The following is a 144179-nucleotide window of genomic DNA, read 5'->3' on the forward strand; positions in this document are numbered from 1 at the left end:
TAAGACGTGTATAACAGGGACTAGTTTTAAGAATATAGTAGGAAAGGATACTTCTAAGACCCTAGGGATCTAGCTTTATAACTTATATTAGACGTAGTAGGTATAGTAAAGAACCCTAAGAAATAATAAAGTATTATACTAGTAGTGCTATATATCTTAAACCTTTACCTATCTATTTAGGATTAAGACTGTAATACACTTATTACTACTATTATACCTAGTACTTTTAATAGAAAATTTATAGACACTTAGCTATACCTAATAGTAGAGGAATTACACTAACTTATAGTTAGAGTTTATATATATAATATAGACGCTTAGGAAGAATTTATCCTTTACGCCTACCTTATACTAATAACTAGAGATAGGCTAGCTATAGTAGAGATTATAGGAATAAAATAGCCTAGTATATTAAAAAGGAGTTACTACCTATACCTATATAAAGGAACTAAGGGGAGAACTAGTAAATACTCTTTCCTAAATAGAGATACCCTTTACCTAGTTATATATAATAATTTAGCTACTACTATTAAAGATATATATAAATAATAGACTAATATGCTAGCCTCTAGATATACTACCTTACGCTAAAATACTAGTATTAACTACTACTCTAACCTATTAGACCTCCCTACTATATACTTTCCTTGTAGCTTTCCTATTAACGTTATGTACGCAATATCCTATAATATACCTAAAGCCTTATTCTAACTCTAGAAAGGGGACAAATTTAACAATAAGACTATACTATAGCTTATTACTAACGCTAATTAGGCTTTAATTAACAAAGGTCTTTATAAGTCCTATTCCTTAGTACTAACCTAAGTTAGCACTACCCTATAAAGCACTATAATATACAAGATATAGACTTTATTTAAATAGTAGACTTTTATACTTACTTATAGAGCGCTAGCTATATAGGTCTATCTTTAGAAGGAATATACTAATAACTTCCTACGCTACTATAAACTACTCTTCTATATAAGCTAGAGGGAGTTTACTATTAACTAGATTAATAAGTTAGAACTATTAGTAGAGAATTTTATTTGCTAGTATAAGTTACTCTACTACTATAGTAAAGTAGAGTAGTTACTATCTTGCTTTATTTAGATCTATTACCTACTCTACCTTATATCTAATACTAGGGATTTTAGACTACCTATATACTATACCTAATAGCCTTTAGAGAGGCTTATTAGTTATATTAAGAAGATAGCAACTTCTCCTTCCTAGAAGTATATTAGTTTAGAGCGGAATATACTAGTATATAAGCGTATTATCTACGCGTAATAGCTTAGGCTTAGTATAGAGTATAATATTAATAAAAATATAATTATAACTTAGCTATAAGAGTACTATCTAAAATCTAAGTCTTATAGTGTGCCGTGGCAAGGGATGTATAGGAGAAAAACAAGGCTTAGCCTAAAAAGTTAGGTAGATTAAATGGTATAAAGGCATAAAGGATTAGAGGATAGAATAAGCACGACTCCTAGAGACTTCACTTTAACTTTATAATATTATCTTTTTACTTATGTTCCCGCATTAAACCTATATCCTCTACTATAGCACTACTACTATTAAACCTTGCCCCTCCTACTTCTCCTTATTTAAATAGGTTACTCTCCCTAATAGTTTAAATAGCAAAGCCTAAGGGAAACTTATCTTATCTTAGTAAAGGGGAGGGCCTAGTAGCATAGAACTAAGAGGACATTTCTCTAAGTATAAGGAGGGTAGAGAAAAATAAAAAAATAGGTAGTGTTAATAATTAATATTATAAAGGCAAAAATAGTAGGCCTATATTAGGACGTGGCTAACGCGCGTTAGTAGGAATAGAGTAATAATACTAAGAGGCTAACTAGAAAACATTAGAAACACTAGAACAACTAGAATAACTAGAACTAGAACAACTAGAACTAGAATAACTAGAACTAGAATAACTAGAACTAGAACGACTAGAATAACTAGAACTAGAACAACTAGAATAACTAGAACTAGAATAACTAGAACTAGAATAACTAGAACTAGAATAACTAGAACTAGAATAACTAGAACTAGAATAACTAGAACTAGAATAACTAGAACTAGAATAACTAGAACTAGAATAACTAGAACTATTAGAATAATTAGAACTATAAGAAGTATTAGTAATACTAGAAGTGCTAGAATACCTAGAATATTGCTACTAATAGAAAAGCTATAGCAAAGGCTATAGGATAGTATACGCTATTAGTAGGAAAATAGGGCTAGGCTAAAGTTACTAATATAATAAGAATCTACTAAAAACAAATATAAGTACTAGCACTATTTAGGAAGGGTATTAGGGATATAGCTACTAAGGAAGAGGAGATAGTCTATAAAAGTAAGAGATAGGAAAGGGGGGAAGTAATATAAGTAAGTAGATACTAACTTATCTAATAATTTTAATTAATATTACTAGTTTATACACCTCCTTTAATATTTATAGAAGACTACTACCTTAACTAAGCCTATTCTTTTTACTAGGAATACTACCTAGAGAAAGTAATATTACCCTAGGGTTAACTAAAATAGAAACCTCTAGACCCCTAAGAAGAGTCCTTGTCCCTATAAGGCCTAGGAAAACTAACTTTTAGTTCTAGGGGAGGGAGGTTATAGAGTTCCTAGATAACTATAACTACTAGGTAGAAAATAGGGGCCTAGATAAAGTAGACTAGCTAAAAATTCTGCTAGACTTCTATAATACTATATACAGAATATTTATAAAGAGGCTTAGACCCTACTAGAAGCAAGACTAGGAGGAGCTGCAGGAAGCTATAAAGGAGTACTAGAGGGACTAGGATATAGCCTAAAGGATAGGTACCTAAACCTTCCTAGATATGTATATATAAGAAGCCTCTAGAAACTTCCTAGGTCTCTTAGACTACTATACTAATTTTATAGTATATAGTAATGCCTACCTAGTATCTAAATAGCTATATAAAAGCAAAGTTAGATTCTTCTTCTTTAGAGGGTTACCCTAGGTAGATAAAGAGCTAGTCTTGCTTAGTATACTAGGTGGGCCTAATAGTAATAAGGTAGTAAGCTATAAGCTAGAGAAGATCTATACTTATATTAAAAGAATCTATTAGTAAAGAGAAGGAATAAAATATATATTAGCTAGCTAAATAAAGGAAGATGCTTAGTAGGTATATTAGATATTAGAATTAGTAAAAGCTATGCCTATAAAGGAGGAAATTATAGAGGTAGTAAAAGGTGTTAGAAAGGAGTAAGCTACTACCTAACTACTACTAAATATTAACCTAGAAATAGACTAGTTAATTAGGGTACTAGGAAAAATAAAGATAAGTTTAGCTAAGGCTAATAGGCTATAGGAATACTACGTGATAGGCCTGCTACTAAAAAGCCTAGTAAACTAGGTCTACTTTATTTTATATATAACTAACGCTAGGATAGAGTAAGGAATATATTAGAATACTATAGTAATTAGAGGGTTACTAATAAACTAGCTAAGAACCTAGGGCCCTATATAAACGTTAACTACTTAGCTAGGGCTATAGAGTTATAGGGGGTATAACAAGAAACCACCTACCTATAATATATATAGATTAGAAACCTACCTAGTAAGGGACTACCCCCCTTAGCTAGAACTTATAGCGCTAGGGTAGGTAAGCACTTCCTAGAATCTAGAAATAAGGACTAGGATATTTTACTATAGACTATTATATAAAAGACTAGGGCAGGTTACTAAGCTAGTACTATAGAACTATACTCTTTACTAGATAAAGTAAAAGTTGCGTAAATACTATAAAGTTACTAAGGATATCCTTAGCTAACTAGTATTATAGGTTAAGCTAGAACTATTTAATAGAATAGATTTAAGAGGCTAGTAGTAGAGGTAGACTTAAGGACTAGACTACCTAGCAGTAAAAAGAGCAGGAGCTAACGTAATATCTTCCTAGAATTAAGGATTAGAACTAGTAGATACTTAAAAAGAATATAAGTAGTTCTTAAACTATTAAATACTATAAACTAATAAGGAAGACCTAGTAGTAATAATGCTAGATTATGTAGACTTAAGATATATTATCCTAGGATTAGTAGACAAGAATATACCTAGGATCTACGCCTCTATAAGGGAGAAAGAAAAGCAAAGGGACTAAGTCTTAGAAGAAGTAAGGATAGGATTAATCTAGAAGCGTAGGTGAGGAAGATTAACACAAAACCTAGTAAACTAAGAAGAGGGGGTAAGTAAGGAGATAGAACTTAAAGAGACCCTAGAGATTCTATACCTAGCTTAGGCCTATATAGACCCCTTTATAATAATCTAGCTACTAGATAATATAGGTAAAGGCTATATAAATTTAGGGCCTAATTAGGACCTACTAATAATAAGAAGAAAAGTATAGTTTAAAGAAGTAAAGAATAAGGAGCTTAAGGGAATAATACGCCTAAGCCTAAACTAAATAGTAGCTACTTTTCTTAGATAGGAAGTCTAGGGAATTATAGTAGCTAACCTACTAGGGTAAGATTATCTATAGGAATAAATTAAGATATTATTACAGGAACCCTAGACTTAAGTCCTACAGGATAATAACTACTTTAGTAGGGTAAATATAGTAGAGCTAGGGGGCCTAGAAAGTATACTAGTCCTAAATAGGTATCTAAAGGGTGCGCTAATTTTACCCTTTAGATATATTAACTAATTAGAGGAGCTAGAGGTAAAGAACCCTACGCTAGGTTAGCGTAACATATGCGCTATACTAGAAGTACTTAATACCTAAGTAAGGCTCTAATTTAGACAAAACTTAGATAGGTATAGAAAAGATTTAGTTATATAAAAAGAAAAAGATAAGTCTTATACTAACTAGGAATTAAATTAGATAACTCTCTATATAGAACTATAAACCTGCTAGACTAGTATAAGGGGGAACGTAGTAAACTACCTAATTAATATAAGGGTATAAATAAATCTCTTAAGATTAAGTACAGCGTAGGCGTTATAGGTACCTATTAAGATACTAACCTAGACCTTAGGGTATATATAGGGGGTAGTTATAGCTAATAGTAGGATAGACCTATTTATTAGAACTACGTGGAATATACTAGTATATATAGGGGAGGTAGAGACCCTAACTTATTTTAGGGTAATTATAAACCTAACCTGCTTAGCTATATTAGGAGGGCTATAGTATACCTCTACTAGGCTAGCTATTTAGTATAATATCTACAGGAGGGTTACCTACTAGGTGCTATCCTTAGATAGGGAAAGGAATGCAGTCTTTATAGCCTTAGATCTAAAGCTAGAAGATAGAGATAAAATAGAAGAGGAAGACAAATTAGAAAACTAATAGCAGGACCCTTGCTTAAGAAAGAGATCCTATAAAATTAATACCTAGGAGATAAATACTATATAGTAGAATATATAGTATATTTAAAATTTCTATAAGAGGTAGACTATATAGAGCTATAAGTAGGATTTAGTAAATATAAATAACTATTTACCTTAGAAGATAAAAAGATGCTAGAAGAATAGGTAGTATAAACTATAGGATATAGTGTAGGGGCAAGCAAAGACCTATAGGCTATCTAAGAGCTAAACCTAATATTAGTAATATATAAGCTAAATTAAGGTGCGTAATAAAGAGTAGCGTAAATAGTTACTAAGGTAAGCACTTAATATAAAAAAGTTAGTAAGAAAATCTAACTAGTAGATAACCTAAAAGAGAAGGATAAGGATATAGAGTTTAGAAGGGAGGACTAGAAACTAGTAGCTAAAGAAAACTAACTACTAAAGCTTAGTATTCGCAAAAGAGTTAACCTTAGCCCTTTTAACTATCTTTTTAAGAAAAGATATACATTATTTCTAAGAGGGTCTAGGCTAACTACTAAGAGGATGCAAGAATAGAAATTTAGTCTAGACTTATTAGTAGTAGAAAGGACTCTATTTTAAGAAATAATTCTTAATAGAGAAGTAGCTATTACCTTTAACTTTAGAGAAAGTAGATATATTACTTAAGACGTTAGCCTACCTTACTAAATAAAGATAATCCTGTATAAAGTATAGCAAATACGCAGTTTCCTAGTAGCTAAGGCAGTAGAAGAAGAATTTGTTTAGACATTAGAAGAGCGTCTAGATTAAGGAACACTTAAGAGGTGCAATAGTCTATACTAGAACCTATATTTCTTAGTAGCAAAGAAAGATAGAAAGTACTAACTAGTCTAAAATGCTGTCTATATAAACAAGGTTAGCTAGAGGGACGTAAACCTACCTCTAACTATAGATAAATTCTCTAAGAAATTTGCTAGGTGTAAGATATTATCCCTAATAGATATATTTTTAGGATATAACTAGATTACCCTTTACCTAGATAGTAGAGATATAACTACTATATACACCCCTATTAGCCTGCTATAATCCTATACTATAGTACAAGGAGCAATAAACTTAGTAGCAGCCTTTTAGAGAATTATAATAAAAATACTATATAATTATTCCCCTTATATAATACTATTTATAGATAATATAATAGTAGGGGGGCCTAAGACTAACTATAGGGGCGAAGAGGCGCTTCCTAGGGTCTAAAGATTTGTGCTTAAGCATGTGCAGTAGCTTAACTAAGTCCTAGTAGATATTAAGCAAGTAGGGGGTATAGTTTTAGGAAAGAAATATTATTAGGGCATAGCTTATCTTAGTATTATAGGCTATAAGGTTAGCTTTAAAGGAAGATACCCTAACTATATAAAGGTAGAAAAGATTGTAAAATAGCTAGAATATAGAAATATAAAGGAAGTCTAGATATTTATTAGGATCTGTGTCTACTACTAGATATAGGTTCCTAGCTTTGCTATCTAAGCAAAGCTATTATTTATACTCCTATAAGGCGATACTAGGTAGATATAGGAAGAACTATAGAGGGTAGTAATAAAAGAGCTTAAGTATTTTATTACTACAGCACTAGCCCTAATAACTATTAATTATAAGACTAGAGGGACTGTCTACCTTATAGTAGACACTAGTAGGAAAGGCGTAGAAGCTTCCCTAGAATAAATAGGACTAGATAGAAGGTAATATCTATGCTAGTTTAAAAGTACTATATAGTTAAAGTCTAAAGTAAAGTAGCACTCTACTAAGCTAGAGTATAGAGTAGTGCTATAGGCCCTAAAAGAGTTTAGAGTTTAGCTCTATAGAACACTATTTGTTATTAAGATAGACGCTTAAACCTTAATTACTTAGCTTAATTAGTCCTTAAGCAAAATACTAGAAGGAGTAATAAATAGGTAGCTTGCTACTATTTTAGCATAGGACTTTAAAATTTAATATATTCTAGGTAAGAAGAATATAATTATAGATACTCTATTATAATATCTAAAAGAGGATAGATAGGAACCCCCTAATAAAACTAAAGATAATATTAAAGACTTTATTAAGTATATAATTGCTAACGTTAAGTTATATAATCTAACAAAGGATAAAGTACTATATCCTAAATATAGCGCTAAATTAGAAGGAATTGCCTAGTTTCTAGTTAGGTTTAAAATCCTAGACATTCTATAGAAGGAGTTAAGGGTATAGAAGAAATAAGTATTAAACTTCTTTATAAGAGATAGGTTCCTCTTTTATAAGATATCTTAAAATATAGTAGTAAGACAAGTAGTTAATAATAAAGACGTTAGGATTGCTACTATATAGGAAATATATCGCCTTATTAGTTATTATAGGGTAAATACTATCTACTTAATAATAGCTTAGCAATATTAGTAGGAAAAGATATATAAGATAGTAAGGCTTACTCTACGTATATATTATAAGTATTAGAAAAGAAGTAGTAAGAAGAAGGTTAATATACTTACTAACACCTACTCCTATATACTATAAGAGATAGTAGCTATTAACGTAGTCTACATACCTTATAATTCTAGGAAATAATTCCTAGTAATAGCCTAGGACTATTTAAGTAGGTAGCCTAAAGCACAAGTATTACTAAATAATAGATTAAAAACTATTACTAAATTTATATACAAAGACATCCTATATAGATAGAGCATAGCGGGAAGGATTATAGTTAATAGGGGGCCTAACTTCTAAAAAGTTATTTATAATTTAGCTACTATCTATAGTATATATAGGGTTTAGATCTCTACCTATAACCCTTAGGCTAATAGAAAAATTAAAGGAGGGTATAAACTAATTATTAACGCACTTGCAAAGCTCTAGGGGAGCTAGGTCTCTAATCTACTAATAGTACTCCTAGCTAACTAAATATCTATTTAAGAAAATACTAGATACTCTGTATACTAGCTAGTTACTAGTTAGAACCTAGTGCTCCTAATTAAACTAGCTCTTCTAATATAGCAGACGCTTCCCTTTAGGCAAATAATAGATAGGGCTTAGCTACTAGTAGTAAGGGCTACCTAGGTTAACCTAAGAGATTAGTTTCTTAAAGATATAGTATTAAGAATTAAGAGGCTACGCTTATAGAAGAAAGAATATTAGGATAACTATAAGGAATTTTAAAGAGAGGAAATTAGCCCTAGCTTATTAGTACTACTATAGGATTTAGTCTGCTAGATAGATATATCTAGAGATAGGAAACTTAGTAATAAATAGCTAGGTCTATACCTAGTAGCGTAGAGCTTTCTAGAGTTAGGGATGTATTAGCTAAAAGATTTAGATAGAACTAAGTTTATATATATAACGCTAGGCTAGAGGATAAAGATCTTCTACTAGAGAAGCTAGGATAAGGTAAACTAGGAAGACTAAGGACTTATAAAGTTATAGGATAGGGTACTATAGGAAAATAGGTATATCTTCTAAGCGCTACCTATATAGTTTAATAAGTTAGGTATAAAGGGAAGAGAAGAAAATAAGGAAGTTAAATTAGAGAATTAGGACTAGGAAATCCTTTAACTAGATATAGGCGGTCCTACTCTTAAGATTAGGCCTAGGACGCTCTTAGATAAAGAATAAGTAGAATACTAATATTTTAATATCTTAGATTCTAGTAAAAGTAATTAAGAGGAGGATAATTAATAATTAAGAGTTAATAGTATTAATACTTTAGTATTAAAACTTAGGAAAAGATACGCTATAGGACAGGCGCAAGATTAGTAGGGGGAAGGTAGGAAGCGCGCTAGTCCTAAATAGGTATCCAAAGGGTGCGCTAATTTAACCCTTTAGATATACAACGCTCTAATTAGCTACACTAACTACTTACCTACGCGTGGATAAGTAATTATAATAAGGATAATAAGAAAGTAAAGGTAGAAGGGTAATAAATAAGTAAAGGTAGAAGGATAATAAATAAGTAAAGGTAGAATAAAGTAAAGGTAGGAGAATAATAGGAAGGCGCAAGTATAATAGGAAGGCACGCGTATTCCTATATATATTCTACCTATACTACTACTACTATAATAAACTACACCCTAAACTTTAGATATCTAACAAAACTATAAGTATCTAACAAAGCTACTACTAGAAGATCCTAAATAAAATAATAAGCCCTAAATAGTTATTAGAAGTCTAGAAAGGAAAATAGCTAGTAGTTAAGCTAGGCTTACTAGGATCCCTAATATTAATAGGTTCCCTATAGTCCCTAAGGTTAAGCCTATAACCTAGAGGGTTATAGCTATAGCCTATAACACCTAGAAGTTTTACACTAGACTATTAGTATATATTATAATAGAGGAGTCTTTTAGCTATTAAAAAGTTAGACTTAGTTTAGCCTAAAGAGTTTAACGTGTGGACCTAGGCACTTTATAAAGGTATCCCTCTTCTATAGAAAGGAGGTGCAACTATAGGTAGCTAGATTAATAAGATACGTGTAAGTACTATTATATAATAGAGGAATATTATAGATAACTTTATAGGAGCACTAGAGAAGCACTTTAATAAAACTTTAGGATTAATAATAGTAGTAGGGAGCTTTATAGAGTCTAGCCTAGCACTTATATAGTTATATAGTAGTGTAGCTAATTTTAGGTTATAGTACCTATTTATAAAGGAAGCGTGTAATATATATAAGAAGCAACTTTATAAAATACGCTTAGTAATATAGTATATCTACGCTAATTACGCTAAATTTAGTTAGAAATACCTAAGCTAATTTACCCTATAAGTTAGTTAGATATACTAAGAATACATAGACGTAAGGTACCTCCTATATTATATAGGTCTAGACTAGCTTACTAGCTTCCTAAACTTAGAGGTATACTATAGAATATAGGGGCAAAACTAGTTAAAAGATAATTTTATTAATATTACTAACTAGCATAGGGTCTAGGTTATAATTACTAAGCTAATAGGAAAGGTAGATACTATCTTAAAGGCTAAAGAGGAACTAGAGGACTATTTCTTATAATATATTAGGGTAATTATTTATTACTATATAATAGGCCTATATACCCTACCTAGACTAACGCTTAAAGGTATAAGTAACCCTTATAACTTTAATATACGCTATAAGGAAGAGGATAGTGCTTATACTAAGATTTAGTGTCTAGTGCTATAATAGTATAGGAAGTTAGAGAACTAAATAGGGGTGCTACTTAGTATAATCCCCCCTAGTAAATAGATATAAAAAGAGGGTATAAGGTTATTAATAAACTATAGGATACTAGTGCTAAAAGAAATTAAAGATATTCTAGCTAGCTCTCTATAAGGAAGTAGAGAAGTAGCTAAAAAAAAAGTAGAGGAGGAGAGGGTAGCATAAGAGATTAAGAATCTAGGTTATAACTAGCTACCTAGGACTATATCCTACACTAGACGCGCCTAGACTATACTACTAGATAGGAGTGTAGTCTAGAATAGAGGACTATTAAGGTTAGGAAGTATAGTAAGGGAGTTATAGAGTTATAAGAAGAGGATAGAGGATATACTAGATACTACCCTAGGAGAAATTAAATTAGCTACCTATATCCTAAAGGAAGAATCCCTAGCAGAATTGCCTATATAAAGGATAATAAGAGCCTAAGGAAGACACGCTGCCTAGCTCTTAAAAAGGATAAGAGAGAACGTTTACTAGAAGTTTAGAATTATTAGCTAATATATAGTAGTAGGCCTATAACTATAAGATACTAATATAGAGGTAATAAATAAATTACGCAACTTATTACATAGACTACTTAAGGAACTTAATAAGACTCTAGATACTAAGATAATAATACTAGAAGAAGAGGGTATTACTAAAGATAAGTATGCTATAGTTAAGAATAAAGCGCCCTATTAGTGTAAAAACTAACGCTCTACACTATAATTAATTACTACTAGGATTAGGAGTAGCACACTTAATAATACTAAGTAAAGGAAGCTAGTTAAAGTATAGTACTACAAAGTTACTAATTATAGCACTATCTAAGATACTAAGGGGAGGATAGTGCAGGATTTAAATAAGGTATACTTTAGCTACTTAAAGTTTATTACTAGCAAGATAGGGCTCTATACTTAGACTCTAAATATAGAGGCTAGTAATAGATAGCTAAACGTGCTATAGTATAAGCCTAGAGAATAGGGAAATTTATAAGCTAACCTAGTTACTATAGTAGGTTTTACTAAGCTATTTAACTAAGATTATACCTCTAAGGATTTATAAGCTTATTACTACTAGCTAAAGAAGATAGTACTAATAATTAACTAGGCCTAACTATAATAGGTAATAAGATTTAAGTAGAGTTACTAAGGCGTCTTATAAAAAGGAAGCGTAACCCTAGACACCTTTACCTAGATCTATAAAGACCTAGAACTAGTAAGGATAGTAGATAAGTGCTTTAAGATATATAAATAGTACTTAAGGGAGATAAAGTAGGTAGCTAATTTAGGGTAGTGTAGGACTATATACTACTCTATTATTTAATAGCTAGTATAAGGGGATATAGAATACTAGCTCTAATATACTATAATCTAAGAAACTATAAACCTAATCTTATACCTATACTACACTAAGTACGCCTAGGTAGAAGACTAGATATTCTTTTATTATGTGGACGTAAACCTTTCTAAGGCAGCGTAGTTAGGATAAGGGCTTAAGATAATCTAAGGCTTAGTTTCTTTTAATAATAAGGACTAAGATAACTATACTAAGCTCCTAATTAAATTTAAAGAAGTATAGGAGAATTAGGTAAATTAGATAGATAGAGGGTTAAGGAGGAACAAGAGGGCTTATATCTAGGCATAGGAAGATAGGGTATACTAGCCTAAAGAGCTAAGAGAGAGGTACCCTATAGTAAGATAGGAGAAGGAAATCTATTAAAAAGGATAGGTAAGGATTATAAGCCTAGTAATACTATATAGATCTACTAGACCTACTACTTAAATATAGCGTATAGTTCTACTATAGTATATAAAAGTGTAGGATAATATAATAATAATAGAGGTGCTAGAGATAGGGATATATATAGAGATTGCACTATCCTACCTATAGATAAGTATAGCCCCTAAGACTCTATTAGGGTACCTAGTTAAATATAGTAGAGTCTAATAGCAATTTCCTAGAGATATCTAGGCTACCTATCTAACCTAGGTCTTAAAGGCAATTATATATTAGGTTTAATAGGATAACCCTTTAGTAAAGGTAGAGATCTAGAAGTACCTAATAGGAGATTTAGATAGAGAAAGGATAGGAGTATAGATTAGGAAGAGTTAGGTTAAGATAGTAAAGGAGTTAAAGAAGAATTAGGCTATCTACGTTAAGAATAAGAAGCTTGTATTTAGTAAGGATAAGGAAGCTAGGGTACTAGACTAATCCTACTTTAGTATAAAGGGGGTATAGCCTACTAAAGTAGGAGAGTAATAGAGGTATAATAGATAGATTAAGTAATTAGAGACTCTAGATATAGTTAAAAAGCATCTAGGAGCTATTAAGGAGGAACAGAAGGCAGAGGGATCTAGGCGCCTAGGGCTAGGCTATACAGGAAGCCTAGTAAGGGTGTAGAGGAGAACTATCTTGTTAAGTTTAGGTTTAAGATTAGAGACCCTAGATACTCCTACTCCCTTACCTAAAGCTTAACAAGCTAGGAACTAGGGTTATAGACCTAGAGGAGGGGAGTAAGGGCTAAGCTTAATAGGGCTAAGCTTAAAGGAGGGGGAGGTTTATACTATAGTATAGGATATATAGGAGAAAAACAAGGCTTAGCCTAAAAAGTTAGGTAGAATAAATAGTATAAAGGTATAAAGGATTAGAGGATAGAATAAGTATAACTCCTAGAGACTTTACTTTAACTTTATAATATTATCTTTTTACTTATATTCCCGCATTAAACCTATATCCTCTACTATGGCACCACTACTATTAAACCTTGCCCCTCCTACTTCTCCTTGTTTAAATAGGTTACTCTCCCTAACGGTTTAATAGTAGTATAGATACGCACTAGGGACATATCCTAAATAATACTTATACTATAATTATAACTATAGTGCATACTATATAGACACGCGCCTAGGATATAGTTATATATAACTATTATATACTTCTAAATAGGTATACTATTAGGGTTTTAGAGAATTATAAAGATAGTAACTACCTCTAGAGCACTATATTTATTATATATTACGCTGCTAGAAATAATTATAATAACTATATTTAGCTCTCCTTTAGGATAGTAATACACCTATTTTAAGATCTAGCTAATAACTCTAAATAGGCAGGAGTACTTTAATAGCGATAGATATAACCCGCTACTACTATAGGCTAACTAGCCTAACCTTAGAGGATAATAGTAGATAATAATAGTATTAAATAGATTTAAATAATAACAATTATTAACCTTATAGGAGTAGCTATAGTTTACTATAGATGTAGCACTTAACTTTAACCTAGTAATAAGCTATATATTATTAATAAACGCGGATAGTCTAAGACTAACTACCTATAGTTAAGTAAGATAATAGGTCTATATCTAGCTTTATAGTACTAGGCTCTTTATACTAATGCTATTACTATACAATATACTAGCATTTATTAGGTAAGTATATTATCTATATATTACACTAGACTATTATTAGGTATACTAACTTATACTAATTACTACGTAGTTATACTACTTGTATACCTATTTAATTTATATTATACTACAGTTTTCTAAAAATAAGTAAGGTATATAGTGGATAGCCTTATAATTACGTAGGTATAGGCTAATTATTACGCAGGTATAGGCTAATAATTAGGTAGTTTTAGGCCTATTAATTAGGCGGGTATAGGCTGTTAATTAGGTAGGTTAGGCCTAGGGATAGGATAGGCAATAATATACTAGTAGTTTATATAAGAATACTAAAAAAAATCTAATACTATTATTACTATACCTAACACTTATATTTTATCTTTTATAAACTACTTTATATACTCTACTAATAGGTCTATTATAAACTACTTTATTTACTCTACTAATAGGTCTATAGTAAACTATACTATGTTTATACTATAAAAAAGTAAACTACTACTTTAAACCTATTTATAGGTATACACGAGGTTAGTTTACACCTATATAGTAAACCCCTAGCGTACCATTCTACAGTAAACAATTTTTTACCGTAGTGGTATTAGTAGAATTTAACATTCTATACTCTTTGGATCGCGTAGCATGCTTCTAAAAGTCCCGTGAGTTGTTACTACTTGCCCTACAGTCTTGTACCCAAATCGTTTATATGAGCCCACAGCTGCAGGCGAGGCCATTACAAAACTTATCCTACCGTAGTAATCTGCTTGCTCACAACCCCATGCTAAAAGCATTGATCCACATCCGCGACGTTGATGCGCTGGGCTGACTGATAGCACGTTAAGTCCTACGGCATACCTATTAGCCACATTCATATAAACAGCTAAAGATGGACTTACTCCAGACGTTTTTTAGGTCTTTAATAACTCTTCGCCTCTCTGACATCAGTTTCTGAGATATTTCTCTCCAAGCACAGGTGTCTAAAGATTCAGGGAGCTTGACAGCTGCTTCCTTGCCTTGCCTTTCGTTGCGTTGGAGAGGGGGACCAGGCTGATCCAAAGTCCACAACGCAAACCCGACTGGAGTCCCGTCATTTGTACAAACCTGACGGGAATATGGCGCAGGATTCTTTTCAAGGCTTGCACGAAAGCTGCTAACGTGCCACATAATCTCCTCTTGCTGAGTTTCAGGGCAGGTATTTGGAAACATGGTCATGTTAAGGGGGTTTGTTTGCATTGCGGGATAATCGCAATACCGCACAACATGTTCAATATCGCCGAGGGCAACGGTTTGAAGCATGTATGACATGGCTTCTGTTTGAGTAGCATGCGAAGGCCACGTGGTGTACGGAGCGAGCGCCGAAAACGAAACCACTGAAGGGAAGAGTGAGGACGGTGTGGACGAGGAGTGTGCTTCGGGAATGAGTAAGCTGGAGTCAAGGCTGATGTGAGGGATCCTCGTGTTTGTGGAAAGCGGGGAGGCGAGGATGTTGGTGTTGGGGAAGGGAGTAAGTGAACAGAAAGATGTACCGTATAAACCGGCGAGCAACAGTTGCAGCAAGGTTGGGCCGATGCCGGGGTAGATCTAGTGGATAGCTTAAGCGGCTATGATTTAGCCTATGCGTGCAGGGTAGCCATACAAGAATTTCTATTTACATTTTACACACGTAGACCTACACTATATGATCATATATTACTATATACTTTTAGGGCTATCATGATGAGATTTTGAACAAGACGGGCGGGGATTCTCTTGGAGTAATGGGTGAATCAAGGTAGGTAGATAGGCTCCTACAAGATGGCCATCTTTTCTGATTCACTGGACGGAACAGCCTCATGTACCGTGGATCGCTCAACAGAGATGGCTCTGAAACCAAGCGTCCTTCTTTGCAAACGGCTGAATGTGTCACCCACCCTCATCCTCACTCTATCTACCCTGTTTCTGCGCCTCACCCGTTGCTTCGTTTGCAAAAGGTCAGAGCGCCCATGTCCACCTAGTCAAGCCATCGCCCCTCCCTCCTTCGCACCTTCCTAGACTTGCATCTCTCACTCACCTCACCCCTGGCATATCCATCAACTCAAAACTACGAATATGAAGCGCATTGCTGTGATTCTCGTGGCACTCTTGGTCACATTCACCTTGGCCGTGCCATCCAAATTCTCGCGCAAGAACGTCGGTATGTATAGCAATATGGCAGATTTGTAGCCCTTCACTGACATTCTCCAGAATTGCCGCCAGGCATCCACGTCCGTGACGATCACATTGTCATAGACAACCCACCTCCGGCCTCCGGTGAGACTGGCAGTTTCGAGGACCTTGCAGAGCATGTCGACACCGATACCGACCAGCTACCTCACTTCCCCAATGGCACCGGATCCTTCATCACCACCGAGTTCGGCGAGCCCATTTATTACCCGCCCCCACCTGCAGACGCGCCGGATTCTGGCTCCAACTCCACCATGTTCTCAAACGACACCACATGGGCCACGGCCAATGGCGACAAGCAGCTGATGGACCTCCGAATGGGCGGTGCCGCAGTCCATGTAGGCACTTTACGCAAGCGCCGTCTGTACGATGCCATCTACGCCTGCCTAGACGCCCAATGCAAAGTACAAGACTGTTTCGAACCCGAGCCCTTTGAGGGCAAAGGCTGCTTGATTGAAAACATCGTCTACAACGCCGGCGACAACAAGTACAGCGTCAAGGACTCCAAACTCATCATCACCATCCGTGCCATCCATAAAAGCAAAGAACATCCAGATCTGGATGCAGCAGCCGTACGTACTAGACTCCGTGACAATCCCAGTACAATACAGTACCCAACACTAACCGCCACCCCTCCAGCGCACCACCATCTCCCAAATGTACCACATCATGTCCGACGAACCCGAAAACTGCTACAACATCGACTTCAAAGGCAGCCGGCGCACCACCCTCTGCAGCGTCGCCCAGCAAGCCCTCGTCGCCTTCCCCGTCGTCCCCAACAGCAAAGTCCTCGGCACCCTCTACATCATCTCGCTGTACTACAACCGCAAACTCGACAACAACTCCTTCAACGGCCGCTCTGCCCTCGGCACTGTCAAGAACTGGTTCGACGATTCGGCAAAGGCGGGCCTGGCACGGGCGATGGGTGTGCAGGCGGGGAATGTGGTGTCTAGGGTGAATTGGGTGGATAATCGCTGCTTTTTGCCGAATTGGTGGTGGGATTGTAATCGGTCGTTGGAGAATCAGGTGGGGTCTTGATGGCGTGGGATGGGGGTTTTTACGTGACGGCATGTTCGCAATTATCCTTCGTTGAAAGAGAGTCCCCACCTCCCGTAAGATAGGGCTTCGTCTTCCACAGTCCTTTTCCATCTCATCTGAAGCTCCTGTACTAGACAAATTCAACCCCCCTAGATGAATTCCCACCACACAATAGACCCAGTCTGCCGTACGAATGGACTTGGACACCATACCGACCTACAGTCCACGTCAAGTACGTTGTTGTGCTGAGATAATGAGCCTACCTTGTTTGAGAGGATGGATAGAAGGATTCATAATTTCGGAGATGGTGGAGCTACATATATCCATGTACGAATACAACCAAAACAATACAGACAAGTAGCAAACTAGTCAATATATATATATATATATATATATACATCAAAACAGGCACTCCGAGACCAACAAAACCCCCAGTCTCCACACCGCAGCACCCGTCTCTCTACCTCACCACCTCCAAACCCGCCACCACGGCGCCCCTCTATCCCCAACATCCTCTCCAGTCGACACTCCCTCCCCAACCTCACCCCGCCTATCCCTCCCCTTCATCTCACTACTCCCAATAACCCTCCCCTTGACATGCTGATCCATATCATCGAGCTTATAATTCCGCAAACAGAGCGTAAGCGGCAGTATCGGAGCCGCGCAGCACAAAGCACCAATGAGTAAATAGCGCATCGTCTCCGCATACGCCCGGTTAATCGCGATGCGCACAGGACTTCCCATGGGATATAATTCGTAGTCTGCGGAGACGAGAATGGATGCGTAAATGGAGGTTGCATCTGCGGCGTTGGCGGGCGGGAGGTAGAGTAGTAATTTACGGGGAATCCAAGTCGACCAGATCGCGCCCGAGACTGCAGAACCAACGGCGCCACCGACTTCGAGCAAGGTGAGCCAGACGGTAGTTACAGCGGCGACGTGTTGATGAGAGGCGCTTGCCTGAACGGCGAGTTGGACGGGGACATTGAGGAAGCCGCCGCCGATGCCGAGGGCGATTTGAGTGCCGATTAGGGAGCCCGTGGATGCGGATTCGCGGCGGTAGGCGAGCATGATGCCCATGCCTGCGAGGTAGATTGCGGCGCCCAAGGTGGTGTAGTGTTTGTAGTGGGCGGTGTATTTGATGGCGAGGGAGACGGCGAGGGAGGCGAGGGTGGAGCTGAAGGTGAAGACGCGGGTGATGTAGCCGGCTGTGACGATGGATTGGCCTTGGACGATTTGCAGGTAGGAGAAGAAGTAGGGGAAGACGGACATGTAGAATGCCACTGGGGGGGAAGGGTGTTAGTTGAGGGAAGAGAAGCTTGGGGAGGTGCTTGACGTACTGAAGTAGAAGAATGCGATTAGCGTTCCGGCGATGATGGTCCTGTTTTTAAATAGAGCTGGAGGGAAAAAGGCTTGCGGTGCGAGTATCTTGCTGCGCTCCCAAAAGGGGAAGAGGAGTAGACATAGACCGCCAATCACCAACATGGCAATCATGCTGCCATTCTTCCACCCACCACTCGCATTCGGAGCCAGTGTGAGCGGAAGAAGGATGAGGGAGATGGCCGCAGCAAACAACAACAAGCCAAACGTATCCAGATCAAACCACAGATTCCTGAGATTCTGGAGCACCGTGCGGCCGTGAAACGGACTGGGGACTTCGACGCCCATCTGCCTTGCGCGTCTCTGATTCACAAAGAGACTCAACGCCAAGGGGATAAAGCAGACTGGTAAGATGATAGCCCACATGGCATACCCCCATCTCCACGACGCCGTCCTCAAAATCGCCTGACCGACCTCTGGCCCTGCCCACGTGGTCCATAGGAAGGGTACATCAAATAGCGTGGAAAAGAGCGCACGGTTTAGCAGATCCGTCGAGTCGGCGACGAAAATCTGCTGTAGGACTTGTAGGCCGTTGAAGCCTGCGGCCCAGAAGATTTGCGCACTGGCAAAGGTCTGCACGTTGCCCGAGGCGGCTTGCTGGATGTAGCCAATTGTGTAGAGAGATATGGCAAGGGTGAAGGACTCGAGGCGGCCGAAGACGTCTGCGAGTTTGCCAATGGGGGGTTTGATCACGGCTGGTGATGGGTTGTTAATATAATCCATGGGCTGGGAGGATGAGACGGGTTGGATACTTACCCGCAACAACACCTTGCACGGTGTAGATTGTTGAAAGCAGAGAATGGGACTGGAATGCGCTGGTCGCCAGGGGCGTCATCACGCTTGTAACCTGAAGCTCCAGAGATGTGACATTCGCAATGACCAGTAGCCTTTTATTTCCAAAAAAAAAAGAAAAGAGTATCAGCCATTGCTCTTTTCTGATCTTCTGGGTGGAGTGGGGAGAAAGCTTACGTGACATAGGCCACAATCAACGATGTCTTAGTCCACGCCTTGCTCACGGCCTCGATGCGCCTCACACCCGCCTGTGGCTCACAAGACGCTTCACTCGCCGTCTCAAACCCATCGTGGGAAGACGATTCGCGATCCTTTTCTGTTTCCTTGCCGAAACCATCGGCGACCGAATGAGGCTGTCTCGTGTCTGCAGCAGCATTCTCACGCTGTTGTGAATATAGGGAGTGTTGCATCGCATGGACCAGCCGCAGGAGAAATCCACGACTTCTACGGGTACTCAAACACAGAAAGTCGACACACAGCAAGACGGTATGTACAGTCTTGCAACGAACATCTTCTAGAACATGGAGGGGGGGGATCAGCCGTGATCATTTTATCTGATCGACGTCGTGCTGCACATGCGCATCCCGATCCGCTGGTTGCAAACGGTACATTGCGCTAGTCCGCTTCTGCGCGTTGATTGGGGGCACGGCGCTTTGCCAAGTGCAGCTACGGAGCGGCAACGTCTGAATTTTTGGGTGAATGATCCTTGGATGTTGAGCTAAAGCGCTTGAGATGGAGCGAATCTAGGATGTCGTGAACTTGGACATGCGGTAGGTAGCCTGGGGGTACTGAGAAATGCGGTGAAGGACGTTGGTCCCATGGCCTACCGGTAGAGTGCCTTGCCTTGCCTTGAACGTCCAAAACCGTCACTCCGGACAAGCAAACTGATTCCCTAGATCAATCTTATCAGATCGTTAGCAGCTTCAAGGCACGCTCGCTTGGCCAGACTCGTCAGCTCCCTTAGCCTAGGTCATAGGCTGAGGCCTTACAGCAGCGACATCCCTCCAAGAAAGGCTGGGCAATATCGGTGTCTCCGAGAACTGCCATCATGTGTGCCCAACAGAGTCCCCATCGCCGTTCCGACTATGTACGACTATGTATTCATAGGCGCGGGAAAGCTGAATGATCAACTGAGTACTTGTATAGTTGATGTGCAACATGCGACGAAATTCATAAGGATTTCAGAGGTTACCGTATCCGTGTGGCTGGCGTAGCTACATCACGTGGACACAGTCACGTGCACTGGGCATCCGGATTCGGGAGTGGGAAAACGAAACTGGCTATCGACGCGTTTGGCTTGAGTGGTGACACTTGAGCATCCATCGTATCTTCCATACCGTGTGACGGTCATATCTGTACCATCATGTTTTAACATAGAAGCTGTGGCGCACTGGTAGTTTCATTGTTTCATGCCACGTTAGAATTACTGGTACATGATGCAATGCTATTCCTGTTCCTTGTAACTGAAACGATGGTTACGGTACACTACGGTACAAAACCGGTTTACAGTAGCCATATTTATCTAAAGTAGACTAAGAAGTGGTTTAGGTAGAAGAAGTAAACCTAAATAGGGTTTATTATACTATGTATTCTATAAAAGTAAACTACTTTTATTTCTACTTCTATTAATCTACTAGTATTACGTAGTACTGTAATAACTAGTTTCCTACTAACTATTTAAGTATTTTACCCCTCCTTTCTTTAATCTTCTTTACCACCTCTATCACCACCTCCACCACCTCCACCACCTCTACCACCTCCACCACCTCTACCACCTCCACCACCTCTATTACTACCTCTACCACCACCTCTATCACCACCTCTATCACCACCTCTATCACCACCTCTATCACCACCTCCACCTCCACCACCTCCACTACCTCCACCACCTCCACCACCTCTATCACTACCTCTACCACCACCTCTATCACCACCTCTATCACCACCTCTATCACCACCTCTATCACCACCTCTATTATCACCACCTCTATTATTACCACCTCCTATTAGTATAAATATCATAACTTATTATTATGTTATATATGCGTATAGCGTAAAGCTAATCTTTTCTACCCCTTTTAGTCTTAGTTAGGTATTATAGCGTATAATAGAAATAAAACTACTTTTTATACTTAATTTAAACCCCTACTATAAAAATAAACTACTACTTTAAACCTATTTACAGGTATACATAAGGTTAGTTTACACCTATATAGTAAACCCCTAGCGTACTATTCTACAGTAAACGATTTTTTACCGTAGTGTTGGCTTCCTACTGTGTCTATCTAATTCTTACATGAATCTGCTTGCATAGCTTCTTACCTAGTCTCTGTGTTTTCTAGTTAGAACGAGCCAGTTATTCTTGTGATGCGGTCATGGTTTGCTCAATGTTGGGTGCTAGTAAGCCATTCACACTTGATTTTGCGGGCCGTGGCAGACCTAGCATCACAGATCACCAATGGTATAATTAGTGTAGCCCACAAACATTCATCCCTGTTCACACAGCTACAAGTCCGCAGGCTTGCAGGTATAGATATCTGCCTTAGAGCTGTGAAATACGCAAGTTTCAAAATGAAATACCTATATACTCTACGCATTCTTGTAGTAAGTGAATGCCTCAAGCTCCCTATACACTAGTAAAGATACATGGTGTTAAGTGGGGTGAGTTGTAAATTAGGAAGCTCAATCAAGCACGGAATGCCAGGCACGGCCAGCCTACTAAACTTGGTAGCAATTCCTCTCTATTACACAGGAGTAGATAATTAGAGTGTTTCCTGGACGATGTGCGTGAATTATGTACCGCTAGCATGTTCGCATAGCATACATAGTATCGCTTTTACCATCTACGGAAAAACTTTCTCCAGACTACAATCCTCCCAGTGCACTCGAGAAACCACGCATAAATCTAGTTTATCTGCACGCATCCCACATGAGGCTACCATCGCCTTATATATATAGGGCCTTTTCACATTAGGTCGCGTGCTTGCTAGACTCCGTATTACAGCCGTTTAGTAGGATCTTACTACTGGGTAGTCTGAATAGAAATAGTGCTTTGTGGCCGGAATGGTAATGAATCTCTTGCACTTGTCCATACGATTTGACATAGTGCAGTGAGAGATTTGTTCTTGATGGTTGCGCAAGTAAGTGGGATACAAAGATAAGAGGAGGAGAGTTTAGGTATAGAAGCGTTAGAAATCATAAGACCCTCATACATAGTATTTAACGTGGAAGCTTACGACGTAACCATTGGAACACGACGGTTTCAACTTTCAATCAATCTCCATACTCAGGCACCTTCATTGGAGAGCCCAAAGCACATTCCGCTTATGAAAATTAATGAAAATTGAACAGATGGCTGTATAGTATCGGTCCGATTGAACTTGCTGATATACGAGCCATGTACCTATTAGGCATGTAACCCGACGTGCAAAAGTCCTACATTGTGTCCACAAACGCGTCTTGTGGCTCAAAAAAATATAGGGCTAAAATCGGTCCGCATTCTCGTACTTGCTCAATCTGCGGGATATTCTTACGTTTTACGTACAGTAGCAGGGTATTCATAGTGATAGTAGCAGGGTATTCATAATGTAAAATTTAAATGTCGCCAAAGTCTCAACTATAAATGGCATCTCCCATTACATCTCTTTACAACCATTACTTCGGCCTAAGTTACTGGAATGGGCTGCGCCCAATACCGTAAGCAGACTCCTCGGCTGCAGAAGCCTGAGTAGTGACTTAGCCCGATTAGTACTGGAGGGGTCTGAATGGAGGGTTCCAATCGGCTAACTTACCAGAGGTTCCAGTCAGCTAAATATTGGACCAACTAGAAGGGGGGTAATGCTATAAGCGGAGCCCTCCGCTTATAGCTAGATATAAATACCAAAGGATATACCTAGGTAGATAGGTATCTAATTCATATTATTTCTTTGGCATTTACCCTCAGGGTCAGCCCCTTACACCTACAAACACCATGAAACCAATCTTTCTTGCTCTTCTTCTGCCTTTGGCATTAGCTGAAGAGGAATATAGGCCCAGATACTGGCTGACCAATGCTGGATATGGCGCCCCACCTTACGAAAAACTGACCTCTAAATGCAAGCAAAATAAGAATTGGAACTATTTCTGCGTATGTGAGCAGCACATCTACGGTGAAGACGCTAACGATGATATAGGGAACAAGTCCCAACCCTGTGGGCTCTGAGGATATTCTTCCGTTTCCTGACCTTTATCCAACCAGACGCTACGGTTGTGAGTACGCGGTGCAACAGGAGGGGTCAAAGCTGGGAACATGTCAAGTTAATCAAGTCCCCGGATACGTAAGTCCGCGTCTATCTAGGAAAGCTTTAGTATGATTAGAGTCTAACGAGTTTTGTACAGCTAATTTGCGTATGTCGACTTTGCCATGAAGTAAGGAACCATTGTAATCCTGCTAACAATACAATAGTGTCCCTACTAAGGGTACTCATAGAACTTCGTGAGCAAAAGTTGAATTAGGATTGCAGGCCGATTACTTTAGATATCTTGCCAATCCTAGACATCACGGTGTTTACTGTATTTTTTCATCACATGGACGTAGTTTCTCAAACCGAACTATCGTGATGATTCATGAATGTGATGAAGCCGTTGATTGGCACAGAGTTGGCAAATTCACGTGCAGCATCGTTACTCGTCACAAATCACTGTGACCGTGTTTTGTTCCTCTCCAGCCGCATATCTTCACTTTGAATTAGAATATTTAGTCTTATATGTGAGAGCACGTGTGGAAAAGGCAAAATATATGGGGAAAAAGGAAAATCAATCGGCTGGTTCTTGGCGACTCGTCTGCGACAGGCGAGTCCATCTTTGCTAATATCATTGTTTGATATATGCTCTTCAACAAGTGAAGTATTACTGATTAATCAGTGAATGAGATCGAACTGCAAGAAGTTCATCAGATCATCGACTAGACCTTATTAGCATACCTAGGTAGCAAAGGCTAAGTCCATCTCACAACGTCGTAACATAAATTACGACATCCTACGCCTCAACATCCTTCTTCTCCCTCATCCTCTCAAGCCCACTCCCCTCACTTTCTTCCCCACTTGCCTCGCTAATTTTCTCCCCATCACCGCCTGCCTCCTCCGCCCTGACCCCCTCCCCATTTTCATTAGTTCTCTCCCCTCTATTTGCTGCCAACTCCTGCTTGACTGCTAACTCGGGATTCGCTTCCTCAAGCCTTTTCCTCAGGTCTGCACTCATCTCCTCTAGGCTGGGTACAACCCACTTTGCGCTTTCCCATGGTTTAACGCCCATGAGGTACATGGTGTCAACTTCCTCGATGGTACGGCCCTGGCCTTCAATAACAAAGAAGTAGACGAGGAGGCCGCCGAGAACGTTTGTTCCTGCGAAGACGTAGCCGTAGCGGAAATTGATTGCGCTGGTGATGAAGGGAGTAAAGAAGGCGAGGAGGAAGTTCCAGAGCCAGTTGCTGTTTTGATAGATGTTAGTATCGCTCTGTAGGCGTTTATACTGGGGTTTATTAGTTGAGGTACGAACCTGGCCGTGGATAGGGCCATTGCCTTGGCGCGGTAGCGCGATGGGTAGAGTTCTCCGCAGATAGCCCAGATGCTAATGGATGTTAGTCGTTGTCTTTGCTCATTTGGCTTAGAAGAAACTTACATTGGTCCCCAGGTTGTTGCAAACCCAAAGATGAAGAAGCAAGCAAAGCAGATCATAGCTATGGCTGCGCTTTTCGTGTTCTCAGGATTTTCTCGGTCAAGCGAAAATGAGCCAACTGATGCAAAAATCAAGAAGCAAATGAACATCCATATGGATCCTGCAATCAGGGACTTGCGGCGACCGTAGTGTTCGACAATGTAGAGACCGTAGAAAGTCACGCCAAAGTTGATACCATTCTAATTTTCGTCAGCGACCCTGGAATCAATACCGGAACAACGCGACGTACCAAAATCATCTGCGTGACAAAGGAATTCTTGATACCTGTTCCCGAGAAAATCACAGTCCCGTAATAGAAGAAGTAATTGGCTCCAGTCAACTGCTGCATCATCTGCAGTGCCATACCAAGCACGAGTCGATAGGCCATCTTGGGCGCCTTCCACATGCCCAACCACTCCTGAATCGGGTTGTTCGTCAAGTTGCTCTCCGCCTCCTGCTTCACCCGCATCTCCTCTAGCTCCAACTGGATACTGTAATTGTTCTCTGGCACGCCATATACCTGCATCATTGTCTCTGTCGCTTCCTTTATCTTTCCGTGACGGAAATTGTACCGCGGTGTCTCGGAGAACCATAGGATACCCACCGCAAGAATTACGCCAGGCACAAACGAGAGACCAAGAGTTATCTGCCAAGAGGCTTTGTTGCCCGATTGGTGACGCTCCGATGCGTAGTTGAAGACAGCGGCAAGGAAAATACCGAAGGTAATCATGAGCTGATACGTTGCTATGAGAGCACCACGGATGTGGCGGGGTGCTGTTTCGGCCTAATCGTCATTAATATTTGCTCAGCTAAAGAGGCGTGCGAATATGTACCTGATACATAGGGACGAGCAAACTCAACGCTCCAACACCTAGACCTGCCACGAAACGGCCCATCATGATCTGATACCACGCGTCGGTTGCAGCTAGCTGTACGATGATACCAACTGAGAAGATACCGCACCAGAAGATAATACTCATCTTCCGGCCAATCCTGTCTGCAATGGGGGCAGCGATGAGGGCACCAAATAGTGTACCAATAGACAGCAGCGCAACTATCAATCCAGAACGGACATTGGAAAAGTACAGCCTACCATCACTGTGACGTTGTCCAAAGCGCCGCAGGAAATCGCTCATCCCGAGGAATCCAGAGATTTGACCTGTGTCATAACCCTATGTTTCATTGTTAATTTACGACGGGACCAAACCACTACAGTTGGACATACGAAGACGAATCCACCTGGACATTGTATTAGCATATATCAATCACTATGCAGTATGAAACGCACCCATCGACACCAAGATTCCCATCCAAAACCCCTTCCACGTCAATGTAGGAAGAGGTGTATTATCATAACCTTCATGGTTCCCAACCCATCTCGACGTATTCTCCACCGAAGAGCGTCTTCGCCACTCCTTCAACGGATTCTTCATCTCAAATTAGATGGTCCAATCGGAGCCCAAGCACTGTCGATGTTGGAAGACCTGAACTGAGAATGTTATCAAGTTCAACTCAATTAGGGAGTTGCAGGAGTGAATCGTGCCAGGGAGCCATGCCTGTGCTCTTATATCCTGTGCCTGAGGTCGATTCCGGCATTTCGGAATACATGTGAGCCTGATGTGCTTACTGCATCGCTATTATCCCCAATTTGTACGCGGTCAGTCTAGCATGACGCAATTGCTCGAGGAAAACATGGGTGAGGAGGCAATGTACAGGTGGGGCGGAAGGTTGCGGAAAGATCTCAAGTTGTCATGTGTCGCCAGATCACTACCAATCTTGTGGTTGAATCTGACGGAGAGACCGATGATAGTGTTCTGGAACATCTCGAATGAAGAAAGTCATGCTTTCTAGAATTGTGTGCTGTATACATTATTCATCGGTAGTGTTTACTGAAGCCTAGATAGACTTGGTGTTTCGATGTATTGCTGGTCTTTTAGTACATATAGTTCTGACCAGAGCACGACTACTAGGTAGCCAAGACCTAATGAACCCATGGGGTAGTGCGATGCCGTCCTGAAGGGCTCGGGGAACGATCCTAGCCAAGCTCAGTGATCGGGAGACAGGTCTTATGATGCTCCTTCGTGAGTCTTGTTTGACTTCCGCGCGCTTCCGCTTAAAGCGGCAAGCATGATTCAGCCAACTATGTAGGCGGATATCCACAACCACGTGCACGGAAGGGAAGGAACAACCAGGAGATTCTTCAAGGTTCAATGTCGCATCTTTGGTGTTGCTGGACCGTCGGATGGATGCGAGTTGTGATCCGATGTGAATATCGATCCCGAAAGCCTCTCGACCTGCAGTATCCCAACCATTGCCATGCACAGAGAATATCTGGCAATCCTACAAACGTTCTCTTGTGTATTTGGATAATTGCCAATCCGACGAGCATGACTAGATTTAGGGTTGTCATGAAACTTACGATTAGCTTGGAAAGCCTTAATAATATTGGCAGAGGTGGCGAAATCGATGTGCTCATTTTGTAGAATACGGAAAGCCGCAATGCTGATCCAATAATACCGAGCAGGTGAATGTCCATTAGCTCGATCAAAAAATAGCCTATCATGTAGTCAATCGAATTCTTCACCGCGATCCAGGTGCTTGGTAAGAATTTGACAAATGGGGAGAAGGTAGCAAATACTCGCCGGATTCTTTAGTCCGTTTGGCCTCTATCCAAAGAGAAACAGGGTAATTGTTCGAAAATGTGGTGTGTATTCGGCTGATGGAAGGATGAGATTTTGGGAATCCATCTTTCATGAGTTTGCCTCCTTCAACAAAAATATATGGAGAGATGTTAATTTTTGCATCGTCCACAGTATACAAACTTGTCCTTGATCCAAACCAACGAATGAGCGTTGTAAAGCCGGTGATCAACTGGGGGTAACTCTTAGTTTCGCGATAATCTTGCAGCTTGCAGTTCTAATGAGTTAATATTGTTGGAGCTAAGATTCTCCAACACTTTGTATCTAAGGGAAGAAGAGAGATGATATCAGCAGTCACAACATGCTGAAGCTGGTGTGCAAACGTCGGAGTTATGTCAGCCTATCACGTAGAGGAAATTGCGACTCACGTGGAAAAGTACAGGCTCTTTGTACGTGCAGACAATCACAGCCAGACATATTCTCCATTGATTGCAGCATGAGCAACGAGTAACATATCTGCATTCATCTCGTATCCCATAACACCGCAAAACGCCAGGCTCATATCGAGCGATGCCAACACACCTCCCCATTCACAAGACCTGGCTCAGCCAACCCACGGCTTCACCTCACCTCCTTTTTCCTGCGTCTTCCTCCATTTGGTTACGCGTTTCTTGATGTCTGCTTCCGTCTGCTGCATGGGGTTCAACTTCTTATCCCGTGTCATGCGGGCATAATCCTCGCCATATTTATTCGCCAATGCCTCACACCATTCCATCTCCCGTTGGCTTTGTCCTCTTGGCGCTTTCCTCGCGCCGTTCCGTGCTGCCTCTTCGAGTTGCCTGATGACTGGGTTCACTGGCTCTTCTTCTGCGTGTTCGGGGACCATTGAGAAGCCATTCCATTCTTCCGCCTCACCGTCGCTGTCTTCCAATTCGTTCAACGGGTCGTTGAGAGGGTTTGCTTTGTGCTCTTTTTCCACGACGCGCAGGATTGCGCCGGTTTCGGGGTCGCGTTCCACCTCGACTTCTTCAGTGACGACGGCGGCGGGGGCCTTGGACACGATGTTCAGAGCATTGGCGGTCGATGATGCAGAAGCGTCTGGGCGCGAGGATTTTGGGTCGTTGAGGCCAAGGAGGGCAATGGTTTTTTCTGTGCCGCCTGTTGCGTGGTTGAGGCGGGCTGTGAGGCCGAGACGGCGGTAGTTTTGGGAGAGTGTCTCTTTTTGGTTCCTGGAAAACTATAATCAGTATTGTACAGGTGATGTTGGGAGGAACCAAGGCGAGAAGAGGTTACATACCAGTGCTTTGCGATGATGGGGTTCTGTAGGATCTTCTTCTTGGACGGGCCATTCTGGCGCTTCTTGGGAATGGAAGACTTGTTCTTCTTCTTTTGGAGTTCGCGACCCATTTTGTCGTATTTGGAGGGGGAATATGCGTGGGCGTGGTGGGTGTTGTGGGTGTAGCAATGGTCGTTCGTTGCTTCCCCAAAATTTCGTTGCTTCCTCCAAAATATCCAACGCTAAGATTAGGGGATGGCGTATCTTATCTTATCGATAAGCCGACCACCGCCCAAGCCGCGGCCATCTCACAGGCCACCTGTTGACATTTGTTTAGGCAGACCCCTGACTGTTGGGCTCTCTGTAGACACCGCTCAACACCAAATCCATTCAGAGGGTCTGTATAGCCTGTCGCATATACAGCATCATGGTTTCTCGTCGGAACAGGACATTGTTGTCCTTGTCAATTTTTGTCGCAGTGTTGGCTTGGAACGTTGCTGCTGCTGCCGTCAAGGGTGAGACAGGCGTGCCAGTGGGCGACTTGACTCCCCATGAAATTGAAGAGCAATTACAAGTAAGAGACGTTCTAAACCCATCACTATTTGCCTTGTTAAATCCATGCTTTCCTTTTCTGCCTCTATGTCTATGGCGGTTTTGTGTGGCGCAATCATCGTCGATGGCGGTACCTCGATGTCGCGCGCTGCTCAAACCAGTATGTACTAACATGGACTCAGGAGTGCCCACTTGTGCAAGCTCTTAACGAGCACAAAATCGCTTCAAACCCCTCGACATCGTCCATCTCTTCACAAATCTTTGCCTTTCTCTTCCCAGGCAGCCCCGCCGTCAACGCCATCCTCGCGACCCTCTACATCTCTGGCCCTCCCAACTTCCTCCTGGCATTATGCCCGCCCAATATCGATCCTTCCTCGCTTTCCGTCATGGTCGCATTCGCGGTAGGGGGACTGTTGGGTGACACACTTTTCCATCTCCTACCCGAGATCTTTTTGGGCGAGGATGAACACGATCAAGTCAAGTTCGTCATGGTAGAGCCAAACAAGAACCTCCTGCTCGGCGTGGCCATCATGGTGGGCTTCATCACCTTTGTAGCCATGGACAAGGGTCTCCGTATCGCCACTGGCGGTGCAGGTGGGCACGACCATTCCCATGGCCACTCACATGAAAAGATCGATGCCAGCGCGAAGACCACAGGGGCTGATGTGAGTACATCAAAGGAGGCGGTGCGTGCCCGCAAGGCCAACACGAATGGTACGGCAACTTCTACCGCCGTGGAGTCTGTGGAGAAGGACATCAACGCCAGTGTCAAGCTCGGCGGCTACCTGAACCTCATTGCCGATTTCACGCACAACATCACCGACGGCCTTGCTCTCAGCTCCTCCTTCTACGCATCCCCAACCATTGGCGCAACCACCACCGTCGCCGTATTTTTCCACGAGATCCCCCACGAGGTCGGTGACTTTGCCTTGCTCATCCAATCTGGCTTCACCAAACGCCAGGCTATGGGTGCACAGTTCATCACTGCCGCCGGCGCATTCTTGGGAACATGTATTGGCATTGCGGTGCAGGAGTTTGGAGGCAACTCCCAGTCTGCGGGATCACATGGGCCAGGGCTGTTTGGAACGAGTTTGCAATGGGGAGACATGTTGCTCCCCTTCACAGCAGGCACCTTCCTCTATGTGGGCACTGTAGCGGTCATTCCCGAACTTTTGGAGACGGGCCCAAACAAAAGTGAAGAGTTGAGGAAAACAATCACACAGTTTGCAGCCATGGCTCTGGGCGCAGGAATCATGCTTGCGTAAGTTTAAACCCATTTTCTCGCCTGCAACAACATGTGCTAACGGACAATCTAGCATTTCGTGGGACTAGAGGAACAAGGACTGGACCCTTTTCTTTTTCACATCCTACGTAAATTGCTGTGAACCCATGTAGCAGGAAACATGCTCCACAGCCAAAAGTTCAAAGTCCCAAGTCACCATGACTATACATATGGACATTCTAGCGTCTGGCATCTACGGCCTTATGCCTCACACGTCGGTCAGACTTGTATCTACTGGTACCATGACCATTCAAAAAAAGCTCATCAAAAATGAGAGTGAGAAAATAGTCCTCCCTTAGCATCCATGTCGTCCCGAACAGGAAGGGTACAGCGTAGATTGATTTGCAATGGCCGTGCTAGCAGAAAGGGGCGCCCGTTTGCTTACTAGTACCCCAGCTAGGGCGCCTTACTTCTTCGACTGAGCGAAAATTACGGATAGCTCTTTCATTCCCTCTACCAATCACAATCGCTTGCTTGCGCAGTAGCTCTAGTTCCTCCACCCTTGCTAGAGTAGCACGACCGTTGTAAATCACTCTACAATATACGGTACTACCCGGCTGACGTCTCATGCCAATCCGGCATTATGTGTACGTACATGCGCCGAACCTAAACAGTATTTGCTCGAGATCCTGGTAACGCTTGCGTTCGATGGATTGACCTTGTATTCTGGGACATGATTTCAAATGCTTATGTATTCGACCATCTAAGTTATTTAGTTACTAAACCATACAAACTTCTGGCGATTCTGCTCACGATCAGCCTCTAGTCGAAGTCTGTGTATCCCTACAAGCCTAGTTATGAGACATTATCAAGGTGCGCGTAGGTTTAATTTCTGTAATGGGACGTCTCTATGTTTGTCTGCAAGTGTAGAATTAAAGAGGTTGTGGAAAGTGCTCTGTTAGGGTGTGTAGGAATCGTGCGCCTAGCAACCGCGGTAGCTTCAGTCCTAAATATTTAGGCAGCGCTATTGTATCTATTTAATATCTAGTTAGACACGGGAATCATTCACGATTCAACAAGATACGACGACGCGAGTGAGAATTTAGTGTACCGCTTTGCGATCATTGTTAGCTTGAGTAGTAGTACTCCATCTGCCACAGCAATTCAAAACGGTCCATCTCACGGTGATGAGCACCCTGTCAGCTCTGTACCAGCTGGTAAGATAGATGATCCGAATAGGAAGTTCATGTTTCCTTGCAATTCCTGTTACCTAAGGATCTGGGGCCGGTAGTAAGCAGTGTTCTGCAACGATTTCGATTTCGCGACATAGTGAATGCATTGGAATAACCCCGTCGGCTTTTCTCGCACTTAGGTCAGTACCGTGAGAATAGAAAAACTCCTATAGTGTCGTGACAGAGGAGTAGGTCGACTGCGACATGATCAGCAACTTGCGGCATCTCCTCAGGCAAATCTTTAGGCACAACAGCTTTCGCTGAGGATTCTTGAATAAGCTTGGTTTAGAGGTCAATGTATGTAAATACCCAGGCAGTGTGTGATCACTTATTTGGTGACCCAGCGTTGATGGTCAATGGCGCAATGACACTGCATCGATATATCGCTATAGTCAAGATTTATAACGGTAAAAGATTTACCTCAGCTTTCTCCAAGGACATCGGTATGGAGGACAGTAAATCTTGTTAGTACTTCGAACATCTCCTTTGATAACTTACAAGTTTCGACCCGAAATTCACAACAGATTACCTAGCAAATAATTTCAATACCCAGATCTCAGCTGTAGACATTCATAGCCGGCTCACAGGAGGCCTCCCCTGCTCTTTCTTCAAGTCTAGTGAGCGGGACCACTATGGGTCTGAAGTTTGGGCAGTAGATTTGGAATATTACGCTGATGTTCCATCGTACGCGGATAACTGGATCTCTTGCATGAGTCGTGTCCCAGCTTAATCCGACGACAAGGAGTACCGTTTCACCATCGCAAATCACTCACCACTATAGTAAATCAGTATTAGAGTCAATGATTTTAGAAATTATACCAACAAATATATCGAAAATAGGCCTCTAGTAAAGTGCTTTTAGGTTTCAATGTACTATGGTTGGTCTAGGGTGTGTTAGAGAACTTACATTATAGGTTTATCTCTGATTAAAAATCTTCTAAATAGTTATTGGGACTTCTGGCTTCATCTAAACCATGTTAGCTACAAGCGTAATCAAGTTAGGTAAAATCCCACGTACTACAGTAATGCTTAGATTAGTTAAACGTAGATGCTGTTGCATGTAGATAGGCACTATCTTATACATACCTAATCTATGACTTTGACAACAACGCAACATGTTTCAGCTATCAATATTCCTTTGTAGTGTCGCCTTAACGGTCAGCGTAGCAATAGCGCGATAAATGATAGATCCGACGAGGGTCACCTTGTACGATAGACCAGATTTCTTCATGGAAGCTGTCGGCTTCTTGTATGCAGGATTGTGATTGGATGTCCATGTATGTTGTTCGTACTTTTTACTATTTCCTCTTACAAGTGCTGACTAGAAACCCAAATCATGTCTGCTTCTACCGCAATTGAATAATCAGATCTCTGCTATTGACATTCAGCTTTGCAACCCACGTGTGAATTGCAGATTCTTCAAGTATGGCTGTCTATACTAATAAAAATGTGACACTAAATGAGTCGTTTAACTCGTTTATCGTTGTTGGGATGTACGTTAATAGTCCTATGGCTTTCAAGGATATATGTCATACTTTCGAGCCTTACATGGCACAATGAGGCTTTGCGTGGCATAACTTACTAGCAATGGTCGTGCTCCAGCAGTTACAGTAGAATTTCTGTAGGTAGACTCAATACCTAAATGCTGTAGCGGAGATATCTTCAACCCTAATGACCGAGCACGCAGGCTCTAGTCTGCTTGAGTGGACTTCACGCATACAGCTCATCCTCTACGACCATTCTCCAAATTCAAGAATTCAAAAGATCGTAGAGGTATCCTCCTGCTATAAACACTTGCAGGTTGCAGTGAAATGCGCATTCTATAGAGAGAGAAAAATCCTTTTGTTCTGTGCTTAGTGTTGTCGGTCCTCACATGTAACTGCTTACCAAGCCTTCCTTCTAAGGCCATATCAGGTACACTCAACATTGTAGCTCCGTAAAGATGATGTTGGACTGTGCACAGAGTTTTGAAGACCCCCGTTCGTGAATGCGGGAAATTGCTGATCTCAGAGACGAGCATGGTGTAGTGCCCTAGGGTAGTGCTGACGTTATTTACTAAGATTTGAGCATCGCCGCTTGAATGAAGTCGAGGTGAATGAACAGCATGGGACTCTCATGTCCACGTCAATATTGAAATAACACGCACAAAATTGGATTCTATCTGGTGAATCGCACACGCAAAAGAGAGGCTGGGATGAACGACTTTAAGTTGGATCCAATCAGCTGCGCCACTGTTCGGTCTAACGAGAAGGCTAAGCTAGCGCGGCCGCCTTAACCGCTTGCTGAGTCGACTGCTCGACTGGATGGTAGTTGTCGTTTTGCCGAATATCCGTCGACGTGGTTATATTGACGATGGTCCGCCACGTTGGAGGAATGTGTGTAGAGGATCTATCATAGTTTCACATCCCTCAGCTGATCGACACTCCACCACTTGTTCGAGCATGCTAATTTTGTCACAGTATATGGACACTACTATATGTACTCGCGACATTTACTCTCACATACAGATTTGATTTCGAACCTTTACCGGTAGATGCCGAGCAAGAGCCCGGCTTACGGTGTACAACGCACTCTGTTTTTCGGGCCAGCCAAAAGGGACCGACTTGGTCTCTCGGCATCCGGATTAGCATCGGTGTCCTCTGGGTAGGATCTGGGCTTGGGAAGAAAGGAGCTAAGGGAAGACGAAAGGAGAAATAAAAAAAATTCATTGATGTTCAGATGAACGCAACGTCTGCCTTCACGGCCACAACTAACCACAAAGTCAAAAAAATCGAAATCCTTCCTATATCGCAAAGGCAAACGCACCTGTCTCCGTCTAAGCAAAGGTTACACCACTGAAAAGAAGAGCCACAACCCTAGAAAGATGGGCGCAAAACACATCTCTACGAATCCGCTTTGGATCCCAATTCTAAACACCACCGAAAGCGACGCGCATACCGGCCTTCTCACATCAAACTCACGGCGCACCTCTGATTACCACTCACCATCCCACCAACATCGCCACCGGCTACGCTTTTACAAATCTAAACCCAAATCCTACATCCTGATCCCCACCCTCTTCATCACCTTTGCCCTCACAGTATTCCTCTACCACACCAGTCCCTCCTTCCATTCCTCAGCAGACACCGTAATCAACACGCTATCCGCTTATATCCCTTCCTGTTTTCGCCACAGCACCAGCGTTACACCCGCAAAAAGCGATCTCTGCACCAAACAAGTCGGCGACGAGGTGTGCTGTGCATTATATCTCGAGGCTATGCCATGCGTGGATGTATGTCGGGCGAGTTTTGTGCACAGAGATACGATGAAGGTGGGGGAGGGATATTCAGAGTGCGAGGAGAAGTGTCTGGTGGGTTATGAGCAGAAATGTAAGGGTGGACGGGCGTAGGAAACTCTACCTATGGTACTCATACCTTGTCGAGAAAGTTATAAAAAGAAATGGAGCCTGGAGTGTGTGATTCAGCGAATGTCTTATGATGATACGAGTTTACTTTGTCTTTTGTTGTTTAGGATGGTAGAGGGGAGGGCGGGTTTCCGCAGGGCAAGGCTGGGATGAGAGAAGGTCGGTGGATGTAATCTTGGGCGAGATGTATAATAGGATTATCGAAATAGTGTTAGAGCAGACTAACATTGAAATCTGCGCACATTGGCATCGGGCATGCGTTGGTCTGGATGTTGGAATGCAAGACCTGTACATTGATAGTTCGTCCAGTTCAGGAGGTTGTGTCTCACCTGCGCACCAACCTTTAAGAATCGAATTAGAATTTGCTTTTCCATCCTTATTTTTCTTTTGTTCAGGGCAATTCGGCTCATCAGCCAAGCTGTAAACGTTATCGTTCCTAGCCTCCTTCACGCACACTCAATGCACTACTATCTCTGTATTGTACCGAAAAACTTTTCTAAACTAAACACCAATGCATCTTTCTTATCCCTGCATTTCTTGCGGCTATCTTTGTGTTCAAATCATCCTCGTCTTGTTTTTCCATAGCAATGTTTCCCGATACTATCTCCATTTCTGCCAAAAGGTGACAGGAGAATTGCTCTTACTAACACTACACGTCACATGTACGTGCTATGCCTCGGGAGAAGTCTAAATGCTTTAAAAAAGGAGGCAACGGAGAATTTGCGTGTCCACCCTGACTTGGCGTGTAAAACGCCGGCGAGATGACAGCGCTAACGTGGCGTTGCATGGACAAAAAATGAAGCCGGCAAGAAGCGGGACTTACCTTTAAAGCATTGACGCAGATAGGGATCGAGAACAACGATGAGCGTGGAATGGGCCTGGCTTCACAGAAGAGAATGTTTACATCAAAAGTAAAGAAGCTCTGATACATGGTACCAAGGGTCACTGGGATACCTATGGTAGAGGATGAACTGTCTATAGTAACCTTCGAGAAGTGTATTCTCTTTCGGTGAATCAAGTACGGAAGTAATGTGTGATATGCACAACATTGCGCACCCCGCTGTTGCACATAAGGCCACCTCTTCTCCGCACTGACTGCGATGACCAAGTCCGTACATGAGCATCGTTCCTGCTCAAGGTCGTGCCTATTACCTTTTTAGGCCAGTAAAAGCAGCATGTCAGACTTCACAATTGCACAGTCACAGTGTCACACGCACGACTTCAAGACTGTGACTACAACATCCACAGAATCACAAACTAGATTTGTGACAACTATGTAACTTCGCAATGGACACAATCCTCGGCAAATAGTATAAAGCGCATCGGTTTGTACCAGTGTGCAAAGTCCTTCATTGAAACTTTTTTGACGTCTTATAAAAAGCAAGCTTCAAGCTTTGTTCCCTAAAAGCACTAATCAGACGTACCAAATGCCATATCACCGCACATATTCGCACTAAAACCTCACACACAAAAGGCAATGCCCGAAAAACCCCTGAATGTGCCAGGACCGACCAAATTGATTGGGAATATCACTACCTTCACCACAGCCCCTCCAACTACTACTGCGCCTGCAAAGAAAAACATCTGGGAAGGTGTCCCAGTAGGCATCAAGTCTAGCAGCAGCAGTGTCGACGCAACGGTAGATAGCAACGAGGGGCGGTTTGACGCCAAATCTCTCGAAACAGCAAGTACATGGGCGACAGATTGGTTTCTGAAACCAGCAAGAAAGGCAAATGAGGTGAGGGAAGTAGCGAGGAAATTGGATGGGGCGAATATGGATAACAAGGATGGTGGTGATCGTAAGCAGAAGTGAGGTCTTCGTAAGGGTAGATGAAGACGGCAATGAAAGGGTTGTTATGATCGCGGACAGGAAATTTGGCAGTAAGATGGCATGATTTGAGAATTTAAATCTCTTAGATGTTTATAGCAATAGAATCCTGTAAAGGGCTGCTGGAGTCCTGAAATTCGTCGTACACTTTCTGTATAGAGTGTGAATGATAGTCATCGCCGCGCACTTATACAATCGCTGCCGATCTTATATCAATATCGCTTTCAAAGTGCATGCATTCTCGCGACCAACTTTCTTCGCGGCACCATGATCCTCATGATCGCGCTCGCTTGAGGATCTTCGTCCACTGTCAAGACTGAATAGTCTAACATAGTATCTCAAACAGAATTAAGGTGGTGTGACGGGTGCGGCTTGAACAGGTTCAGGAAAATGTTGTATCAAAAGTTGTTTAAGATACTTAGTTGAGGCAGGTTGTGGCGTTTGATTGGTCCACATGGATTCGTTATTCGTTTCCTGGACTCTTCAAGTTTTTGGCTACGAAGTACCTAGGTATAGCTGCTGACGATATGGCTGAATGTGATATGATAAAATATGGCACTTGTGTGATGTATTGTGCGCAGTGTTCAAATAACTAATTCGCAGCGACGAGCGACGATTTTGTATAGCAATGATATGTACCCTCTAACATCCAAGTTATGATGCATCGTGCTACAAAGTATGACAAATGGTATCCGGTACGATGGGCCAGGCTCACGAATGGAGTCGTGGAGTCACCACAGACTCCTAGGACACATAAACCTGTCAAAATCACCACAGAGTAGAGTATATAAGATTCAACAGCAACTTTCAAGAGCAGGATAACATACCAATCTTCGAAATCCAGAACTTTGGCGAGGATCTGCTAAAGCAGCTTTCGATCTCATCCTACAACTCGAACACGCACTGGAGAAATAATCAATTTGCCTCATGGCTTCTGGACCCGATAATAGCAACACCCTTGTAATGAGTCCGCATTACATAAAGAAGTCTCTACTGATCAGATGATGCAGGCTTTCAAAGCATACCTCGGTGGTAAACCTAATCCCAATGAGGATACTATACAAGCCAAATTGTATACTCTGGGGAAAGATACTGGGAATGCAACTGCCTCCATAGAAGCGCAAAATGGAAAGTCTGATACACCCCCCAAGGGAGCGTTGGAGAAAACGAGTACCGCAGCAGAACCGCAAAGTGGGGCAGGATCCAAAACAGTGATAGATAACAAGCACTCAAGATTCTATCCTGGCCATGATGGTTCATCGAGAAAAAGTTGGTGACAGGGAGGCAGAAGTGGGCCCCTAAAATTGACCGTAACCCACGTGTGAGAGAATTATGAGCTGCGCTGGATTGAGTCCTGGTCATGCTGTGAGTTTATCTGCTGTTGCTCTTTAGTGAAATCTTGATAGGTTTTCAGAATGGATTAGTTCTTCCCAAGACGTTATGATCGCACGTGCTCTGCTCATGGCAATGTGCTTGAAGTTCGGCTTGCGGACTTGTTAATCTGTCTTGATTCCTGAAAGGCACGACTATTTTCGTTGGAAAAATGTAGTCATTTAACTCAAAAAGCTCGTAGACCTGATCCTTCTTCTTAATCCTCGTCCTCGTCCGAGAAGAACTTAGTGGCTTTGGGATGCAGTTGCACCGGAACACTGTGGACGAAAGTTATTGAGCTTACGTACTAGCTAAATATCCATAGAGTGACTTTCAGTTATCCTAAATACATCACAAAATACTGCTGCTGATGATTCCGAATGGTGTACTCCTTGTAACATAAGATGACTACAAGCTGCGGGAACGCCACGGCGAATGACGTCACGTGCTGAGACGTTATCGGCATCACGGTAGGTACACTGGCCACCTTTCAGACTAGCAATTATTACTCTCATCCGCGAGGATCTTTCTTTGTTATGTATTTGCTCTCTATCGCCTGTGGAGCCTCAGGACATGTCACAATAAGTCTCTATGAGGCCATGCATGCAACAACTGCTCATAAATTATGATGCCTGGTCTTTACCGTACTGTGATTTCTAAAGTCCAAAAGCGGATCTTGCGAACTATCGCTGCAGGTACTTTTGACGACTCCCAGAAGTTCGCGATATCACCCCTCAATCGATCTTCTTTGCCCCCTCTCCAATGCAGCAAATGAACATGTGTCAGGCTGATTTTGGCCAACACGATGTGCACGCCAAGGCCTATGACACGATAATTATTGAAGCGCATGTTCATTGGTGGAGTTTTGATAGTGCTGGGTTCAAACAGTGCTCTTGCACGTTGTGCTTCAGAACGCGCCCGTTCAGCGACAGGGGTTTAGTCAAGCGAGTGAACGACGCTTAAGCCCTTCCACACTCACACTCGCATTCGCTCAGTAGAGTGTGCGCCCCATTGTAGCTTGTGAGTCTACTCTCAAAAGCATGAGTTTCAGGTCGTCAAGATCCAGTCATGTACACGTTATGGTGCCTAGGCATGCGCAAGTGTGGGACCGACCGGGACCGACAGTATTCGCGGATTTACCCAGAGGTTCGCCTCATCAAGCAATCCATGGCCTACACCCCTACGCCACCTAGCCAGGCCTAACATTGGGTAAACACTCGAGCATGAAACCCACCGCAAATTCGAAGCTGCGTGTTCAAGAACCAGGGATCTTCTAAGTAGCCAAAGAATTGCATGATTGCCCCTTGATTATAACGTTCCACGATCGTTCTTTGTTTGTTGCGAAAATGTTCCTATTCAGTCTAGCCAGTCCCCGATGATGTCGCCAGCCATCACAGCTGGAAACTTGCAGTAGGGTATGAAGGGCTATCAGGATTTTTCAGGCGGCTGTGGCAGCTGTGAATGGTTTCAGCTTGGCTTTTGTAAACGAGAAAAAGGCCTAAGGGGCGTCGTATTTGCCATCGAGTTGACCATATTGGCCCGCTGCCCGTGAAGATAAGTAGATGGTTGATATATAACTGTCACAATGGCTCTTGTATGTCTATCATCGAGCAACAACCATCGCTTCTTCTCTGCATCAACGGCCTTTTTCTACTTGCAAATTCATTCGAGTCTGGTCACTCACTTCCCAATTCTCCACCACTCCTTCATTATCACGTTCTCATTCTTTCTATACCAATTATAAATCTTGTCTAGCATATTCTATTTCATCTACATGAAGACTACGCTCATCATCGCCTCTATCTTGGCCACGGCCTTTGGCGCGCCCGCTCTTTCACCAGCTACCCGCCGCCAGGCTGATGACAATCTCCAATCTTTCACTGGCGCACTTGGAGGCATCGAAGCAACACCAGTCACTGACTCTGGCAACGCCGCACGTCCATTTCAGGTGAAGGGTGACGCTTTTGTCAACATTGGTGCTGCTCTTGCCCGAAGCTGCGATCAGCAATTCAATGCTTGTGCCAACGCTGCGAACGGTGGAGATGCCACTCTAAGTGTATCCGCCTGTTCCACTCAGCAGAGTACGTATTGTACATTGATACAGATTATTATTTGACTAACAACTATGTAGATCAATGTACAGCTAGCGCACAGGGAAGTGCAGTGCCTGCTCAAGGCAATGCGAATGCTAACTCAGGAAGTGCTGGGAATGCCAATGCTAGCAATGGTGATTCCAATAGAAATGCAGCTTCTTGTAAGAAGAAGCAGAAGACGAAGGACAATGCCAAAATCGGTAATGCCAATGAAAAACAAGAAACAATGTAACTGGTTCACATCTAAGATACCATGCAATCTTCTTGTCATAACACATCTATTTAGTGATGCTCTTAATAATAAGAGTCTACATTGTATAGTAATAATCTTATTTGCTGCTAGAGTCATAGAATAAATAATACAAATTGTTTGTTATGTATAATAACCCATGTAAATACTATTCTATCAGAACGTGCGCGTTCGTCACTGTTCCGCTATAGGGGCCACACATATACAAATAAGTTTTAGAAGTGCATATAGAGAGGTCTAAACCAAAGCTGTGTAATTTGTAAGATGCTCCTTAAAAAAAACACATAAAAATGACTTATAAATGATCTCCCCACTATAATTTTAAGCGTCGAATATGTGAGCATAAGGATGTGATAAGATGCTCTATCTTAATAATACTTCTAACTCTATAGAAAGGCAAAATGCAAGGTGGGATTTAACTTATTTAAGACCACTTTGTACTAGTAGTACTTCAATCGAGAGTCAAGCTCGCACGAGACCTCTCCACTAGGCGATTTACGAAGGTGGTTGCCACCTACTATAACAAGTTAGACCCTTGGAAGTTGAACCCCACACTCCACTTAAAAATAGGAAGATGGGCATGCAAAAAAAGCAAAAAAAAACAATGGAGAGATTCGAACTCTCAACGGGAACCAATATGGTTAATGATTCAGGGGATGCTCGAAATCCCGACCTTCAGTGCACGACATTCAGATGAATGTTAGACTGACGTGATAACCAACTACACCACCGAACCAAGTTTGTATCATTTGATGAAAGAATGGGTGACATTAAAAAATATAACGAAGATTCCATTTTTCAGCTCTAAGTTACGGCTATGGTGTGCTGGTTGACTAACTCCTTGCTAGATCTTTGCCACTAGGTGGGGTCGGCCCCTCTTCGTACCAACCTATCATGAAGTGGATTCTTACCGAACACTACTAGTAGAATGGGGCGCCAGTTATCATCATCCTCTCATCACTTCGTCGCGATTCAAGATGAAAAAATAATTCTCTGGAGAACATTACTATTTCTGTCTGGTCAGCGTAGTGATTTAGGCATCAAAAGATATCTTGCCTCGGTCCGGAGACGCGAGGTAAGGACGCAGGACTATCTTTTTGCAGCGACAGACGTTCTAGTAAGGAAAATTTGGGCGCTGCAGGTTGTATGGATGAAAATATTAGTCAAGCTGACGGAATGCTTTCCTTCCAGGCACAGTGCTCAACCGAGTCAACCCAGATGTCATGCTTGCGCACGATTTGCTTGGCTGTACTCAACTCAAACGCTTATCGACCCTTTAGGCTTGGGCACGACTGCTACCAACAGGAGTTACATATTGGCTACAGATCATAAGTGGTTTCTGCGGGGAGACAGCTGGGCAGTAGGTCATTTCCACTCCAAGTACTGCAGTTCAACGTCGAAGCCAGACAAGATAGTGAGCTGGGCGATCAAAGCCATGCTTGAGGATGCAAGCGCTTGTGGCAACAGTCGATTGTTAACGAGTGCAGTATTGTGTATAAATATGCCTGGTTTGGTATAAACGTTTTACATTGTTGTGATATATATATGCTCCATAATTGTTGCGCTTGAAGAGGCCCGAGACGTCAGAATTGTCAACGTTACCTACCGGTACCGGTACCAGTAGGTACGTAAACCAGCGGGAACAGGCACATTTTGGCTGCCCCTGCCGTGAGCGTGTCGGCCACCTCTCATTCGGCAACATTTTGAGCCTCACCAAGATTCTGCGCAGATATCCAGGACGTATTTGTCACTATAATTTCTCTTCTATTGTCGGGCCTGTAATTTGCGGCCGGCGCCACGGGGTCATTTGCTTGACAATAGTCGCGTGCACGACTGAGGTGGCCAGGCTATCGTCAATCTCCGCGTCCGCATCGACCAGTGAAAATGAATATTCCAATAGGGCTCAATGCACGAGTAGCAACGTGCATTCGGTCACATTATGACCGCAGCGAGTATCCGCAGGCCAAGACATCGATCTGTCGCACCTCTGTGGGAGTCTTTACCCAATCTAGTTGCACCAAGTCATGTCCACGCCTAAATAGTCCAGATCTGATCGCATTTCAAACTCCTCATCGCATTTGCGAGGCCATCATCCTAGCCATCCGCTTTGGTTAGGATCCCAGGAGTCCACTTTGATAAGACGCCAATTGTTGCGAAAGGAGGCTTTTTCATCCCAAGCTCAAGGCGCCAAGAAGTGTCACCTGATGTGATGAAAGTATTGATTGAAGAATCTATAGACGAGAAGCCAAGGTGGCTAGATATAGATATCCCCACTAGTCCCAAATGGGTGTCTCCCAGACAACCCGGGATAGGGGAGTCGCCAATGGTGGTAGGCAGTCACCACCTTATTAGGGTAAGCACCATAGCTAATACAAGGTAAGCACTATAGATATAGAAATAATAATAGTCCCCTAAATCTATAGTAACTATAAATATACAAAGAAAACGTCTATATTAGATAGTAAGCTCTAAGATAAGCTAATTAAGTTTCTCTAATATTAGGCGTGGTAGAGCTTTTGTGTATATATTAGCTAGGTTCCCCGCTAATATAATATATTAGATACTGTAATCACTAGCTAAAAATTATTCCTAGACAAAGTAGTAATATACGTAAATGTGTTTTAACTATAAATTAAGCTTTTAGTCTTAAATAAGTAAGATAGCGGGTTTATTATCTATAAGGAGTTAATATATTAGCCTTATAGGTATTAATTCTATAATAGCGTAGCAAGCCTAGACTAAATAGGAGGTAGTATATAAGGAAGCTATATATTTAGCTTTACATATACTTTATACTATGTAGCTCTACCTCTTAGAAGACTAGGAGATAATTAAGCTATTAATCTTAAGGATGTACCTAGAGAATAACTTTAAATTATCTAGGTCTAATACGTATAAGGCATCTAAATATATTATAACTATAGGACGTTACCTGCTAGGTAGTGTTCTAATTATTAACTAATATATAGATATAGCGCGGATATACTAGAGTACTTAAAATACTAACTTAAGGTAGTTATCTAATAGGTTAGTATTATATAAACTAAGAAGTCTAATAGTGTATACTAGATTAGGTCTACTTACTACTACTATAAAGTTAAGTAAGCTAATAATAGATTAGAATTTCTTCTATTATTTAAGGTTAACAGGTACTTTAGTAGGGGTCTAAGGTAGGAATAAACTAGGGTTAATAGGTGTTTGCTATCTATTATAGTCTATTATTCTATATTATTAAAGTACCGCAGTAATATAGGTACGTTAGTAGAGTTTAATATAGTAGTTAAGGTGCTTAATTTCTAGACTAAGGAGTATTCTAGGACGTCCTAGATCTTAAAATTAAAAGCAAGTCTTTATAAGTTTAAGCATATAAGTAATCTAATATTATGTACCTACTATTAGAATATTATCTATATAGATTCTAAGAACTAGATACTTTAATATAAAGATATAGGGGTTAAAATCTACTTAGATAAAATACTAGGTCTTTAGCTAGTTTAATAGGATAGTATACTATTCGCGCCCTAATTATTTAAGTCTATAGAGTGTCTTAAGTAGCAGAAATATAGAGCTATTATAGGCTATTCCTAGTAGTAGTTAGCAGTATATCTTATGCTTAAGGTGTCTATTTAGGTATATAGCGTTAAAATCTACTTATTACATATACTATCTATTTATAGTAGCAAGGACTAGAAGTATACGTAGACTATTATACCTAATAACTAGGGAGTATATATTATTATAGTTAAAACTATAGTGTTAAGAAAATCCCTATATAATAAGCTATGCTTTCCTCTTAACTATATTACTAGATTTATCTTGCTTAGTGTTAAAAACCTAGCAGGTGCCTATAAGCTTTATCCCTAAAGGTATCTTATATTAGGGTACCACTTTCTAGGTTCTATTATTAGCATAATTAGCAATCTCCTTCTCTATAGCAGGGCGCCATAAGGAAGCATAGGTATTACTAGTAGCTTCTACATATATCTATAGAGTATCTATTAATATTACTATAGTAGAGAAGGTTATTAAGAATAGATAGGTATATACAAGTGTATCCTCCTTATATATAGTTAAGAAGGGTCGTGCTAATATATATATACCTTAGTATCGCTTAGGTATTCTTATTTATTACCTAATATAGGTAATAGCTCCTTATAAGGATATAGATAATTTAGAAGTTTGTAACCTCTTATATAGTAGGTTAGAAGTTTGCAAGCTTAGGGATCCTAGAGATAGCGTATCCTATACTATTACAGTTAGTAGATAGTTAGAGAGGTAGTTAGGACTACTAAGAAAATTCTGCAGTAGACTTGTGGCTCTGCTCTTAAGGGTAGGAGTTTATAGGGCAGAGGGAAGGTTACTAATATCCCCTAGCTTAGCATTATTATAAACTTTAATAGGTAGGAGAGTAGTAACTAATTCCCTAGGTCTCTATGCGTTAATATTTTAGTTATTTGCAGAATATTCTAGCGTAGGATCTATTCTATAGTCCTAAATAGGCCTAAAAATTTATAGAATAGGTGCAGTAAATATAATATCTTAGAATTAAATAATAATATATTATTATAGTATATAGAGATAACTTGTCTAGGTACTATAGCTATAGCTAATAAATATACCTTGTTCTAAGCAGTGTAGGAGTTTAGTGCCTGCCTTTCTAGCTTCTATAGGAATATAAATATATCCTAGGATACTAAAGGGCTAGAGTTATTAAATAGATAGCTTCTTCCTAAAGAGCTGTTTATATAGTGTGCGACGTAGAGGATTAGTAGAATATAGCGCTATATTTTTAAGGAAGTTTGCTAACTTTATAGCTTCTACCTAGAGGAAAAGTATATTATTAGAAGAGATTATGTATTATATAATTTAAAACAGGGTTTAGTTAAACTATTCTAGTATACTATTTATCTTATAATAGTATAGTAGCACTAGTTTATAAGTAATACTATTTACTATAAAGAACTTTTAGAGATTATAGCTAATATATTCTCTGCTATTATTAGATTTAAATATCTTAATAATAGAATACGTAAGGATATTTAGGCCTATAGGAGCTCTCTTAGTTTTAAATTAGGTATTAGTATAGGTAATAAAATCCTTAATAGCCTATAGTGCATTAGCCTTAAGTTTAAGAAACTAAATCTATAAATACTGTGTAGCATTATTAATAAATAAGATATAGTACTAGGCACTGCTAATGCTTCTTATAGGCATCTTTCTAGAGAGGTCTAAGTAAATAAGTTTAAGAGGTTAGGTATGCCTTAGTAATCCTAATATTAGGATATAGTGTATAGATTTTAATTATTAATATATAGTGTATTTAAAATTATCTAGTTTTGCTAGTACTAAATACCTATCTATATAAATGCGTGTTAGGTTTAGTATAGACAAGTATTCTATTACTTTGTAAAATTGTTAGTATATCTTAAAAATATTGTGTGTATCCTTTGCCTTTATTGCTACTACTATCGCCTTCGCCGTTGTAAGGAGGGTTAATGCTTATTAGGAAGCTATTATTATTTAGTTAATTAGTAGGTACGAGCTTATAAGCGTGAATATAGAAGGTAAGGACAGGTGTTTAGTTTAGATTTATATAATACTATTAATATGTTATACCTATAATATATAGCGGCTATTTCTAAAGAGGAATAGGTTATTATATTTACTAAAGAGCTTAAATCCTTTATATTAGATATAAGACTATAAGAATAATTAGGTACTATATAATTTAGCGCTATAGATAGTGTCTATTAGTTCTATAATAGTAGTTAAGCTATCTAGCAAAATATAGCAAAGTTAAATAGTGCCACTTCCTTAAATAGGGAGCTTAATACTGCCAGCCATAGTAATAGTACCTAACTTCTTAGTTAAGGACACAAAGTTATTAGCGCAGCTAGATATATACTTAGAGGCACTAGTATTAAAGAGCTATTATAGTAGGTTAACTACTATAGGTTAGCGTATAGCGGCGTATGCACTTACTAGTCTTAAGCGTTTACTATTTAAATTTAGTAGTAGGCGTAATAGTAGTAGTAAAGCTATTAGATCTATATAGGTATAGGTAGAGTAACTAATAACTATAATAGAGCTATTAGATTCTTTAGCTTTGCTAGGGGGTTTAACAGCAGCAGTATTATTCGCCTTCTACTTCTTAGAATTTGTAGGTGCGTCCCCCTTTGCTTAACTCTCCTTATATTTTTTAAGAGTATAGCAGGTAGGGTAGAGGTAGCTAATAAATAGTAGGTTGTGCTTGCAACACTATATATATTCTAGAACACTATTTAGTAGTTTAGTAGATATAGGTTTTCTAGAAGCTATCTATCTTACTACGTAAGTGGCAGAGGAATCTATAATATCTAAGGAGTGCTTTTCTAAGATATTAAGGATCTTAGGTTTAATATCTTAGAAGGTAGTAATATTCCTAGTAGATAGATTATTAATAATATTATCTATAGTTTTAGGTAATATAGCTAGAAAGAAGGAACCCTTAACGTAGTTAGAATTAAATATAGCACGTATTACTATAGCTATAGGTTGTGTAGATATTACATAGTATTTAGATATACGCGTCTATCTCTAATAAAATTTATTAAGGTAGATTCTTAGGTTATCTCTATTATAGTAGTAAAGGTTTATTAGCAACTAAAATAATAAGATTAAGGTATTACCTATATCCCTATTAAACCTATTTGCAAGATACTTCTAGGCCTCTAGGGAAGTATTATAAGAGGCTACGCTTATAGTAAGGTTATTATATACTAATAAGAGAAGCATAATAAGAGCTTTATTATCTTATTTATCCTAGTCTTTAGCTTTAAGAGGAAGCAAAGGCCTAGGCTTCTTCCCTAATAGAACTAGCTAAATGCCTGCGTACCTAAAGGCTATAGTCTAGGCTAACCTCTATTCTAGATAGTTCTCTCCCTAAGAACCTAATTTAGGGAGTAAGGAAGGGTCTAGTCTAAAGTTAAATGCTAGTTTTAAGGATGCTATAACTAGTAATAGAGGCAGTAATAGGGGGAGAGCTATAGTTAATAGAAGGTTAGGGTATAAGATAGGTGTAACCTCTAGTAAATTAGTCTCTAAAGAGCTAGAGTAGTGTAGGGATAAGCTAAATAGGTTCTAAATAGAAGCTATAATAGTAATAGATATTTAGCTTATAATATAATAGAAGTAAGATAATAATTAGAAAAGCTATAATAAAGGGCTATAAAGGCAAAGGAGTAAGATAGTGTTGCTAAATACTAGTAGAGAGCCCAGGCTTATAACCTAATGTGATAAAAGTATTAATTAAAGAATCTATAGACAAGAAGCCAAGGTGGCTAGATATAGATATCCCCACTAGTCCTAAATAGGTGTCTCCCAGACAACCCGGGATAGGGGAGTCGCCAATGGTGGTAGGCAGTCACCACCTCATCAGGGTAAGCACTATGGCTGATACAAGGTAAGCACTATGGATATAGAAATAACAACATCACCAGGGGTTCCTCAACCGCATACCAGCGCTGTGGAGAAACGCAGCCAAGAGAGCTGCGTCGTCCTTTCACGCCTTCATGTGTGAAGCTCGGGGATCGATGCTCATCTGGACAGAAGACGCCTCGACTAACCTCCTTGAGTTGTTACACCACCCTTACAGGTGAACGAAAAGATTGGGTATGCACGCCTTATTGGGTTCTGTTCCGAGAGCTAACATATCATCACCCTGTATTATCTTGACTTGAACAACGGGATATGTAGTAGGGAACGGTTCTCCGCATATTCTACTTGAGTCGAGCTTTGAGCTATCCTGGCTTACGGTACTACCATGTCCTCAAGGTTGTTACCAGTGCACGGACTGAAGGGCAAGCTCAACATCGCGGTCAGTGGCCCGCAATTGCAACAACATACGGTTGCTTGACTAGAATCCATGTTGGGCACCACGCTTATCTATGCTTGGCTTCGCGTCACAAAACTTTCAAGCATACATCAAACGGTGGGACATGCTTGGCAAGTGTCCTCGCAAGGCATCGCTCTGCCATGGCCGCCATGCCTTGCTTGCGACTCTTGGCGCGGCTTCACAAAAGTTTCAAGACTACTCAAAACAGTGGGCTGATCTTGGCGGAGGCCTCGATGGCGAACTGCGGCTATCACGTTCTTTGGACGATGCGGTCGAGTATAAAAAAGAGATTAGCCCACTTTTTTACAACTCCAGTCCGGCCACTCACTTTACTTCCATACCTGAACACTAATTTGTTAATTGTCGCCGGCCGACTTTCAATCACTTATTTTATTGGTCACTCTTCGTCAATCAACTACCACTCGCTCCCCGACAGTCAATTTCATCATCTAATCGAAAGATTCATCCTTCCACATAACCGAAAACATGCTTCCTCAACACGTCCTCATCGCCCTTGTGGCCACTGTCGCTGCTGTACCGTTGAACATCAACTTGGGCGCCTACTCTCCCGCCTTGGTAGTCGGTGATGGCGAGATCTCTCTAGGATCGACCGAATCAGCATCAGAACTGATGGCGACGCTTGCCTCAGGTGCTGCAGAGAACGGAGGAGCAGCCGAGGGCGGAGCCCAAGCAGGTCAGCAAGAACAACCAGCCGGTGGCGAGCAGCCTCCAGCAGAAGAGGCAGCAGCACCTGCAGAGCAACCAGCTGAACGAAGAACAGCTAAGCGATCACCCATCCTCCGCCGGGCCCTTGACAACATCTTCGGAAAACGCGAAGCTGCGCCCGAGCCTAAGATGGCAGCTGTAGAGGGCGCCATGGAGTGGATCAAGCGTGATCTCGAGGGTTTCAATGCAGCGCTTAGCTATGCCCGTGAGGCCATGAAAGATGCGCCCAAGATCGAGCTCGGTACCGAGAACTCCGGCATTGGTATTCTCGTCAATCCCGGTGTCAATGTTCCTCAGGACTCCGCTGCTGCTGGGTCATCGGAGAAGCGCAAGCGTGAGGAGAATGCCGCTGAGGTTGTCTCCGAGAAGGATGCGCCAAAGATGACGCTTGTTGCCATTACTGAAGTATAAAGGATCACTCATTGATACACGCAAGCATGAAGACGATGCAAAGGGTCATGGGTTAGACCATGGGTTGTACGATTCTTATTGGAGGCATCAGGAGACATTGTACATGGAGGTCCGCACAATGCAGCGTTGGTTTCTTTCTAGCAATAATCAGCAGGATCCTCGCAGAGGACCGGAAGATGAGGAGTTTGGGTGATGGCACTTGTACAATGGTAATCTTAGGGTATGGACGAAGAAAGATCCAATAAACGAATATGTGATCAATAACTCTCCCATTCGACCGTCCAGTAACCCGTGTAGCCCTACAAATCTGCATGAGTGTGTTCCACGAGTGGTGTCTGGTGGCCACGCAATCTTCATGCTTACGTCCCATACACTGTGGCGATGTCTGGATTGCATTACTGGTCAAGCTCCTGCCAAGTCACAAAAGTCTCAGTGGCGTCTTGGTAAGTATCCAGGATTCAGCGCGGAGTGTGAAACACCACCCTGTCCGCGGGGATGATCCCCGAAGACTTGCTGGTAAAGCGGAGTTCAGCACGCGAGCATCATGAATCGACTAAAGCAAAAAGCATTTTCTGGAAAAAGTATCTAGTTGCTCCATAAGAAGTTGATATCTACGCCGATTGAGAACAATCGCCTATGATGGCTGGGGTGTCACTACAGATATTGAAGACTTACATACTACAAGTATGGCACATGACTGACTAATTCCACCATAAAATTGTCTGGAATCAAATACTGCATGATTGTTTGTCGCAATCTGCGCCGCAATTGGTAAGTTCCTGTCCTCATTCGTCGTAGCAGGATTTCGAAGGGAACGAACAGCAAAGTATAAGTATTCTTACCTTCAGTATATTTGATATAGAATATGGACCGTCTGTTCTTCGAAATAAATTTGATTAGGATATGACGAAATCCGGCTTGAACTGATGAAATACATTAGAGCAATTCCCTGCCCTTACTCCACTTGATTGGACGTCTACCAAGTTTGACAACGATAGGTGAAGGAACTGGGGTATATCGAATGCTCAGCGCGTCCCAGTTTAACTCAACATGGTATTTTGCAATAAAAAATATGGATTCAGGTCAGCATTTGATCGATGGCTAGCGATCTTGCAACCTGTTCATCCATCTGTGTACATGTAGTCCCAGGAGCCCACCAAAGAGCACACGATCAATGAGGCCCATCATCGGCAACAGTCTGCCAAGTTTCCAATTTCATCCTTTGGCACTGACTGTGTCAATTTGAAATATCATAGTCCCGAAATCTTCCACACCAAATACACACAACATTCCTCGATGGCGATGGCGCAAAGTAAGCCGCCATTCTATACCGATCACCATTACTTCGATTCCCGCGCAAGAGAATGGATAAAAATACATAGGCTCGTTTGGTCAGGAAGGAAGTCGCAGCCCGTATACCTAGTGATGAAAGTCATTCTGACCATGACGCATAGCTCAGCGGATAACCATAATCAACGCGATATGGCACGCAAGACCACGAGTGCGGCAACATTTCGACAGTGCTAGAGGGGAAAATTCGGCCAGGCTTGCCGACCTGGCTCGTGATACCTGATATTCCATATACAAAAGCGCAATCTACTGCTGCAAAAAATGGTGGGACATTCCGAGGGCTGGAGGAGGATACAGATGTCACTCCACAGCCTATATGAGGAGCTGCTCAGTCCAATTTACCTATGGATAGAGAGCTTCAGATGGAGGTACCTGAACCATCTCTGATAATACCGGAGGCTCAACCAGAACTACCACAGAATCGACCAAAAATAGCACGGACTCTCCCAAAGATAAATGAAACTTCATCAGAGCTACCAAACTTCAGGTCTGATATCCCTACAGAGCCTCGGCCAAGTGATCCAGCAATTAACAAACCTCAAACATCCGCTAACCCAGCACACAGAACAGAGCCCAACGAACAGCCTTATAGCTTTTGGTCACTCACCATATGGGTTGACGAGTTTGTATACAAGTCCACAGATCTGCAAAGAGAAAGTGATATCAGACAAGCTTGGCTTTATGGCACTTGGTACATTGTTCGTCAGCTCCAGCACTACGGTACAAAACCGGTTTACAGTAGCCATATTTATCTAAAGTAGACCAAGAAGTGGTTTAGGTAGAAGAAGTAAACCTAAATAGGGTTTATTATACCATATATTCCATAAAAGTAAACTACTTTTATTTCTACTTCTATTAATATGCTAGTAACTATTCAAGTATTTTACCCCTCCTTTCTTCAATCTTCTTCACCACCTCCACCTCTACCACCTCCACCACCTCCTATTAATAGAAATATCATGACTTATTATTATTTCATATGTGCGTCCAGCGTGACGCTAATCTTCTCTACCCCTTTTAGTCTTAGTTGGGTATTATAGTGTATAATAGAAATACAACTACTTTTTATACTTAATTTAAACCTTTACTATAAAAGTAAACCACCACTTTAGATATATATACTGGTAGAAACGTGGGCCGTTTACACCTATACAGTAAACCCCTAGGTCACCATTCTACTGTAAACAATTTTGTACCGTAGTGCAGGAGAATACTAGAGATTGGTTTTTGTTACATGTTCAGACTAACGTTACGCACAATATTATCGATATGACTTTAGTTCCCGATTTTCATACCATATAGCCCTTAGTTTGCTGACGTTGGTCTGAGAGTGGTGATTAAGGAGAGGAAATTCTCTCCCCAAAAATGGCGAGATCTCTGGCGGTGAGGAGATCGCCGTCCTCCCTAGATATAGATCCATGAGCTGGTGGAAGAGTGTTGAACTTATCAGTCTGAGTTGTGTCAGAGTTTTGCTCATTGTCGTGGGAGCAGAATTTACATGAAGAAAATCACTTCTCAAATTTTGAGGACTATCATGACAAGAATGCGGTTGTGAATATCTTGGGATGGAAAGATATGGGTAACCTCCTGGAAGCTTTCATATGGCACGTTTTCAGGGCATTGGTGCCCGCATGCCTTGTTTTGCACACTGGTAGCTATGAGGAGGATGACGATGTTTTTGGGTGGAAGCCTATTACGCATTGAAATAGGCAAGTGAGAAACTTTTGCCTGCGACTTGACAGGCCGAATCCGAGGAACATACTGACAATGAAGAACGTTGATCTAAAGCGGGTGCGTACCAGTGTATTACTGGCTGAAAAAGTTCAGAAAGGAAAACAACATGGGGAAAGTGCGCATATCAATACCGAGGTGCGTACACAGTAATGAGTACATATAAATAATCTGAAAAACTTGCATTTACAAGTATCGCGCCTGTCTTGGGAGACTTCAGCCTCGCGTTCTTCACAGTCTGGGAAGACCCGCATCTTGTGCAAGACAACGCAAGCAACTAGATTTCCAATATCGAAAATACTCAATTTGCTACGGTAAGATTTCGATACAAAATAGACGCTGCATGCTAACACCTATCAAGAACATCAGGCTTCATACCCTGAAGAACCGCCCATGCCTCTCGACCGAAAAGACTGATATCTGGGGCATCGGCAATGTCACGGCAAACCTGGTTTGCAATACAATTTTCGAACGAGAACCTCTGAGGGAGGACAAATTCTTACTCTGGGACCGCAGAACCCAGCCGAGTGAGATAATGAGAAGATACTATTGCGTCCCTTTGACAAACCCAGACGCTACGAGACGTTCCAGCCACATAGATGGAGCCTATTCATAGAAACACATTTTCCAGATTCGATCAAGTATTTACGAGAGCTGTTGGAGATGGCGAGATCGTCTGTCTTACCGGAAAGAGCACTGGTACACTATGAGATAATTACTACAGGTTGTGGGACGGAGATTTGAAAATGCTCCGGATATTATGGAATTGCAACGGGCATGATATAGGAAAGCTGGTTACTGTGACCCAGTCGGATCATCTCCATCGCTCATTACTAATTAACGGGCATCTCGCGGAGCATTCCTTGCGCCGTAGTGAAATAGATCTGGATCAATGACCAGAATGTCGTGGATTTTTTTAGGGGAAATCCCAAAAAAAACAAGACATTGCGGTTGAAGCCTGATGGGTAATGCGGTCGAAGGGATGATAGATGCTTTGAATGAACAGCAATCGACTAGCGAACTTCTCATCTATTTTTCACAATATCAATGTCCTGCCATATATATCCCGCAAAGGCGATAGGGTAGAAGTGGTCACGTTTGCCCCTTGTTTTCTGCATATGGCACTACTTAATATTTGATGAATTTATACTACAACCCAGAAGTAATATATGAAATATCTGTCACCATTTGAACTCCTGCTGCACGAGCTTCTCACTCAGAGCCCACAGTCGTTCAGCAAGCTTTGAATCAGTCGCGTAAGGCGCAGCATCAGTCATTTGGCAGTCGTGTAAGAACACTCCATTAGAATGTACATCTTCCATGACGTTAGTATCATGGAGGTTGTTTGATGTGGACATGAGCTCACCATTTAACGCAGGATCAAGTGCTGCTACCAACACAGTCGATGCACCTTGGTCGCGATTCTTCCAGAAAGTACTCGTGTTCTTGATGGCCGCCTCACCATCTGGGTCTAGGTCTCGACTCAGGCCTGTCCAAATTGCTGCATTCGGTTAGTATCTATACATGGATATGTTTCTGCGGGAGTGAAAGCTTACATCCAGGGTGCACAGCGTAACTCGCAATACCCTTATTTTTCAGTCTCTCATTCAAAACCACCGAGAAGAGGATGTTTGCAGTTTTCCCTTGCCCGTATGCAACGAAACCGTTGTATCCGTCATCGGCACTGCCTGCAAATATCGGTGGTAATGGTTTGTGCATCTCCTCTGGCGGTACTTCCTTTCCTGTTAGATTGTAATCTGAGAAGCGAACAGGACTCAAACGATGCCCTAGACTGCTCAAGTTGACAACGCGGGTGGAGCCTGGCGCGTTCGTCTTAGCTGCAGCCAGTAATTGAGGCATCAGCAAGTTAGTGAGGAGAAAGTGACCAATGTGGTTGGCGCCAAATTGCCCCTCAATACCTTCCTTGGTGGCCACTCGTTTCTGCGTCATGAGTCCGGCATTGTTGATGATGAGGTCCAGACGATCAGTCAGGCTGGCGACTTCTGCTGCTGCTTCTTTGACAGAAGCCTGGGACATTAGATCAAGTATGACGATCTTGACGTCGACCTTGGGATGGGCATTCTTGATTGAATTTGCAACCTCTTCAAGCTTTGATCGAGTTCGTGAAGCGAAAATCAAGAGATCAGGAGACTGAGATGCAATGCTCAGGGCTATGGCAGAACCGATTGATTCAGGCGATACACCAGTAATGAGAACTGTCATAGTGATTAGCAAAAACATTTTTCTGAAAAAAATACTCCATGTCATCGTACTCTTCTTCCCACGAATCTGATCGGCGAATGCGTTCGCAACCTCCAAAGCACCCGTTTCTTGGTTCCACTCTTGGTGGGTCAAACACGCAGGCATTGTGATTTAGGTACGTGTCTCCAGTCGTGTCTGAGAAGATGCGAGAAAATCTTGCGAGTCCCGAATCGACATCTACCGTACTGAACCTATACATCTGTCGTATGTTCTGGATGCCCCACTAGCTTCCCCTACCGGTAGCTATCGGTAGACTGGGCACATTCACTGATGGTCCAAGCTTGAAAGTACGCCGACGGTCAACCTCAGGCACGCTCTCATTACCGTGAGTGTCGCGTCGCTTAACCTATCCCCAAACCATTGAGAACATGACTCGTGTACCATATTACCTCGATCAGTAGTAGCAACGTGAGGCAAAGCGGCCACTCCGCCGGGATTGAGGGGTGCGGGGAAGCTTGCGCCATGTGGGGCAGCTTTACCGGTACAACTCGACTCACAACCCCAACGGCCACTCGTCACGAGATAATACATTTTACCCGGCAGATATATCCCGACCTCTTCCAGCCACATACAGCTAACTTACGGGGTAAACAGGCCGAGCCAGGTTGGTTGCACTGCGTCGGGCCACCCACGCCTAGTGTTCGGGGCCATGTATCCTAGCATCAACTACCATGCCAAAAGGTGGGATACTAAAGGGACGGTAGATGCAAGGGTTCGCAAGCCCCACGCTGCAAGACGACCAAAGTTCACCGAGGAACCGCGGTTTAGGTATCTTGACTTCCTCCAAAACGTCAAGTTCTGTCACTTGAAGTAGACCGAGAGAATTGAAGACAATATAACGTATGCCACTTCGTGCAAGGATAGACGAATCAAGGTTGCCCAAGATGTCTACTCTAGATACCCATAACACCACTCCGGCCAACAGTGAATCCAGACCAAAGACAGGAATTAAGGTCATCGTCATCGGCGCAGGTACATTACATCCAGCCCACCCTTTCAAAAACACCCCGCTTACGCTCTTTACCAGGTTTCGGAGGCCTCACTGCAGCCATCGAATGCATTCGACAAGGTCACACTCCCGTGATTTACGAGGCTTTCCCTTCACTCAAAATCCTCGGCGACATCATCACCTTTGGTCCAAATGCTGGCCGCATCTTTGCGCGCTGGGACGATGGCGCCATTGCCCGTGAGATGCGCAGTATTTCCATTGACCTCACCGAATACGGTTTCAACATCCACAAGTATGACACTGGCGAAATTGTCATCAACCAGAAGACTCCGCCACGCGATGAGAAGGCACCCATGTTCAACGGCCATCGCGGAGAGCTGCATGAGATCGTTTTCAATTACGCGAAGCAAATTGGCGTAGAGATCAATCTAGGTCATAGAGTGGAGAAGTATTGGGAGAATGAGAATGCAGCGGGCATTGTCCTGGAGGATGGAACCAAGGTGGAGGGTGATCTTGTGATTGCGAGTGATGGTGTGAGAAGTAAAGCCAGAACACTTGTTCTAGGATATGAGGACAAGCCAAAGAGTAGTGGTTATGCAGTCTGGCGATCATGGTTTAGTAACAAGGATATGATCGCCGACCCGGAGACAAAGCATTTCTGTGAGAACGGGGATACGTTCAACGGGTGGATCGGTAAGTCTGAACGCTCCCCGATGCTCAGCCAAGTGAAAAACAAGAGTCGCTAATATGATTACAGGACCCGATGTACATTTCCTCTTCAGCACGATCAAAGGCGGGTCAGATTGCTGCTGGGTCCTCACCCACCGCGACGAGCACGACATTGACGAATCCTGGTCCTTCCCTGGCTATCTCAAGGATGTCAAGAAAGTATTGGAAGGCTGGGATCCAATGTGCTGGAAGATTGTGTCCAAGACCCCTGAGGAAAAGCTCGTGGATTGGAAGCTTGTCTACCGCGATCCATTGCCCAACTGGGTCAGTGGATATGGTAATGCACCCGGTCATGGACGCATCTGCCTGCTAGGCGATGCGGCACATCCTTTCCTGCCCACGAGTGCACAGGGCGCGACGCAGGCATTGGAAGACGGTGTTACGGTCGCAGTGTTGCTACGGAAGGCGGGCAAAGATAACATCCGAGGTGCACTAAGAGCGTACCAAGATGTGCGATATGACAGGGTCAAGGCGGTGCAAAAAACTGGTGAGACAACGAGAGACATGTGGCATAAGACTGATTGGGAAAAGGTCAAGAGCGACCCCACGCTGATCCAGTTTCCTCGTGAAGACTGGATTTTCAAACATGATGCGGAGACACATGCTGAGGAAGTGGGGGATGAGGCGATCAAGAAGGCTACCCCGGTCGCCGCGTGATAGACACCTAGAAACTTGATAGAATGCTTCAATCAAAAGAAAACTCAATTAGCAATTTTTGACTCTGTTGAGCTATCTTCTACCAAGTCTATCAGTTTTTCTGCGATCATGTGCGTGGCATCGACAGCTGTTCCTAACAAGGACGGCCATGACAGAATAGAACGGTTTTGAGCAATGAAACGCATAAGTTTTCAGGTGTTAGAACGCGATGCAACTTTTTGTAAGTGCACTTGGTGGCCGTCTGAATTGCTATGTGTAGTGCAAAGCATGTTCTCCATTCAATATAATTATCTCACAAACGTGTTCCGTAGAACTGTCCGAACAGTCAGTCCAGCCTGACACAGCCATACACCTCAACCTATCCCAGCTTTCTATTATTCAGTCTTGGACACACCAACAACTTCAAGTCTCTCAACACCGTCCTCCTTCTCGGTACTCGTACTACCCGTCCTACCTACGACCTTCTCATCCGCACCCATCACCGCCCTTCCAACGCAGACGTACTTTCTGAATTTGCGCGCTGAAAGCCTAGCCTCAAACATCTCATCGATTTCCTCCAAAGTGCGGTTTTTAATTTCAGGAAGATAGAAGTACACCCACAGAACAGTGACGAGACAAGAGGGACCCCAAATCCAGCCTATCGATGTATTAGCAAACCGCTTTTTAATGGGGTATGAGCAACTTGCCATATTCGGGACCCCAGTTCAGCGCATCAGGGTTGATGAAGTACGGTGCGGTGAAAGTAGCGAGCCAAGCGCCAGCGAAACCGACAGCCGCTGCAACGCCGAATGTGTAGGAACGGAGACGCTGTGAGGGGATTTCGCCACCGGAGAGCCAGGCGTAAGCCGCAATCATACCGTTGTATCCGGCGATGTAGATGATAGAGAGACCGACGATGACCTGCTTCATGTTAGAGAAAATGATATGATCGTGCACAATTCAGTATCATACCTTTCCGGTGCGCACGGTGCCTGGTTCGACATGGTAGACGGCAGCAATTATGATCTGAGTAATACCACAGATAGACAAGCCAGTCATGAGGAAGACACGTCGTCGTCCGATTTTGGAGATGACGCAGCTGTTGACGATGATGGCTAGTACGCCGACGGCTGTTAGGATGCAGCTATTCATGAAGGGACTGCCGACATTCGCCATCTGAAAAAAATGTTAGCATTGAATATAGCCAATGATTCGCAAACAAAATAAAACGTACTGAAAAGAAGTAAGTGCCATAAGCGATCATGAACATAGCACCGGATGCAGCTTGGGTAGAGACAGCGGCAACAGCCAGAAGCGTACGTCTTCTGTCAACCGGGTCTCTCCAGATGTCGATGAAGTTCGCAGAATCCTTGGTAGCTTTCTCTGCATCAATGGCGGCCTGGATCTCAGCGAGTTCTGTTGGGACAGATTCGGGATGGGGACGCAACCAAAGCATGGCTTTCCTGGCTTGCTCTGGCTTGTTTACCAGTATCAACCAGCGGGGAGATTCGGGAATGAATATGAGGGCAACGGACATGAATACGGGGATGATATAGATTGTGCCGAGTGGGATGATGTATGAGTTCTTTCCATCCATGTCGTGTGTAGCATTGTCAATAACTGTGCCGATGAGGGAACCGATGGAAGTCCAAATTTGGAAGACTGAGATCAGAAGACCGCGGTACCGAGCCGGGGCGCTTTCCTACAATTTGTGAGCATTACCATACTGCCAAGGATACTTTGAAGCTTACCTGAATGTATAGTTGCGAAAAGGTCATGTACCACCCATTCGCAAGACCGATGAGGAAGCGGCCGGCGTAGAGTCCACCAATACTTGTTGTAGTCATCATGACCACATTGCTCACACAGCACAGCAAGCTCGCCAACCACAAGCAATGCCTCCGTCCAAGATATGCTGCGAAGATACCCGCGCTGCCTGAACTCAAGAATGCACCCAAGATCATGAGCGATGAGATGAGCTGCTGGCGTGTGGGCGAGAGATTGTAGCCAAGTGGAACCGAGGGATCAGGGTGTCCAAAGACTTCAAGGAAGCCACGCATAGCTTGGAGTCCACCAATGGCACCGAAATCGATACCATACTGGAATGGTGACATGGAAACAAGTGTGCATGCGAGAATGCATTTCCAGTTGCTGATCAGCGAGCTCGTGGTATCGGTCATGATGGATAGATTTGGCTTCACATCCACAGGGTCATGGGGCTTTGTTTCCGATGTCGTGCTATCGTCGTACAAGATTCTCTCTTCTCGAATAGATGGGGAAGTACAAAAAATATAAGAGACTTTGTTGCTAGCTGGCAAAATGATCTTCGACACGAAATCCCTGGCTTGTCTCAACGCTGGCTTCATAACCAAGCCTGTTGCTTCAACTTCATATGCAGATCGCAGTCAGGCATTTACCCCTGCCTGCATATCTGCCGATAGAGCCCCGATATGCTTAGTTCAAATTTACCCCAGACTTGTGTCAGCTTGTATGTGGGGTGCGGGGGAAGTGCCAGGTTAGACCTGGTCTCACGCATGGTGCTCCTCACGGCGTGCACGTGGTCCATCAGTCTTGAAGTTGGAGAAGATAATAAAGCGAATATTGATAGGTAGAGGCGAGGCGACTCAGAAGCCTGGATTACTAGAATAAGTGCCCCACGTGGCCGATACTGCATACTCGTCGCAGGGGTCTTGTTGCCGTGGCGAACAGTTGGAGCTGTGGCGGAGGCGTTCAATTACTGCGTTCAATAGGCTGGAACCGAATTCTAGACATGTATTCAGGTTTGATATCAGCAGGGAATCACGACGGATGAGCTGCAGCGGTAAATTTGCGTTGTCGGGAAGATGATGCCGCGTTACACTGACCATGAACTTGGGGCTAATCTGCATGCTCTAGCGGCTCCTTAACGACAGACATACTACTGCAGATGGAAACACAAGGGTCAAGAAGTCTTCAGGAATTGGTGCGCGTTGGGTGTAATGGCTGACAAGTCGGTATCTTAGAGACCAGTACAGAATTGAAGAGTCGAAGGCCACTATCCGTAAGAGTTGGGTATGATGGTAAGGTGCAAGTGGTCAAATATGGCGAAGTAAGTCAGTCATTGCAGCCAGGACACACACTTTGTACCACACCTATTCTGAAAGCTGCGGCTCCAGATATTGAAACGCAGGTTTTAAAAAGAAAATGAAGATTTCAAGGCCTCTACTTCAAACACAGGCCTGGTGAACAACAAGACGCGTGCCTCAGTTTCGGCTTCTTCACGGGCGCTAGCCCTCAAGGTCAACTACAGTCCATGTTTGGTTTGCCTATGGTGTAATGCAGATATCACACATGTAATGTGTGCGTTCTGACAGTCAAAATCCGGTAGCGGTGTTAAGCACTTGCAGTGCTCGTGTAACGAAGCGAGGTTAATCGGAAAGGATAACCGGAATTCCAGGCTACCCCAGCCCCACCCCCGCGGTTGATGTGGGGTAGGGCATCCGACCCAACTTGTTCAATGGCTAATTCTTCGCAATATGGAGAAATTCACTAATCCAAAATTGCTGAGCTGTCATTTGTCCTGGGAGTCTGGCTTGGGCATGGGATGCTGTCGCTCGTGTATCATCTTCGCAGTCAGCTTTGAGCTTCGGCTTCAACAACAACCAGGTGCTTGCAACTAGACGAAAAGCGCTAGTATGGCTATCGACCAACTGTTTGAAGCATTGCCGCTGCATTATCTGCAGCATGGCTTCGCCAAATATGGTACAACAAGTGTTATATCTGCGATACTCACAGTTGCGGCGGTTGGGTTGATTGCAGATTATGCCTGGATGTTGTACTTGAGATCAAAAATGGTGAGCTGATGAGATCTTTACTGTACGTCGAATGGATGCTAACTGTCACTCCTGAAAAGCCGCCAGGACCTTTCCCGTATCCCATCATCGGCAACACTTTCCAACTGCCCGACAACAAGCCATGGATTTACTTCGAAGAGCTTTCAAAAAAGTATAATACGCCGTTGATAACTTATTGGATCGGAAGGAACCCTACAGTCTGGATCAACGATGCCTGGACCGCAAACGAACTTTTGGATAAAAGAGCTGGCATATACTGCTCTCGACCGCGCATGCTAGTGTTTGCTGAACTTGGGGCTGGCCAGAACAATCTTGTCAATCTCATCACCACCACGCCTGCACAGCGCGAACGCTTTCGTGCCCTGAGGAAGATCACCCATCAAGGCGTTGGGATTCAACAAGTGAAGAAATATCGCAACTTTCAGAATGATGAAAGCAAAGTCGTTGCGCTTGACTTGCTCAGCAGTCCCGAAAACTACGTTTCCCACTTCGAGCGGTATGCTACGAGCGTTGTATCAATCATCGGCTTTGGCAGGCGGGTGGAAAGTCATGAAGACCCCATCATTACTGAGGTCATCGCGTTGATGCATCGTGCAGCCGACTTGAACGTTCCAGGGAAGACTTTCCCAATGCTAATGGAAACTTTCCCAGTTCTAGCAAAAGTACCCACAGAGTATGCACCTTGGAAGCATGGCATGGGATCCAAGAAGAAGTCGCATCGTGGACACGACTTTTTCTACTCTTTGGCCAACGAAGCTAACGAGAAACCTGGGCACGAGGATTGTTATGCAAAGACACTTTTCAGAGAACGGGAGAAATACAACTTGACACCCAAGGAGATCTCGGCTTTGGCAGGCAACTTGTTCGGTGCTGGATCTGACACTTCTAGCAGTACGCTCATCACTGCTGTCCTGGCCATGCGTGCTTTCCCTGAGACCATGGAAGCTGCATGGGAAGAACTAGACCGCGTTGTTGGACCTGATAGAAGTCCTTCATTCGATGACGATGCCAATCTGCCTTACATGCGAGCTTTCGTAAAGGAAGTCTTTCGCTGGCGATCAGTTGCAATCATTGGAGGGCAGCCCCATGCGCCAGTGGAGGATGATTATTACAACGGTTATCTGATTCCAAAATCTACATGGGTCCAAGGCAACGTCTGGGCGATACACCACAATGAGCGTGATTTTCCTGATCCTGATCGCTTTAACCCAAACAGGTTTGTGAAAGACCACCCAGATTCTCGGCCATTCCCGGGAGAGCGGGGTTACATGACATTTGGTTGGGGACGGCGGGTATGCTCCGGTCAGGCACTGGCAGAACAGGGTACGTGGTTGACGGTTGCGAGGCTGGTCTGGGGATTCAAAATTGAGCCAGCGCTCGACGATCGCGGAGAGCCGATCCCGGTAGACATCTTCGACTACACGTAAGCAGTTCCACACAAGAATAGGAAGACATGCTAACATGCGCTCAGGAACGGTCTCAATATGAGGCCGAATATCTTCAAGGTTAGCATCAAGCCGAGAAGCGAGAGAATCCGGCAAGCCATCATTCGAGAAGGGGAGCAAGCGCTTGCAGACCTGGCTCCGTACGAGGGTGAAACCAAGTACCGCATGAGTACTTTTTACAAAAGATAGGCAAAAAGGCAATAGTACGGATCGTGCAGAATGAGTAATTGTGCATCCAAGATTTCGTCATTCATAAGTTCTTTGTGACTGGCAGTGCATCGCAAAGTCTCAGTAGAGCTGTGCTCGACAATTAAATATTGAAGGGAACAGCGCTTGTTGATCCGAGCGTGTTGGGGACAACAAAGCTGTCGGTGTAGAACGCGGCATCAGTGGCTAAGTGTCAAAGGATTTATCCAGCAGAAACATAATACTATGCAAGTACCATAAACATCTTATCTCGTTGCCGTACCAGATGTCTACTGTACACTTAGTTGACAAACCACCCTTGCCAAAATAAGCGACTAAATCCTAAAGGGGGATATCCTACTTACTAGATTAACTAACTGGCCCACCTAGCACATTCAATTTAGATACTATGCCCTAACTAAAGGGATCTAGGTAGAGGTAGACCCTAATACTCTAGATGCTAAAAACCACCTTAAGAATAGATGTTGCAGGAGGGATATCAACCGGATCACGGAGCATCTTGATCCAATCAATCCTAATTAATACCCCTATATAACCCACTATCTGATTAACTGCTAGCTTACTACTAAGTGCCTAATAAAAAGCAGGAGCTCTAGTAAGGAAGGTTTACTAATTATTTACCTTCTAGTAAGGGTAGCTAAAGCTCTATATATATAAGTCTAATTATAGTAGATATAATCTAATATTGCAGGAGGGATATTAACTAGATCACGGAGCATCTTGATCCCAATTAATCCCGATCAATCCCGATCAATACCCCTGTATGACCCACTATCTGATTAACTAACAGCTTACTACTAAGTACCTAACAAAAAGCAGGAGCTCTAGTAAGGAAGGTTTACTAATTATTCACCTTCTAGTAAGGGTAGCTAAAGCTCTATATATATAAGTACGATTGTAGTAGATATAATCTAATAATCTATCTCCTAAATTATTCCTAACCTTAGTAATCTAAATTTCTATAGTTATAAGCCTAGTTCGCGCTTTACCTTATTAAAGATCGTCCTATCTATTTAAGCGTATTGTTTAACTTAGACACTAAGATAGAAAGCTTTACTCTTTATACTATTTCTTAAGCAAAAGCTTACTTATTACTCTTCTACTATAAGCAACTAAATCCTAAAGGGGGATATCCTACTTACTAGATTAACTAACTAGCCTACCTAGTACATTTAATTTAGATACCATGCCCTAACTAAAGGGATCTAGGCAGAGGTAGACCCTAAGGCTCTAGATGCTAAAAACCACTTTAAAAATAAACCTATTAAGCCTAACATGCCAACAGATATTACGCTATCTAACACAATAAGCGAGCAGTATAAGCTCTAAATAGCTTAGTACTAAGCCTGCTTATTAGATTAGGTATTAAAGTTATTAGTAATCTAGAACCTTTTTATATAGGTTAACAATATAGTAGATTAAGGGATCCTTACCCTAGCCTATATAGAGCTTATTAATCAAGGAAGAGTAACCCTCTAAGCACTTATCTAAGTGCTCTATAATAACCTAGCGCTAACTAACTTAAGCGCTGTAACACTAGCAAGATTATAGTACAAAGCTTATCTTGCTAAGGTAAGAATAAGTAGCTAAGACGCTAATTACTAGCAGAAGGAGTAGATAATCCTATATGCGCAAGCTAAGGTATATAACGTTCCTAATATTAAAGGATAGCTTATAGTATAGGATTATCTTAAAGCTCTATCTACTAGGATCTTACTAGATTAGGGTTAAACTATGTTTTAAAGGATTATTAAAAAGTTAGTAATAGGAGAGCTAACTTACAACCTCCTACAGGTTACCAAGATCTATTTATTACTACTCTAAGAGAATAACATAAGATTAAGCTCTAAGGGTCCTAGAGTGTTTGCAACAATAGGAGCTCCACCTTCTAACTAACCTAAGAAGGAGTCTTTATATCTATATAGTAGATCTTACCTATAGAAACCTCCTAAATGCAAAAACGTTATTAAAGCTTAGATTAATACAGGTAACAAGCTTACTACTACTTAACAATTAGAGATTAAGAAAAAGATTAATAGGAATCTAAAATTTAAAGAGTTAAGAAAAACTCTAATTAAGTCCTATCCTATTAATTAAGATTATAGTAGTAAGGCAAAAGAAAACGCGATCACCTATCCAGGCAGTATCTAGGCAGCACTAATTAACCCTATATTAATAGCGGAGAAAACAAACAGGATCTATTTACCTATAGACTTTAAAGCTTACGCTCTATTAAAGAGCACTATCTTTAACAACAGGGGTGCAGTGCACCTAGTTAATAATATAAGCTACCTAGAAGAAAGCTTGTTTAGATTAGTTAAATATAAGACAGTTAAAGCAGGAACTTAAGCTTTTCTAATCTTAGGTAGAGGGACTAGAGTAATCCCTAATACTCTTAATAGACTAAGAGGTCTAAAAACAGAAGATTTAGTGCTCACTAACATAGTGTTAGTAGAAGGTTTTTATGTGAATATTATATTAGAAGCTTAATTACTTAAAGCAGGAGTTTAGTTCCTTAGGCTAGATACCACCTTGCAGTTTAGATTATTAGAAAAGAGCGTTGTATTAGCCAAGTTACTACGCAAGTTTAACTTAACTTTCCTAGAATACAAGCCCTCTACCCCTTATTAAATAATCTAAAGTATAGTGCCTAAACAACCCTAACAATCCTAGACGACTTACCTAAGACACGACAGTAAGGAGCTTTAACACTAACAATTAGGCTATTTAGGACCTAAGGCGCTTAAAGCTCTAGTTAAGTTAGTAATAAATATTAGGATTAAAGGAACTCCTAGGAGCAAATGCAAGCACTACACTATTACACATACCTAACAGGTCATATTAAGACAACCAAGGGAAAGATCACCACGTCTATACTACTAGGTATTATAGGATCTATTTAACATGCTAACAGGTATGGCTTATAAGCAATAGATCTTGGTATTAAAGTGCGACTACTTAGGAAAGCTTTATACCTATCTACTATAAGCTAAAAACCTTAATAAGATTATGCGGGTGTTTAAAAATTTTAAGAGCTTAATACTTAACTAATATAAGCTTAGTATAGTTAAGATTATGCAAGATAACAACGTTGCAACGCTCCCTTAGCGTAGCAAATCTCGCTTTTAGATCTAGGTAGCTAATAATAGTATTAAAATTAAGAGCTTACCTGTATATACCTATAAACCTAATAGAGGAGCAGAAAGAGTAGGGCAGGAGATTATAACAAAATTAATTAAAATAAGGATTAGTGCTAACCTACTAACAAAGCTCTAGCCTAAAATTGTTAAAGCAGCAACTTAGCTCTATAATATAAGCCCGTCCTATGCTTACGATATAATATCACCTAACAAAGTGCTAGATTGTGTAAAGGGCTTGGGCTTATGCCTAAGCCTAGGTCTAACACAAGATAGACTAAGTCTAACACTACTACTAAGCGAACACACTAGACACCTATAAAAAGGCGTAGAGGGCTTACCTCTCCTTTAAGATACTAAATACTATTATTAACGCTTATTGCATTCTCCCTTAAGGCTAGTCTATAATATTTTAGTATCTTCTTCTAAACATACTATAATAGTAATAAGAGATAGACGCGCTGGATATTTAGAATAACTAGGTGCAACCTAATATAGTAGAAAGGCTAATATAATAGGTCTATAGATTAATAAAATAACAGGCTTAAGACTCTACTATAATAGCTATACTACGTTAATAGAATAAGGAAATACGCAATTAGATTCTATCCTAACCCTCCTCTAAGCCCGCTAGGTTTAATAACGTGCTACCTCCTCCCTCTCCTGCCTCACGCTATAAACCTTTCCTAGTTAGCTTGCTATATAATAGCACTAAGGCAAACTTCTCCTTCTAGTAAATAACTATAGAGTTTAAACTACGTGTAGATAAGGTCTTTATTAGAGATAAGGAGGCAAGGTTTATATATATTTAGTCCTAGTTATCGCCTATAGTCTAGCGCGCTATAGCACTATACTTTAAGGATAGTATACGCAAGCGTTAGGATATAAGCAGGTTTCTTAACTACCTAGCGTTCTATTATAGTAACTATTACAGGCAGGAGCGCGCCTAAGTCGCGTTAGAACACTTATATTAGGGCTAAAATTAGCCTTTTATAGAATTCTTTATAAATTTTATATAGCTCCTTATATAGTTAGGAGGTTTATACTAGGATAATAAATAGAAGCTTTTATAACTTTAGTAATCTTTTAATAGTTATATGTGCTTAGTTTCCCTTAATAGGGGAGTCTCTAGGATAAACTACAACGTAGCTATAGAGGAATATAAGATAATTATAGTAGATATTAAAATAGCCTCTCTAGAACTAGGTTTTCTTTAGGCTAGTAAGTCTAAGGAACCCTAGCAGAAGTCTAACTTAGACTAGGACAGCGACATAAATATAGTAGAAGTAGCAGCCTTATTAAGTGTACCTACTAAACTACTAATATTACGTCCTAACTAGATCCTACAGGACCTGTTTAATACACGGAAACTAGCAAAGGTCTGCACCTAGTATAGACAGGGCAGTTATTTTGTGCGAGCATGCCCTAATGCCCTATTGCTATAACTAGTAGGTGTTAAGATAGTTGCAGCATTAGTAAGCGGCCCTAATTTAGGAAACTAGCCGCCCCTAACTTTAGGCTAAGTTAGGGGTATAAGGAGGATACTGTAATAGAGGAATTATTAATAGTAGAGGCTATTAAGTGTCCCCTAGATATTAAGGCTAGGTTAAATAATCCTCCTTTCTTTATTCCCCTCCTCCTAGGTAGAGTAGAGAATATGCAAGCAATAGTTAATTTAGGGTACTAGTATTTTAGTGCAGTTAAGGAAAAGTTAGCAAGATAGATTAGTAGGAACTTTATTAATATTCCCCCGCAACCTTTACAACATGCCTAGGGAATTGCTAAGGGTACAAGAATTTTATAGTTAGTAGTATTAGACTATAATTTAGATAGTTAGTAGTCTTAGCTTTTGGCTTATATAGTACCTTGTCTTTCCTATTAACTAATACTAGGCAGACTATAGCTTTGCAGAGAGGGCGTTGTTATAGATATTCTATAAGGCGAATTAATAATTAGGAAGGTAGGAAATATAGTAGTATAAGAGAGCGGGAGACGCCTATATCTTACCTGTATCTCTATTATCTTAGGTTTAGTTATAGCAGGGTTATTAAACTAAGAACCCTAATAGGAAGATACACAGGTACAAATTTTTGCAACAAATATACTAGATATATTATAGGTAACATACAACTTACGCCTAACAAAATATCTAGGAAGTATTAATAAGGGAGGTCCTATTAATATACACACTATCTATGTTACTAGTAATATAGTTCCCTATAAACCTAAGTATAAGACTAGAAAGATAAAGTTGCTACTAGAACTACAAGAGTTTAAGGACCTATTTAATAAAGAGTTAGTAAGCAGTTTGCTACCTTATTAAGGTAGTATAGACTACTATATTTAGTTAATAACTCTCCTAGATAGAACCTAGCCTAACCCCCTATAGGGTCCCCTGTACCCTATATCGCGTAATTAATTACTAGAACTAAGAATATAACTTACTAGATTAATAGACAAGGGCTAGATCTAAGCAAGCTCTTCTATAGCTAGAGCTCTAGTGTTGCTAGTAAAGAAGCTGTTAGGTGGTTAGCGTCTGTGTGTAGACTACTAGATGCTTAACAGCATAATAACCTTAGACTAATACCTACTACTACTTATTAAGGAAACTTTGCGTACACTATCTAGCGTAAATTAGTTTACAAAAGTAGATATTTGCGCCGCCTTTTATAAAGTTAGAATAGTAGAAGGTTATAAGTCCTTAACTACTTTCTGCATCTAGTTTAGGTTGTATAAATAGTTAGTATATCTATTTAGTCTTAGTAGTGCGCTATCTACTTTCTAATAATACATTAATACCGCGCTTGCAGAGTTACTAGGATTGTATATAATAGCCTACCTTAATAATATCTTAATTTATTTAGGAGGAGACTAGTTTAACTATATAGAAAAAGTAAAGTGTGTATTTATACTATTAAAAGAAGTAGGACTATACCTAGACTTAGAGAAGTGTGTATTTAGTATTAAGGAGGTACGCTACCTAGGCTATATTATTAAGGTAGGCAAATTACTTAGACCTAACCCTAAAAAGCTTAGGGTAGTATAGGAATAGGAATCCCCTAAGAATATAAGAGAGGTAAGGAGTTTTCTAGGTTTTACTAACTTCTACTATAATTTTATTATAAAGTTTTCTAAAATAGTAGCACCTCTAAACTAACTAACTAGGAAGGACACCCTATTCTAATAGGGAGAGGAAGAATAGAGTGCATTTAATACACTAAAAAAGGCATTTATATCTAGACTAGTACTAATATAATAGGACCTAGCTAGAGAAATATTATTAGAAGCAGACTATTTAGGATATGCTCTTAGGGGTTGCTTATTGCAAAAAGTTAGGGGCGTCTAGCGCCTAGTTACTTACTACTCTACAGCACTAACGCTAGAGAGACAAAACTACACTATACATAATAAGGAATTACTTGCTATTATAGAGTGTCTTAAAAGTTAGTTAGTAGAGTTATAGAGCATTTATAAGCTATTTATAATATTCACAGACTATAAAAACTTAGAGTACTTTACTAGCCTTTAAAGCTTAAGCAAGTAATAGTGCTGCTAGGTAGAGGAACTTTTAAAATATTAGTATATCCTATAGTATAGGCCTAGCTATCTTGTAGGATAACCTAATACCTTAAGCAGATAACCACAAGATTTAAACTCCTCTAAAGTAACACTATAGTTAGTAATGCGCCCTAAATTAATTTAGGTTGCAGTGTTAGAAGTAGAGGAGGCGTCTAAGTTACTAAAGGGCGCTAGCCTCTTTGCTAACCTACACATGCAGACACTATAGGATAAAGCGGTACTAGAAGATAAGATATACTAAGTACGTCTTAATACAGTTTAGAAAGGCGCTAGGTCTTTCCTAGTTTTAGCTAATACAAAGCAATAGATTAGGGACTATATAATTAGCGCACACAGCACTTTACTCTAGAGGGGTGTTATTTAGTTACTAATATAGGAACCCCTTATAACTACTATTATATAGTAAGCATATAAATTAGGTTTAGTAGGATATCTAGGAAAGAATATAATATTTTAAATACTGCGCTGTAACTATTATTAGGATAGAATATTAGGAGATATTACATAGTATATTTAGAACTGCTATTATTATAGTGCTTATATCTCCTAGAAGCGCTAATAGGGTCTATTATAACCTATACTAGTTGTATTACAATACTAGTCCTAAATATCTATAGATTTTATAGTTAACCTACCTATAAAAGATAATAGCAAACCTTAGTACTTATTAGTTATTATTAACAGATTATCTAAATATATTTAGCTTAAAGTAATAGTCTCTATAGTAGCTAATTATTGTGCAAGGATCTTCTAGGATAACTAGTAGTAGTTCTAGGGCTTCCTATCCTCTATTATTACTAACTAAGGTTTAGACTAGTTAGGATCCTTCTAGATAACGTTATGCTAGATAATAAAGATAAACTAGTTACTATCCACTGCATACTACCCTTAGATAGACGGCGGGACAGAGCAGGCAAACTAAGAAGTGCAGGTAGTGCTGCGTATAATAGTATGCTTTAAGCAGACTAACTAGCCTAACTACCTGCTAGCCTACTAACTTATACTTAATAATAGGGACTCTAGCATAACTAGTGTTAGCCTAAATCTACTTTTAAATAGGTATACTATAGACACGCTATAAAAGTTAATATTACTACTAGTAAAGCCTAAGAATCCTTATAAGGAGGCTGTAGCGTTCTTATCACACCTATAGAGGGGTGTAGAGCTAGCGCAAGCTACTATTGCGTTCTAACAGCAATAATAATAGGAAGCAATAAACTAGTCCTAACGCCTAGCTAAAAAGTTCCTAAAAGGGAATATAGTTTAGTTTGTAATACGCAATATAAAGATAAACTAACTAAGTAAAAAGTTTAACTAGCTATAGGTAAAGTATAAAGTAATAGAAGTTCCTACTCTACTTATAGTAGTATTAGACTTACTAGGGAGCTTGTATAAGACTATGCATGTGGATCTGCTAGAGAGAGCTGCTAACAACCTGCTACTAAGCTAGAAGCTTTAGGACTTATAACTAGGTCTAATAGTTACTCTAGAAAATAAAGATACAACACTAGATAAATAGGAAGTAGAAGAGATCCTTTATATAAAGAATGCAAGAGGAAAAGGGAAGTGTTAAGTCCTAGTAAAATAGAAGGGGTATATTAATCTAATATAGCACCCGCTAGAGGTAGTGTAGGATACTAAGGCTCTAGATAGGTTTAAGGAATAGTATAGGGATGCCGCGCATAATAATAGCCTAATATATATAAAAACTAGTAAGTAAGGGCAAAAGGAAACTAGAATAATAACTTAGACCTTTGTTATAATTAAGAAGTAGAAAGGTATAGGAGAAATCTTTTAATTATCCTTATAATACTCTAAGCAAGTGTCCTGCTACTAAAGTTTTATAATATAGCTAATAATTAGGTAGCAGTATCTATACTATTACTATCTATAACTAACCCCCCTCTAGCCCCCCCTAAACTATTATTTATATTATTCTAACGCCTCTATATCTCTTAGCAATAGTAGTAGCGCTTGCGCGTGTTATAGGTAGGGGACAACTTAGTTAATAAGTACGAGCGGTAGTAGTAGCGGCGTTAGGAGGAGGGTAGTGCTTTAACAGCTTGCTAGCGCGCAGCACCCTAGGCCTAAAGAAAATAAACGTTAGAATAGATGCAAAGGGAATAAGGGAAAAACAATACTAATAATAAGAGTCTTAATACCTTAGGCAGTGCGCTTAGCAGCGCTCTTAAGCTAGTTAATATAAAGGTTAGTTTAGGCCTAGGTCTTATTTATACACTAGTTAATACGCTAGAAGGTAACACTAGTAGTAGTAGCAAGCTATATAATATTATTATTGCTATAACTACTACGTAAAGGCGTAATAGCAGACTAAAGGGGAAACGCTAGAGCACTAGTAGTAGATAGAATAACAGCACTAAGCTAATACTAATTATAGGCGCGCAAGTAGGTAGTAGGGGCGAGTAGAGTAATAGTATTATTAGTTTAAGCCCTTAATATAAGATCCTTAAAATAATAGCAGAGCTAGTAGAACTATAGCACAAACTAGTAGTAAGTGCCTTTAGTAGGTTTTCCTATAAAGGTTCTAAGGGTCCCTTTCTTTATAATATAGAGGCGATCCTCCTAGTAACTATAATAAAACTAAAGCTAGTTACAGAGGGCTTGGCGGACGTTAGGATTATTAGTAAGTATAGCCTCTAACCTAGTACAGGTTTTATAACTGCGACAACAAGACTTATATAAACGCCCTAGACATAGTTAGAACTTGCTATAAAGAAAATATAAATTAAGGGGAACTTACTACTACCTTCCTAATAGTTATACTTACTAAAGAGATAAAGCTAGTTAATATACTAATTATAGGGAAGCAGCTTTATAAAGCTACTATTATATTCCTTATTATCTAAGTTACTAGAAATAATAAAGCCGCTAAGTAGCTGTGTTTAGGGAGGCGTGTGCTAAGCAAAAGTTAGTGCAGGAAATATAGGGAGGACACTAGAAGTACGCACCTTATCTTAGTAGGCCTAGTGCGGGGTCTAACCACCTCTTAGTAGATCCCTACTACTAGTACTAGTAGTAGTAGATAGAGATATAATAGAGGCTATATAGGCTAGATTAATAGAAAAAGAGTAGAGATAAGACTAATTAGCTAGGAAAATCTGCTGTGTAATAAAGTAAGTTAGGAAATTTATAGTAGGGTGGGATAGCTATGTTAGAACTTTTATAGTAGGGTGCTAAAACAAGCGTATAGACGCTACGCACGCGTAATGCTTAATATATAGGCCTGTTACAAATTAGGAAGGAATATAGAGATATAATAACAAAACTAAAAAATATAGTAATAAAGCCTAATATAGATTATAGAGGATAAAGATATAACCCTAGACCCCTAGAAAGACGATTTTACAATAGCTTATAGGGGAAGGTTAGGGGTATATAAAGGGCTTAGGCTTATGCCTAAGCCTAGGTCTAACACAAGATAGACTAAGTCTAACACTACTACTAAGCGAACACACTAGACACCTATAAAAAGGCGTGGAGGGCTTACCTCTCCTTTAAGATACTAAATACTATTATTAACGCTTATTGCATTCTCCCTTAAGGCCAGTCTATAACAGATTGTTAGTTTACTAGATACTTTAGGTAGTGGTAACTAGAGTAGATAAGGGAGGTAACTACTAATCTCCGCCCTAATTAGAGCGGAATATACGCCTATGGCTGTTAAGCTTACCCCCTTAACTAAGATTAAGTAGCTAGGCGTTACAAGAGGGTTTTTAAGGTGAACCCTTAGGGTTATATTAGATATCTAGTAGGATATAGAGTATCTAATATATATAGGATATAGATCCCCTTACTTAATTAAATTATTATAACGCAGAACGTTACCTTTAATAAGGATCTTTTCTACAAAGAGAAAGATCTAGAGTAGCTTTAATAGTTAGAGGCTTAAAAGATAGTTAACGTTATTAGCAAAGATAAGATCTGCAATGTAGGAGAAGCATATAAAGAGCTTAATATCTTTAATTAGCTTTGTATTGCGGCAGAGCAATATAAGGAGTCTAGTAAGTAAGGAGGACTAAACCTAGTGCAGGAGCTAGGGGGTAGAGTAGAGCTAGAGGAGGTAGATAATTAGGCTAGCTAGCCTAGTAATTCACAACCCCCTAAGCAGACACCTCTAGCGTGGGTACTAAGCACGGCTAGCTTGGCACAAAGGATCTATACAAAGTCCCCTAAGCTAATAGGGCTCTAAACTCCTAAACTAACACTAGAACTAAACTTTAGTATAGGAGACAAAGGATCTATACAGGTTATAGATTAGGGTCTTACTACCTAAGATAGTAGTAATCTAACTTACTTTAACGCTACAATAGGTAGCTCCTAGGAAAGACCTAGAGGGGAGAGTGCTATTAGTGGGTCACTCTATAAGAGCACAGAGATGGGTAAGGGTACCCTATCTAGCTCTTATAGGGGTGGTAAGCAGAGCTCCTACCTACCCGCTTTAGGACTAGATTCTGTATCTCCTGCAGATCCCTTATAAGCGGCACCTAGAGCTCCTAGAAAAAGTAGAAAACTGCAAGTTAAAGGACTACTACTAACGCGTGTTAGTAAGCAAGCTTAGGGACAGGACCCTAATAAACCACTAGGAGGCTCTACAAGTGCAGGGATATACATAGTAATAGATCTATTAGATATAGATCTAATTAGAAATCCCTTGCATAATCTTTTAGTATATCCTAAACTAAACGCTATAATCTACGCTATAATTGTAGTAGTAATAGGGAGCAAATCTCCTAAAAACCCTAAAAGGAATACGCACTAGGACGCTCTATAAAAAGAGCTAAAATAATAGAAGGATCTCTATAACCACTAATTAGGACAGCAATTTAGAGACGCAGTATATAAAGAAATTAATACTCTGCTAAAAGCTAGTACCTAGGAGGAGATTAATAGGCTAACTAAAGGAGAGCGTCTACTCCTACTTAAATAGGTGTTTACATACAAGCTTAATTAGAATAGTTACCTAATTAAGTGCAAAGCAAGGATAGTAGTAAGAGGAGATCTATAGCTTACTAACTTAATTTATTTAACCTACGTAGCTACCCTAGTAGCTTAAACCTTTAGGACTACAATAGCTATTAGAGCCAAGTTTAACCTTAAGATATATCAATATAACGTTGTTAGAGCTTTCCTTAACGCCTTAAGGGATTAACACCCTATAGTTATCTATAAGCTACCTAAAGGATATTAAATACCTAGGAAGTGCGTTAAGCTTAAACGAGCTCTATATAGATTGAAAGACTTACTATTATTATAGTATAACAAGCTCTTAACTATACTCTAAGAAAATAAGCTTATTGCTTCTAAAGAGGAGCTATGCCTATTCTTTAATAGAGATCGTAGTATCTTGTTAATATTCTATATAGACAATATCCTATCGCTCTATTACTAAAACTACGCAAGCCAAGCTTATAAAGTTATCCAAGCTCTAAAGCAAAGATATACTATAGAAGAGAAGGGACCTGTAAGCTAGTTTCTAGGGGTAAGAGTAATCTAGGATAGAAAGAGACAGACAATAACACTTATTTATAATAAATACATTAACAAGATTGCAAAGAAATTTAATCTAGTAGAGATAGGAAAATTCCCTGCTACACTACTATTAAGTAAAGATATTAAAAAGAGCACTAGAGAAGCCACTAAAAAGGAGATTAAGGACTATTAGGAGCGTGTTAGATTAATCCTTTACACCTTAATTATGGTGCGCCCTAATATTGCCTATGCAGCCTCCTAGCTCTCCTAATACCTTACTAACCTATCTAAATAACACTTTAATACAGTTAATCAAGTAATTATCTATCTATACTAAACTTAATACTAATTAATCTAATATAGGAATAGGGATCCTAATAAGCTTATAATATGTAGTAATGCGTTATTTGCTAATAATATTAATACTTGGCGATTATTATATAGATACCTAATCACGCTCTTTAGAGGACCTATTATTTGGAAGGTAGCTTAATAATTAACTGTTACTACTTTGACTACTAAGGCAGAGCTCCTTGCACTTAAGCAAGTAAGTAAAGAAGCAATAGCGTTAAAACGCTTTTTAACCAAAATACACCTTACTTTAGATACTACCTAGATAATTAATTGTAATAATTAATAAACTATTAGGTTAGTAGTAGGCAATAACAAAAGGATCACCACTAAGCTGCGCTATGTAGATATTTAAAACATGTGGCTTAGGCAAGAGCATGCAAAGGGATCTTTCTACATTACCTACCTACCTACTAGCGATATGCTAGCTAATAGGCTTACTAAAAACCTAACTATATAACAATTTATAAGGTTTAGGGAGCACCTAAAGTTATATAATAGTAGAGTATATATTATATAGCGTTAATTAAAGTAAGGTAGTATATAAGATCTATTAATATAATATAAAAATAACTAACTATAGCCTACCTCTCTATTATTAACTAGGTAGCTTCCCTAAGGAGCTCTATCACGCGCGCAAAGCGTGCCTTAGAGTCTATAGGGGGCCGCCTAGGTTGCCCTATCCTAGGATCTATAGGGGGAACCTTAGAGGAGCTAGAGTCCTTATCTTCTAATAAGGAGCTCTAGGCGCCCTTAGCTATAGAAGCAGCCTTGCGCGCAAGCTTGGCGGCAGTAGCAGCAGCTTTTACTAGCTCCTACTATTTAGCCTCGCTCTCCTTAAGGAGCACTAAGACCCTTCGCTTCTTATCCTTAAGAAGGTCTTAGCTCTTACCTGCCTACTTCCTTGCTAGGAAGAATAGCGTAGAGCGTTAGGCAAGCTTAAGGCTATTAGTTTATTAGTATAAGATCTTACTAAAAGCGTTATAAAGGAAAAATTCTTGTATAGATTATATATATTAGGATATAGCTATACCTAGAGGAGCACTACTAGCACTAAGTCCCCCTACTAGAAGAGTTATAGCACTTGCTATTAGACTTATTAAAGAGCGCTAAGCGCAGACAATTTAGACAAGTTTTAGCATAATAAATACTAGGCTCTCTATAGTAGGAGGATCTTAGGGTCTCCTTAGGAGCTAGAGAGGGAGCAGGCGCAGGAGCGGGGGCCTTAGGCAGGGTCTAGGGGGGAGCGGGAGCTAGAGTTAGAGCTAGAGTAGTAGGAGCTAGAGCAGGAGCGCCTTGCCTTAGCTTCGCGATCTTAGCCACAGTAGTAGTAGCTACACGCTTAGCTACTACACACTCTATAATAGCCTTACGCTTAGTAGTAGCGCGCTCTTCTTTAGCAGTAGTAGCTTTAGCAACTACAGCTTTAGCTACACAGGAGGCAATAAGGGCAGCGCGGGTAGAGTAAGCACAAGTAGTAGGTTTTAATTTTAACTAAGATAGGTTAGCAGGGATATAGGTATAGTTTAGATCTTTAGAGTTAGATAATCTTATAACTTAAGCTATAGTAAAGATTATAGTTAGGTAGATAGAGTTATAGAGCTCTATCTAGATAATATCTACGCGCGCAAGCGCAGGCTAAATAAGGAAGGCGCGCTAGTTAGTATCTAAAGGGTGAGCTAATTTAACCCTTTAGATATACGACGCTCTAATTGGCTATACTACCTACTAACCATAAGCGCAACTACAATAACAAAAGATCCACCTACACCTAGGGGGTGTGTTGCAGGAGGGATATTAACTAGATCACAGAGTATCTTAATCCTAATTAATCCTAATTAATCCTAATTAATCCTAATTAATACCCCTATATAACCTACTATCTAATTAACTGCTAGCTTACTACTAAGTGCCTAACAAAAAGCAGGAGCTCTGGTAAGGAAGGTTTACTAATTATTTACCTTCTAGTAAGGGTAGCTAAAGCTCTATATATATGAGTACGATCGTAGTAGATACAATGAAATAATCTATCTCCTAAATCATTCCTAACCTTAGTAATCCAAATTTCCACACTATTATTAACGCTTATTGCATTGTCCCTTAAGGCTAGTCTATAATAGCTAACTAGAAAATATTAGAAACACTAGAATAACTAGAATTAGAATAACTAGAACTAGAGCGACTAGAACTAGAACAACTAGAACTAGAACAACTAGAACTAGAACACCTAGAATAACTAGAACTAGAATAACTAGAACTAGAATAACTAGAACTAGAATAACTAGATCTATTAGAATAAATTAAACTATAAGACGTATTAGCAATACTAGAAGTCCTAGAACACCTAGAATATTACTACTAATAGAAAAGCTATAGCAAAGGCTACAGGATAGTGTACGCTATTAGTAGGAAAATAGGGCTAGGCTAATATTACTAACGTAATAAGAACCTACTAAAAATAAATATAAGTGCTAGCACTATTTAGGAAGGGTATTAGGGATATAGCTACTAAGGAAGAGAAGGTAGTCTATAAAAGTAAGAGATAGAAGAGGAAGGAAGTAATATAAGCAAGTAGATACTAACTTATATAATAATTTTAATTAATATTACTAGTTAATACACCTCCTTTAACGTGTATAGAAGCCTACTACTTTAGCTAAGCCTATTCCTTTTGCTAGGAATAATACCTAGAGAAAGTAATATTACCCTAGGATTAACTAAAATAGAATCCTCTAGACCCCTAAGAAAAGTCCTAGTCCTAATAAGGCCTAGGAAAACTAACTTTTAGTTCTAGGGGAGGGAGGTTACAGAGTTCCTAGATAACTATAACTACTAGGTAGAAAATAGGGGGCTAGATAAAGTAGACTAGCTAAAAATTCTGCTAGACTTCTATAATACTATATACAGAATATTTATAAAGAAGCTTAGACCCTACTAGAAGCAAGACTAGAAGGAGCTATAGGAAGCTATAAAGGAGCACTAGAGGGACTAGGATATAGCCTAAAGGATAGGTACCTAAACCTTCCTAGATGCGTATATACAAGAAGCCTCTAGAAACTTCCTAAGTCTCTTAGACTACTATACTAATTTTATAGTATATAGCAATACCTGCCTAGTATCTAAATAGCTATATAAAAGCAAAGTTAGATTCTTCTTCTTTAAAGGGTTACCCTAGGTAGATAAAGAGCTAGTCTTGCTTAGTATACTAGGAGGGCCTAATAGTAATAAGGTAGTAAGCTATAAGCTAGAGAAGATCTATACCTACGTTAAAAGAATCTATTAGTAAAGAGAAGGAATAAAATAAATATTAGCTAGCTAAATAGAGGAAGATACTTAGTAGGTATATTAGATATTAGAATTAGTAAAAGCTACGCCTATAAAGGAAGAAATTATAGAGGCAGCAAAAGGCGTTAGAAAGGAGCAAGCTACTACCTAGCTACCCCTAAATATTAACCTAGAAATAGACTAGTTAATTAGGGCACTAAGAAAAATAAAGATAAGTTTAGCTAAGGCTAATAGGCTATAGGAACACTACGCAATAGGCCTACTACTAAAAAGCCTAGTAAACTAGCTTTACTTTATTTTATATATAACTAATACTAGGATACAGCAAGGAATATATTAGAATACTATAGTAATTAGAGGGTTACTAATAAACTAGCTAAGAACCTAGGGCCCTACGTAAATATTAACCACTTAGCTAGGGCTATAGAGTTATAGGGGGTATAATAAGAAACTACCTACCTATAATATATATAGATTAGAAACCCACCTAGTAAGGGACTACCCCCCCTAGCTAGAACTTATAGCGCTAGGGTAGGTAAGCACTTCCTAGAATCTAGAAATAAGGACTAGGATATTTTACTATAGACTATTATATAAAAGACTAGGGCAGGTTACTAAGCTAGTACTATAAAACTATACTCTTTACTAGATAAAGAAAAAGTTATATAAATACTATAAAGTTACTAAGGATATCCTTAGCTAGCTAGTATTATAGGTTAAGCTAGAACTATTTAATAGAATAGATTTAAGAGGCTAGTAGTAGAGGTAGACTTAAGGACTAGACTACCTAGCGGCAAAAAGAGCAGGAGCTAATATAATATCTTCCTACAATTAAGGATTAGAACTAGTAGATACTTAAAAAGAATATAAGTAGTTCTTAAACTATTAAATACTATAAACTAATAAGGAAGACCTAGTAGTAATAACGCTAGATTATATAGACTTAAGATATATTATCCTAGGATTAGTAAACAAGAATATACCTAGGATCTACGCCTCTATAAGGGAGAAAGAAAAGCAAAGGGACTAAGTCTTAGAAGAAGTAAGGATAGGATTAATCTAGAAGCGCGGGCAAGGAAGACTAGCACAAAACCTAGTAAACTAAGAAGAGGGGGCAAGTAAGGAGATAGAACTTAAAGAGACCCTAGAGATTCTATACCTAGCTTAGGCCTATATAGACCCCTTTGCAATAATCTAGCTACTAAATAATATAGGTAAAGGCTATATAAATTTAGGGCCTAATTAGGACCTACTAATAATAAGAAGAAAAGTACAGTTTAAAGAAGTAAAGAATAAGGAGCTTAAGGTAATAATACGCCTAAGCCTAAACTAAATAGTAGCTACTTTTCTTAGGTAGGAAGTATAGGGAATTGCAGTAGCTAACCTACTAGGGCAAGATTATCTGCAGGAATAAATTAAGATATTATTATAGGAACCCTAGACTTACGTCCTATAGGATAATAACCACTTTAGTAGGGTAAATATAGTAGAGCTAGGGGGCCTAGAAAGTGCGCTAGTCCTAAATAGGTATCTAAAGGGTGCGCTAATTTTACCCTTTAGATATGTTAACTAATTAGAGGAGCTAGAGGTAAAGAACCCTGCGCTAGGTTAGCGTAATATATACGTGATACTAGAAGTATATAATACTTAGGTAAGGCTCTAATTTAAATAAAACTTAGATAGGTATAGAAAAGATTTAGTTATATAAGAAGAAAAAGATAAGTCTTATACTAACTAGGAATTAAATTAGATAACTCTCTATATAGAACTACTAATATACTAGACTAGTATAAGAGGGAATATAGTAAACTACCTAATTAATATAGGGGTATAAATAAATCTCTTAAGATTAAGTGCTATATAGGCGTTATAGGTACCTATTAAGATACTAACCTAGACCCTAGGATACTTATAGGGGGTAGTTATAGCTAATAGTAGGATAGACCTATTTATTAGAACTGCGTAGAATATGCTAGTATATATAGGGGAAGTAGAGACCCTAACTTATTTTAGGGTAATTATAAACCTAACCTACTTAGCTCTATTAGGAGGGCTATAGTGTACCTCTACTAGGTTAGCTATTTAGTATAATATCTACATAAGGGTTACCTACTAGGTGCTATGCTTAGATAGGGAAAGGAATATAGTCTTTTTAGCCTTAGATCTAAAGCTAGAAGATAGAGATAAAATAGAAGAGGATAATAAATTAGAAAACTAATAGCAGGACCCTTACTTAGGAAAGAGATCCTATAAATTTAATACCTAGGAGATAAGTGCTATATAGTAGAATATATAGTATATATAAAATTTCTATAAGAAGTAGACTATATAAAACTATAAGTAGGATTTAGTAAATATAGATAACTATTTACCTTAGAAGATAAAAAATACTAGAAAAATAGGTAGCATAAACTATAGGATATAGTGTAGGGGCAAGTAAAGACCTATAGGCTATCTAAGAGCTAAACCTAATATTAGTAATATATAAGCTAAATTAAGGTGCGTAATAAAAAGTAGCATAAATAGTTACTAAGGTAAGCACTAAGTATAAAAAGGTTAGCAAGAAAATCTAACTAGTAGATAACCTAAAAGAGAAGGATAAGGATATAGAGTTTAGAAGGGAGGACTAGAAAATAGTAGCTAAGGAAAACTAACTACTAAAGCTTAGTATTTGCAAAAGAGTTAACCTTAGCCCTTTTAACTATCTTTTTAAGAAAAGATATATATTATTTCTAAGAGGGTCTAGGCTAACTACTAAGAGGATGCAAGAATAGAAATTTAGTCTAGACTTATTAGTAGTAGAGAGGACTCTGTTTTAAGAAATACTTCTTAATAGGGAAGTAGCTATTACTTTTAACTTTAGAGAAAGTAGACGTATTACTTAAGATATTAGCCTGCCTTACTAAATAAAGATAATCCTGTATAAAGTATAGTAAATACGCAGTTTCCTACTAGCTAAGGTAGTAGAAGAAGAATTTGTTTAGATATTAGAAGAGCTCCTAGATTAAGGAATACTTAAGAGATATAATAGCCTATACTTAAACCTATATTTCTTAGTAGTAAAGAAAGATAGAAAGCACTAACTAGTCTAAAATACTATCTATATAAACAAGGTTAGCTAGAGGGACGTAAACCTACCTCTAACTGTAGATAAATTCTCTAAGAAATTTACTAGGTGCAAGATATTATCCCTAATAGATATATTTTTAGGATACAACTAGATTACCCTTGTAACGACTTAGGTAGGTAGGGCATCTAAAAGGTATCCTATATAACTTAAAGGCATATAGGAGTGCGCGTCTATATAGAAAAGGATAAGATTCCTACACCTATAGGTCTAGTACAAAAGGATAAGAAGAATATACCTATCTTAAATATAGGCGAGCTGTTCTCTATATATATTAGTAAGTTAGGCCTTTATTAGGCCTAACTTGGCATAGAATAATAGGCAGGCAATTCTACCTTATTATTACACTACCCCCTCCTGTAGAGAAAGGATAGTCCCTATCCTTAGGATTAGGTTTAGATCCCTTATTAAAGAAAAGCTCTTGCAAAATAAATCCACCTTTACCTCTGCCTTTACCTTTACTTTTTGTTCCTAGGGCACAGACCCCTATCCTTGGCCTACCTATAACTAGCCCTCTACCTACTAACTTTCTTATTCCTATATCCCTAATTTTTTAATTATTTAACCTAATCTATCTAAAATTAAGTAAGTATTTAATCTATATAATTAAGTAGTTGCTAATCTAAATTAGAACGTTTAGCCATGCTAGTACTAGTACTACTAGGAGTCCTCCCTATTACTTATCGCGCTCTCTGTATAAGGGCAGTTAGGGCTCTAGCTAGGGGCAAGTTTAATAATTTTAATTTTAAGTTAAAGAATTCTAAGAAGTGCTAGTACTGTATCTCCTAGAATAAGTATTACAATCTAGTAAGTATCTAAGTCTAATAGGGTTCCTTTACTAATTCTAGCAGATTCCTTCTTTTATTAGCCTAGAGTACTCTACCCTTAGGGGTGCTCTAGATAAGTACTACAGCCTAGTAGCAAACCCTGCTAAAGGGGATAAGGATAAGGATGCTATAGTTGCTTATTAGAAGGATGTTAAGCAGTTTAAGGCCACTATTTAAGAAGCTACCTAAAACCTTACTAAGTGCGTTACTATTACTAATACTTAGACTAAGGGCATAGAAGCTGCTAAGATCCTTATAGCTATATATTATGCTGCTATATCTAATTTATATTAGCTTTAGAATAGTATTTATAAGATAGTCTTAGTAGTTAGGGGCTTAATAAGGGCTATTAATAAACTTAAAGAGGAAATAGTACTAAATTAGGAGGCAACCTTTATAGTATAGGCTAAGATAAAGGCGCTTAACAAGAAGGCGTCTAAATTAGTTCTAGCTCCTACACCTACTCTAGCAGCTGCTCTAAAACCTGCTATACTAGTTATCTAGAACCTAGCTAAGAATAGTGGTCTAGGCGCTATCTTAGCTAATATAGAGTCTAAACTAGGTTCTAATAGAGAGATAGATATAGAATAAAGAGGTTTCCTAGGGGTAGTGTCCTAGGAACCTTAAAGGCTCTAGGATAGTTCTAAATAGGATATAGCAATAAATAGCAACAAGAATAATAGTAATAGATAGTAGTTAATAGCATAATATATAGCTAAATAGGATATGAATTAGTTCTAATATTAGGTATAATTGTTGTAAAGTAATATTAGATCCTCTTTGCGTTTTTCCTAGGCTTAAATCTATCTTAGTAAGCTGCGTGGGGGACCTAGCTAATTTAGATACTATTAGTAGAATACCTGTAATTTATAGGGAGCACCTATAAAGTTAGAGGCAGGATACTAAACAGGATCTAAATTATGTCTAACCTACTTAACCTTATATTTTAGCTTAGATTAATATAATTTGCTAGCTAGGATTTCTTCTACCTCCTATTCCTCTACACCTTGTATAGGGGTACTAGGGGGTTTTAGAGCCTCTTGTCTAGGCAATAGGTCTTAGGGATCTTTGTATAGTATATTAGGGGAGAAAACGTTATAGATCTTAGAACTAGGTAGCAATTAGAGGCAATACGCGTTTCTTACTTATTCTAATACCTTAAAGGGACCTTCCTATTATTTAGATAGTGTTGCAGGAGGGATATTAACTAGATCACGGAGCATCTTAATCCAATTAATCCTGATCAATACCCCTATATAACCCACTATCTAATCAACTGCTAGCTTACTGCCAAGTGCCTATTAAAAAGCAGGAGCTCTAGTAAGGAAGGTTTACTAATTATTCACCTTCTAGTAAGGGTAGCTAAAGCTCTATATATATAAGTCCAATTATAGTAGATACAATCTAATAATCTATCTCCTAAATTATTCCTAACCTTAGTAATCTAGATTTCTATAGTTATAAGCCTAGTTCGCGCTTTACCTTATTAAAGATGGTCCTATCTATTTAAGCGTATTGTTTAACTTAGATACTAAGCTAGCAAGCTTTACTTTTTCTTTTATACTATTTCTTAAGCAGAAGCTTACTTATTACTCTTCTACTATAAGTAACTAAATCCTAAAGGGGGATATCCTACTCACTAGATTAACTAACTAGCCTACCTAGTACATTCAATTTAGATACCATGCCCTAACTAAAGGGATCTAGGTAGAGGTAGACCCTAAGGCTTAGGATGCTAAAAACCACTTTAAGAATAAACCTATTAAGCCTAACATGCAAACAGGTATCGCGCTATCTAACACAACGAGCGAGCAGTATAAACTCTAAATAGCTTAGTAGTAAGCCTACTTATTAGATTAGGTATTAAAGTTATTAGTAATCTAGAACCTTTTTACATAGGTTAACAATATAGTAGATTAAGGGATCCTTACCCTAGCCTATATAGAGCTTATTAATTAAGGAAGAGTAACCCTCTAAGCACTTATTAAACCGTTAGGGAGAGTAACCCTTTTAAACAAGGAGAAGTAGGAGGGGCAAGGTTTAATAGTAGTAGTGCTATAGTAAAGGATATAGGTTTAATACAGGAATATAAGTAAAAAGATAATATTATAAAGTTAAAGTAAAGTCCTCTAGAGTCCTACTTATTCTATCTTCTAATCCTTTATGCCTTTATACTATTTAATCCGCCTAACTTTTTAGGCTAAGCCTTGTTTTTCTTCTATACATCCCTTAGTATAGCACAAACCTCCCCCTCCTTTAAGCTTAGCCCTATTAAGCTTAGCCCTTACTCTCCTCCTCTAGGTCTGCGACCCTAGTTCCTAGCTTATTAAGCTTTAGGTAATGGAGTAGGAGTATCTAGGGTCTCTAATCTTAAACCTAAACTTAACAAGATAGTTCTTTTCCGCACCCTTACTAGGCTTCCTATATAGCCTAGCCCTAGGCGCCTAGATCCCTCTACCTTCTATTCCTCCTTAATAGCTCCTAGATACTTTTTAATAGTATCTAGAGTCTCTAATTACTTAATCTATCTATTATACCTCTACTACTCTCCTACTTTAGTAGGTTGTACCCCCTTTATACTAAAGTAGGATTAGTCTAGTACCCTAGCTTCCTTATCCTTACTAAATATAAGCTTCTTATTCTTAATGCAGATAGCCTAATTCTTCTTTAACTCTTTTACTATCTTAACCTAACTCTTCCTAATCTATACTCCTATCTTTTCTCTATTTAAATCTCCTATTAGGTACTTCTAGATCTCTATCTTTACTAAAGGGTTATCCTATTAAACCTAATATATAATTACCTTTAAGATCTAGGTTAGGTAGGTAGCCTAGACGTCCCTAGGAAATTGCTATTAGACTCTACTATATTTAACTAGGTGCCCTAATAGAGTCTTTAGGGCTATACTTATCTATAGGTAGGCTAGTGCGATCTCTATATATATCCCTATCTCTAGTACCTCTATTATTATTATATTATCCTATACTTTTATATACTATAGTAGAACTATATACTATATTTAAGTAGTAGGTCTAGTAGATCTATATAGTATTACTAGGCTTATAATTATTACCTATCCTTTTTAATAGATTTCCTTCTCCTATCTTACTATAGGGCACTTCTCCCTTAGCTCTTTAGGCTAGTGCACCCTATCTTCCTATACCTAGATATAAGCCCTCTTATTCCTCCTTAACCCTCTATCTATCTAATTTACTTAATTCTTCTATACTTCTTTAAATCTAATTAGGAGCTTAGTATAGTTATCTTAGTCCTTATTATTAAAAGAAACTAAGCCTTAGATTATCTTAAGCCCTTGTCCTAACTATACTACCTTAGAAAGGTTCACGTCTACGTAACAAAAGAATATCTAGTCTCCTACCTAGGCGTACTTAGTGTAGTATAGGTATAAGATTAGGTTTATAGTTTCCTAGATTATAGTATATTAGAGCTAGTATCCTATATCCCCTTATACTAGCTATTAAATAATAGAGTGGTACATAGTCCTGCACTACCCTAAATTAGCTACCTACTTTATCTCCTTTAAGTGCTATTTATATATCTTAAAGCACTTATCTACTATCCTTACTAGTTCTAGGTCTTTATAGATCTAGGTAAAGGTGTCTAGGGTTATACTTCCTTTCTATAAGAAGCCTTAGTAACTCTACTTAAATCTTATTACCTATTATAGTTAGGCCTAGTTAATTATTAGTGCTATCTTCTTTAGCTAGTAGTAATAAGCTTGCAAATCCTTAAAGGTATAATCTTAGTTAAATAGCTTAGTAAAAGCTACTATAGTAACTAGGTTAGCTTGCAAATTTCCCTATTCTCTAGGCTTATAGTATAGCACGTTTAGCTATCTATTGCTTGCCTCCACGTTTAAAGTCTAAGTGTAGAGCCCTATCTTGCTAGTAATAAACTTTAAGTAGCTAAAGCATACCTAATTTAAATCCTACACTATCCTCCCCTTAGCGTCCTAGATAGTGCTATAATTAGTAACTTTGTAGTACTATACTTTAACTAGCTTCCTTTACTTACTATTATTAAGTACGCTACTCCTAATCCTAGTAGTAATTAATTATAGTGTAGATTGTTAGTTTTTACACTAATAGGGCGCTTTATTCTTAACTATAGCATGCTTATCTTTAGTAATACCCTCTTCTTCTAGTATTATTATCTTAGTGTCTAGAGTCTTATTAAGTTCCTTAAGTAGTCTAGGTAAAGAGTTGCGTAATTTATTTATTACCTCTATATTAGTATCCTATAGTTATAGGCCTACTACTATATATTAGCTAATAATTCTAAACTCCTAGTAAATATTCTCTCCTATCCTTTTTAAGAGCTAGGCAGCGTGTCTTCCTTAGGCTCTTGTTATCCTTTGCATAGGCAATTCTACTAGGGATTCTTCCTCTAGGATATAGGTAGCTAATTTAATTTATCCTAGGGCAGTATCTAGTATATCCTCTATCCTCTTCTTATAACTCTATAACTCCCTTACTATACTTCCTAACCTTAATAGTCCTCTATTCTAGACTACACTCCTATCTAGTAGTATAGTCTAGGCGCGTCTAGCGTAGGATATAGTCCTAGGTAGCTAGTTATAACCTAGATTCTTAATCTCTTATGCCTCCCTCTTCTCCTCTACTTTCTTTTTAGCTACTTCTCTACTTCCTTATAGAGAGCTAGCTAGAATATCTTTAATTTCTTTTAGCACTAGTATCCTATAGTTTATTAATAACCTTATACCCTCTTTCTATATCTATTTGCTAGGGGGGATTATACTAAGTAGCACCCTTACCTAGTTCTCTAACTTCCTATACTATTATAGCACTAGGCGCTAAATCTTAGTATAAGTACTATCCTCTTCCCTATAGCGCATGTTAAAGTTATAAGGGTTACTTATACCTTTAAGCGTTAGTCTAGGTAGGGTATATAGGCCTATTACGTAGTAATAAATAATTACCCTAATATATTATAAGAAATAGTCCTCTAGTTCCTCCTTAGCCTTTAAGATAGTATCTACCTTTCCTATTAGCTTAGCAATTATAACCTAGACCCTATGCTAGTTAGTAATATTAATAAAATTGTCTTTTAACTAGTTTCGCCCCTATATTCTATAGTATACCTCTAAGTTTAGGAAGCTAGCAAGCTAGTCTAGACCTATATAATATAGGAGGTACCTTACGTCTATATATCCTTAGTATGTCTAACTAACTTGTAGGGTAAATTAGCTTAGGTATTTCTAACTAAATTTAGCGTAATTAGTGCTGATATACTATATTACTAAGCGTATTTTATTAAGTTCCTTCTTATATATATTACACGCTTCCTTTATAAATAGGTACTATAACCTAAAATTAGCTACACTACTATATAACTATATAAGTGCTAGGCTAGACTCTATAAAGCTCCCTACTACTATTATTAATCCTAAAGTTTTGTTAAAGTGCTCCCCTAGTGCTCCTATAAAGTTATCTGTAATATTCCTCTATTATATAATAGTGCTTACACGTATCTTATTAATCTAGCTACCTATAGTTACACCACCTTTCTATAGAAGAGGGATACCCTTATAAAGCGCCTAGGTCCGCGCGTTAAACTCTTTAGGCTAAACTAAGTCTAACTTTTTAATAGCTAAAAGACTCCTCTATTATAATATATACTAATAGTCTAGTGCAAAACTTCTAGGTATTATAGGCTATAGCTACAACCCTCTAGGTTGTAGGCTTAAACTTAGGGACTATAGGGAACCTATTAATATTAGGGATCCTAGTAAGCCTAGCTTAACTAATAGCTATTTTCCTTTCTAGACTTCTAATAACTGTTTAGGGCTCGTTCTTTTATTTAGGATCTTCTAGTAGTAGCTTTATTAGATACTTGTGGTTTTGTTAGATATCTAAAGTTTTTAGTATAGTTTATTATAGTAGTAGTAGTGCAGGTAGAATATATACAGGAGTACGCGTGCCTTCCTATTATACTTGCGCCTTCCTATTATTCTCCTACCTTTACTTTATTCTACCTTTACTTATTTATTATCCTTCTACCTTTACTTGTTTATTACCCTTCTACCTTTACTTTCTTATTATCCTTATTATAGTTACTTATCCACGCGTAGGTAGGTAGATAGTGTGGCTAATTAGAGCGTTGTATATCTAAAGGGTTAAATTAGCGCACCCTTTGGATACCTATTTAGGACTAGCGCGCTTCCTGCCTTCCCCCTACTAATCTTGCGCCTGTCCTATAGCGTATCTTTTCCTAAGTTTTAATACTAAAGTATTAATACTATTAACTCTTAATAATTAATTATCCTCCTCTTAATTACTTTTACTAGAATCTAAGATATTAAAATATTAGTATTCTACTTATTCTTTATCTAAGAGCGTCCTAGGCCTAATCTTAAGAGTAGGACTGCCTATATCTAGTCGCAGGATTTCCTAGTCCTAATTCTCTAATTTAACTTCCTTATTTTCTTCTCTTCCCTCTATACCTAACTTATTAAACTATATAGGCAGCGCTTAGAAGATATGCCTACTTTTCTATAGTGCCCTATCCTATAACTTTATAAGTCCTTAGTCTTCCTAGTTTACCTTATCCTAGCTTCTTTAGTAGAAGATCTTTATCCTTTAGCCTAGCATTATATATACAAACTTAGTTCTATCTAAATCTTTTAGCTAATACGTCCCTAACTCTAGAAAGCTCTGCGCTACTAGGTATAGACCTAGCTATTTATTACTAAGTTTCCTATCTCTAGATATATCTATCTAGTAGACTAAATTCTATAGTAGTACTAATAAGCTAGGGCTAATTTCCTCTCTTTAAATTTCCTTATAGTTATCCTAATATTCTTTCTTCTATAAGCGCAGCCTTTTAATTCTTAACACTATATCTTTAAGAAACTAATCTCTTAGGATAACCTAGGTAGCCCTTACTACTAGTAGCTAAGCCCTATCTATTATCTACCTAAAGAGAAGCGTCTGCTATAATAGAAGAGCTAGTTTAATTAGGAGCACTAGGTTCTAACTAGTAACTAGCTAGTATACAGAGTATCTAGTATTTTCTTAAATAGATATTTAGTTAGCTAGGAGTACTATTAGTAGATTAGAGACCTAGCTCCCCTAGAGCTTTACAAGCGCATTAATAATTAGTTTATGCCCTCCTTTAATTTTTCTATTAGCCTAAGGGTTATAGGTAGAGATCTAAACCCTATATATGCTATAGATAGTAGCTAAATTATAAATAACCTTTTAGAAGTTAGGCCCCCTATTAACTATAATCCTTTGCGCTATACTCTATCTATATAGGATGTCTTTGTATATAAATTTAGTAAAAGTTTTTAATCTATTATTTAGTAATACTTATGCTTTAGGCTACCCGCTTAAATAGTCCTAGGCTATTACTAGGAATTATTTCCTAGAATTATAAGGCATGTAGACTACATTAATAGCTACTATCTCCTATAGCGCATAGGAGTAGGTGTTAGTAAGTATATTAACCTTCTTCTTGCTACTCCTTTTCTAATACTTATAACACGTGCGTAGAGTAAGCCTTACTATCTTATATATCCTTTCCTACTAATATCGCTAAGCTATTATTAAGTAGACAGTATTTACCCTATAATAACTAATAAGGCGATATATTTCCTATATAGTAGCAATCCTAACGTCTTTATTATTAACTACTTATCTTACTACTATATTTTAAGATATCTTGTAGAAGAGGAACCTATCTCTTATAAAGAAGTTTAATTCTTATTTCTTCTATACCCTTAACTCCTTCTATAGGATATCTAGGATTTTAAACCTAACTAGAAACTAGGCAATTCCTTCTAATTTAGCGCTATATTTAGGACGTAGTACTTTATCCTTTATTAGATTATATAACTTAATATTAGTAATTATATACTTAATAATATCTTTAATATTATCTTTGGTTTTATTAGGGGGTTCCTATCTATCCTCTTTTAGATATTGTGATAGAGCATCTGTAACTATATTCTTCTTGCTAAGAATATATTAAATTTCAAACTCCTATACTAAAATAGTAGCAAGCCACCTATTTATTACTCCTCCTAGTATTTTGCTTAAGGACTAATTAAGCTAAGTAATTAAGGTTTAAGTATCTATCTTAATAACAAATAGTATTCTATAGAGCTAAACTCTAAACTTTTTTAGGGCCTATAGTACTACTCTACACTCTAGCTTTATAGAGTACTACTTTACTTTAGACTTTAACTATATAGTACTTTTAAACTAGCATAGATATTACCTTCTATCTAGTCCTATTTATTCTAGGGAAGCTACTATACCTTCCCTACTAGCGTCTACTACAAGGTAGATAGTCCCTCTAGTCTTATAATTAATAGTTATTAGGGCTAGTACTATAGTAATAAAATGCTTAAGCTCTTTTATTACTACCCTCTATAGTTCTTCCTATATCTACCTAGTGTTGCCTTGTAGGAGTATAAATAATAGCTTTGCTTAGATAGCAAAGCTAGGAACTTATATCTAGTAGTAGACATAGATCCTAATAAATATCTAGACTTCCTTTATATTTCTGTATTCTAGCTATTTTATAATCTTTTCTACCTTTATATAGTTAGGGTATCTTCCTTTAAAGCTAACCTTATAGCCTATAACACTAAGATAAGCTATACCCTAACAATATTTGTTTCCTAAAACTATACCCCCTACTTGCTTAATATCTACTAGGACTTGGTTAAGCTACTGCACATGCTTAAGCACAAATCTCTAGACCCTAGAAAGCGCCTCTTTGCCCCTATAGTTAGTCTTAGGCCCCCCTACTATTATATTATCTATAAATAGTATTATATAAGGGGAATAATTGCGTAGTATTTTTATTATAATTCTCTAAAAGGCTACTACTAAGTTTATTGCTCCTTATACTATAGTGTAGGATTATAGCAGGATAATAGGGGTGTGTATAGTAGTTATATCTCTACTATCTAGGTAAAGGGTAATCTAGTTATATCCTAAAAATATATCTATTAGGGATAATATCTTGCACCTAGTAAATTTCTTAGAGAATTTATCTATAGTTAGAGGTAGGTTTACGTCCCTCTAGCTAACCTTGTTTATATAGATAGTATTTTAGACTAGTTAGTGCTTCCTATCTTTCTTTACTACTAAGAAATATAGGTTCTAGTATAGACTATTACACCTCTTAAGTGTTCCTTAATCTAGACGCTCTTCTAATATCTAAACAAATTCTTCTTCTACCACCTTAGCTACTAGGAAACTGCGTATTTGCTATACTTTATATAGGATTATCTTTATTTAGTAAGGTAGGCTAATATCTTAAGTAATACGTCTACTTTCTCTAAAGTTAAAAGTAATAGCTACTTCCCTATTAAGAATTATTTCTTAAAACAGAGTCCTTTCTACTACTAATAAGTCTAGACTAAATTTCTATTCTTGCATCCTCCTAGTAGTTAGCCTAGACCCTCTTAGAAATAATGTATATCTTTTCTTAAAAAGATAGTTAAAAGGGCTAAGGTTAACTCTTTTGCAAATACTAAGCTTTAGTAGTTAGTTTTCCTTAGCTACTATTTTCTAGTCCTCCCTTCTAAACTCTATATCCTTATCCTTCTCTTTTAGGTTATCTACTAGTTAGATTTTCTTGCTAACCTTTTTATACTTAGTGCTTACCTTAGTAACTATTTATGCTACTTTTTATTACGCACCTTAATTTAGCTTATATATTACTAATATTAGGTTTAGCTCTTAGATAGCCTATAGGTCTTTACTTGCCCCTACACTATATCCTATAGTTTATGCTACCTATTTTTCTAGTATCTTTTTATCTTCTAAGGTAAATAGTTATTTATATTTACTAAATCCTACTTATAGTTTTATATAGTCTACTTCTTATAGAAATTTTATATATACTATATATTCTACTATATAGCACTTATCTCCTAGGTATTAAATTTATAGGATCTCTTTCCTAAGTAAGGGTCCTACTATTAGTTTTCTAATTTATTATCCTCTTCTATTTTATCTCTATCTTCTAGCTTTAGATCTAAGGCTATAAAGACTGTATTCCTTTCCCTATCTAAGCATAGCACCTAGTAGGTAACCCTCCTGTAGATATTATACTAAATAGCTAACCTAGTAGAGGTACACTATAGCCCTCCTAATAGAGCTAAGCAGGTTAGGTTTATAATTACCCTAAAATAAGTTAGGGTCTCTACCTCCCCTATACGTACTAGCATATTCCACGCGGTTCTAATAAATAGGTCTATCCTACTATTAGCTGTAACTACCCCCTACGTATACCCTAGGGTCTAGGTTAGTGTCTTAATAGGTACCTATAACGCCTACGCAGCACTTAATCTTAAGAGATTTATTTATACCCCTATATTAATTAGGTAGTTTACTATATTCCCCCTTATACTAGTCTAGTAGGTTAGTAGTTCTACATAGAGAGTTATTTAATTTAATTCCTAGTTAGTGTAAGACTTATCTTTTTCTTCTTATATAACTAAATCTTTTCTATATCTATCTAAGTTTTATCTAAATTAGAGCCTTACTTAGGTATTAAGTACTTCTAGTATCGCGCGTATATTACGCTAACCTAGCGCAGGGTTCTTTACCTCTAGCTCCTCTAATTAGTTAACATATCTAAAGGGTAAAATTAGCGCACCCTTTAGATACCTATTTAGGACTAGCGCACTTTCTAGGCCCCCTAGCTCTACTATATTTACCCTACTAAAGTGGTTATTATCCTATAGGACGTAAGTCTAGGGTTCCTATAATAATATCTTAATTTATTCCTGCAGATAATCTTGCCCTAGTAGGTTAGCTACTGCAATTCCCTATACTTCCTACCTAAGAAAAGTAGCTACTATTTAGTTTAGGCTTAGGCGTATTATTACCTTAAGCTCCTTATTCTTTACTTCTTTAAACTGTACTTTTCTTCTTATTATTAGTAGGTCCTAATTAGGCCCTAAATTTATATAGCCTTTACCTATACTATCTAGTAGCTAGATTATTATAAAGGGGTCTATATAGGCCTAAGCTAGGTATAAAATCTCTAGGGTCTCTTTAAGTTCTATCTCCTTACTTACCCCCTCTTCTTAGTTTACTAGGTTTAAAAGTAGTCTTCCTTACCTACGCTTCTAGTGTGAAGGGCTTGGGCTTATGCCTAAGCCTAGGTCTAACACAAGACGGACCAAGTCTAATAGCACTACTAAGCGAACACACTAGACACCTATAAAAAGGCGTAGAGGGCTTATCTCTCCTTTAAGATACTAAATACTATTATTAACGCTTATTATATTCTCCCTTAAGGCTAGTCTATAATATTTTAGTATCTTCTTCTAAATATACTATAATAGTAATAAGAGATAGACGCGCTGGATGTTTAGAATAACTAGGTGTAACCTAATATAGTAGAAAGGCTAATATAATAGGTCTATAGATTAATAGAATAATAGGCTTAAGACTCTACTATAATAGCTATACTATATTAATAGAATAAGGAAATACGCAATTAGATTCTATCCTAACCCTTCTCTAAGCCCGCTAGGTTTAATAACATGCTACCTCTACCCTCTCCTGCCTTATATTATAAACCCTTCCTAGTTATCTTGCTATATAATAGTACTAAGGCAAACTTCTCCTCCTAGTAAATAACTATAGAGTTTAAACTACGTGTAGATAAGGTCTTTATTAGGGATAAGGAGGCAAGGTTTATATATATTTAGTCCTAGTTATTGCCTGTAGTCTAGCGTGCTATAGCACTATACTTTAAGGATAGTGCACGCAAGCGTTAGGATATAAGCAGGTTTCTTAACTACCTAGCGTTCTATTATAGCAACTATTATAGGTAGGAGCGCGCCTAAGTTGCGTTAGAACACTTATATTAGGGCTAAAATTAGCCTTTTACAAAGTTCTTTATAAATTTTATATAGCTCCTTATATAGTTAGGAGGTTTATACTAGAATAATAAATAAAAGCTTTTATAACTTTAGTAATCTCTTAATAGTTATATACGCTTAGTTTCCCTTAATAGGGGAGTCTCTAGGATAAACTATAACGTAGCTATAGAGGAATATAAGATAATTATAGTAGATATTAAAATAGCCTCTCTAGAACTAGGCTTTCTTTAGGCTAGTAAGTCTAAGGAACTCTAGTAGAATTCTAACTTAGATTAGGATAGCAATATAAATATAGTAGAAGTAGTAGCCTTATTAAGTGCACCTACTAAACTACTAATATTACGCCCTAACTAGATCCTACAGGACCTATTTAATGTATAGAAACTAGCAAGGGTCTACACCTAGTGTAGATAGGGCAGTTATTTTGTGCGTGTATGCCCTAATACCCTATTACTATAACTAGTAGGTGTTAAGACAGTTATAGTATTAGCAAGTAGCCCTAATTTAGGAAACTAGCTGCCCCTAACTTTAGGCTAAGTTAGGGGTATAAGGAGGACACTATAATAAAGGAATTATTAATAGTAGAGGCTATTAAGTATCCCCTAGATATTAAGGCTAGGTTAAATAATCCTCCTTTCTTTATTCCCCTCCTCCTAGGTAGAGTAGAGAACGTGCAAGTAATAGTTAATTTAGGGTGCTAGTGATTTAGTGCAGTTAAGGAAAAGTTAGTAAGATAGATTAGTAGGAACTTTATTAATATTCCCCCGCGACCCTTATAACATACCTAGGGAATTACTAAGGGTATAAGAATTTTATAGTTAGTAGTATTAGACTATAATTTAGATAATTAGTAGTCTTAGCTTTTAGCTTATATAGTACCTAGTCTCTCCTATTAACTAATACTAGGCAGACTATAGCTGTGTAGAGAGGGCGTTGTTATAGATATTCTACAAGGCGAATTAATAATTAGGAAGGCAGGAAATATAGTAGTATAAGAGAGTAGGAGACACCTATATCCTATCTATATCTCTACTATCTTAGGTTTAGTTATAGCAGGGTTACTAAATTAAGGACCCTAATAGGAAGATATATAGGTACAAATTTTTGCAATAAATATACTAGATATTTTGTAGGTAATATATAACTTACGCCTAATAAAATATCTAGGAAGTATTAATAAGGGAAGTCCTATTAACATACACACTATCTATATTACTAATAGCACAGTTCCCTATAAGCCTAAGCATAAAACTAGAAAGACAAAGTTACTACTAGAACTACAAGAGTTTAGGGACCTATTTAATAAAGAGTTAGCAAGTGGTTTGCTACCCTATTAAGGTAGTATAGATTACTATATTTAGTTAATAACTCTCCTAGATAGAACCTAGCCTAACCCCCTATAGGGTCCCCTATACCCTATATCTTGTAATTAATTACTAGAACTAAGAATACAACTTACTAGATTAATAGATAAGGGCTAGATCTAAGTAAGCTCTTCTATAGCTAGAGCTCTAGTATTGCTAGTAAAGAAGCTATTAGGTAGTTAGCGCCTTTATATAGATTACTAGATGCTTAATAGCATAATAATATTAGACTAATACCTACTACTACTTATTAAGGAAACTTTGCGCACACTATCTAGCGTAAATTAGTTTATAAAAGTAGATATTTATACTACCTTTTATAAAGTTAGAATAGTAGAAGGTTATAAGTCCTTAATAGCTTTCTATACCTAGTTTAGATTATATAAATAGTTAGTATATCTATTTAGTCTTAGTAGTGCGCTATCTACTTTCTAATAATATATTAATACTGCGCTTATAGAGTTACTTAGATTGTATATAATAGCCTACCTTAATAATATCCTAATTTATTTAGGAGGAGACTAGTTTAACTATATAGAAAAAGTAAAGCGTGTACTTATACTATTAAAAGAAGTAAGACTACACCTAGACTTAGAGAAGTGTGCGTTTAGTGTTAAGGAGGTACACTACCTAGGCTATATTATTAAGGCGGGTAAATTACTTAGACCTAACCCTAAAAAGCTTAGGGTAGTATAGGAATAGGAACCTCCTAGGAATATAAGAGAGGTAAGGAGTTTTCTAGGTTTTACTAATTTCTACTATAATTTTATCGCAAAGTTTTCTAAAGTAGTAGCGCCTTTAAACTAACTAACTAGGAAGGACACCCTATTTTAATAGGGAGAGGAAGAATAGAGTGTATTTAATATACTAAAAAAGGCATTTATATCTAGACTAGTACTAATATAATAGGACCTAGCTAAAGAAATATTATTAGAAGCGGACTATTTAGCATACACTCTTAGGGGTTGCTTATTATAAAAAGTTAGGGGCGTCTAGCGCCTAGTTACTTACTACTCTATAGCACTAACGCTAGAGATATAAAACTATACTATATATAATAAGGAATTACTAGCTATTATTAAGTGTCTTAAAAGCTAGTTAGTAGAGTTATAGAGTATTTATAAACTATTTATAATATTTATAGACTATAAAAATCTAGAGTACTTTACTAGCCTTTAAAGCTTAAGCAAGTAATAGTGCTGCTAGGCAGAGGAACTTTTAAAATACTAGTATATCCTATAGTATAGACCTAGCTATCTTATAGGATAACCTAATACCTTAAGTAGGTAACTATAAGATTTAAACTCCTCTAAAGCAATACTATAGTTAGTAATACGCCCTAAATTAATTTAGGTTATAGTGTTAGAAGTAGAGGAGGCGTCTAAGTTACTAAAGGGCGCTAGCCTTTTTACTAACCTATATATATAGATACTATAGGATAAAGTAGTATTAGAAGATAAGATATACTAAGTGCGTCTTAATATAGTTTAGAAAGGCGCTAGGTCTTTCCTAGTTCTAGCTAATATAAAGTAATAGATTAGGGACTATGTAATTAGCGCACACGGTACTTTGCTTTAGAGGGGCGTTATTTAGTTACTAATATAGGAACCCCTTATAACTACTATTATATAGCAAGCATATAAATTAGGTTTAGTAGGATATCTAGGAAAGAACACAATATTTTAAATACTACGCTATAACTATTATTAGGATAGAATATTAGGAGACGTTACGCAGTATATTTAGAACTGCTATTATTATAGTGCTTATATCTCCTAGAAGCGCTAATAGGGTCTATTATAACCTATACTAGTTGTATTACAATACTAGTCCTAAATATCTATAGATTTTATAGTTAACCTACCTATAAAAGATAATAGCAAACCTTAGTACTTATTAGTTATTATTAACAGATTATCTAAATATATTTAGCTTAAAGTAATAGTCTCTATAGTAGCTAATTATTGTGCAAGGATCTTCTAGGACAACTAGTAGCAGTTCTAGGGCTTCCTATCCTCTATTATTACTAACTAAGGCTCTAACTAGTTAGGATCTTTCTAGATAATATTATACTAGATAATAAAGATAAACTAGTTACTATCTACTATATACCACCCTTAGACAGATAGCGGGACAGAGCAGGCAAACTAAGAAGTGCAGGTAGTGCTGCGCATAATAGTATGCTTTAAGCAGACTAACTAGCCTAACTACCTACTAGCCTACTAACTTGCACTTAATAATAGGGACTCTAGTATAACTAGTGTTAGCCTAAATCTACTTTTAAATAGGTATACTATAGACACGCTACAAAAGTTAATATTACTACTAGTAAAGCCTAAGAATCCTTATAGAGTGTTATAGACTAGCCTTAAGGGAGAATGCAATAAGCGTTAATAATAGTATTTAGTATCTTAAAGGAGAGGTAAACCCTTAGCGCCTTTTTATAGGTGTGTAATGTGTTTGCTTAGTAGTAGTGTTAGACTTAGTCTATCTTGTGTTAGACCTAGGCTTAGGCATAAGCCTAAGCCCTTTATATACCCCTAACCTTCCCTATAACCTATTATAAAATCGTCTTTCTAGGGGTCTAGGGTTATATCTTTGTACCCTATAATCTGTTTTAGGCTTTGTTTCTATATATTCTTAGGTTTTATTATTATATCTTTATATTCCTTCCTAATTTGTAACAGGCCTATATATTAAGCAGTACGCGCGCGTAGCATCTATATACTTATTTTAGCACCCTACTATAAAAGTTCTAACATAGCTATCCTACCCTACTATAAATTTCCTAAACTTACTTTTGTTATACAACAGATTTTCCCTACTAATTAGCCCTTTCTCTAATCTTTTTCTATTAATCCTGCCTATCTAGTTCCTATTATATCTTTGTCTATAGCTACTAGTGCTAGTAGTAGGGATCTACTATAAGGTGGTTAGACCCTACGCTAGGCCTACTAAGATAAGGTGCGTACTTCTAGTGTTCTCCCTATATTTCCTGCACTAACTTTTGCTTAGCACACGCCTCCCTAAACACAGCTACTTAGTGGCTTTATTATTTCTAGTAACTTAGATAATAAAGAGTATAATAGTAGCTTTGTAAAGCTACTTCCCTATAATTAGTATATTAACTAGCTTTATCTCTTTAGCAAGTATAATTATTAGGAAGGTAGTAGTAAGTTCCCCTTAATTTTTATTTTCTTTATAGCAAGTTCTAACTATATCTAGGGCGCTTATATAAGTCCTGCTATTATGGCTATAAGACCTATACTTAATTAAAAGCTATCCTTACTAATAATCCTAATGTTCGCTAAGCCCTTTGCAACTAGCTTTAGTTTTATTATAGTTACTAGGAGGATTGCCTCTATATTATAAAGAAGGGGACCCTTAGCACCTTTATAGGGAAACCTACTAAAGGCACCTATTACTAGTTTATGCTATAGTTCTACTAGCTCTACTATTATTTTAAGGATCTTATATTAAGGGCTTAAACTAATAACGCTGTTACTCTACTTGCCCCTACTACCTACTTGCGCGCCTATAATTACTATTAGCTTAGTGCTATTATTCTATCTACTACTAGTACTCTAGCGTTTCTACTTTAGTCTACTATTACGCCTTTACGTAGTAGTAATAGCAATAACAACGTTATATAGCTTACTACTACTACTAGTGTTACCTTCTAGCGTATTAACTAGCGTATAAATAAGACCTAGGCCTAAACTAACCTTTATATTAATAAGCTTAAGAGCGCTGCTAAGCGCACTACCTATAGTATTAAGACTCTTATTATTAGTATTAATTTTCCCTTATTCCCTTTATATCTATTCTAACGTTTACTTTCTTTAGGCCTAGGGTGCTACGCATTAGCAAGCTATTAAAGCACTACCCTCCTCCTGCTACTACTACTACTACTGCTTATACTTATTAACTAAGTCTTCCCCTACCTGCAACACGCGTAAGCGTTACTACTATTACTAAGAGATATAGAGGCGTTAGAATAATATAAATAATAGTTTAGGGGGGGCTAAGGGGGGGTTAGTTATAGATAGTAATAGTATAGATACTACTACCTAATTATTAGCTATATTATAAAACTTTAGTAGCAGGGCACTTACTTAGAGTGTTGTAAGGATAATTATAAGATTTCTTTAATACCTTTCTACTTCTTAATTATAATAAAGGTCTAAGTTATTATTCTAGTTTCCTTTTACCCTTGCTTCCTAGTTTTTATACATATTAGGCTATTATTATGCGCAGCATCCCTATACTATTCCTTAAACCTATCTAGAGCCTTAGTATCTTACACTACCTCTAGTAGGTGCTATATTAAATTAATATACCCTTTTTATTTTACTAGGACTTAATACTTCCCTTTTCCTCTTATATTCTTTATATAAAGGATCTCTTCTACTTCCTATTTATCTAGTGTTATATCTTTATTTTCTAGAGTAACTATTAAGCCTAGTTATAAGTCCTAAAGCTTCTAGCTTAGCAGTAGGTTATTAGTAGCTCTCTCTAGCAGATCTATATGTATAGTCTTATATAAGTTCCCTAGTAAGTCTAACACTACTATAAGTAGAGTAGGGACTTCTATTACTTTATACTTTACCTATAGCTAGTTAAACCTTTTACTTAGTTAGTTTATCTTTATATTACGCATTACAAACTAAACTATATTGCCTTTTAGGAACTTTTTAGCTAGGCGTTAGGACTAGTTTATTACTTCCTATTATTATTACTATTAGAATATAATAGTAGCTTACGCTAGCTCTACACCCCTCTATAGGTGCAATAAGAACGCTACAGCCTCTCTATAAGGATTCTTAGGCTTTACTAGTAGTAATATTATCTTTTATAGCGTGTCTATAGTATACCTATTTAAAAGTAGATTTAGGCTAATACTAGTTATACTAGAGTCCCTATTATTAAGTACAAGTTAGTAGGCTAGCAGGTAGTTAGGCTAGTTAGTCTGCTTAAAGTATACTATTATGCGCAGCACTACCTGCACCTCTTAGTTTGCCCGCTCTATCCTGCTATCTGTCTAGGGGTAATATGTAGTAGATAGTAACTAGTTTATCTTTATTATCTAGCATAATGTTGTCTAGAAGGATCCTAACTAGTTAGAGCCTTAGTTAGTAATAATAGAGGATAGGAAGCCCTAGAACTACTACTAGTTATCCTAGAAGATCCTTACACAATAATTAGCTGCTATAAAGACTATTACTTTAAGCTAAACATATTTAGATAATCTATTAGTAATAACTAATAGGAACTAAGGTTTACTATTATCTTTTATAGGTAGGTTAACTATAAAATCTATAGATATTTAGGACTAGTATTATAACGTAACTAGTATAGGTTATAACAGACCCTATTAGCGCTTCTAGGAGATATAAGCACTATAATAATAGCAGTTCTAAATATACCACGCAATATCTCCTAATATTCTATCCTAATAATAGTCGCGGCGTAGTATTTAAAATATTATATTCTTTCCTAGATATCCTACTAAACCTAATTTATATGCTCGCTATATAATAGTAGTTATAAGGGGTTCCTATATTAGTAACTAAATAACGCACCTCTAAAGTAAAGTACTATGTGCGCTAATTACACAGTCCCTAATCTATTACTTTATATTAGTAGAAACTAGGAAAGACCTAGCGCCTTTCTAAACTGTATTAAGACGCACTTAGTATATCTTATCTTCTAATACTACTTTATCCTATAGTGTCTATATATACAGGTTAGCAAAAAGGCTAGCGCCCTTTAGTAACTTAGACGCCTTCTCTACTTCTAACACTATAACCTAAATTAATTTAGGGCGCATTACTAACTATTATATTGCTTTAGAGGAGTTTAAGTTTTATAGTCGCCTACTTAAGGTATTAGGTTGTCCTACAAGATAGCTAGGTCTATACTATAGGATATACTAATATTTTAAAAGTTCCTCTGCCTAGTAGCACTATTACTTGCTTAAGCTTTAAAGGCTAGTAAAGTACTCTAGATTTTTATAGTCTATAAATATTATAAATAGTTTATAAATACTCTATAACTCTACTAACTAGCTTTTAAGACACTTAATAATAGCTAGTAATTCCTTATTATATATAGTATAGTTTTATCTCTCTAGCGTTAGTGCTATAGAGTAGTAAGTAACTAGGCGCTAGACGCCCCTAACTTTTTATAATAAGCAACCCCTAAGAGTGTATCCTAAATAGTCCGCTTCTAATAATATTTCTTTAGCTAGGTCTTATTATATTAGTACTAGTCTAGATATAAATGCCTTTTTTAGTATATTAAATACACTCTATTCTTCCTCTCCCTATTAAAATAGGGTGTCCTTCCTAGTTAGTTAGTTTAAAGGCGCTACTACTTTAGAAAACTTTACAATAAAATTATAGTAGAAATTAGTAAAACCTAGAAAACTCCTTACCTCTCTTATATTCCTAGGAGGTTCCTATTCCTATACTACCCTAAGCTTTTTAGGGTTAGGTCTAAGTAATTTACCCGCCTTAATAATATAGCCTAGGTATTGTACCTCCTTAACACTAAACGCACACTTCTCTAAGTCTAGGTGTAGTCTTACTTCTTTTAATAGTATAAGTACACGCTTTACTTTTTCTATATAGTTAAACTAGTCTCCTCCTAAATAAATTAGGATATTATTAAGGTAGGCTATTATATACAATCTAAGTAACTCTATAAGCGCAGTATTAATATATTATTAGAAAGTAGATAGCGCACTACTAAGACTAAATAGATATACTAACTATTTATATAATCTAAACTAGGTATAGAAAGCTATTAAGGACTTATAACCTTCTACTATTCTAACTTTATAAAAGGTAGCATAAATATCTACTTTTATAAACTAATTTACGCTAGATAGTGTGCGCAAAGTTTCCTTAATAAGTAGTAGTAGGTATTAGTCTAATATTATTATACTATTAAGCATCTAGTAATCTATATAAAGGCGCTAACTACCTAATAGCTTCTTTACTAGCAATACTAGAGCTCTAGCTATAGAAGAGCTTACTTAGATCTAGCCCTTATCTATTAATCTAGTAAGTTGTATTCTTAGTTCTAGTAATTAATTACAAGATATAGGGTATAGGGGACCCTATAGGGGGTTAGGCTAGGTTCTATCTAGGAGAGTTATTAACTAAATATAGTAATCTATACTACCTTAATAGGGTAGCAAACCACTTGCTAACTCTTTATTAAACAGGTCCCTAAACTCTTGTAGTTCTAGTAGCAACTTTGTCTTTCTAGTTTTATGCTTAGGCTTATAGGGAACTATACTATTAGCAATATAGATAGTGTATATATTAATAGGACTTCCCTTATTAATACTTCCTAGATATTTTATTAGGCGTAAGTTATATATTACCTACAAAATATCTAGTATATTTATTGCAAAAATTTGTACCTATATATCTTCCTATTAGGGTCCTTAATTTAGTAACCCTGCTATAACTAAACCTAAGATAATAGAGATATAGGTAGGATATAGGCGTCTCCCGCTCTCCTATACTACTATATTTCCCGCCTTCCTAATTATTAATTTACCTTATAGAATATCTATAACAACGCCCTCTCTGTATAGCTATAGTCTATCTAGTATTAGTTAATAGGAGAGACTAGGTACTATATAGGCTAAAAGCTAAGACTACTAACTATCTAAATTATAGTCTAATACTACTAACTATAAAATTCTTGTACCCTTAGTAATTCCCTAGGTATGTTGCAAGGGTCGCAGGGGAATATCTATAAAGTTTCTACTAATCTATCTTGCTAACTTTTCCTTAACTGCACTAAATCACTAGCACCCTAAATTAACTATTACTTGCACGTTCTCTACTCTACCTAGGAGGAGGGGAATAAAGAAAGGAGGATTATTTAACCTAGCCTTAATATCTAGGGGATACTTAATAGCCTCTACTATTAATAATTCCTTTATTATAGTGTCCTCCTTATACCCCTAACTTAGCCTAAAGTTAGGGGTAGCTAGTTTCCTAAATTAGAGCCGCTTACTAATACTATAACTATCTTAACACCTACTAGTTATAGTAATAGGATATTAGGGCATGCATATATAAAATAACTACCCTATCTACACTAGGTATAGACCTTTACTAGTTTCTGTGCATTAAATAGGTCCTATAGGATCTAGTTAGGACGTAATGTTAGTAGTTTAGTAGGTGCACTTAATAAGGCTACTACTTCTACTATATTTATATTACTGTCCTAATCTAAGTTAGACTTCTACTAGGGTTCCTTAGACTTACTAGCCTAAAGAAAACCTAGTTCTAGAGAGGCTATTTTAATATCTACTATAATTGTCTTGTATTCCTCTATAGCTACGTTGTAGTTTATCCTAGAGACTCCCCTATTAAGGGAAACTAAGTATATATAACTATTAAGAGATTACTAAAGTTATAAAAGCTTCTATTTATTATCCTAGTGTAAACCTCCTAACTATATAAGGAGCTACACAAAATTTATAAAGAACTCTATAAAAGGCTAATTTTAGCCCTAATATAAGTATTCTAACGTAACTTAGGCGCGCTCCTGCCTATAATAGTTGCTATAATAGAACGCTAGGTAGTTAAGAAACCTGCTTATATCCTAACGCTTATATGCACTATCCTTAAAGTATAGTGCTATAGCGCGCTAGACTATAGGTAATAACTAGGACTAAATATATATAAACCTTGCCTCCTTATCCCTAATAAAGACCTTGTCTGCACGTAGTTTAAACTCTATAGTTATTTACTAGGAGGAGAAGTTTACCTTAGTGCTATTATATAGCAAGCTAACTAGGAAGGGTTTGCAATATAAGGTAGGAGAGGGCAGAGGTAGCATATTATTAAACCTAGCGGGCTTAGAGGAGGGTTAGGATAGAATCTAATTGCGTATTTCCTTGTTCTATTAACGTAGTATAGCTATTATAGTAGAGTCTTAAGCCTATTATTCTATTAATCTATAGACCTATTATATTAGCCTTTCTACTATATTAGGTTACACCTAGTTATTCTAAACATCTAGCGCGTCTATCTCTTATTACTATTATAGTATATTTAGAAGAAGATACTAAAATATTATAGACTAGCCTTAAGGGAGAATGCAATAAGTGTTAATAATAGTATTTAGTATCTTAAAGGAGAGGTAAACCCTTAGCACCTTTTTATAGGTGTGCAATATGTTCGCTTAGTAGTAGTGTTAGACTTAGTCTATCTTGTGTTAGACCTAGGCTTGGGTATAAGCCCAAGCCCTTCACATAGAGAGGCTGTAGCGTTCTTATCACACCTATAGAGGGGTGTAGAGCTAGCGCAAGCTGCTATTATGTTCTAATAGTAATAATAATAGGAAGTAATAAACTAGTCCTAACGCCTAGCTAAAAAGTTCCTAAAAGGCAATATAGTTTAGTTTGTAATGCGTAATATAAAGATAAACTAACTAAGTAAAAGGTTTAACTAGCTATAGGTAAAGTATAAAGTAATAGAAGTCCCTACTCTACTTATAGTAGTGTTAGACTTACTAGGGAACTTATATAAGACTATATATATAGATCTGCTAGAGAGAGCTACTAATAACCTACTACTAAGCTAGAAGCTTTAGGACTTATAACTAGGCTTAATAGTTACTCTAGAAAATAAAGATATAACACTAGATAAATAGGAAGTAGAAGAGATCCTTTATATAAAGAATATAAGAGGAAAAGGGAAGTATTAAGTCCTAGTAAAATAAAAAGGGTATATTAATTTAATATAGCACCTACTAGAGGTAGTGTAGGATACTAAGGCTCTAGATAGGTTTAAGGAATAGTATAGGGATGCTGCGCATAATAATAGCCTAATACGTATAAAAACTAGGAAGCAAGGGTAAAAGGAAACTAGAATAATAACTTAGACCTTTATTATAATTAAGAAGTAGAAAGGTATTAAAGAAATCTTATAATTATCCTTACAACACTCTAAGTAAGTGCTCTGCTACTAAAGTTTTATAATATAGCTAATAATTAGGTAGCAGTATCTATACTATTACTATCTATAACTAACCCCCCTCTAGCCCCCCCTAAACTATTATTTATATTATTCTAACGCCTCTACATCTCTTAGTAATAGCAGTGGCGCTCGCGCGTGTTGCAGGTAGGGGACGACTTAGTTAACAAGTATAAGTAGTAGTAGTAGCAGCGTTAGGAGGAGGGTAGTGCTTTAATAGCTTGCTAGCGCGTAGCACCCTAGGCCTAAAGAAAATAAACGTTAGAATAGATACAAAGGGAATAAGGGAAAAACAATACTAATAATAAGAGTCTTAATACCTTAGGTAGTGCGCTTAGCAGCGCTCTTAAGCTAGTTAATATAAAGGTTAGTTTAGGCCTAGGTCTTATTTATACGCTAGTTAATACGCTAGAAGGTAATACTAGTAGTAGCAGCAAGCTATATAACGTTGTTGTTGCTATAACTACTACGTAAAGGCGTAATAGCAGACTAAAGGGGAAACGCTAGAGTACTAGTAGTAGATAGAATAATAGCACTAAGCTAATAGTAATTATAGGCGCGCAAGTAGGTAGTAGGGGCAAGTAGAGTAACAGCGTTATTAGTTTAAGCCCTTAATATAAGATCCTTAAAATAATAGTAGAGCTAGTAGAACTATAGCATAAACTAGTAATAGGTGCCTTTAGTAGGTTTCCCTATAAAGGTTCTAAGGGTCCCTTTCTTTATAATATAGAGGTGATCCTCCTAGTAACTGTAACAAAACTAAAGCTAGTTATAGAGGGCTTAGTAGACGTTAGGATTATTAGCAAGTATAGCCTCTAACCTAGTGTAGGTTTTATAACTATAATAATAAGACTTGCATAAACGCCCTAGACACGGTTAGAACTTGCTACAAAGAAAATATAAATTAAGGGGAACTTACTACTACCTTCCTAATAGTTATACTTGCTAAAGAGATAAAGCTAGTTAATACACTAATTATAGGGAAGCGGCTTTATAAAGCTACTATTATATTCCTTATTATCTAAGTTACTAGAAATAATAAAGCTGCTAAGCAGCCGTGTTTAGGGAGGCGTGTGCTAAGCAAAAGTTAGTGCAGGAAATATAGGGAGGACACTAGAAGTACACACCTTATCTTAGTAGGCCTAGTGTAGGGTCTAACTACCTCTTAGTAGATCCCTACTACTAGCACTAGTAGTAGTAGATAGAGATATAATAGAGGCTATATAGGCTAGATTAATAGAAAAAGAGTAGAGATAAGACTAATTAGCTAGGAAAATCTGTTGTATAACAAAAGTAAGTTTAGGAAATTTATAGTAGGGTAGGATAGCTATGTTAGAACTTTTATAGTAGGGTGCTAAAATAAGTATATAGATGCTACGCACGCGTACTACTTAATATACAGGCCTGTTATAAATTAGGAAGGAATATAGAGATATAATAATAAAACTAAAAAATATAATAATAAAGCCTAATATAGATTATAGAGGATAAAGACATAACCCTAGACTCCTAGAAAGACGATTTCACAATGGCTTATAGGGGAAGGTTAGGGGTATATGAAGGGCTTAGGCTTATGCCTAAGCCTAGGTCTAACACAAGATAGACCAAGTCTAACACTACTACTAAGCGAACACACTAGACACCTATAAAAAGGCGTGGAGGGCTTACCTCTCCTTTAAGATACTAAATACTATTATCAACGCTCATTGCATTCTCCCTTAAGGCCAGTCCATAACATTAGCTTGCAAATTTCCCTATTCTCTAGGCTTATAGTATAGCACGTTTAGCTATCTATTACTTGCCTCCACGTTTAAAGTCTAAGTATAGAGCCCTATCTTGCTAGTAATAAACTTTAAGTAGCTAAAGCATACCTAATTTAAATCCTGCACTATCCTCCCCTTAGTGTCCTAGATAGTACTGTAATTAGTAACTTTGTAGTACTATACTTTAACTAGCTTGCTTTGCTTAGTGTTGTTAAGTACGCTACTCCTAATCCTAGCAGTAATTAATTATAGTGCAGAGCGTTAGTTTTTGCACTAATAGGGCGCTTTATTCTTAACTATAGCATGCTTATCTTTAGAGATACCCTCTTCTTCTAGTATTATTATCTTAGTATCTAGAGTCTTATTAAGTTCCTTAAGTAGTCTAGGTAATAAGTTATATAATTTATTTATTACCTCTATATTAGTATCCTATAGTTATAGGCCTGCTACTATATATTAGCTAATAATTCTAAACTCCTAGTAAATATTCTCTCCTATCCTTTTTAAGAGCTAGGCAGCGTATCTTCCTTAGGCTGTTATTATCCTTTATATAGGCAATTCTACTAGGGATTCTTCCTCTAAGATATAGGCGGCTAATTTAATTTCTCCTAGGGTAGTATCTAGTATATCCTCTATCCTCTTCTTATAACTCTATAACTCCCTTACTATACTTCCTAACCTTAATAGTCCTCTATTCTAGACTACACTCCTATCTAGTAGTATAGTCTAGGCGCGTCTAGTGTAGGATATAGTCCTAGGTAGCTAGTTATAACCTAGATTCTTAATCTCTTATACTACCCTCTCCTCCTCTACTTTTTTTTTAGCTACTTCTCTGCTTCCTTATAGAGAGCTAGCTAGAATATCTTTAATTTCTTTTAGCACTAGTATCCTATAGTTTATTAATAACCTTATACCCTCTTTTTATATCTATTTACTAGGGGGGATTATACTAAGTAGCACCCCTATCTAGTTCTCTAACTTCCTATACTATTATAGCACTAGACGCTAAATCTTAGTATAAGCACTATCCTCTTCCTTATAGCGTATATTAAAGTTATAAGGTGTTGTAGGAGGGATATCAACCGGATTACGGAGCATCTTAATCCAAACAACCCTGATTAATACCCCTGTATAACCCACTATCTGATTAACTGCCAGCTTACTACTAAGTGCCTAACAAAAAACAGGAGCTCTAGTAAGGAAGGTTTACTAATCATTCACCTTCTAGTAAGGGTAGCTAAAGCTCTATATATATAAGTACGATCGTAGTAGATATAATTTAATAATCTATCTCCTAAATTATTCCTAACCTTAGTAATCTAAACTTCTATAGTTATAAGCCTAGTTCGCGCTTTACCTTATTAAAGATTGTCCTATCTATTTAAGCGTATTGTTTGACTTAGACACTAAGCTAGCAAGCTTTACTCTTTCTTTATACTATTTCTTAAGCAGAAGCTTACTTATTACTCTTCTACTATAAGCAACTAAATCCTAAAGGGGGATATCCTACTTACTAGATTAACCAACTAGCCCACCTAGTACATACAATTTAGATACTATGCCCTAACTAAAGGGATCTAGGCAGAGGTAGACCCTAAGGCTTAGGATGCTAAAAACCACTTTAAGAATAGACCTATTAAGCCTAACATGCCAATAGATATTGCGCTATCTAATAAAACAAGCAAGCAGTATAAACTTAAAATAGCTTAGTACTAAGCCTGCTTATTAGATTAGGCATTAAAGTTATTAGCAATCTAGAACCTTTTTACATAGGTTAACAATATAGTAGATTAAGGGATCCTTACCCTAGCCTATATAGAGCTTGTTAATTAAGGAAGAGTAACCCTCTAAGCACTTATCTAAGTACTCTGCAACAACCTAGCGCTAACTAATTCAAGCGCTGCAACACTAGCAAGATCGCAGTATAAAGCTTATCTTACTAAGGCAAAGATAAGTAGATAAGACGCTAATTACTAGCAGAAGGAGTAGACAATCCTATATACGCGAGCTAAGGTATATAACGTTCTTAATATTAAAGGATAGCTTATAGTATAGGATTATCTTAAAGCTCTATCTACTAGGATCTTACTAGATTAGGGTTAAACTATGTTTTAAAGGATTATTAAAAAGTTAGTAATAGGAGAGCTAACTTATAACCTCCCGCAGGTTACTAAGATCTATTTATTACTTCTCTAAGAGAACAACATAAGATTAAGCTCTAAAGGTCCTAGAGTGTTTGCAATAATAGGAGCTCTACCTTCTAATTAACCAAAGAAGGAGTCTTTATACCCATGTAGTAGATCTTACCTATAGAAACCTCCTAAATACAAAAACGTTATTAAAGCTTAGACTAATACAGGTAATAAGCTCACTACTACTTAATAATTAGAGATTAAGAAAAAGATTAATAGGAATCAAAAATTTAAAGAGTTAAGAAAAGCTCTAATCAAGTCCTATCCTATTAATCAAGATTATGGTAGTAAGGCAAGCGTGATCACCTATCTAGGCAGTATCCAGGCGGCACTAATTAACCCTATGTTAATAGCGGAGAAAATAAACAGGATCTATTTAACTATAGACTTTAAAGCTTACGCTCTATTAAAGAGCACTATCTTTAACAATAGGGGTGCAGTGCACCTAGTTAATAATATAAGCTACCTAGAAGAAAGCTTGTTTAGATTAGTTAAATATAAGATAGTTAAAGCAGGAACTTAAGCTTTTCTAATCTTAGGTAGAGGGACTAGAGTAATCCCTAATGCTCTTAATAGACTAAGGGGTCCAAAAACAGAAGATTTAGTGCTTACTAACGTAGTGTTAGTAGATAGTTTTTATGTAAATATTATATTAGAAGCTTAATTACTTAAAGCAGGAGTTTAGTTCCTTAGGCTAGATGCCACCTTATAGTTTAGATTATTAGGAAAGAGCGTTGTATTAGCCAAGTTACTGCGCAAGTTTAACTTAACTTTCCTAGAATACAAGCCCTCTACCCCTTATTAAATAATGTAAAGTATAGTGCCTAAATAACCCTAATAATCCTAGCAACTTACCTAAGACACGATAGTAAGGAGCTTTAGCACTAATAATTAGGCTATTTAGGACCTAAGGCGCTTAAAGCTCTAGTTAAGTTAGTAATAAACGTTAGGATTAAAGGAACTCCTAGGAGCAAATACAAGCACTAGGCTATTATATATGCCTAACAGGTTATATTAAGATAACTAAGGGAAAGATTACTACGTCTATACTACTAGGTATTATAGGATCTATTTAACATACTAACAGGTATAGCTTATAAGCAATAGATCTTAGTATTAAAGTGCAACTACTTAGGAAAGCTTTATACCTATCTACTATAAGCTAAAAACCTTAATAAGATTATACAGGTATTTAAAAATTTTAAGAGCTTAATACTTAACTAATATAAGCTTAGCATAGTTAAGATTATACAAGACAATAATATTGCAACGCTCCCTTAGCGTGGTAAATCTCGCTTTTAGATCTAGGTAGCTAATAATAGTATTAAAATTAAGAGCTTACCTATATATACCTATAAACCTAATAGAGGAGCAGAAAGAGTAGGGCAGGAGATTATAACGAAATTAATTAAAATAAGGATTAGTGCTAACCTACTAATAAAGCTCTAGCCTAAAATTGTTAAAGCAGCGACTTAGCTCTATAATATAAGCCTGTCGTATGCTTATAATATAATATTACCTAATAAAGTGCTAGATTGTTAGTTTACTAGATACTTTAGGTGGTAGCAACTAGAGCAGATAAGGGAGGCAACTGCTAATCTCCGCCCTAATTAGAGCAGAATATACGCCTATAGCTATCGAGCTTACCCCCTTAATAGAGATTAAGTAGCTAGGCGTTACAAGAGGGTTTTTAAGGTAAACCCTTAAGGTTATATTAGATATCTAGTAGGATATAGAGCATCTAATATATATAGGATATAGATCCCCTTACTTAATTAGATTATTACAACGTAGAATATTACTTTTATAAGGATCTTTTCTATAAAGAGAAAGATCTAGAGTAGCTTTAATAGTTAGAGGCTTAAAAGATAGTTAACATTATTAGCAAAGATAAGATCTATAATACAGGAGAAGCATATAAAGAGCTTAATATCTTTAATTAGCTTTATATTATAGCAGAGCAACATAAGGAGTCTAGTAAGCAAGGAGGACTAAACCTAGCGTAGGAGCTAGGGGGTAGGGTAGAGCTAGAGGAGGTAGATAATTAGGCTAGCTAGCCTAGTAATTCACAACCCCCTAAGCAGACAACTCTAGCGTAGGTACTAAGCACAGCTAGCTTAGCACAAAGGATCTATATAAAGTCCCCTAAGCTTTTAGGGCTCTAAACTCCTAAACTAATACTAGAACTAAACTTTAGTACAGGAGATAAAGGATCTATATAGGTTATAGATTAGGGTCTTACTACCTAAGATAGTAGTAATCTAACTTACTTTAATACTATAATAGGTAGCTCCTAGGAAAGACCTAGAGGGGAGAGTGCTATTAGTGGGTCACTCTATAAGAGCACAGAGATAGGTAAGGGCACCCTATCTAGCTCTTATAGGGGTGGTAAGCAGAGCTCCTACCTACCTGCTTTAGGACTAGATTCTATATCCCCTGCAGATCCCTTATAAGCGGCACTTAGAGCTCCTAGAAGAAGTAGAAAACCACAAGTTAAAGGACTACCACTAACGCGTGTTAGTAAGCAAGCTTAGGGACAGGACCTTAATAAACTACTAGGAGGCTCTATAAGTGTAGGGATATATATAGTAATAGATCTATTAGATATAGATCTAATTAGAAATCCCTTATATAATCTTTTAGTATATCCTAAACTAAATACTATAATCTACGCTATAATTATAGTAGTAATAGGGAGTAAATCCCCTAAAAACCCTAAAAGAAATACGCACTAGGACGCTCTACAAAAGGAGCTAAAATAATAGAAGGATCTCTATAACTACTAAATAGGATAGTAATTTAGAGACGCAGTATATAAAGAAATTAATACTCTACTAAAAGCTAGTACCTAGGAGGAGATTAATAGGCTAACTAAAGAAGAGCGTCTACTCCTACTTAAATAGGTGTTTATATACAAGCTTAATTAGGATAGTTACCTAATTAAGTGCAAAGCAAGGATAGTAGTAAGAGGAGATCTATAGCTTACTAACTTAATTTATTTAACCTACGCAGCTACCCTAGTAGCTTAAACCTTTAGGACTATAATAGCTATTAGAGCTAAGTTTAACCTTACGATATATTAATATAACATTGTTAGAGCTTTCCTTAACGCCTTAAGGGATTAACACCCTATAGTTATCTGCAAGCTACCTAAAGGATATTAAATACCTAGGAAGTGCGTTAAGCTTAAACGGGCTCTATATAGACTAAAAGACTTACTATTATTATAGTATAATAAGCTCTTAACTACACTCTAAGAAAATAAGCTTACTACTTCTAAAGAGGAGCTATGCCTATTCTTTAATAGAGATTGTAGTATCTTGTTAATATTCTATATAGATAATATCCTATCACTCTATTACTAAAACTACGCAAGCTAAGCTTACAAAGTTATCTAAGCTCTAAAGCAAAGATATACTATAGAAGAAAAGGGACCTATAAGCTAGTTTCTAGGGGTAAGAGTAATCTAGGATAGAAAGAGATAGACAATAACGATTATTTATAATAAATACATTAACAAGATTGCAAAGAAATTTAATCTAGTAGAGATAGGAAAATTCCCTACTACACTACTATTAAGTAAAGATATTAAAAAGAGCATAGGAGAAGCTACTAAAAAAGAGATTAAGGACTATTAGGAGCGCGTTAGATTAATCCTTTACACCTTAATTATAGTGCGCCCTAATATTACCTATACAGCCTCCTAGCTCTTCTAATACCTTACTAACCTATCTAAACAACACTTTAATGCCATTAATTAAGTAATTGTCTATCTATACTAAACTTAATACTAATTAATCTAATATAGGAATAGGGATCCTAATAAGCTTATAATATAGAGTAATGCGTTATTTGCTAATAATATTAATACTTAGCAATTATTATATAGATACCTAATCACGCTCTTTAGAGGACCTATTATTTAGAAGGCAGCTTAACAAGCAACTATTACTACTTTAACTACTAAGGTAGAGCTCCTTGCGCTTAAGCAAGTAAGTAAAGAAGTAATAGCGTTAAAATGCTTTTTAACTAAAATACACCTTACTTTAGATACTACCTAGATAATTAATTATAATTATTAATAAACTATTAGGTTAGTAGTAGGTAATAATAAAAGGATTACTACTAAGCTACGCTATATAGATATTTAAAATATATAGCTTAGATAAGAGTATAAAAAGGGATCTTTCTATATTACCTACCTACCTACTAGTAATATACTAGCTAATAGGCTTACTAAAAACCTAACTATATAATAATTTATAAGGTTTAGGGAGCACCTAAAGTTATATAATAGCAGAGCATATATTATATAGTATTAATTAAAGTAAGGTAGTATATAAGATCTATTAATATATAATATAAAAATAACTAACTATAGCCTACCTCTTTATTATTAACTAGGTAGCTTCCTTAAGGAGCTCTATTACGCGCGCAAAGCGTGCCTTAGAGTCTATAGGGAGCTGCCTAGGTTACCCTAACCTAGGATCTATAGGGGGAACCTTAGAGGAGCTAGAGTCCTTATCTTCTAATAAGGAGCTCTAGGCGCCCTTGGCTGCAGCAGTAGCCTTGCGCGCAAGCTTAGCGGCAGCAGTAGTAGCTTTTACTAGCTCCTGCTACTTAGCCTTACTCTCCTTAAGAAGCACTAAGACCCTCTACTTCTTATCCTTAAGAAGGTCTTAGCTCTTACCTGCCTACTTTCTTACTAGGAAGGATAGCATAGAATGTTAGGCAAGCTTAGGGCTATTAGTTTATTAGTATAAGATCTTACTAAAGTATTATAAAGGAAAAATTCTTATATAGATTATATATATTAGGACACAGCTATACCTAGAGGAGTACTACTAGTACTAAGTCCCTCTACTAGAAGAGTTATAGTACTTACTATTAGACTTATTAAAGAGTATAAAGCGTAGATAATTTAGACAAGTTTTAGTATAATAAATACTAGGCTCTCTATAATAGGAGGATCTTAGGGTCTCCTTAGGAGCTAGAGAGGGAGCAGGAGTAGGAGTAGGGATAGGGGGTAGGGTCTAAGGAGGAGCGGGAGCTAGAGTTAGAGCTAGAGTAACGTGATCCACCACCGAGCGCCTACCCCCACTAAGCGCCCACTAACACTAAAATCCACCACCCACTAAATAAGGATATTGCGCCACCCACAATAGCTATTATCACGAGATTTCTTAGAGTCGCGATTATTAGATCTATTAGAGTAGATTGAATATTTTAGATTATGTAAGCAGCTTTTTAGGGGGTCTAATTAGGCGCCTACGCCGTAAAGTTGCCTCCACTACTATATCCTCTTCTACTAGCTCCTTATTAACCACCTTAGCTAGTATAATAGTAGGAGGCTTAAGGATTTGCCTCTTACCTATTTAGGACGTTTTAATATTATTTTAGAGTTGCTTTTCTAGTTACTTAGTGGTTTTCTGCTCGTTACGTGCAGCGGCTTTTTAGGCGGCTTTCTCCTCCCGCTCCTTCTTAGCAATTGCTTAATTTAGGCAACGCTCCTCTATAAGTTAAGCTTTAGCAAGCTTCTATTGCTTATAAAGCTTAATTACCTTACTTTTTTAGTGTTGTAGCTCCTGTTCTTTAAGGTTCTTTTGCTCCTAGAGCTTAAACGCTTGCTCTACCTTTAATAGTAAAATAAATTAGGCACTACTACTATAATTATTATTAGGGGGTAATAATAGAGGTTTACTACGCTTCCTACGCTTCTTCTTATTAGCTAGGGCAGCCCTTAGGTGTTTATTTTTGTGGTTAAGTAGAGTATTTCTTACTAATATAGTGTGGATTGTCTAGCTAAGCTTCTTTAACTATTTATTATAGATATTAATTATAGTATTGTAGAGTAACTGCTCTATCTTTCTCTAATTACTTGCACTTAATATTAAGGTTATACTATCGCTTAAAGAAGGCTAGTTACTATTATTTATAGGTACTTTAAACCTTAAAAGGATAATATTAGGATTAAGTAGTAAGATGCCTGTTGCTTTAAAAGCTGTTAATATTAGCTTTTCCTTAAAGGTATTACTCTATGCGGCATTAAATAACTAGTAGAAATCCCTCTTAGTAATACTTGTGAGCCCTTAGGAGCTATCTAGAAAACTAGATAGTTAAGCTTTGTATAAAGCTATAAAGGGAGCAAATACTATAATATTAAGTGGCTAAAGGGTATAAGTGCTATAAGGGGGATATATTATAAGTAGGATCTTATGTTTATTATAGTACTTAATAAACTCTATTATTACGTGAGATCTATAGCTATTAAGGATAAGGAGCTAGTATAAAGTACAAGCTTTAGCTTTTATCTCACGATTAAACACCTCCTTAAGCTAGGATACCCCTAGGGTGTAGCTTGTCTACCTACTTAGTAATCCTGCAAAGAAAGCTTAGTATTGTAATAGGTTAAAATCTTATAACTAGGTATCCTATAGAGCTCTAGATTAGGACTAATAAATAAGGGTAGGGGTAAGAGCAGTACTATTAGCGCATATGCAAGCTATAGTAGTAATCCACTCCCTATTGCTATCCTAGAGCATAGCTCTAATCTTTCTCTGCTTATAGGCGCTCTTATTAAACACACGTTTAGTTTTTAACAGTACTCTAATAAGAAAACCCTTCTTATCTATATTATAGATATGCTAACTCTTAATATTATATTACTCTATTTTTTAGTGTAAAAGCTTAAAGTATAAGCTATACTTAAAGGTAGAATTAGCTTTAAAGCGGTTGCGATTAAGCCTAGTAGCCTAATAGGAGATAAGATTAATATTGTAGCAGTTAATAAAGCGCTACACCTAATTTTTGCCTACTAGATTCCCTATTATTTTAGTCGCAAAATTTTAAATAATAGTCTATATAGGGGGTAATCCTTGCCTACAAAGCTCTTTAATATACTCTATAAGCTTGCTTTCTTACATAGTGTTAAGTATTTAACTATTTAGTAGAGTAGTAGTGCGCGCCTGCTAAATTTTCTAGTAGCGTCTAGACAAGGTTAACCGCGAGCAACCATACTTTTCTGCTATTTCTAAGTATGTAAAATCTTCTCTAAGAGTTAAGGATTTAATTGCTGCAAGCGCGTCGTTAATAGGTGCCATGGTTGTTGAGAAATTTGGTGTTGAAAATTTGGTGATTTTGGTGTTAGTGGGCGCTCGGTGGGGGTAGGCGCTCGGTGGTGGATCACGTTAGTAGGAGCTAGAGTAGGAGCACCCTTCCTTAGCTTTGCAATCTTAACCGCGGTAGCAGTAGCCACGCGCTTAGCTACTACACGCTCTATAATAGCCTTACGCTTAGTAGTAGCGCGCTCTTCTTTAGTAGTAGTAGCTTTAGTAACTATAGCTTTAGCTACGCAGGAGGTAATAAGGGCAGCGCAGGTAGAGCAAGCGTAAGTAGCAGTTTTTAACTTTAACTAAGATATAGGTTAGTAAGGATATAAGCATAGTTTAGATCTTTAGGGTTATATAATCTTATAATTTAAGCTATAGTAAAGATTATAGTTAGGTAGATAGAGTTACAGAGCTTAGTCTAGACAATATCTACGCGCGTAAGCGCAGGCTAAATAAGGAAGGCGCGCTAGTTAGTATCTAAAGGGTAAGCTAATTTAACCCTTTAGATATATAACGCTCTAATTAGCTACACTACCTACTAACTATAAGCGCAACTATAATAATAAAAGATCTACCTATACCTAGGGGGTGTGTTACAGGAGGGATATTAACCAGATCACAGAGCATCTTAATCTAATTAACCCTAATTAATACCCCTATAGGACCCACTATCTAATTAACTGCTAGCTTACTGCTAAGTGCCTAATAAAAAGTAGGAGCTCTAGTAAGGAAGGTTTACTAATTATTTACCTTCTAGTAAGGGTAGCTAAAGCTCTATATATATAAGTACAATCATAGTAGATACAATCTAATAATCTATCTCCTAAATTATTCCTAACCTTAGTAATCCAAATTTCTACAAAATATTATTAGGGCATAGCTTATCTTAGTACTATAGGCTATAAGGTTAGCTTTAAAGGAAGATACCCTAACTATATAAAGGTAGAAAAGATTATAAAATAGCTAGAATGCAGAAATATAAAGGAAGTCTAGATATTTATTAGGATCTGTGTCTACTACTAGATATAGGTTCCTAGCTTCGCTATCTAAGCAAAGCTATTATTTATACTTCTACAAGGTAACACTAGGTAGACATAGGAAGAACCCTAGAGGGTAGTAATAAAAGAGCTTAAGCATTTTATTACTACAGCACTAGCCCTAATAACTATTAATTACAAGACTAGAGGGACTATCTACCTTGTAGTAGACGCTAGTAGGGAAGGCGCAGGAGCTTCCCTAGAATAAATAGGGCTAGATAGAAGGCAATATCTATGCTAGTTTAAAAGTACCGTGTAGTTAAAGTCTAAAGTAAAGTAGCACTCTACTAAGCTAGAGTATAGAGTAGTGCTATAGGCCCTAAAAAAGTTTAGAGTTTAGCTCTATAGAATACTATTTGTTATTAAGACAGACGCTTAAACTTTAATTGCTTAGCTTAATTAGTTATTAAGCAAAATACTAGGAGGGGTAATAAACAGGTGGCTTGCTACTATTTTAGCATAGGACTTTAAAATTTAATATATTCTAGGCAAGAGGAATGTGGTTGCAGATGCTCTATCCTAATATCTAAAGGAGGATAGATAGGAACCCCTAGATAAAACTAAAGACAACGTTAAAGACTTTATTAAGTATATAATTGCTAATATTAAGTTATATAATCTAATAAAGGATAAAGTACTACGTCCTAAATATAGCGCTAAGTTAGAAGGAATTACCTAGTTTCTAGTTAGGTTTAAAATCCTAGACGTTCTAGAGAAGGAGTTAAGGGTATAGAAGAAACGAGTATTAAACTTCTTTATAAGAGATAGGTTCCTCTTCTATAAGATATCTTAAAATATAGTAGTAAGATAAGTAGTTAATAATAAAGATATTAGGATTGCTGCTATATAGGAAATACATCGCCTTGTTAGTTATTATAGGGTAAATGCTGTCTACTTAATAATAGCTTAGCAATATTAGTAGGAAAGGATATATAAGATAGTAAGGCTTACTCTACACACATGTTATAAGTGTTAGAAAAGAAGTAGTAAGAAGAAGGTTAACATGCTTACTAACACCTACTCCTATATGCTATAGAAGATAGTAGCTATTAACGTAGTCTATATGCCTTATAATTCTAGGAAATAATTCCTAGTAATAGCCTAGGACTATTTAAGCAGGTGGCCTAAAGTATAAGTATTACTAAATAATAGATTAAAAACTATTACTAAATTTATATATAAAGATATCCTATATAGATAGAATATAGCGTGAAGGATTATAGTTAATAGGGGGCCTAACTTCTAAAAAGTTATTTATAATTTAGCTAGCGTCTATAGTATATATAGGGTTTAGATCTCTGCCTATAACCCTTAGGCTAATAGAAAAATTAAAGGAGGGTATAAACTAATTATTAACGCGCTTGTAAAGCTCTAGGGGAGCTAGGTCTCTAATCTACTAATAGTACTCCTAGCTAACTAAATATCTATTTAAGAAAATACTAGATACTCTGTATACTAGCTAGTTACTAGTTAGAACCTAGTACTCCTAATTAAACTAGCTCTTCTAATATAGCAGACGCTTCCCTTTAGGCAGATAATAGATAGGGCTTAACTACTAGTAGTAAGGGCCACCTAGGTTAACCTAAGAGATTAGTTTCTTAAAGATATAGTGTTAAGAATTAAGAGGCTACGCTTATAGAAGAAAGAATATTAGGATAACTATAAGGAAATTTAAAGAGAGGAAATTAGCCCTAGCTTATTAGTACTACTGTGGGATTTAGTCTGCTAGATAGATATATCTAGAGATAGGAAACTTAGTAACAAATAGCTAGGTCTATACCTAGTAGCGTAGAGCTTTCTAGAGTTAGGGACGTATTAGCTAAAAGATTTAGATAGAACTAAGTTTATATATATAATACTAAGCTAGAGGATAAAAATCTTCTACTAGAGAAGCTAGGATAAGGTAAACTAGGAAGACTAAGGACTTATAAAGTTGTACAATAGGGCACTATAGGAAAATAGGCACATCTTCTAAGCGCTGCCTACGCAGTTTAATAAGTTAGGTATAAAGGGAAGAGAAGAAAATAAGGAAGTTAAATTAGAGAATTAGGACTAGGAAATCCTATAACTAGATATAGGCAGTCCTACTCTTAAGATTAGACCTAGGACGCTCTTAGACAAAGAACAAGCAGAATACTAATATTTTAATATCTTAGATTCTAGTAAAAGTAATTAAGAGGAGGATAATTAATAATTAAGAGTTAATAGTATTAATACTTTAGTGTTAAAACTTAGGAAAGGAAATGCGCTAGGGGATAGGCGCAAGATTAGTGGGGGGAAGGCAGGAAGCGCGCTAGTCCTAAATAGGTATCTAACAGGTGCGCTAATTTAACCCTTTAGATATACAACGCTCTAATTAGCTACACTAACTACCTACCTACGCGCGGACAAGTAATCACAATAAGGATAATAAGAAAGTAAAGGTAGAAGGGTAATAAATAAGTAAAGGTAGAAGGATAATAAATAAGTAAAGGTAGAATAAAGTAAAGGTAGGAGAATAATAAGAAGGCGTAAGTATAATAGGAAGGCATGCGTGCTCCTATATATATTCTACCTGCGCTACTACTACTATAATAAACTACACTAAAAACTTTAGATATCTAATAATACTATAAGTATCTAATAAAGCTACTACTAGAAGATCCTAAACAAAATAACGAGCCTTAAATAGTTATTAGAAGTCTAGAAAGGAAAGTAGCTAGTAGTTAAGCTAGGCTTACTAGGATCCCTAATATTAATAGGTTCCCTATAGTCCCTAAGGTTAAGCCTATAACCTAGAGGGTTATAGCTATAGCCTATAACACCTAGAAGTTTTGCACTAGACTATTAGTATACGTTATAATAGAGAAGTCTTTTAGCTATTAAAAAGTTAGACTTAGTTTAGCCTAAAGAGTTTAACACGTAGACCTAGGTACTTTATAAAGGTATCCCTCTTCTATAGAAAGGAGGTATAACTATAGGTAGCTAGATTAATAAGATACGTGTAAGCACTATTGCGTAATAGAGGAATATTATAGAAAACTTTATTAGAGCACTAGGGGAGCACTTTAACAAAACTTTAGGATTAATACTAGTAGTAGGGAGCTTTATAGAGTCTAGCCTAGCACTTATGTAGTTATATAGTAGTGTAGCTAATTTTAGGTTATAGTACCTATTTATAAAGGAAGCACGTAATATATATAAGAAGTAACTTAATAAAATATACTTAGTAATATAGTATATCCACGCTAATTATGCTAAATTTAGTTAGAAATACCTAAGCTAATTTACCCTACAAGTTAGTTAGACACACTAAGGATGTATAGATGTAAGGTACCTCCTACATTGCGTGGGTCTAGACTAGCTTGCTAGCTTCCTAAACTTAGAGGTATACTATAGAATATAGGGGCGAAACTAGTTAAAAGACAATTTTATTAATATTACTAACTAGCATAGGGTCTAGGTTATAATTACTAAGCTAATAGGAAAGGTAGATACTATCTTAAAGGCTAAGGAGGAACTAGAGGACTATTTCTTATAATATATTAGGGTAATTATTTGTTACTATATAATAGGCCCGCATACCCTACCTAGGCTAACGCTTAAAGGTATAAGTAACCCTTGCAACTTTAATATACGCTATAGGGAAGAGGATAGTGCTTACACTAAGATTTAGCACCTAGTGCTGTAATAGTACAGGAAGTTAGAGAACTAGGTAGAGGTGCTACTTAGTATAATCCCCCTAAGTAAATAAATATAGAAAGAGGGTATAAGGTTATTAATAAACTATAGGATACTAGTACTAAAAGAAATTAAAGATGTCCTAGCTAGCTCTCTATAAGGAAGCAGAGAAGTAGCTAAAAAGAAAGTAGAGGAGGAGAGGGTAATACAAGAGATTAAGAATCTAGGTTGTAACTAGCTACCTAGGACTATATCCTACGCTAGACGCGCCTAGACTATACTACTAGATAGGAGTGTAGTCTAGAATAGGGGACTATTAAGGTTAGGAAGTATAGTAAGGGAGTTATAGAGTTATAAGAAGAGGATAGAGGATATACTAAATACTACCCTAGGAGAAATTAAATTAGCTACCTATATCTTAGAGGAAGAATCTCTAGCAGAATCGCCTATATAAAGGATAATAAGAGCTTAAGGAAGATATACTACCTAGCTCTTAAAAAGGATAGGAGAGAATATTTACTAGGAGTTTAGAATTATTAGCTAATATATAGTAGTAGGCCTATAACTATAGGATACTAATATAGAGGTAATAAATAAATTACGTAACTCTTTACCTAGACTACTTAAGGAACTTAATAAGACTCTAGACACTAAGATAATAATACTAGAAGAAGAGGGTATTACTAAAGATAAGTATGCTATAGTTAAGAATAAAGCGCCCTATTAGTGCAAAAACTAACGCTCTGCACTACAATTAATTGCTACTAGGATTAGGAGTAGAGCACTTAATAACACTAAGCAAAGGAAGCTAGTTAAAGTATAGTACTACAAAGTTACTAATTACAGTACTATCTAGGACACTAAGGGGAGGATAGTGCAGGATTTAAATTAGGTATGCTTTAGCTACTTAAAGTTTATTACTAGCAAGATAGGGCTCTATACTTAGACTCTAAATATAGAGGTAAGTAATAGATAGCTAAATATGCTATACTATAAGCCTAGAGAATAGGGAAATTTGCAAGCTAACCTAGTTACTATAGTAGCTTTTACTAAGCTATTTAACTAAGATTACACCTCTAAGGATTTACAAGCTTATCGCTACTAGCTAAAGAAGACAGCACTAATAATTAACTAGGCCTAACTATAATAGGTAATAAGAATTAAGCAGAGTTACTAAGGATTCTTATAGAAAGGAAGTATAACCCTAGACACCTTTACCTAGATCTATAAGGACCTAGAACTAGTAAGGATAGTAGATAAGTGCTTTAAGATATATAAATAGCACTTAAGGGAGATAAAGTAGGTAGCTAATTTAGGGTAGTGCAGGACTATATACCACTCTATTATTTAATAGCTAGTATAAGGGGATATAGGATACTAGCTCTAATACGCTATAATCTAGGAAACTATAAACCTAATCTTATACCTATACTACACTAAGTACACCTAGGCAGGAGACTAGATATTCTTTTGTTACGTGGACGTAAACCTTTCTAAGGCAGCGTAGTTAGGATAAGGGCTTAAGATAATCTAAGGCTTAGTTTCTTTTAATAATAAGGACTAAGATAACTATACTAAGCTCCTAATTAGATTTAAAGAAGTATAGAAGAATTAGGTAAATTAGATAAATAGGGGGTTAAGGAGGAACAAGAGGGCCTATATCTAGGTATAGGAAGATAGGGTGCACTAGCCTAAAGAGCTAAGGGAGAAGTGCCCTATAGTAAGATAGGAGAAGGAAATCTGTTAAAAAGGACAGGTAAGGATTATAAGCCTAGTAATGCTATATAGATCTACTAGACCTACTACTTAAATATAGCGTATAGTTCTGCTATAGTATATAAAAGTATAGGATAATATAATAATAATAGAGGTGCTAGAGATAGGGATATATATAGAGATTACACTAGCCTACCTATAGATAAGTATAGCCCTAAAGACTCTATTAGGGCACCTAGTTAAATATAGTAGAGTCTAATAGTAATTTCCTAGAGATATCTAGGCTACCTATCCTACCTAGGTCTTAAAGGTAATTATATATTAGGTTTAATAGGATAACCTATTAGTAAAGGTAGAGATCTAGAAGTACCTAATAGGAGATTTAAATAGAGAAAGGATAGGAGTATAGATTAGGAAGAGTTAGGTTAAGATAGTAAAGGAGTTAAAGAAGAATTAGGCTAACTGCGTTAAGAATAAGAAGCTTGTATTTAGTAAGGATAAGGAGGCTAGGGTACTAGACTAATCCTATTTTAGTATAAAGGGGGTATAGCCTACTAAGGCAGGAGAGTAGTAGAGGTATAATAGATAGATTAAGTAATTAGAGACTCTAGATATAGTTAAAAAGCATCTAGGAGCTATTAAAGAGGAACAAAAGGTGGAGGGATCTAGGCGCCTAGGGCTAGGCTATCTAGGAAGCCTAGCAAGGGCGTAGAGGAGAACTATCTTATTAAGTTTAGGTTTAAGATTAGAGACCCTAGATACTCCTACCCTATTACCTAAAGCTTGACAAGCTAGGAACTAGGGTCGCTAACCTAGAGGAGGAGAGTAAGGGCCAAGCTTAATAGGGCCAAGCTTAAAGGAGGGGGAGGTTTGTGCCGTAGTATAGGATATATAGGAGAAAAACAAGGCTTAGCCTAAAAAGTTAGGTAAATTAAATAGTATAAAGGTATAAAGGATTAGAGGATAGGAGAAGCATAACTTTAGTAGACTTCACTTAAACTCTATAATATTATCTTTTTACCTATGTTTCTGCATTAAACCTATTTCCTCTGCTATAGGATCACTACTATTAAAGCTTACCCCTCCTACTTCCCCTCGTTTAAATAGGTTGCACTCCCTAATAGTTCACTAGGAACATGTTAAATTTCAAACTCCTATGCTAAAATAGTAGCAAGCCACCTATTTATTACTCCTCCTAGTATTTTGCTTAAGGACTAATTAAGCTAAGTAATTAAGGTTTAAGCGTCTGTCTTAATAACAAATAGTGTTCTATAGAGCTAAACTCTAATAAGTCTAGACTAAATTTCTATTCTTGTATCCTCTTAGCGGTTAGCCTAGACCCTCTTAGAAATAATGCATATCTTTTCTTAAAAAGATAGTTAAAAGGGCCAAGGTTAACTCTTTCGCGAATACTAAGCTTTAGTAGTTAGTTTTCCTTAGCCACTATTTTCTAGTCCTCCCTTCTAAACTCTATATCCTTATCCCTCTCTTTTAGGTTATCTACTAGTTAGATTTTCTTGCTAACCTTTTTATACTTAGTGCTTACCTTAGTAACTATTTATACTACTTTTTATTACGCACCTTAATTTAACTTCTATATTACTAATATTAGGTTTAGCTCTTAGATAGCCTATAGGTCTTTGCTTGCCCCTACACTATATCCTATAGTTTGTGCTACCTATTTTTCTAGCATCTTTTTATCTTCTAAGGTAAATAGTTGTCTATATTTACTAAATCCTGCTTATAGCTTTATATAGTCTACCTCTTGTAGAAATTTTAAATATGCTATATATTCTGCTATATAGCACTTATCTCCTAGGTAGTAATTTTATAGCATCTCTTTCCTAAGTAAGGGTCCTACTGTTAGTTTTTTAATTTATCTTCCTCTTCTATTTTATCTCTATCTTCTAGCTTTAGATCTAAGGCTATAAAGACTGTATTCCTTTCCCTATCTAAGGATAGCACCTAGTAGGTAACCCTCCTATAGATATTATACTAAATAGCTAGCCTAGTAGAGGTACACTATAGCCCTCCTTATATAGCTAAGTAGGTTAGGTTTGTAATTACCCTAAAATAAGTTAGGGTCTCTACCTCCCCTATACGTACTAGTATATTCTACATAGTTCTAATAAATAGGTCTATCCTACTATTAGCTATAACTACCCCCTGCGTATACCCTAGGGTCTAGGTTAGTGTCTTAATAGGTACCTGTAACGCCTACGCAGCACTTAATCTTAAGAGATTTATTTATACCCCTATATTAATTAAGTAGTTTACTATATTCCCCCTTATACTAGTCTAGCAGGTTAGTAGTTCTATATAAAGAGTTATCTAATTTAATTCCTAGTTAGTGTAAGACTTATCTTTTTCTTCTTATATAACTAAATCTTTTCTATATCTATCTAAGTTTTATCTAAATTAGAGCCTTACTTAGGTATTAAGTACTTCTAGTATCGCGCGTATATTACGCTAACCTAGCGTAGGGTTCTTTACCTCTAGCTCCTCTAATTAGTTAATATATCTAAAGGGTGAAATTAGCGTACCCTTTAGATACCTATTTAGGACTAGCGTACTTTCTAGGCCCCCTAGCTCTACTATATTTACCCTACTAAAGTGGTTATTATCCTCTAGGACTTAAGTCTAGGGTTCCTGTAATAACATCTTAATTTATTCCTATAGATAATCTTACCCTAATAGGTTAGCTACTATAATCCCCTATACTTCCTCCCTAAGAAAAGTAGCTACTATTTAGTTTAGGCTTAGGCGTATTATTCCCTTAAGCTCTTTATTCTTTACTTCTTTAAACTATACTTTTATTTTTATTATTAGTAGGTCCTAATTAGGCCCTAAATTTGCATAGCCTTTACCTATATTATCTAGTAGCTAGATTATTGTAAAGGGGTCTATATAGGCCTAAGCTAGGTATAGAATCACTAGGGTCTCTTTAAGTTCTATCTCCTTACTTGCCCCCTCTTCTTAGTTTACTAGGTTTTGTGTTAGTCTTCCTTACCTGCGCTTCTAGATTAATCCTATCCTTACTTCTTCTAAGACTTAGTCCCTTTGCTTTTCTTTCTCCCTTATAGAGGCGTAGATCCTAGGTGTATTCTTATCTACTAATCCTAGGATAATATTGTAACGACTTAGGTAGGTAGGGCATCCAAAAGGTATCCTATACGACTCAAAGGCATATGGGAGTGCGCGTCTGTACAGAAAAGGATGAGATTCCTACACCTATAGGTCTTGTACAAAAGGACAAGAAGAATATGCCTATCCTAACTATAGGCGAGCTGTTCTCTATATATATAAGTAAGTTAGGCCTTTATTAGGCCTAACTTGGTATAGAATAATAGGCAGGCAATTCTGCCTTATTATTACACTACCCCCTCCTATAGAAAAAGGATAGTCCCTATCCTTAGGATTAGGTTTAGATCCCTTATCAAAGAAGAGCTTTTTGCAAATAATTCCACCTTTACCTCTACCTTTACCTTCACTTCTTCTTCCTAGGGCACGGACCCCTATCCTCAGCCTGCCTATAACTAGCCCTCTACCTACTAACTTTCTTATTCCTATATCCCTAATTTTTTAATTATTTAACCTAATCTATCTAAAATCTAGTAAGTATTTAATCTATATAATTAAACAGTTACTAATCTAAATTAGAACCTTTAGCTATGCTAGTACTAGTACTACTAGGAGTCCTCCCTATCGCTTATCGCGCTCTCTGTATAAGAGCAGTTAGGGCTCTAGCTAGGGGTAGGTTTAATAATTTTAATTTTAAGTTAAAGAATTCTAAGAAGTGCTAGTACTATATCTCCTAGAATAAGTATTACAATCTAGTAAGTATCTAAGTCTAATAGGGTTCCTTTACTAATCCTAGTAGATTCCTTCTTTTGTTAGCTAAGAGTACTCTGCCCTTAGGGGTGCTCTAGAAGAATACTATAGCCTAATTAGAAACCCTGCTAAAGGGGATAAGGATAAGGAAGCTATAGTTACCTATTAGAAGGATATTAAGCAGTTTAAGGCTGCTGTTTAAGAAACCGCCTAAAACCTAGCTAAGTGCGTTACTATTACTAATACTTAGACTAAGGGCATAGAGGCTACTAAAATCCTTATAGCTACCTATTATACTACTATATCTAATTTATATTAGCTTTAGAACAGTATCTATAAGATAGTCTTAGCAGTTAGGGGCTTAATAAAGGCTATAAACAAACTTAAGGAGGAATTAGCACTAAATTAGGAGGCGACTTTCTTAGTGTAGGCTAAGATAAAAGTATTCTACAAGAAGGAGTCTAAATTAGTCCTAGCTCCTATCCCTGCTCCTGCACCTGCTCTAATCCCTGCTGCACTAGTTGTCTAAAAGCTAGCGAAGAAGGATAGTCTAGGCGCTATCTTAGCTAATACAGAGTCTAAACTAGGTTCTAATAGAGAGATAGATATAGAATAAAGAGGTTTCCTAGGGGTAGTATCCTAGGAACCTTAAAGGTTCTAAATAGGATATAATAATAAATAGCGATAAGAATAATAGTAATAGATAGTAGTTAATAGATAATACGTAGCTAAATAGGATATAAATTAGTTCTAATATTAGGCATAATTATTATAAAGTAATATTAGATCCTCTCTACCTTTTTCCTATGCTTAAATCTATTTTAGTAAGCTGCGTAGGGGACCTAGCTAATTTAGATACTATTAGTAGAATGCCTATAATTTATAGGGAGCACCTATAAACTTAGAGGCAGGATACTAAATAGGATTAGGATTGTGTCTAACCTACTTAACCTTATATTTTAGCTTAGATTAATATAATTTGCTAGCTAGGATTTCTTCTACCTCTTATTCCTCTACACCTTATATAGGGGTACTAGGGGGTTTTAGAGCCTCTTATCTAGGTAATAGGTCTTAGGGATCTTTATATAGTATATTAGGAGAGAAAACATTATAGATCTTAGAACTAAGTAGTAATTAGAGGCAATACGCGTTTCCTACTTGTTCTAATACCTTAAAGGGACCTTCCTATTATTTAGATAGTTTTTAGCTAGGTTGTGAAATAGCAAGATTAGTAGTAGATAGATAAACATAGTTACTAACCTTCTAGTTAGCTAGATAGCAATAGCGATTAGTAGCAGAGCGCATTTAGTCTTAAGCTCTTTCTATATTTTCTTTAGCAATCTTCTAGGCGTTGTGTATCTAAGTAGCAAGGGATAAGGCGTCCTTATAGTTTAGTTTCTCTAGTATAGTAGATAGGGTCTTTTCTAGTTTCTAATGCTAACTTTGCTTTAGTAAGGAACTAAAGAGGAGCTAATACAGAGCTATGCTAATAGATAAATGTAGAAGAGTACTTTAGGCACAGTCTATTATAGGTAGTAGGTTGCTCTAGTTATCTTAGTAATAGGATACAAAAGGCCTTAGTCTCTAATTAATATACTTATTTATAATCTTAGTTTATCTATTAGTTTATCTATAGTAGGTAGTAGAGAGCTTAACTTTAGTGCCTATAATCTAATAGAACTTAGACTAGAAACTAGATATAAACTAAGGGCCTTAATTAGAAATAATAGTATCTAGAGTGTGTCTAAATTAGTACACCTACTAAATAAATAAGGTAGCTATACCTTAGGCGTCTATAGTTTTGTAGCAAGGGATAGTAATAGCTTGCTTTAATAGGCGATTAATAATAACCATAATCTAATTGTAACCACGTTAATCCTAGGGAAAATCCTTAAAATTAATGTATAGGTGCTATATTAGTAGACTAGGGATAGGAAGGGGGTAGAGCATGCTAGGGAGTTAGTGCTATCTTAGGTGCCCTCTCCTGCATAGGATACAGTTCTAAACGTAGCGTTTACAGGTAGTCTCTATACCTTTCTAGTAGTAATATTAGGCTAGAATCTAATAGGTTTTAGTAGCAGATAGGTAGGTAGTAGATACTTAATTATAAGCCTTACAAATTAGTCTAGTACATAGGACTAATCTAGCAGGCACGCAAAGCTAATCCTAGTAGAGAAGGAGTCTGTTTTCTATCTAATAGTGCTTAGGTAACTCTAATCTTTCTATTAGGAATAAGGACCTATTTTCTTAGAGAAGAGTTTTAATAAGTTCTAAGGATCTAAGAGTTATAGGGTTCTAAACCGCTGTAATTAAAGCAAGGATTAGTAAGGAACGCTTAGCTAGGTAGTCTTGCACTAAGTTAGAGTTAATTTAGGGGTGTAACCTATCTAGGGCAATTATTACTTGTAAATAATTATCCCTCTAAGTAGTCTTAAGGTTAATTATATCCTATTCCCTTCTACTTAGGATATTAGCTTAGGCGTTATAAGATCTAGGAGTATACTTAATTTAGAAGTTAAAAGGACTTATAACCTCTAGCTATCTAGCTTGCCTAGCACTAAGGACTTTAGTAGATATAAAGTACTCTAGTGCTCTATAGTCTGTGTATACTCTAATAAGGTGCTAAGTACTTGTTAGGTTAGCACGCTATTTCTTAAAGGCGCAGATTATTGCAAACAATTCTTTGTTATAGATTTCCTAGTTAAGTTTAGAACTAGTAAGGGTCTAACTAAAGAAGGATATAGGGTACTATTTCCTATTAGGATGCTCCTATAAGAGGATAGCTATAATAACTCTATTAGAGGCGTCTATCTCTAGTTTTAGAGGGTACTTAGGATAGAAGTAAGCTAAGCTTAGGATAGCTAGTAGGGCATTCCTAAGCTAGTTAAAGGCTTATTAGCATTCTAAAGTCTATATAAATAGGGTAGCAGGACTCTAGAGAGTAGTTAAGGGCTTAGCTATCTTAGAGAAGTTTTCCACAAATTGCTAGTAGAATCTAGTAAATCCTAGGAAGGACTTTACTCTAGTTATTGTCTTAGGAGCGGACTAGTTTTAGAGTACTTTAACTTTATTAGGGTCTACCTCTAAGCCTTTGTTAGTAAGGATATATCTAAGGTAACGGGTACAAGTTATATAGAATTTGCTTTTCTTAATATTAGCCTGTAATCTAGTAGAACAAAGACGCTTAAGGACTTTTTAAATATAGTCCTTGTAAGTAGTAAGGTTTTTAGAGTAGATAAGGATATTATCTAGATAGGCAATATAGAAGTTATCTAAATAATCTATTAGTATATTATTTATATAGCGCTAATAGGTTGCAGGTCTATTATACAGCCTAAATAGTAGGACTTTGCATTTGTAGGCACTATACCTAGTGTGGAAAGTAGTATACTCCTCTAAGTTAGGGTCTATTTAGATCTTATTAAAGGCAGCATAAATATCTAGCTTAGTAAAGATTTTTGCGTTAGCTAGCTAGGACAATAGATTATCTATGCAGGGTATTAGATACGCGTCCTTTCGCGTTAAGCTGTTAAGCTTATAGTAATCTACACAGATCCTAAGGCCTCTATTTAACTTCTTAACGCACAGGATAGGAGAGGCAAATAGGCTCTAACTAGTCTTAATAAAACCTTTCTATAGGTGCTCTTGTATATATTCCTTAGTAGCCTAGAGTTCCTTAGTATTTTAATAATAGAGGGGACTCTAGTAGTTTAGAAGGGGTTCCTCTAGGACTATCTTGTGGTTATAAGGCTAGTAGATTAGAAGTTTATTAGCCTTAGCCTTGTTAAAGACGTCCTAATAGGAGTCGTAGTTAGATAGGAGCTTCTTATCTAACAAGTAGTAGTTAAGAGTATCCTGTTTAGATAGGGTTTAGATCCTACGCTTAATCTTATACAGGCTAGTAGTAAAGAATTTATTAGAAGATTTTTTTATATTAAAATAGAAAGTATTAGTAGAAATAGTAGCAATTTAAAATTTTGCAGGTAGGGTAATAGTTAGTGATTAGACTAGGGTAGGTAGTGTAATAGGTTTAGTAGCAGCCCTATAAGTAGCTAGAATTTTAAGTATACTACGTATCCTGTTAATTAAACTAGGACTATTTTAGTTCTAGTTCTCCTCTTAATCCTAAAGGGCGTCTCTTTACAAGATATCGTGGGTAACTAGAGTAGACAGCACTTGCTAGTGGAGTTGTACTAGAATAGGAGGTACGGGGTCGTAGGTTAGAGGATATTTCTCTAGCTAGATTAGTTAAGATTTATCTATATTAATTAGGATTCAGAACTATTTTAGCTAGTGTTATCTAATAATACAATCCTAAGAACCTAAGTCTACTATTATAAAGGGGCAGTTGTGAACCTTTTAGCTACTAACTATTATATAAAGCTAAATATAGTAGGCAACTAGGGAGGTAATCTAATCCTAGAACCCTTTAATAGTAAGCTTGTATAGTAACTTTTAGATAGGTACCCTAAGTGTAGAAGAGATATTATAAGTAATTTTTAAATTAAGAAATAAGTAACCTTAGGCCCTAGTATCTACTAAAGCGTTTAGGCGAACACTAGATCTATTAAGGCACAGGGTTATACGTGCAAGCAAATAGGAACTAATAAATAATTTAGTTAAGGAAAGGTTTAATAGGTTATATTAAGTTAGGCCTTGGAAGGAGGATCCTCCTAGGTGTTGTTGTTTCCTGTCTAATAGCTATCTAAATTGGTTAATTTAGCAGTATCTTCTTCCTTAGAATTCTTAACAACCTATTCTATATCTATAGCCTAAATCCTAGGGGGTTTAGGGCAGTTACTAGAGAAGTGCCTAGGCTTTCTACAATTATAGTAAGTTACTAGGGTTCCTGTTGTAGTAGCGCTAGGAGTAGCTAGCGTTATAGATAGGGGTTAATTATTTTAAGGGGTAGTGCCTTATTATTGCAAGTAGGGCATATAAGGTTTAGCTATTAAAGGTCTATTATAGGGTTTCTAATTAGCGTCTAAATAGGACTAGTTTCTAGAGTATTAGAAGGGGGTTAGTCCTTTTCTAGATAATAGAGTAGTCTAGGTAGGAGTAGACAAGGTAGGGTATAGGTAGCGTTCTATATTAAAAGCAGTAAGATAATCTACTATAGTCTTGAAATTATTGTGCTAATTCTGTTAGAAAGTAAGATTTAGTATCCTTAGGGAAAGTGTAATCTTTATCTAGAGGTAGTAATACTACTCTAATTAGGGTACTTCTCCTCTAATAGCAAGACTCTAGAATTATAACTTAAAAGTAGGGAACATCTCTATATTAGTTATATATAGGCGGTTAAATATAGTCTAACTCTTAGCTATCTTATTTCTAGTAATAAAGTAAGTTTAAAGGAGGGTAATTATTTCCTTAGCTTTTTAGAATTAAAGACTTAGGGAATTAGATAGGTAACGTGGCTCTAAGTATTCTCTTGCTAGTCCTAAGTAGTGTCCCTAGACTAACGCTATCCAAGCTCTAGAAGAGGGGTAGTAATTAGCGTTAATCTCTAGCCTATCCTAAATAGATGCTTACTATTATCTAAAAATAGGATTAGCACTATTACTAAGTGTAGAGATATTTAGCGTCTTTTTAGATTATCTCTTAGCTTTTATAGTATATACTATAGGGTTTAATATAGAAGCTAAAGACTAGCTAGGTTAGGTAGTACCCTATATCTCCTTATAGAGGGAGGTGTTGTATAACTAATTAGTAAGTTGCTTAACTTGTTCCTCTAACCTCTCCTTTTTAGATAGGGTTAATATGTATTTATCTTTAAGGGAGGTGTTACTTTAAGATTTCCTAGGAGCACGAGGTACCTTAAGAGATAGATAGGAAATTAGTCCTTTAAGGAGGGCGTTGTTAATTAAGTCTTCCTTATCTAATTTCTTTCTATTAGTAAATAGGCTTTTAAAAGTAGCTAAACTAGATACCCTTCCTTTGCCTTTGTCTAACATTTTATAGTTAATAAGAATAATAAATCTTTTCTTTTTAGGGGAGTTAGTTATAGGAGGATATTAGCTTTGCCTCTAATTCCTCTAGGCTTTTAGTAGTCTCTAGGTCTCTACCTTAACGCAATCTAACGCGATTTTTCTAAAGGTAATCTAGCACCACCTATAGGTCTAGAAGTCTAAGCCTATAGGCTTTGGTTGTTAGAAGTTCTAATAGCTGTTCTAACTGTGGAGTTGCAGGGTTAGGTAGCTACTAGAACTGAATTAGTAGCTTAAAATAACAATAAGTGCCATATTCTTAAATGCTGTCACTAGCTAGGATAATGTTCTTCTTGTAATATAATAACTTAGGTAGGTAGGGCATCTAAAAGGTATCCTATATAACTTAAAGGCATATAGGAGTGCGCGTCTGTATAGAAAAGGATAAGATTCCTACACCTATAGGTCTTGTACGAAAGGATAAGAAGAACATGCCTATCCTAACTATAGGCGAGCTGTTCTCTATATACATAAGTAAGTTGGGCCTTTATTAGGCCTAACTTAGCATGGAACAATGGGCAGGCAATTCTGCCTTATTGTTATAAATATGTCTTAAGTCTATATAATCTAGCGTTATTACTACTAGGTCTTCCTTATTAGTTTATAGTATTTAATAGTTTAAGAACTGCTTATATTCTTTTTAAGTATCTACTAGTTCTAATCCTTAATTCTAGAAAGATATTGCGTTAGCTCCTGCTCTTTTTACTACTAGGTAGTCTAGTTCTTAAGTCTGCCTCTACTGCTAGCCTCTTAAATCTATTCTATTAAATAGTTCTAGCTTAACCTATAATACTAGCTAGCTAAGGATATCCTTAGTAACTTTATAGTATTTACGTAACTTTTTCTTTATCTAGTAAAGAGTATAGTTCTATAGTACTAGCTTAGTAACCTACCCTAGTCTTTTATATAATAGTCTATAGTAAAATATCCTAGTCCTTATTTCTAGATTCTAGGAAGTGCTTACCTACCCTAGCGCTATAAGTTCTAGCTAGGGGGGGCAGTCCCTTACTAGGTAGGTTTCTAATCTATATATATTATAGGTAGGTAGTTTCTTATTATACCCCCTATAACTCTATAGCCCTAGCTAAGTAGTTAACGTTTACGTAGGGCCCTAGGTTCTTAGCTAGTTTATTAGTAACCCTCTAATTACTATAGTATTCTAATATATTCCTTACCCTATCCTAGCGTTAGTTACATATAAAATAAAGTAGAGCTAGTTTACTAGGCTTTTTAGTAGTAGGCCTATCGCGTACTGTTCCTATAGCCTATTAGCCTTAGCTAAACTTATCTTTATTTTTCCTAGTGCCCTAATTAACTAGTCTATTTCTAGGTTAATATTTAGTAGTAGTTAGGTAGTAGCTTGCTCCTTTCTAACACCCTTTACTACCTCTATAATTTCTTCCTTTATAGGCGTAGCTTTTATTAATTCTAATATCTAATATACCTACTAAGCATCTTCCTCTATTTAGCTAGCTAATATATATTTTATTCCTTCTCTTTACTAATAGATTCTTTTAACGTAGGCATAGATCTTCTCTAGCTTATAGCTTACTACCTTATTACTATTAGGCCCTCCTAGTATACTAAGCAAGACTAGCTCTTTATCTACCTAGGGTAACCCTCTAAAGAAGAAGAATCTAACTTCGCTTTTATATAGCTATTTAGATACTAGGTAGGCATTACTATATACTATAAAATTAGTATAGTAGTCTAAGAGACTAAGGAAGTTTCTAGAGGCCTCTTATATATATGTATCTAGGAAGGTTTAGGTACCTATCCTTTAGGCTATATCCTAGTCCCTCTAGTACTCCTTTATAGCTTCCTATAGCTCCTCCTAGTCTTACTTCTAGTATACCGTCAGGGAGAGTAACCCATTCAAACTAGGAGAAGTAGGAGGGGCAAGGTTTAATAGTAGTGATCCTATAGTAGAGGATAGGGGTTTAATATAGCAATATAAGTGAAATAATAATATTATAGAGTTAAAGTTAAGTCTGCTAGAGTTATTATTATCCTATCCTCTAATCCTTTATACCTTTATACTATTCAATCTACCTAACCTTTTAGGCTAAGCCTTGTTTTCCTCCTATACATCCCTTACTACGGCACAAACCTCCCCCTCCTTTAAGCTTAGCCTTATTAAGCTTAGACCTTACTCTCCTCCTCCTAGTCTACGACCCTAGTTCCTAGCTTGTTAAGCTTTAGGTAAGGGAGTAGGAGTATCTAGGGTCTCTAATCTTAAACCTAAACTTAACAAGATAGTTCTCCTCCACGCCCTAGCTAGACTTCCTAGATAGCCTAGCCCTAGACGCCTAGATCCCTCCGCCTTCTGTTCCTCCTTAATAGCTCCTAGATGCTTTTTAACAGTATCTAGAGTCTCTAATTACTTAATCTATCTATTATACCTCTACTACTCTCCTGCCTTAGTAGGCTGTACTCCCTTTATGCTAAAGTAGGATTAGTCTAGTACCCTAGCGTCCTTATCCTTGCTAAATGCAAGCTTCTTATTCTTAATGTAGATAGCCTAATTCTTCTTTAACTCTTTTACTATCTTAACCTAACTCTTCCTAATCTATGCTCCTATCTTTTCTCTATTTAAATCTCCTATTAGGTACTTCTAGATCTCTGCCTTTACTAAAGGGTTATCCTATTAAACCTAATATATAATTGCCTTTAAGATCTAGGTTAGGTAAGTAGCCTAGACGTCCCTAGGAAACTACTATTAGACTCTACTATATTTAACTAGGTGCCCTAATAGAGTCTTTAGGGCTATACTTATCTATAGGTAGGCTAGTGCAATCTCTATATATATCCTTATCTCTAGCACCTTTATTATTATTATATTATCCTACACTTTTATATACTACAGCAGAACTGTACGCTATATTTAAGTAGTAGGTCTAGTAGATCTATGCAGTATTACTAGGCTTATAATCCTTGCCTATCCTTTTTAGCAGATCTCCTTCTCCTATTTTACTATAGGGCACTTCTCCCTTAGCTCTTTAGGCTAGTGCACCCTATGTTCCTATACTTAGATATAGGCCCTCTTGTTCCTCCTTAATCCTCTATCTATCTAATTTACCTAATTCTTCTATACTTCTTTAAACCTAATTAGAAGCTTAGTATAGTTATCTTAGTCCTTATTATTAAAAGAAACTAAGCCTTAGATTATCTTAAGCCCTTATCCTAACTACGCTACCTTAGAAAGGTTCACGTCCACGTAACAAAAGAAGGTCTAGTCTCCTGCCTAGGTATACTTAGTGTAGTATAGGTATAAGATTAGGTTTATAGTTTCCTAGATTATAGCGTATTAGAGCTAGTATCCTACATCCCCTTATACTAGCTATTAAATAATAGAGTGGTATATAGTCCTGCACTACCCTAAATTAGCTACCTGCTTTATCTCCCTTAAGTGCTATTTATATATCTTAAAGCACTTGTCTACTATCCTTACTAGTTCTAGGTCTTTGTAGATCTAGGTAAAGGTGTCTAGGGTTATGCTTCCTTTCTATAAGAAGCCTTAGTAACTCTACTTAAATCTTATCACTTATTGTAGTTAAGCCTAGTTAATTATTAGTGCTATCTTCTTTAGTTAGTAGCAATAAGCTTATAGATCCTTAGAGGTGTAATCTTAGTTAAATAGCTTAGTAAAAGCTACTATAGTAACTAGGTTAGCTTGCAAATTTCCCTATTCTCTAGGCTTATAGTATAGTACGTTTAGCTATCTATTGCTTGCCTCTATATTTAGAGTCTAAGTGCGGAGCCCTATCTTGCTAGTAATAAACTTTAAGTAGCTAAAGCATACCTAATTTAAATCCTATACTATCCTCCCCTTAGCGTCCTAGATAGTGCTATAATTAGTGACTTTATAGTACTATGCTTTAACTAGCTTCCTTTGCTTAGTGTTGTTAAGTACGCTACTCCTAATCCTAGCAGCAATTAATTGTAGTACAGAGCGTTAGTTTTTGCACTAATAGGGTGCTTTATTCTTAACTATGGCATACTTATCTTTAGTAACACCCTCTTCTTCTAGTATTATTATCTTAGTGTCTAGAGTCTTATTAAGTTCCTTAAGTAGTCTAGGTAAAGAGTTATGTAATTTATTTATTACCTCTATATTAGTATCCTATAGTTATAGGCCTGCTACTATATATTAGCTAATAATACTAAACTCCTAGTAAATATTCTCTCCTATCCTTTTTAAAGAGCTAGGCAGCGTGTCTTCCTTGTGCTCTTGTTATCCTCTGCATAGGCAATTCTGCTAGAGATTCTTCCTCTAAGATATAGGCAGCTAATTTAATTTCTCCTAGGGTAGTATCTAGTATATCCTCTATCCTCTTCTTGTAACTCTATAACTCCCTTGCTATACTTCCTAACCTTAATAGTCCTCTATTCTAGACTACACTCCTGTCTAGTAGTATAGTCTAGGCATGTCTAGCGTAGGATATAGTCCTAGGTAGCTAGTTATAACCTACATTCTTAATCTCTTGTGTTACCCTCTCCTCCTCTACTTTCTTTTTAGCTACTTCTCTGCTTCCTTGCAGAGAGCTAGCTAGGATATCTTTAATTTCTTTTAGCACTAGTATCCTATAGTTTATTAATAACCTTATACCCTCTTTCTATATCTATTTGCTTAGGGGGATTATGCTAAGTAGTACCCCTACCTAGTTCTTTAACTTCCTGTACTATTGCAGCACTAGGCGCTAAATCCTAGTATAAGTACTATCCTCCTCTCTATAGCGTATGTTAAAGTTACGTAGGTTACTTATACCTTTAAGCGTTAGTCTAGGTAGGGCATGTAGGCCTGTTACGTAGTAATAAACAATTGCCCTAACACGTTGCAAGAAATAGTCCTCTAGTTCCTCCTTTGCCTTTAAGATAGTATCTACCTTTCCTATTAGCTTAGTAATTATAACCTAGACCCTGTGCTAGTTAGTAATATTAATAAAATTATCTTTTAACTAGTTTTAACCCTATATTCTATAGTATACCTCTAAGTTTAGGAAGCTAGCAAGCTAGTCTAGACCTACGTAATATAGGAGGTACCTTACGTCTATATATCCTTAGTGTGTCTAACTAACTTGCAGGGTAAATTAGCTTAGGTATTTCTAACTAAATTTAGGGTAATTAGCGCAGATATACTATATTGCTAAGCGTATTTTATTAAGTTACTTCTTATGTATATTGCGCGCTTTCTTTATAAATAGGTACTATAACCTAAAATTAGCTACACTACTATATAACTATATAAGTGCTAGGCTAGACTTTATAAAGCTCCCTACTACTATTATTAATCCTAAAGTTTTGTTAAAGTGCTCCCCTAGTGCTCCTATAAAGTTGTCTATAATATTCCTCTATTACGTAATAGTGCTTACACGCATCTTGTTAATCTAGCTACCTATAGTTGCACCTCCTTTCTATAGAAGAGGGATACCTTTATAAAGTGCCTAGGTCCGCACGTTAAGCTCTTTAGGCTAAACCAAGTCTAACCTTTTAATAGCTAAAAGACTCCTCTATTATAACGTATGCTAAAGGTCTAGTGCAAAACTTCTAGGTGTTATAGGCTATAGCTGTAACCCTCTAGGTTATAGGCTTAACCTTAGGGACTGCAGGGAACCTATTAATATTAGGGATCCTAGTAAACTTAGCTTAACTACTAGCTGTTTTCCTTTCTAGACTTCTAATAACTGTTTAGGGCTTATTATTTTGTTTAGGATCTTCTAGTAGTAGCTTTGTTAGATACTTGTAGTTTTGTTAGATATCTAAAGTTTTTAGTGTAGTTTGTTATAGTAGTAGTAGCGCAGGCAGATTATATGTGGGAACACGCGTGCCTTCCTATTATACTTGCGCCTTCCTATTATTCTCCTACCTTTACTTTGTTCTACCTTTACTTGTTTATTATCCTTCTACCTTTACTTTCTTATTGTCCTTATTGTGATTGCTTATCTACGCGCGGGTAGGCAGTTAGTGTGGCCAATTAGAGCGTTGTATATCCAAAGGGTTAAATTAGCGCACCCTTTGGATACCTATTTGGGACTAGCGCGCTTCCTGCCTTCCCCCTACTAATCTTGCGCCTGTCCTATGGCGCATCTTTTCCTAAGTTTTAACACTAAAGTATTAATACTATTAACTCTTAATTATTAATTATCCTCCTCTTAATTACTTTTGCTAGAATCTAAGATATTAAAATATTAGTATTCTGCTTATTCTTTGTCTAAGAGCGTCCTAGGCCTAATCTTAAGAGCGGGACTGCCTATATCTAGTTGCAGGATTTCCTAGTCCTAATTCTCTAATTTAGCTTCCTTATTTTCTTCTCTTCCCTCTATACCTAACTTATTAAACTGCGCAGGCAGCGCCTAGAAGATGTGCCTGTTTTCCTATAGTGCCCTATCCTATAACTTTATAAGTCCTTAGTCTTCCTAGTTTACCTTATCCTAGCTTCTCTAGTAGAAGATCTTTACCCTCTAGCCTAGCGTTATATGTGCAAACTTAGCTCTATTTAAATCTTTTAGCTAATATATCCCTAACTCTAGAAAGCTCCACGCTACTAGGTATAGACCTAGCTATTTATTACTAAGTTTCCTATCTCTAGATATATCTATTTAGCGGACTAAATCCCACAGCAGTACTAATAAGCTAGGGCTAATTTCCTCTCTTTAAATTTCCTTATAGTTATCCTAATATTCTTTCTTCTGTAAGCGCAGCCTCTTAATTCTTAATACTATATCTTTAATAAACTAATCTCTTAGGTTAACCTAGGTGGCCCTTACTGCTAGTAGCTAAGCCCTATCTATTATCTGCCTAAAGGGAAGCGTCTGCTATGTTAGAAGAGCTAGTTTAATTAGGAGCACTAGGTTCTAACTAGTAACTAGCTAGTATGTGGAGTATCTGGTATTTTCTTAAATAGATATTTAGTTAGCTAGGAGTACTATTAGTAGATTAGAGACCTAGCTCCCCTAGAGCTTTGCAAGTGCGTTAACAATTAGTTTATGCCCTTCTTTAATTTTTCTATTAGCCTAAGGGTTATAGGCGGAGATCTAAACCCTACGTATGCTATAGATAGTAGCTAAATTACAAATAACTTTTTAGAAGTTAGGCCCCCTATTAACTATAATCCTTTAGGCTATGCTCTATCTATATAGGATGTCTTTGTATATAAATTTAGTAAAAGTTTTTAATCTATTATTTAGTAATACTTATGCTTTAGGCTACCTGCTTAAATAGTACTAGGCTATTACTAGGAATTGTTTCCTAGAATTATAAGGCATGTAGACTACGTTAATAGCTACCATCTCCTATAGCGCATAGGAGTAGGTATTAGTAAGCATATTAACCTTCTTCTTACTACTTCTTTTCTAACACTTATAACACGTGCGTAGAGTAAGCCTTACTATCTTATATATCCTTTCCTACTAATATTACTAAGCTATTATTAAGTAGACAGTATTTACCCTATAATAACTAATAAGGCGATATATTTCCTATATAGCAGTAATCCTAATATCTTTATTATTAACTACTTATCTTACTGCTATATTTTAAGATATCTTGTAGAAGAGGAACTTATCTCTTACAAAGAAGTTTAATGCTTGTTTCTTCTATGCCCTTAACTCCTTCTGCGGAATGTCTAGGATTTTAAACCTAACTAGAAACTAGGCAATTCCTTCTAATTTAGCGCTATATTTAGGATATAGTACTTTATCCTTTATTAGATTATATAACTTAATGTTAGCAATTATATGCTTAATAAAGTCTTTAACGTTATCTTTAGTTTTATCTAGGGGTTTCTATCTATCCTCTTTTAGATATTGTGATAGAGTATCTACAACCATATTCCTCTTGCCTAGAATATATTAAATTTTAAAGTCCCACGCTAAAATAGCAGCAAGCTACCTATTTATTACTCCTTCTAGTATTTTGCTTAAGGACTAATTAAGCTAAGTAATTAAGGTTTAAGTATCTATCTTAATAACAAATAGTATTCTATAGAGCTAAACTCTAAACTTTTTTAGGGCCTATAGCACAGCTCTATACTCTAGCTTAGTAGAGTGCTACTTTGCTTTAGACTTTAACTATACAGTACTTTTAAACTAGTATAGATGTTGCCTTCTATCTAGCCCTATTTGTTCTAGGGAAGCTCCTACGCCTTCCCTACTAGCGTCTACTATAAGGTAGATAGTCCCTCTAGTCTTATAATTAATAGTTATTAGGGCTAGTGCTGTAGTAATAAAATGCTTAAGCTCTTTTATTGCTACCCTCTATAGTTCTTCCTATATCTACCTAGTGTTGCCTCGCAGGAGTATAAATAATAGCTTTGCTTAGATAGCAAAGCTAGGAACCTATATCTAGTAGTAGACACAGATCCTAATAAATATCTAGACTTCCCTTATATTTCTATATTCTAGCTATTTCACAATCTTTTCTACCTTTATACAGTTAGGGTATCTTCCTTTAAAGCTAACCTTATAGCCTATAACGCTAAGATAAGCTATGCCCTAATAATATTTCTTTCCTAAAACTATACCCCTTGCTCGCTTAATATCCGCTAGGACTTAGTTAAGCTACTACACATGCTTAAGCACAAATCTCTAGACCCTAGGAAGCGCCTCTTTGCCCCTATAGTTAGTCTTAGGCCCCCCTATAGTTATATTATCTATAAATAGTATTATATAAGGGGAATAATTGCGTAGTATTTTTATTATAATTCTCTAAAAGGCTGCTACTAAGTTTATTACTCCTTGTACTATAGTGTAGGATTATAGTAGGCTAATAGGGGTATGTATAGCAGTTATATCTCTGCTATCTAGGTGTAGGGTAATCTAGTTATATCCTAAAAATATATCTATTAGGGATAATATCTTGCACCTAGCAAATTTCTTAGAGAATTTATCTATAGTTAGAGGTAGGTTTACGTCCCTCTAGCTAACCTTGTTTATATAGACAGCATTCTAGACTAGATAGTGCTTCCTATCTTTCTTTGCTACTAAGAAATATAGGTTCTAGTACGGGCTGTTACACCTCTTAAGTATTCCTTAATCTAGACGCTCTTCTAATATCTAAACAAATTCTTCTTCTACTGCTTTAGCTACTAGGAAACTGCGTATTTGCTATGCCTTATACAGGATTATCTTTATTTAGTAAGGCAGGCTAATATCTTAAGTAATACGTCTACTTTCTCTAAAGTTAAAGGTGATAGCTACTTCTCTATTAAGAATTATTTCTTAAAATAGAGTCCTTTCTACTGCTAATAAGTCTAGACTAAATTTCTATTCTCGCATCCTCTTAGTAGTTAGCCTAGACCCTCTTAGAAATAATATATATCTTTTCTTAAAAAGATAGTTAAAAGGGCTAAGGTTAACTCTTTCGCGAATACTAAGCTTTAGCAGTTAGTTTTCCTTAGCTACTATTTTCTAGTCCTCCCTTCTAAACTCTATATCCTTATCCTTCTCTTTTAGTTTATCTACTAGTTAGATTTTCTTGCTAACTTTTTTATACTTAGTGCTTACCTTAGTAACTGTTTGCTCTGCTTTTTATTGTGCACCTTAATTTAGCTTACATATTACTAATATTAGGTTTAGCTCTTAGATAGCCTGCAGGTCTTTGCTTGCCCCTACACTATATCCTATAGTTTATGCTGCCTATTTTTCTAGCATCTTTTTGTCTTCTAAGGTGAATAGTTGTCTATATTTACTAAATCCCGCTTATAGCTCTATATAGTCTACCTCTTGCAGAAATTTTAAATATGCTACATGTTCTACTATATAGCATTTATCTCCTAGGTATTAATTTTGCAGGATCTCTTTCCTAAGCAAGGGTCCTGCTATTAGTTTTCTAACTTGTCTTCCTCTTCTATTTTATCTCTATCTTCTAGCTTTAGATCTAAGGCTATAAAGACTGCATTCCTTTCCCTATCTAAGGATAGTACCTAGCAGGTAACCCTCCTGTAGATATTATACTAAATAGCTAGCCTAGTAGAGGTATACTATAGCCCCCCTAATATAGCTAAGTAGGTTAGGTTTATAATTACCCTAAAATAAGTTAGGGTCTCTACCTCCCTTATATATACTAGCACATTCCACGCGGTTCTAATAAATAGGTCTATCCTACTATTAGCTGTGACTACCCCCTATATATACCCTAGGGTCTAGGTTAGTGTCTTAATAGGTACCTATAACGCCCGCGTAGCACTTAACCTTAAGAGATTTATTTATACCCCTATATTAATTAGGTAGTTTACTGCGTTCCCCCTTATACTAGTCTAGCAGGTTAGTAGTTCTACGTAGAGAGTTATCTAATTTAATTCCTAGTTAGCGCAAGACTTATCTTTTTCTTCTTATATAACTAAATCTTTTCTATACCTATCTAAGTTTTATCTAAATTAAAGCCTTGCTTAGGCATTAAGTACTTCTAGCATTACAAGCATATTACGCTAACCTAGCGCAGGGTTCTTTACCTCTAGCTCCTCTAATTAGTTAATATATCTAAAGGGTAAAATTAGCGCACCCTTTAGATACCTATTTAGGACTAGCGCACTTTCTAGGACCCCTAGCTCTACTATATTTACCCCGCTATAGTAGTTATTATCCTGCAGGACTTAAGTCTAGGGTTCCTGTAATAATATCTTGATTTATTCCTGCAGATAATCTTGCCCTAGTAGGTTAGCTACTATAATTCCCTAGACTTCCTGCCTAAGAAAAGCAGCTGCTATTTAGTTTAGGCTTAGGCGTATTATTCCCTTAAGCTCTTTATTCTTTACTTCTTTAAACTATACTTTTCTTCTTATTATTAGCAGGTC

General features: G+C 37.5%; 19 protein-coding genes across 19 annotated transcripts; 12 read left to right on the plus strand and 7 right to left on the minus strand.

Annotated features, from left to right (window-relative positions):
* Positions 1 to 14766: 14766 nt before the first annotated feature.
* IAQ61_007505 (uncharacterized protein) lies at positions 14767 to 15141 on the minus strand (the record flags this gene model as incomplete). The annotated part of the gene is made up of 1 exon (XM_066097609.1): positions 14767 to 15141. The coding sequence occupies one exon, from the start codon at positions 15139 to 15141 to the stop codon at positions 14767 to 14769; it is 375 nt and encodes a 124-aa protein (XP_065952106.1).
* Positions 15142 to 15996: 855 nt separating this feature from the next.
* Positions 15997 to 17148, plus strand: IAQ61_007506 (uncharacterized protein; the record flags this gene model as incomplete). The annotated part of the gene is made up of 3 exons (XM_066097610.1): positions 15997 to 16081; positions 16144 to 16682; positions 16750 to 17148. The coding sequence occupies 3 exons, from the start codon at positions 15997 to 15999 to the stop codon at positions 17146 to 17148; spliced, it is 1023 nt and encodes a 340-aa protein (XP_065952107.1).
* A 465-nt stretch (positions 17149 to 17613) lies between these two features.
* Positions 17614 to 19727, minus strand: IAQ61_007507 (uncharacterized protein; the record flags this gene model as incomplete). The annotated part of the gene is made up of 4 exons (XM_003842311.1): positions 17614 to 18428; positions 18486 to 19220; positions 19282 to 19412; positions 19495 to 19727. 4 exons carry the CDS (start codon positions 19725 to 19727, stop codon positions 17614 to 17616), a joined length of 1914 nt encoding a protein of 637 aa, XP_003842359.1.
* A 3560-nt stretch (positions 19728 to 23287) lies between these two features.
* Positions 23288 to 23773, plus strand: IAQ61_007508 (uncharacterized protein; the record flags this gene model as incomplete). Its single annotated transcript, XM_066097611.1, has 4 exons — positions 23288 to 23443; positions 23490 to 23633; positions 23695 to 23703; positions 23762 to 23773. 4 exons carry the CDS (start codon positions 23288 to 23290, stop codon positions 23771 to 23773), a joined length of 321 nt encoding a protein of 106 aa, XP_065952108.1.
* A 560-nt stretch (positions 23774 to 24333) lies between these two features.
* IAQ61_007509 (uncharacterized protein) lies at positions 24334 to 26444 on the minus strand (the record flags this gene model as incomplete). The annotated part of the gene is made up of 7 exons (XM_003842309.1): positions 24334 to 24784; positions 24853 to 24924; positions 24976 to 25211; positions 25262 to 25795; positions 25845 to 26183; positions 26237 to 26250; positions 26300 to 26444. 7 exons carry the CDS (start codon positions 26442 to 26444, stop codon positions 24334 to 24336), a joined length of 1791 nt encoding a protein of 596 aa, XP_003842357.1.
* Positions 26445 to 28254: 1810 nt separating this feature from the next.
* On the minus strand, positions 28255 to 29142 carry NOP16 (Nucleolar protein 16; the record flags this gene model as incomplete). The annotated part of the gene is made up of 2 exons (XM_003842307.2): positions 28948 to 29142; positions 28255 to 28879 (listed from the first exon to the last, which is right to left on the minus strand). The coding sequence occupies exons 1-2, from the start codon at positions 29055 to 29057 to the stop codon at positions 28255 to 28257; spliced, it is 735 nt and encodes a 244-aa protein (XP_003842355.1). The 5' UTR covers positions 29058 to 29142.
* A 128-nt stretch (positions 29143 to 29270) lies between these two features.
* On the plus strand, positions 29271 to 30810 carry IAQ61_007511 (uncharacterized protein; the record flags this gene model as incomplete). The annotated part of the gene is made up of 3 exons (XM_003842306.2): positions 29271 to 29500; positions 29661 to 30739; positions 30795 to 30810. The coding sequence occupies exons 1-3, from the start codon at positions 29354 to 29356 to the stop codon at positions 30808 to 30810; spliced, it is 1242 nt and encodes a 413-aa protein (XP_003842354.1). The 5' UTR covers positions 29271 to 29353.
* A 108-nt stretch (positions 30811 to 30918) lies between these two features.
* IAQ61_007512 (uncharacterized protein) lies at positions 30919 to 31991 on the plus strand (the record flags this gene model as incomplete). Its single annotated transcript, XM_066097612.1, has 2 exons — positions 30919 to 31047; positions 31749 to 31991. 2 exons carry the CDS (start codon positions 30919 to 30921, stop codon positions 31989 to 31991), a joined length of 372 nt encoding a protein of 123 aa, XP_065952109.1.
* A 236-nt stretch (positions 31992 to 32227) lies between these two features.
* Positions 32228 to 32662, plus strand: IAQ61_007513 (uncharacterized protein; the record flags this gene model as incomplete). Its single annotated transcript, XM_066097613.1, has 2 exons — positions 32228 to 32396; positions 32457 to 32662. The coding sequence occupies 2 exons, from the start codon at positions 32228 to 32230 to the stop codon at positions 32660 to 32662; spliced, it is 375 nt and encodes a 124-aa protein (XP_065952110.1).
* Positions 32663 to 33655: 993 nt separating this feature from the next.
* IAQ61_007514 (uncharacterized protein) lies at positions 33656 to 35044 on the minus strand (the record flags this gene model as incomplete). The annotated part of the gene is made up of 3 exons (XM_066097614.1): positions 33656 to 33987; positions 34497 to 34603; positions 34944 to 35044. The coding sequence occupies 3 exons, from the start codon at positions 35042 to 35044 to the stop codon at positions 33656 to 33658; spliced, it is 540 nt and encodes a 179-aa protein (XP_065952111.1).
* A 1768-nt stretch (positions 35045 to 36812) lies between these two features.
* IAQ61_007515 (uncharacterized protein) lies at positions 36813 to 37148 on the plus strand (the record flags this gene model as incomplete). Its single annotated transcript, XM_003842302.1, has 1 exon — positions 36813 to 37148. The coding sequence occupies one exon, from the start codon at positions 36813 to 36815 to the stop codon at positions 37146 to 37148; it is 336 nt and encodes a 111-aa protein (XP_003842350.1).
* Positions 37149 to 38164: 1016 nt separating this feature from the next.
* Positions 38165 to 38440, plus strand: IAQ61_007516 (uncharacterized protein; the record flags this gene model as incomplete). The annotated part of the gene is made up of 1 exon (XM_066097615.1): positions 38165 to 38440. The coding sequence occupies one exon, from the start codon at positions 38165 to 38167 to the stop codon at positions 38438 to 38440; it is 276 nt and encodes a 91-aa protein (XP_065952112.1).
* Positions 38441 to 40308: 1868 nt separating this feature from the next.
* On the plus strand, positions 40309 to 40859 carry IAQ61_007517 (uncharacterized protein; the record flags this gene model as incomplete). Its single annotated transcript, XM_003842301.1, has 2 exons — positions 40309 to 40615; positions 40666 to 40859. 2 exons carry the CDS (start codon positions 40309 to 40311, stop codon positions 40857 to 40859), a joined length of 501 nt encoding a protein of 166 aa, XP_003842349.1.
* A 7943-nt stretch (positions 40860 to 48802) lies between these two features.
* Positions 48803 to 49102, plus strand: IAQ61_007519 (uncharacterized protein; the record flags this gene model as incomplete). Its single annotated transcript, XM_066097616.1, has 1 exon — positions 48803 to 49102. The coding sequence occupies one exon, from the start codon at positions 48803 to 48805 to the stop codon at positions 49100 to 49102; it is 300 nt and encodes a 99-aa protein (XP_065952113.1).
* Positions 49103 to 49236: 134 nt separating this feature from the next.
* Positions 49237 to 49887, plus strand: IAQ61_007520 (uncharacterized protein; the record flags this gene model as incomplete). The annotated part of the gene is made up of 1 exon (XM_003842299.1): positions 49237 to 49887. One exon carries the CDS (start codon positions 49237 to 49239, stop codon positions 49885 to 49887), a length of 651 nt encoding a protein of 216 aa, XP_003842347.1.
* A 4262-nt stretch (positions 49888 to 54149) lies between these two features.
* IAQ61_007521 (uncharacterized protein) lies at positions 54150 to 55335 on the minus strand (the record flags this gene model as incomplete). The annotated part of the gene is made up of 4 exons (XM_066097617.1): positions 54150 to 54283; positions 54335 to 54469; positions 54525 to 55184; positions 55242 to 55335. The coding sequence occupies 4 exons, from the start codon at positions 55333 to 55335 to the stop codon at positions 54150 to 54152; spliced, it is 1023 nt and encodes a 340-aa protein (XP_065952114.1).
* Positions 55336 to 56114: 779 nt separating this feature from the next.
* On the plus strand, positions 56115 to 57565 carry IAQ61_007522 (uncharacterized protein; the record flags this gene model as incomplete). Its single annotated transcript, XM_003842295.1, has 3 exons — positions 56115 to 56202; positions 56258 to 56872; positions 56937 to 57565. The coding sequence occupies 3 exons, from the start codon at positions 56115 to 56117 to the stop codon at positions 57563 to 57565; spliced, it is 1332 nt and encodes a 443-aa protein (XP_003842343.1).
* Positions 57566 to 57939: 374 nt separating this feature from the next.
* On the minus strand, positions 57940 to 59724 carry IAQ61_007523 (uncharacterized protein; the record flags this gene model as incomplete). Its single annotated transcript, XM_066097618.1, has 5 exons — positions 57940 to 58202; positions 58252 to 58465; positions 58517 to 58720; positions 58779 to 59246; positions 59296 to 59724. 5 exons carry the CDS (start codon positions 59722 to 59724, stop codon positions 57940 to 57942), a joined length of 1578 nt encoding a protein of 525 aa, XP_065952115.1.
* A 1376-nt stretch (positions 59725 to 61100) lies between these two features.
* IAQ61_007524 (uncharacterized protein) lies at positions 61101 to 63029 on the plus strand. The gene is made up of 3 exons (XM_003842292.2): positions 61101 to 61377; positions 61437 to 62800; positions 62849 to 63029. The coding sequence occupies exons 1-3, from the start codon at positions 61219 to 61221 to the stop codon at positions 63009 to 63011; spliced, it is 1686 nt and encodes a 561-aa protein (XP_003842340.1). The 5' UTR covers positions 61101 to 61218; the 3' UTR covers positions 63012 to 63029.
* Positions 63030 to 144179: the final 81150 nt, after the last annotated feature.

This window comes from Plenodomus lingam (genome assembly GCF_022343315.1).
Source record: "Plenodomus lingam strain CAN1 chromosome Unknown contig_3, whole genome shotgun sequence".
Lineage (NCBI taxonomy): Eukaryota > Fungi > Ascomycota > Dothideomycetes > Pleosporales > Leptosphaeriaceae > Plenodomus > Plenodomus lingam.

Excerpts from the sequence above, each read along its gene's own strand:
- IAQ61_007524 (XM_003842292.2), top strand. The coding sequence starts at position 61,219 with ATGGCTATCGACCAACTGTTTGAAGCATTGCCGCTGCATTATCTGCAG. Across the intron at positions 61,378-61,436 it reads TGTACTTGAGATCAAAAATG|CCGCCAGGACCTTTCCCGTA; the intron begins GTGAGCTGATGA and ends ACTCCTGAAAAG. Across the intron at positions 62,801-62,848 it reads GTAGACATCTTCGACTACAC|GAACGGTCTCAATATGAGGC; the intron begins GTAAGCAGTTCC and ends ACATGCGCTCAG.